Consider the following 144,179-nt stretch of genomic DNA (forward strand, 5'->3'; position numbering starts at 1 on the left):
GTGTACAGAGAGAGGGGAGATGGGGTGCTGTGTGTGTACAGAGAGAGGGGAGATGGGGGGGGGGGCTGTGTGTGTACACGGAGATGGGGGGGGGGGGCTGTGTGTGTACAGAGAGAGGGGAGATGGGGGGCTGTGTGTGTACACGGAGATGGGGGGGGGCTGTGTGTGTACAGAGAGAGGGGAGATGGGGGGCTGTGTGTGTACAGAGAGAGAGGAGATGGGGGGCTGTGTGTGTACAGAGAGAGGGGAGATGGGGGGATGTGTGTGTACAGAGAGAGGGGAGATGGGGGGCTGTGTGTGTACAGAGAGAGGGGAGATGGGGGGGCTGTGTGTGTACAGAGTGAGGGGAGATGGGGGGGGCTGTGTGTGTACAGAGAGAGGGGAGATGGGGGGGGCTGTGTGTGTACAGAGAGAGGGGAGATGGGGGGGGGCTGTGTGTGTACAGAGTGAGGGGAGATGGGGGGGGGGCTGTGTGTGTACAGAGTGAGGGGAGATGGGGGGGGGGGCTGTGTGTGTACAGAGTGAGGGGAGATGGGGGGGGACTGTGTGTGTACAGAGTGAGGGGAGATGGGGGGCTGTGTGTGTACAGAGAGAGGGGAGATGGGGGGGCTGTGTGTGTACAGGGAGAGGGGAGATGGGTGGGGCTGTGTGTGTGTGTGTACAGAGAGATGGGGGATGGGGGGGGCTGTGTGTGTACAGGGAGAAGGGAGATGGGTGGGGCTGTGTGTGTGTGTGTACAGAGAGAGGGGGGATGGGGGGGGGGCTGTGTGTGTACACAGAGAGGGGAGATGGGGGAGCTGTGTGTGTACACAGAGAGGGGAGATGGGGGGCTGTGTGTGTACACAGAGAGGGGAGATGGGGGGCTGTGTGTGTACAGAGAGAGGGGAGATGGGGGGGCTGTGTGTGTGCAGAGAGAGGGGAGATGGGGAGCTGTGTGTGTGCAGAGAGGGGAGATGGGGGGCTGTGTGTGTACAGAGATAGGGGAGATGGGGGGGCTGTGTGTGTACAGAGAGAGGGGAGATGGGGGGGGCTGTGTGTGTACAGAGAGAGGGGAGATGGGGGGGGGGCTGTGTGTGTACAGAGAGAGGGGAGATGGGGGGGGGCTGTGTGTGTACAGAGAGAGGGGAGATGGGGGGGGCTGTGTGTGTGCAGAGAGAGGGGAGATGGGGAGCTGTGTGTGTGCAGAGAGAGGGGAGATGGGGGGCTGTGTGTGTGCAGAGATAGGGGAGATGGGGGGGGCTGTGTGTGTGCAGAGATAGGGGAGATGGGGGGGGCTGTGTGTGTACAGAGATAGGGGAGATGGGGGGGCTGTGTGTGTACAGAGAGAGGGGAGATGGGGGGGGCTGTGTGTGTACAGAGAGAGGGGAGATGGGGGGGGCTGTGTGTGTACAGAGAGAGGGGAGATGGGGGGGCTGTGTGTGTACAGAGAGAGGGGAGATGGGGGGGCTGTGTGTGTACAGAGAGAGGGGAGTGTGTGTACAGAGAGAGGGTTGATGGGGGGGGGGGGCTGTGTGTGTACAGAGAGAGGGTTGATGGGGGGGGCTGTGTGTGTACAGAGAGAGGGTTGATGGGGGGGGGGCTGTGTGTGTACAGAGAGAGGGTTGATGGGGGGTGCTGTGTGTGTACAGAGAGAGGGTTGATGGGGGGGCCTGTGTGTACAGAGAGAGGGTTGATGGGGGGGGGCTGTGTGTACAGAGAGAGTGTTGATGGGGGGGGGGGGCTGTGTGTGTACAGAGAGAGGGGAGTGTGTGTACAGAGAGAGGGTTGATGGGGGGGGGGCTGTGTGTGTACAGAGAGAGGGTTGATGGGGGGGGGGCTGTGTGTGTACAGAGAGAGTGTTGATGGGGGGGGGGGCTGTGTATACAGAGAGAGTGTTAATGGGGGGGGGGGGGCTGTGTGTGTACAGAGAGAGGGGAGATGGGGGGGGGGGCTGTGTGTGTTCAGAGAGAGGGGAGATGGGGAGGGCTGTATGTGTACAGAGAGAGGGGAGATGGGGAGGGCTGTATGTGTACAGAGAGAGGGGAGATGGGGAGGGCTGTATGTGTGCAGAGAGAGGGGAGATGGGGGGCTGTGTGTGTGCAGAGAGAGGGGAGATGGGGGGGCTGTGTGTGTACAGAGATAGGGGAGATGGGGGGGGGGCTGTGTGTGTACAGAGATAGGGGAGATGGGGGGGGCTGTGTGTGTACAGAGAGAGGGGAGATGGGGGGGGGGCTGTGTGTGTACAGAGAGAGGGGAGATGGGGGGGGGCTGTGTGTGTATAGAGAGAGGGGAGATGGGGGGGCTGTGTGTGTACAGAGAGAGGGGAGATGGGGGGGGCTGTGTGTGTACAGAGAGAGGGGAGATGGGGGGGCTGTGTGTGTACAGAGAGAGGGGAGTGTGTGTACAGAGAGAGGGTTGATGGGGGGGGGGGGGCTGTGTGTGTACAGAGAGAGGGTTGATGGGGGGTGCTGTGTGTGTACAGAGAGAGGGTTGATGGGGGGTGCTGTGTGTGTACAGAGAGAGGGTTGATGGGGGGGCCTGTGTGTGTACAGAGAGAGGGTTGATGGGGGGGCTGTGTGTACAGAGAGAGTGTTGATGGGGGGGGGGCTGTGTGTGTACAGAGAGAGGGGAGTGTGTGTACAGAGAGAGGGTTGATGGGGGGGGCTGTGTGTGTACAGAGAGAGGGTTGATGGGGGGGGGGGGCTGTGTGTGTACAGAGAGAGGGTTGATGGGGGGGGGGGCTGTGTGTGTACAGAGAGAGGGTTGATGGGGGGTGCTGTGTGTGTACAGAGAGAGGGTTGATGGGGGGGGGGGCTGTGTGTGTACAGAGAGAGGGTTGATGGGGGGGGGGCTGTGTGTACAGAGAGAGGGTTGATGGGGGGGGCTGTGTGTACAGAGAGAGGGGAGATGGGGGGGCTGTATGTGTACAGAGAGAGGGGAGATGGGGGGCTGTGTGTGTACAGAGAGAGGGGAGATGGGGGGCTGTGTGTGTACAGAGTGAGGGAGATGGGGGGGCTGTGTGTGTACAGAGAGAGGGGAGATGGGGGGGGCTGTGTGTGTACAGAGAGAGGGAGATGGGGGGGGCTGTGTGTGTACAGAGAGAGGGGAGATGGGGGGGCTGTGTGTGTACAGAGTGAGGGGAGATGGGGGGGGGGGCTGTGTGTGTACAGAGTGAGGGGAGATGGGGGGGGACTGTGTGTGTACAGAGAGAGGGTTGATGGGGGGTGCTGTGTGTGTACAGAGAGAGGGTTGATGGGGGGGCCTGTGTGTGTACAGAGAGAGGGTTGATGGGGGGGGGGGGGGCTGTGTGTACAGAGAGAGTGTTGATGGGGGGGGGGCTGTGTGTGTACAGAGAGAGGGGAGTGTGTGTACAGAGAGAGGGTTGATGGGGGGGGGGGGGGCTGTGTGTGTACAGAGAGAGGGTTGATGGGGGGGGGGGGGCTGTGTGTGTACAGAGAGAGGGTTGATGGGGGGGGGGGCTGTGTGTGTACAGAGAGAGGGTTGATGGGGGGGGCTGTGTGTGTACAGAGAGAGGGTTGATGGGGGGGGGGGGCTGTGTGTGTACAGAGAGAGGGTTGATGGGGGGGGCTGTGTGTACAGAGAGAGGGTTGATGGGGGGGGGGGGGGGGCCTGTGTGTGTACAGAGAGAGGGGAGATGGGGGGGGGGGGGCTGTGTGTGTTCAGAGAGAGGGGAGATGGGGAGGGCTGTATGTGTACAGAGAGAGGGGAGATGGGGAGGCTGTATGTGTACGGAGAGAGGGGAGATGGGGAGGGCTGTATGTGTACAGAGAGAGGGGAGATGGGGGGGCTGTATGTGTACAGAGAGAGGGGAGATGGGGGGGCTGTGTGTGTACAGAGAGAGGGGAGATGGGGGGGCTGTGTGTGTACAGATCTTTACAAACGATATATCTTTGATAGAATCAGGCTGATTGGGGGCAGAGCTGACATCACATGACTTCCCCTCACACACCTGGCCACACCCCTCACCATGTAATGATTCCCCAGTGTGTGCAGTGTGTGCTTAGCCCAGAACTTAAGGTCCATACACACTCGGTGACTATGCCCAGCGTGTATTGACAGTGTTGATCGCGTTCATCGCTGCGGGGAAAGCCGCTCAGTGCATACACCACCCGGCGCCGATGAAGGTGGGAGGACGTCGTTGCATAGCGCAGCGCTATGCAAAGCCGTCCTGAAAGCCGCTCATCTGCTGGTGTAACCAGCGGCTTTCTCGGGAGTGTGCAGCAGCGATCATCGCCGGGCCATACATACTGGGCGGCTTTGCGCTGAAAGCCGCTCAAACCTCCTGTTTTGAGCAACTTTCAGCTCATAGTCGCCCAGTGTGTATGGGCCGTTACTCAGCGGCTGTGATAGAATCAGGCTGATCGGGGATGGAACTGACATCACATGACTTCGCCTCACACACCTGGGCACGCCAGCGTGTCCCAGCCACTCCCAGAAAATGGCCAGGGCGACACCCACAATACTCTACTTTCTGTCAATCACTTTGAAAAAAGGTGATTGACACTGGTTAAAAAATAAAAAAAAAAGTATGATGATTTGATTGCAGGACAGCCGTGTGCCATGTGTACTACGGGCCATGCGCAGTCTATCGATAGTGTGCCGTCAGCATGTGCGCCCCATATAGGACAGTGTGTATGCAGCTTTAGGAGTGTGTTATCCTGTGCGCCCCCCACCCCCTTCCTGTGTGCTGTAGTGATAGTGGTGCGTGGACTTTGCACTTGTAGCATCGGTGTCATGTGACCTGTATCTTCGGATGTTCCTGACTCTGTGTTCCCCAAGGCTCACACACTGCAGCTGCGGCTGGTGCCAGTGACCCAGCGTTAGTCAGTCCTGGGAGCGCTGTAAGTAATATATATAATGTGCGTATGCTGGAGTCCGATGCTTATTACATGGGGTCTGTCTGTCTCCACCGTCTCTGGAATCTCCTCTGTACCAGGCTGTGTGTCGGCTGTTACTGGTCCTGGCATCTTCTTGGTTTTATGGAGGCATTGCTTTTATTGACCCTTTCCTGCCCTGAATGGTGGAGAACCTCTCGGTATTGTTATTTTGTGGGGCTGCAGTGTACGGCGCTACCTGACCAGGCGGCATCGGCTCTGTGGTTCTAGTATTGTGATCTTAGCTACTTATTTTATTAATATACTGTCCCATCCCTGGAATAGACCACTGGGTTACCCGCTCCCCTGTCCCATCCCTGAAATAGACCACTGGGTTACCCGCTCCCCTGTGCTGGCTCCTTATTTATTTATTTATTTATTTATTTATTTATTAACATTTTCTTTTATAGCGCAGCATATTCCGTTGCACTTTACAATAGCAGACAGTGATACAACAAAACAGGTATTTATAGACAGTCAAAAGGTAGGAGGGCCCTGCTCGCAAGCTTACAATCTATAGGGAAATAGGCATTGATACATATGGATAGATACTGTATTCTTTATTGCATCGATTCCACCAGAATGAAGGTTCTATGACTGGTTCTGGAATTTGATAAGCTTGCCTGAAGTGATGAGTTTTTAGGGAACGCTTATAGGTTTGGAGACTGGAGGAGAGTCTTATTGTGCTTGGGAGGGCATTCCACAGAGTGGGTGCAGCCCGTAGAAAGTCCTGCAGTCGGGAATGGGAGCGAGTAATGAGTGTGGATGAGAGACGCAGATCTTGGGAGGAGGGTAGAGGTCGTGTTGGAAGATACATTGAGATAAGAGAAGATATGTATGTTGGTGTAGTTTGGTTTATGGCTTTGTGTGTAAGTAAAATAATTTTGTATTGAATACGGTAGAATACAGGTAACCAATGAAGTGACTGACAGAGTAGCGTTGCAGACGATGAACGTCTGGCTAGGAAGATTAGCCTCGCAGCTGCAGTCAGGATGGACTGTAGTGGTGAGAGTCTGTATTGGGAAGGCCAATAAGGAGACTATTGCGATAATCAATGCGTGAGATGATGAGAGCATGGATTAGAGTGTTAGCAGTGTCTTGTGTAAGGTAAGGGCGAGTTTTTAATATGTTTTTTAGGTGCATGTGGCATGATTTTGAGACAGATTGAATGTGGGGTACAAAGGAAAGTTCTGAGTCAAGGATAACACCTAGGCAGCGAGCTTGAGAGGTAGGAGTGATTGTCATCTTCTCAACAGCGATAGAGATATCAGGTTGGCAACTACTATTTATTGGCGGAAATATAATTTATTCTGTTTTTGAGAACAGACAGATGGTGACAGAACGTGACAGAGTGGCTTTATCTGATAGCATACGCCGCTGCAAACTCCTCCCCTTGTGTCGCCATCACTGTGACTGATATAAGGGCTCCGTCATCTGACCACGGCCTCCTGCGCTGGTGTCTGTGCCCCGGGTGAGCAGCCGCTTAATCGATGCCACCTCCCGGGAACCACCATCACTTTTCCGCCACATTTCCTATTTCACCCAAAGACCTAAAAATGCGCACAATTTGCTAGTCTTAGGGATGGATTTGGAGCGAACGCCTTCGGTAAGTTTCACATTCGCCATGGCGTTCGCTCCAGGATGGGCGGACAGGGGTTGGACACAGGGGGCTGCCCAGAGATTCATAGGATTGCCGAGGAAACGGTGGGTGTACCCCTGCAAACGCAGGTGGGATGAGGCCTGCTTGGGGCAGGCAGATGACGTCAGCGCCCGACACGTATTTGTCCAGAAGAATATGCTAGAAAGTCAGTCCAGGGTGACCATACAATGATTTCTCTCCCGTTCGGCTGCATGCGAGTGAGCGGATTCGGCGGGGGGCTGGTCTGAATCAGGCCCTTAGTATTAGGGACCCAACAGAGATACCAGGTCACCTTGATGCTGGTTGGGCCAATGAATATACCAAGATCCTCTATTATTGGTTAATAACGTGGAGTGTGCATCTGCACCGTGTTTTTTCTTTGCAGAACTACATTCCCAGCATGATAGAATGCACAACCTATTCAAATGAGGTGCTAAGGACCCCCCTTCCCCCAAATAATGCAGTGTGTGATGTATATAATGCAGTGTGTGATGTATATAATGCAGTGTGTGTGTGATGTATACAGTAGATAATGCAGTGTGTGATGTATATAATGCAGTGTGTGATGTATACAGGAGATAATGCAGTGTGTGATGTATATAATGCAGTGTGTGATGTATACAGGAGATAATGCAGTGTGATGTATATAATGCAGTGTGTGATGTATACAGGAGATAATGCAGTGTGTGTGATGTATGCAGGAGATAATGCAGTGTGTGATGTATACAGGAGATAATGCAGGGTGTGATGTATATAATGCAGTGTGTGATGTATACAGGAGATAATGCAGTGTGTGATGCATATAATGCAGTGTGTGTGATGTATACAGGAGATAATGCAGTGTGTGATGCATATAATGCTGTGTGTGTGATGTATACAGGAGATAATGCAGTGTGTGATGCATATAATGCTGTGTGTGTGATGTATACAGGAGATAATGCAGTGTGTGATGTATATAATGCAGTGTGTGATGTATACAGGAGATAATGCAGTGTGTGATGTATATAATGCAGTGTGTGATGTATACAGGAGATAATGCAGTGTGTGATGTATATAATGCAGTGTGTGATGTATACAGGAGATAATGCAGTGTGTGTGTGATGTATGTGATGTATATAATGCAGTGTGGGTGATGTATACAGGAGATAATGCAGTGTGTGATGTATATAATGCAGTGTGTGTGATGTATACAGGAGATAATGCAGTGTGTGTGTGTGTGTGTGTGATGTATGTGATGTATATAATGCAGTGTGCGTGATGTATACAGGAGATAATGCAGTGTGTGATGTATACAGGAGATAATGCAGTATGTGATGTATATAATGCAGTGTGTGATGTATACAGGAGATAATGCAGTGTGTGATTATACAGAAGATAATGCAGTGTATGTGACGTATATAATGCAGTGTGTGATGTATACAGGAGATAATGCAGTGTATGTGACGTATATAATGCAGTGTGATGTATACAGAAGATAATGCAGTGTGTGATGTATATAGTGCAGTGTGTGATGCATACAGAAGATAATGCAGTGTGTGATGTATATAGTGCAGTGTGTGATGTATACAGGAGATAATGCAGTGTGTGATGTATACAGGAGATAATGCAGTGTATGTGATGTATATAATGCAGTGTGTGATGTATACAGGAGATAATGCAGTGTATGTGACGTATATAATGTAGTGTGTGATGTATACAGAAGATAATGCAGCGTCTGTGACGTATATAATGCAGTGTGTGATGTATATAGTGCAGTGTGTGATGTATACAGGAGATAATGCAGTGTGTGATGTATATAGGAGATAATGCAGTGCATGTGACGTATATAATGCAGTCTGTGATGTATACAGGAGATAATGCAGTGTGTGATGTATATAATGCAGGGTGATCTGCTTCGGTACGGCACAGAGCAGTCTGACACTGCGTGTGACCTGATTCCAGCACTGGGTATATATATGTATAAATAGGCCTCACCACTGGCACACAGTAACAAGTTTCACAACTCTCGGAGTCAGATGACTTTCCTGGCAGATGTGCCCGTCTCTTCTGACTCCATGCCCAGTGGCTGTGGGGTAACTGGAATCCTCCGGCTTATTGCAGTTACATTCAGGCTGCGTGTAAGGAGAGGTCTTCCTGGGACAGTACTCACATTATCTCCTGTATACTCACTAAAAGTGAGAGCTGCTGCTCTCTGCTATCAGCGTCCTCTGTAGATGTACAGACAGGAGCTCTGGGCTCTGTAAGGGAAAACCCTGTGACTCCTTGTCGGATCCGGTGAGTCCCTGGCTGGTGAGTGTTACTTGTTGTGGAGAAGATTGTACACTGCCGGAGGTGTGTGCTGTGCTGTTGTGTATTCAGTATATACTTGTGTAGTTGTGGCAGTTTGTGCGGCTCCCAGTTCACTGAGCTATGAATGTGTGCTGTGGTAACGCGGATCCTGTAGGGTGTGAATCTCATTACTGGGGCAATATAATGTGCTGGGGGATTCCTCGCCCCTTCCCGATCGCTGACGCTAAACAGGGCATTAGCGAATGAGACCAGGAGACTGTATGGTCCCCCCGGATGCCCCTCGCTGTGGTAGGTTGAGGAGTCCTGTAAGCCGCGCTCCTTCATCCGGGACATATACAGTTTTTGCTGGTGTTATTCCTAGTGACCGCCACTGTGTGTGTGTTGGGGGGGGTGTCCTGTCCTCTGACCGCGGGTTACAGAGCGCCTGATTCTGCCCTAATTTCTAGGCTGCGAATTGGCAACCAAGACTGCGCATGTATTGTTGTGCACATGCGTCCATACCCCCTGCGAGCAAAGTCAGGTCCTAATTACCCCCAGATTCGCAGCTACAGTGTAGCAATACATAGCGGCGCTGGCGTTCATTGTGCATCTTAGCGCGCTTATAGTGTTAGCTTTGTTAGCAAGGCGAAAACGCATGCAAATGGGCAAAACCAGGCGGCAGATGTACCGTACAGAGAGATTTAGATGTGGGTGGGGTCAAACTAAAATTGCAGTGCAAGTATAAAGCGGTCTTACATCTGCTGGCTACATGCAAAAGCAGCCAGTATTTAACCTGCACAGAAACAATATAAATGCATCTGCTCCCCTGCGTGGCCGCATAGTGTGTCTCAAACACTTACTTGCTTTTTTGTTTTACTGAATCTGACCCTATGTACTTGGGTTTGGCATGGATTAGTTGCAGAGTGCGTAGCCTGTTGCACGGGGCTGTGATTCGGGGATAGGTGTATGGGCACGTGTATATGGGACAGGGCCTGTCCCAGCTGATCCCTACATTTCAGGCTATAAATGAAGCAGGTAGGATGCGTTCAGCCAATTAGTGCAGGTACAAAATGACTGTTTTGTTTTTGTACCCTCAACCCTGCCCCAGCGCCCCTATTATATCGGTCTGCCCTGTGTATGGGAACTGCACATTATTATTATTATTATTATTATTATTATTATTATTATTATTATTATTATTATAGGAATGTGTTCCATGTTCCTCTTTACCTCGTATTCATGAGCAATAAATGATACATGACTTGTCTGTTCCATGTGACTTGTATGTACAGGGATCTAATTGAGGTCTTCTTCTGTTCTAGGCCTGAAGTATCGTCCATTGCTTTGTCGGTAATTCGGAAGCAGTAGACCAGCACCATGTACACTTTCTTGCCGGAAAACATCACCCCGGTCAAACAGAAGGTTCCGAAGGAGCAGAAGCCGCTGATAATCGCAGTCCTACTGGGCATTACACTGGTCATCTGTGCCGTGGTCTCCTGGTGCTACTACTCCATCTCTCTCCGCAAAGCCGATTATCTAAAGACGGAGCTGCTGTATCTGAAGAAAGATGGGTTCATTATACACAACCACCAGGGGAAGGTGGTCTTCAGGATGGCCTTCCAGTCTGGTGTTCTAAATCTAGATTCCTGCGCCAAGTATGGAGAAATTCTATCTTGTGCCAGATCCGACAAGGGGCAGCTGAAGTTCTTCGTTCAGACCGTGAAGAAGGACAAAGACACCGTAATGTGTTACCGCGTCCGCTGGGAGGAGTTTGTGACCAATACCGCCATCAAGCACACCATGTATTGGGATAATGCTTATTGGTACGGCGGGGCTGAAATGGGCACACAGCACTGGCCAATTAAACTGTCTGGATACCAGGAGCCCAAGCCCTTCATAACGGGTGATGTTTACTCGTTTAGAGATAGCTTTGGTGGAATTCTGGAGAGTTACTGGCTGTCGTCCAATGCGACAGCTATTAAAATCAATGCCTCAGTTCCTTTCCACCTCGGCTGGAACAGTACAGAGAAGGTCTTTTTCTTTGAAGCAAGATACAAAGATTCCCCTTACAAGCCTCCCCCCGGAAAACCACCCTTCCCGGAACTAAGCTACAGGGTGTGCGTGGGTTCTGATGTCACCTCCATTCACAAGTACATGGTGAGGAGATATTTCAACAAGCCCAGCAGGATACCTTCAGAAAGTGCCTTCAAGTATCCGATCTGGTCAACGTGGGCGCTGTACAAAACTGCCATTGACCGGGAGAAGCTTCTGAACTTCACGGAAAGCATAAAGAAGTACAATTTCAATTACAGCCATATAGAAATCGATGACATGTACACAAACCACTATGGTGACTTTGACTTTGATCCTGTCAAGTTTCCTAATGCCACCGCCATGTTCAAAAAGCTGAAGGAAGATGGTTTCAAGGTGACGCTTTGGATTCATCCTTTTGTCAACTACAACTCCTCCAACTTCGGTGTCGGCATAGAAAAGGGACTGTTTGTGAAGGAACCCAGCGGGCGGCTACCTGCCATGGTCCAGTGGTGGAACGGGATCGGAGCCATCCTAGATTTTACCAACCCCAGCACAAAGGAATGGTTTCAGAATAACCTGAGACAGCTTCGGACCAAGTACGGCATTTCATCATTTAAGTTTGATGCCGGAGAAACCAGTTACCTCCCGTCACAGTTCAGTACATTTCAGCCATTATCCGATCCCAACATGTTCAGCCGGCGGTACACCGAAATGGCTGATCAGTTTTATGACCTTGCGGAGTTGAGGGTTGGTTATCAGTCGCAAAACATCTCCTGTTTCTTCAGGATCATAGACCGGGACTCGGTGTGGGGCTACGAACTGGGTTTAAAGTCCATCATACCAACGGTCCTCACCATCAGCATGCTTGGGTATCCCTTCATCTTGCCGGACATGATCGGTGGGAACTCCTACACAAACTTCACAAAGGATATGAAAGAGCTTTACATCCGGTGGCTGGAGGTCTCTGCGTTCATGCCTTCCATGCAGTTCTCTATTCCACCGTGGCTCTTCGATAAGGAGGTCATCGAAATCGCTCAGAAGTTCACCAGGATCCATGAGTCCTTGGTGGCCCCGCTACTACTAGAGCTTGCCGGGGAAGTCACAGACACCGGAGATCCTATCATTCGGCCCATCTGGTGGATCTCTCCGAACGACGAGGCTGCGCATAAAATTGATTCCCAGTTTCTCATAGGGGACACGTTAATGGTGGCCCCAGTTCTGGAGCCTGGGAAACAGGAGCGGGATGTCTACCTTCCTGCCGGAAAGTGGCGCAGCTACAAGGGAGAACTCTTCCAGAGGACTCCCGTGCTCCTGACGGACTACCCGGTAGATTTGGATGAAGTGGCCTATTTCACTTGGGTGTCTTAACCGATACGGTCTCTACTTAGATGTGACTCGGCCATGACTAACAGTATACCATTTTTTTTTTTTTTTTACATTGCACCAGCACGTCATGCTAGCGCAGAGAGTATTAATCGTGTGTTTCCGAGCCATCCTCAAATTACACGTCCAAGCCATGCTTTAAGGATATTCCTGTCTGCCTGGGCACCCTGTTACAGTTACGTACGTACCAATCTGAAAAGATTAATGACTTCTCGAGAAAGAAAACGACTTTTCCCATTATTCTGTAACTAATTTGCACTCTGTAATATACAACGATGGCTGCTGGTTTGGTTTGAGGATGGGCTGAGAGACCCGGAGACTGATGCCGGTCTGCGGCGCATTGAGTCGGGACTAGTCGCTGTTACGCACTTTATCTCAGGCAGCGCTGATGCCGGAAAAGAAGCGACTGTCCTTATCAGCTGCAGCTTATCTCCAATATCCATGTGCTTCCAGTGTGACTAGGAGTTGGGGACGTACCTGCGATGTCCCGTCCTGTGGGGGGATACATCATTTTAGGAGGATTTGTGGACTTTCTGCTCCGCATCTCCAGCAGCCGCCATATGCTTTGTTGTGTTTGTGGCGCTCATCGGTGTAGGTTGCTCTGTGTTGGTATAAGTGTCCCTAGCCACCATTTGTATTTGCTGGAGCTAAACCAATTCCCCGCCCCAAGGACTGGAGCCGTCTTCTGGCCTAAAGGGAACGCAGGACATATAGGAATTATTTTGTTGCCGGCTGAATTTTCAGCCATTGTGTTTACAAGCCTCTGGGAACAAGGCGCATTGTGTGGGTTCCCGGAGAGGATCTTAGGGGTGCACAGAAATAGGATAATGTCATGTCGGCGCCAAACCTGCGGCCCCAGGATGTTCTCCTCCTCGGACGTGCCTGGAACTGAAGCTGTGCTATTATCCCCCCCCCCCCCCCCCCCCCCCTGAGGCCAGGCCCCATCTCCCACCTTCTATAAGTGCCTTGCTACTTCGCTGCGATTCACCATCCTCCATTGTCTCCCGTTATTGCTGCTTATATCAGTATTTAGGCTCCATGATTCAGCTACTTACGGCTCACACCTAGAAGTTTCTATGAACAGCAGTAATGGGCCCTTTGGCGGTAACGGCAGCAGCGCAGCTGTACACTTTCTATGGTGCTGTCTGTGCTTTGGTACAGCTGGAGTACACTGTGGCGCATCACCAAGCACATATCCCATGTCACATATACGCCTTCATTTCAGCAGAAAGGTATTATAGCTGCTCAGTGTTAGTTGGAACGCTAATTGCTGAAATCCTGCTTCATCTGTATATAGTAGCTGGGGTACAACTGCGAATCTCTCCTCAGAGACAACTAATTATTGCCATATTCTGCCCTCCAGTTATTTCTCCTAAATGATAGTTAAAGAAAGTATTCTGATTCTGAGGTGAGCGTAAAGAGCAGTAACTGTGCCCTGGGTAACACCATGCTGCACTGCAGGGGGCAGATGTATCATGTGCAGAGAGGTAGGTGTAGGAGGGGTGTGTCCTAGCTCATAGCTACATTGCAGTGTGAGAATAAAGCTGCCCAGCATGTGTGGGCTACATGCAGAAGTAGCCAGTAACTGGGCACCTGGGTAACACCATGCTGCACTGCAGGGGGCAGATGTAACATGTGCAGAGTTAGGTGTGGTCAGTCCTAGCTCAGAGCTACACTGCAGGGTGACGGGGCACAGGTACTTGCTCTTACCCCCACCTCAGGCCATGTAATCTGCTTGTTTACGTTCAGGTTGTGGGGATTTTTGTGATCATTTGCAGAGTTTATATTTGTACAGGTGTGAATCCTCCGCTGTTTTGGGTCATTATCGCCAGCACACACGTGCTCGCAGGCTGAGTGACAGACAGGGGGTGTGTGTGCATTGGTCCGCCCAGTTGGGCTGACCCCTGCCTGCCACGCGGCATAGCACACGGACTCTGAGTAATGAGGTCTCCAGTGGGGTGGACACAGTGCTGTGTATATGGGACATTCCCCACCAGAGCCTCCAGTCTTCCTGTGTCTGTTTCTCACCCTTGGGTAGTGCATGGGGCCCTTATGCACTGTGGCCCCATGGTGTGCTAACTATTAAACTGGCTTGATGTAAACTCTCTAACGTACGTGTGATGATCTATCTCAGGCCTGGCCAATCTGCGGCTCTCCAGCTGCTTTGAAACTACAAGTCCCAGCATGCTTTGCCACAGTATTGCTATTATGGAATGCTAAAGTGTGGCAGAGCATGCTGGGATGTGTAAACAGCTGGAGAGCCAGTGATTGGCCAGACCTGATCTATATCTCCTGGACTCCTAGTATATAGGGTTCCTTAATGTTCTACTATAGATAAGCTAGCCGGGGGTGCTGGGAGATGTAGTTCTGCATAGCGTACCCCGGTTCCGTCTGCCAGACTCCTAGATGGGCGGTACCAAAGGAAAATCTCATTGTGTGGAATGGAATAAGCTAAATGTGTTTTCTACTGATATTTTTTTAATACATATTAAATATATTTGAGATCATTTATGGGAAAAGGGGAATTTGAAGTGTTGACGTTTATTTCTGGTGAATGTCCGTCCGGTTTCTATATATAATTCTGTGCTTTTCTGAATGTAACGGATTACAGCCAAGTATTCTAAAGGGAATCTGTCATTAAAGCGCTATTGTGTGGTGTATGTACCTGTGCTACAGGGTATCCGTATAGCCAATAGCGCTATTGTGTGGTGTATGTACCTGTGCTACAGGGTATCCGTATAGCCAATAGCGCTATTGTGTGGTGTATGTACCTGTGCTACAGGGTATCCGTATAGCCAATAGCGCTATTGTGTGGTGTATGTACCTGTGCTACAGGGTATCCGTATAGCCAATAGCGCTATTGTGTGGTGTATGTACCTGTGCTACAGGGTATCCGTATAGCCAATAGCGCTATTGCGTGGTGTATGTACCTGTGCTACAGGGTATCCGTATAGCCAATAGCGCTATTGCGTGGTGTATGTACCTGTGCTACAGGGTATCCGTATAGCCAATAGCGCTATTGTGTGGTGTATGTACCTGTGCTACAGGGTATCCGTATAGCAAATAGCGCTATTGTGTGGTGTATGTACCTGTGCTACAGGGTATCCGTATAGCCAATAGCGCTATTGTGTGGTGTATGTACCTGTGCTACAGGGTATCCGTATAGCCAATAGCGCTATTGTGTGGTGTATGTACCTGTGCTACAGGGTATCCGTATAGCCAATAGCGCTATTGTGTGGTGTATGTACCTGTGCTACAGGGTATCCGTATAGCAAATAGCGCTATTGTGTGGTGTATGTACCTGTGCTACAGGGTATCCGTATAGCAAAAAGCGCTATTGTGTGGTGTATGTACCTGTGCTACAGGGTATCCGTATAGCCAATAGCGCTATTGTGTGGTGTATGTACCTGTGCTACAGGGTATCCGTATAGCCAATAGCGCTATTGTGTGGTGTATGTACCTGTGCTACAGGGTATCCGTATAGCAAATAGCGCTATTGTGTGGTGTATGTACCTGTGCTACAGGGTATCCGTATAGCCAATAGCGCTATTGTGTGGTGTATGTACCTGTGCTACAGGGTATCCGTATAGCAAATAGCGCTATTGTGTGGTGTATGTACCTGTGCTACAGGGTATCCGTATAGCCAATAGCGCTATTGTGTGGTGTATGTACCTGTGCTACAGGGTATCCGTATAGCCAATAACGCTATTGTGTGGTGTATGTACCTGTGCTACAGGGTATCCGTATAGCAAATAGCGCTATTGTGTGGTGTATGTACCTGTGCTACAGGGTATCCGTATAGCCAATAGCGCTATTGTGTGGTGTATGTACCTGTGCTACAGGGTATCCGTATAGCAAATAGCGCTATTGTGTGGTGTATGTACCTGTGCTACAGGGTATCCGTATAGCAAATAGCGCTATTGTGTGGTGTATGTACCTGTGCTACAGGGTATCCGTATAGCCAATAGCGCTATTGTGTGGTGTATGTACCTGTGCTACAGGGTATCCGTATAGCCAATAGCGCTATTGTGTGGTGTATGTACCTGTGCTACAGGGTATCCGTATAGCCAATAGCGCTATTGTGTGGTGTATGTACCTGTGCTACAGGGTATCCGTATAGCCAATAGCGCTATTGTGTGGTGTATGTACCTGTGCTACAGGGTATCCGTATAGCCAATAGCGCTATTGTGTGGTGTATGTACCTGTGCTGCAGGGTATCCGTATAGCCAATAGCGCTATTGTGTGGTGTATGTACCTGTGCTACAGGGTATCCGTATAGCCAATAACGCTATTGTGTGGTGTATGTACCTGTGCTACAGGGTATCCGTATAGCAAATAGCGCTATTGTGTGGTGTATGTACCTGTGCTACAGGGTATCCGTATAGCCAATAGCGCTATTGTGTGGTGTATGTACCTGTGCTACAGGGTATCCGTATAGCCAATAGCGCTATTGTGTGGTGTATGTACCTGTGCTACAGGGTATCCGTATAGCCAATAGCGCTATTGTGTGGTGTATGTACCTGTGCTACAGGGTATCCGTATAGCCAATAACGCTATTGTGTGGTGTATGTACCTGTGCTACAGGGTATCCGTATAGCAAATAGCGCTATTGTGTGGTGTATGTACCTGTGCTACAGGGTATCCGTATAGCCAATAGCGCTATTGTGTGGTGTATGTACCTGTGCTACAGGGTATCCGTATAGCAAATAGCGCTATTGTGTGGTGTATGTACCTGTGCTACAGGGTATCCGTATAGCCAATAACGCTATTGTGTGGTGTATGTACCTGTGCTACAGGGTATCCGTATAGCAAATAGCGCTATTGTGTGGTGTATGTACCTGTGCTACAGGGTATCCGTATAGCCAATAGCGCTATTGTGTGGTGTATGTACCTGTGCTACAGGGTATCCGTATAGCCAATAACGCTATTGTGTGGTGTATGTACCTGTGCTACAGGGTATCCGTATAGCAAATAGCGCTATTGTGTGGTGTATGTACCTGTGCTACAGGGTATCCGTATAGCCAATAGCGCTATTGTGTGGTGTATGTACCTGTGCTACAGGGTATCCGTATAGCAAATAGCGCTATTGTGTGGTGTATGTACCTGTGCTACAGGGTATCCGTATAGCAAAAAGCGCTATTGTGTGGTGTATGTACCTGTATAGCCAATAAAATGTCTGACTTCTAGTGGTGTGTCTGTGAGTCTCTGCGCCATAACCAACGGGGGCTTCTCTGGTGACCCCGATTCTATACCCACCCATATCCGGATGGAAGGTGTCACCTTGAAAAAGGGCTATCTTAACAGCCCGAAACGCGTTGGTGGGAGGTGAGGACTTTTGGAGTATTGGAGGTAATCTGGCTACCTAACCTCGCAAGCCCCTTTTGGAGGTATCCCTTCCATCCGGATAGGAGGGCGCCCCATTTTTGCCAACAATACCCAAATCTCCTTGCCTTTTTTTGGTACTTTGTTGTACTTTTACTATTGGACTTTTTAAAGTATTTTATCTGTATCCACTGCCATTTTTTGGAAAATAAATTCTTTTATACGTGACCTGGATTACACCATTCGAGTGACCTGTGACGTCCTGACCAAAGAAACCTTTTGATGAACATAGGGCACTAGCCCTTGGTAAGTCATTTTCCATTGGGTCCCCCGCTGTGGAGACTAGGCTATTATATCGTGTTTATCTGTGCAGGAGGAAGCAGGCATACCAAAGAAACCTTGATGTGCACATAGGGCACTGGCTTAAGGTCAGTTATCAGGGTCCTTTGATCAACCACTTGACAAGGAGTTATCAGACAAGCAATTGGGTACACCAGACCAATCCAACTAAAGAACACAGCGCCTATGATTTTCCAATGTTTTGTGTCGTTGGTGACTTGCCCGTGCTGTCCCTGCTCTGTCTATGTACAACAGGGCAGCACGTGGCAGGTAACACCAAAAGCAGAAGCGATCCCTTTTACTTTTAACTCTGCTTGACAGTATTTGAGCATACCTCTCTAATTTTTTGGGTCCTCTGCGGGAATATGACGCTTTAAACAGCAGAAGGCAAAACTCAATTTTACTCAAAGCAATCCGTTTTTCTTCCCCCCTTCTGGTACCTAAATGTCCATCTGAGCAAACTTCCCTGCTACTCTGGCACTCTAACTGCCCCCGTATGGCAATGAGAAACACCCTGCAATGTTACTGTAATAACAGGTTCCCACTGAAAACCTATTTTCCAACAGAAGTGTCAACTTTTCTCTATCTCTGACCCTGCAGCGCAGCCAAAATCCTCTCATCCCGAGTCCAATGCACCTTTGTATGACTCAGAGGAAGAAGACAATTTGACTGGAGACTAAAGGGCCAGACTTCTATACCAGACAGGTACATACAGTACCATATACTCACAAGCTGACCCAGGAATGTCTGCAAAAGAGATCATTCTCATTGCACAAGTTAAACCACTCCCTAAGGGTTAACCAGCCAGCACTTGGCCAGAAAAAACCTTGACACCTGATGTCGACATTTACAGTAACTCATAACAAAACCCAGCCAGAAACAGGGAGGTGTGCCATGTGGTGTGCCACTGTGTTGTCTGGTTGGTGTGTCCAAAAGAGACTGACACAGACTTTTGAAATTACCTTTTTTCAAAATATTGCAACTTTTTATTACATCCTCCTGTCTGACTTATACCCCTTTTACACCAAAAATGCCGGGTCGTACCCGGGTTTTTGATCCCTGCTTCAAGCCGGGTGCGACGCTGCGTTTGCTCCATTGACACCGCTCGCAGCCCCCCCCCCCCCCCCCCGCTGCACACAGGCATCCATTCACCTCCTCCACTGCTGTTTGCAGAGTATAGCAGACAGCAGTGCAGCCTGTGTGTGCACCCCCTCCAACCTGCGGACGCTGCAGTCCGCAGGTTGCGTGTCCCCCATTGATGTAAATGGGAGCTGGGTCGGATGATCCAGTGTACCCATTTACACCGCCCTCCTACCCAGGTCCTAGCCGTGTTCTACCCAGGACAGGACCTGGGTAGAAGTCCCGTGTAAAGGGACACAGCGTGTCCCATTTACACCGCCGCTGACCTGGGTCTGACCCGCCGAAGACCCAGAGTTTTGCAGCAGTGTAAAAGGGGTATAAGTTGATTGGTAACAGTGGGAAGGTTTGCTCTGTCATGGTGCTTTACAATGTATCTAACAGAGACTGATACAAATTATTGAAAGTACTCTGTCTCAAACAATTGTAAACTCCATTTGTACCACTTTTTTTGACTTTATTTAACACAGATTTTGGGGAATCACTATGTACTAAGCAGAATATAAATACAATACAGCAACGGACATTGGGGCAGATATATGAAGCCTTAACAAGAGATAAATGCCAGGGTGATAAGGAGAGATAAACGTCCAGCCAATCACCTGCTAACTGCCATGTTACAGCCTGTGTTTAAAAAAAGTCAGTTAGCAGCTGATTGGCTGGACGTTTATATCTCCTTATCACCCTTGCATTTACCTCTTGTTAAGGCTTAATACATCTGCCCCAGTATCTGCTACCCACAATTCTTCTCTCTATCATACACACAAAACCATAAATTGTTGTACCACTTGGTAGCAGTCTGTACCTCAACAGGGAACTAAACCCTTAATTGACTAAAATAGTTAATTCAGTGGCTCCCAAACTGTGTGCCGTGGCTCCCTGGGGTGCCTTGGGACACCTACAGGGGTGCTTCAGGTTGGTGGTCCAGGACCAATTCAAATTATTTATGGTCAATACTAGTGCTGGTGGCTGCCAATTATAAAATGTGCACAATCAGAACCAAATCCTGCCCGTTGCCACATAACTGACCCTATGAAATGCATATAAACCCAATCTATGTAATTATTTTTTGGCCTATGGGTGCCATGAATTTTATTTGATACTCTAGGGTGCCGTGATTCAAAAAAGATTGGGAACCACTGAGTTAATTGATTAACCAATATAATTTGCCTCCAACGAGCCCTAGTTAACCCCTTCACGACATTGCCTTTTAAGGTAATTTTTTTTTTTTTTTCCTCCTTGCGTTCAAATAAGCGTAACTTTTTTAATTTTCCGGCTATATAGACACATGAGGGCTTTTTTTTTGCGGGACAAGTTGTACTTTGTAATGGTATCATTTACTATACCGTATAATATTCTGGGGAATCAGGAAATAATTCAATGTGGGGTAAAAAAAAAAAAAACCGCCATTGCACAATTTTGCGCTGGTTACGGTTTTTTTGGAGTTCATAGTTCGTTTAAAATGATGGGTTATCTTTATTCTATGGGTCGTTACGATTCTGGCGATACCAAACTTATATAGTTTTCGTTATGTTTTACCACTAAAAAAAAAAATCGCAACTTTTACGGTTTTTCTAATTTGCGTTGCGTCGCCATGTTCTGCGGCTTATAACTTTTTTATTTTTCCACCTACGGACCTGGGTGAGGGCTCATTTTTTGCGGGCTGAAGTGTACTTTTTAATTAATACCATTATGGGATATGGGCGACTTTCTGATCTCTTTTAGTTATTTTTTTTTGGGTACGCGATGCGACCAAAAAACGTAGTTTTGGCGTTGGGGATTATTTTCCGTTTACGCCTTTAACCGTGCGGGATAACTAATGTTATATTTTAATAGATCGGACTTTTAGGAACGCGGCGATACCAAATATGTTTATTTTTTTTATTTTTTATTTATTTTTATTTGGGAAATGGGGAAAGGGGGGTGATTTGAACTTTTAATATTTTTTTTTTTTTTTTTTACTTTTACTACAAGGCCGCCTAGTGTACTTGACCACTAGGGGGCGCGATCGCCTGTACTAGGTTCAGCCATAGAGCTCTATGGCTAAACGTAGTGATTTTATGCACTTCCTATTACATCCTGCCTGAGGCAGGATGTAATAGGTATGCATACACGGCCAGCACAGGGGTCTACATTAGACCCCTGGCTACCATGGCAACCGATCGGCACCCTCCGATCTCGCTGCGGGGGGCCCCGATCGGCGCCGGAGGGGGGCGCCCCCCCTCCGATCAGCTATTTAAGCACTGCGGGCGCTTTGCCCGCGGTGCTTAAAGGGTTAAACGGCCACGATCGGCGAACTCGCCGCTCGTGGCCGTGAGAGCAGGGACCTGGCTGTAATATACAGCCATTACCTGCTCTCTTTCAAGCCAGCTCACTCCGTGAGCTGGCTTGATTCCCCCGCAACGGACATATGACGTATATATACGTCATATGTCGTGAAGGGGTTAAATGAAGCTGAATGCTGGCCTCACATCAGACCAACTCTCCTCCAACCATCCAACTAGTTGGTTGGACTGAAAATCTGGTAGTGTATGGGGGCAAATGCCAATAAGCAATTTGCTCACAAACTCAGGAGAATGGACAAAAACCTTCAGTGAACTTGTTTAAATCAAATAGGTCCAACTTCAGTGCATTGTCTGAGTGACAGTTGTTGTCCATTTTCTGATTTGGGAAACAAATTGACACACCTCCTTTATCAATTGCTCCCACTGTGGAACCAAACTTCCAGCTGCATAATGTATATTATAAAGCTCACTGCAAGACTGGTGAAAGAGTTTGGGTCAAAACATCACAGGTTTAATCGTCTGATTTTTCTTAAACCAAATTATTAATAAAAGTTATATTTTATTTTCACATCATATATCACACGAGTGCCCCCAAAAAAGAGACTTCTTTTCTGTCTAGTTTTCTTAGGTTTATATTTGGACTCGGGGGAGCACCACATCTGTAAAGTGTTTCACCCAGTTTGGGCTTTAGACATATACATTAGTTGGTATCAGGCTACTCCGGCCGAATCCCACCACGGGGAGGAGAGGCCTCACTTTACCTCCCTCACCCGAAGTGGGCAAAACCCTGTGCGGAATCCAAAAACCACATCCCCTTCCCAATTATACCAACCCCCTTATATAGTGCTGCAGACTCACAGGGTCTCTGCCCACCAGGTGGGTCCCCCTAATACCCATTCTAGTTACCTCTGTACCCCATTATGCCAGGCTTACATAGTACTAGTCTTACAGGGTCTCTGCCACCCCCTCCCCATCATGGATTGCAGATGTATGGCCAGCTTGGACCCTTGGACTTGAGTGAATGACGGCGTTCTCCACATGGCTTCTCTTCTCCGTACTCTCAGTTAAGATCAGACCTGATCGTTGCTCTGTGAATTTGCAATGCTGCCGATTATGGAATGATTGCCCATGCATACAGAGTAGTCTCGCGCATGAGCGCTACAATCAGTGACAACATCCAGCAAACGTTCCGATCGCTAGCCGTACACAAGTGGGTTGACATGAAGCCGGTGTTTGTGGTGTCACCCGGCCATAAGCTGGGAGTGTCAGGGAAAAAAGAAGGCGTGCCTCAGGGAGGGTGGGTGTGTCCTCAGGCTCGTAGATTCCTTAAGAGACATAAATACGCTACAACAGGACCCTATAAACCCCGGTGGACAGGTGACAACGGCAACCAGATTCTGCTTCCTGGTGACCAGATTTCTTTGGGGGAGGAAGCGGAATCTGGTCTTAGCCCACCTGTTACAGCAAGTGCACTGGGCCGAGTGGTGGACAACCCACCCTGCTGTATGAGAGCAGGTCCGCTGCAACTATTTCAAAACTAGAGCCTGCATTGCAAGCCAATCAGAGTTTGCATTTCTGCAGCCAATCAGGAGCGGCAGTGGTAGCTCCTGATCTATTTGTCTGAATGACCATTGTCTGTTTTCCAGTGTTGGGGAGCAAATATTCAATTATTATATGCTGCCATTCATTTGCAGATTTTTGTTCCACCAGATGGATTGAACAGATAAATCTGTAGGTGTGTACCCAGCTTTAGTATCCATAACTTAAGGTCCATACACACTGGGTGACTATGCACAGCGTGTATGGACAGTGTTGATCGCGTTCATCGCTGCGGGGAAAGCCGCTCAGTGCATACACACTGAGCGGCTTTCCCCCTGCCCGGCGCCGACATGGGGGGGTGGGGGTGACGACTTTGCATAGCGCAGCGCTATGCAAAGCCGTCCTCAACGCCGCTCATCTGCTGGTATTACCAGCGGCATTCCCGGCGATGATGCGGGAGCACGAAGCAGCGATCACTGCTCATCGCTGGGCGGCTTTTAGTTGAGAGCTGTTCAAACCTGCTGTTTTGAGCGACTTTCAGCTGAAAGTCACCCAGTGTGTATGGGCCTTTAGTCTACAGGTTCTCAAACTCAGTCCTCAGGACCTCACACAGTGCATGTTTTGCAGGTCTCCTCACAGAATCACAAGTATAATAATTAGCTCCACCTGTGGATATTTTCAAATGTGTCAGTCAGTAATGACTGTACCTGTGCACCTGCCGGGTGACCAGTAAAACATGTACTGTGTGGGGACCTGAAGACAGAGTTTGAGAAACCCTGACTGTCTATTAGAGAGGGGAGGAGAATCTAGATTACTGATCAGGCCAATCAGCGGGCCCGCTGCCCATAGAGGAAGAAAATGCCGGCAATGCGGCGTTCGGGATTCCGGCGTCGGTATTTCAACCGCCGGGATTTTGACTCCATCCGCACTGATCACAGAAATCATGAAGGTGACACTCCTGAACTGGTCTGTCAGTTGGAAATGTTTTACCCTGGGCATTCTACACGAGCTATCCTTATGACATCCTGACTCCTAGACACCTCACCCCCGTTCTCCCCAGGTCTGTGTATACACGAGGGTCACAAATAGGACAGATGCTACTGACCCATCAGGGTGAAATTAAAACATCTTTGTACTTTGTTGGGTTATGGGTAGAGAGTGCCCCCTCCTACACAGTGCCCCCTCCTACACAGTGCCCTTGATATTAATGCTGACATTTAATAGAATGAGAGTTTTTCGCACTTTTTAAAATTGCACCATATTGCCGTAAATCGCATATTTAATGGGATGCGAATAAGCGGCTAAAAAGTGCGATATGTGGCGATTTTAGGTTATGGAAATGTGCGCATTTCAAAACTTGTGATTTGTGGTAAAAAAAAAAAAAAAAAAATTAAAAAACGGCGTGGGGTCCCCCCTCCTAAAAATAAGCAGCCCCGGGCTTAAAGAGCCGGTCCTGGTTTTATAAAATCACGGGGCAGAACAAATAGGGTTCCCCTGGATTTTATAAAACCAGCACCAGGCTTAAGGGCCGGTCCTGGTTCCCAAAATACAGGGGACAAAATGAGTAGGGGTTCACCGTATTTCAAGAACCGGCACCGGGCCCAACCAGCCAGCAGGGTAATGCCACAGCCGGGAGGAGACTTTTTATACAAGTCCCTCCGGCCAAAGCATTCTCCCCCTGATTGGTCAGCAGGGGTCCTGGGGGAGTGGGGACCCCCCAAAGAAGGTCCCCCCCCCCTCCAGAACTTACCTGCCCATGCTGAAGCCCGGGGCTGTCCTCGATGCCCCTGGGCTGTGGGCATCGAGCTGATATTTGGTGTAAAAAATAGATTATAAACTATGGTCTTATACCGTGGAACTATGAGTCCCAGCAGTCCTCCCCCGCATGCTGGGACTTGGAGAACCACAAGTCCCAGCATGTGGGGCATTAAAGGGCCCACTGGCACTTGTAGTTCCACAGTAAAATAAATCTCTTATATATTTGGCTACATCTGTCACTCAAAGTGTGTCTGAAGCTGTAACGCTGGGTAGAGCCTCTGACTCACATGACTGACTCACATGACAGAGAACCAGCCCAGTGAGCCCACAGACAGTGCCAGACACCCTCTGCCTCTCCATGTTACACAGCAAAGACACAGCTACTCACCAGACACACCAGGTGAGCGCCCCACACCTCCATACCTCCCAACATGACCCTCTCCAGGAAGGACAGAATGCTCTGTTTGTGGACTTCCATCTTAATTTATGATTGTCATCACCTGTTTTAAACAGGGTAATTGATAAGAAAGGTGTTTAAGCACAGGTGATGGTAATCCATAAATTAAGAAGAAAGTCCAGAAACAGAGCAATGTGTCCCTCCTGGAGAGGGTCATGTTGGGAGGTATGCACCTCCCCCCCCCCCCCCATTCACGGCAACCCCACGATTAAATGGCACATGCAAAACACTGACATGGCTATGGTCGACAATGAAAAAGGTTGACATGAGTTTCTGAAGATTTATTTTTCACTTTTTCAATGTTTTCATATTCATTCTCATGTGTCGACATGGACACCAATGAAGTGCCACACTTTTATGTCAACATTTACATGTGTTGACCTTTCTGTGTTGATTTTTTTTTGTGGCGATTCGCGGCGACCCCCCTCCCGCGATTCGCAGCACACCCTTCGCAATTCACGGCGACTCCTGCGATTTGCGGCCCCACCCCGTGACACCCCACCTCCTGCGATTCGCGGCACCCCGCGACCCCCCCTCCCACGATTTGCGCCAACCCCCCGGGCCCCCCCTACCGCGATTCCCCCCCCCTGACCCCCCCTCCTGTCATTGCAGCAACCCCCGCCCCCGCGACCCACCCTCCCACGATTCACTGCAACCCCCCGCGTCCCCCCCTCCCACGATTCGCGGCACCCACACCCCCCTGCGACCCCCCCTCCCGCAATTCACGGCATCCACCCACTAGCCCTCCTCCCGTGATTCGCGGACATGCCCACAAATGTCACTGTACCATCCACACTATCAATGTACATCTTACTCTGTAACTGCTTTTTAATTAAACAAAACAATACACACCCCCTTCCGCATCATATGCTCTCTATTTAACACATTTCACCTATAACTCAAGTTGCAATACAGGCATCTTACATACAATTCTAACCATATTTCTCATATACAAATCTAACCATCTTTCTCATATACAAATGTTCACAAATTAAGGGGGCGCAGCCCCTCACGCCGGTGTGAAGAGCGCCCGTAGGGCGCGATGAATCACCTAGTAGTTAAATAAACACACACTGACACACATTAAAAATAAAACTTTAATACATCCAAAGCCCATACATACTGATACTTACCTATCTTGAGCCCGTCGGTAGGTCCCAGGGTCCGGTTCCTGTGCCTTGGTTCCGGGGCTGGTCCGGGGATCCAGGGCTGAAGAGTCCGGGGTCCTTGATCCGAAGAAATCCATGGAGGATCTGTGGAAGGAAATCAGACTTTCTCGGCTCCTGATTGGCCGCTAGGCGGCCAATAGAATCATTTGGATGAGAGGCGCGGAAGATGAAACATCTCTCAAAGTCCGATGGGTACCGGCAGCTGACTATGGCGGAGACGATGAGGGGATCTTCGCCAGAGGACCTGGGTGAGTAGGATTTCCTTTCACAGGTCCCCCATGGATTTCTTCGGATCCAGGGCCCCGGAACCGGACCCTGGGACCTACCGACGGGCTCAAGATAGGTAAGTATCAGTATGTATGGGCTTTGGATGTATTAAAGTTTTATTTTTCTGGGTGTCAGTGTGTGTTTATTTAACTATTTATTTTACTGTGGAACTACAAGTGCCAGCGGGCCCTTTAATGCCCCACATGCTGGGACTTGTGGTTCTCCAAGTCCCAGCATGCGGGGGAGGCCTGCTGGGACTCATAGTTCCACGGTATAAGACAATAGTTTATAATCTATTTTTTACACCAAATATCAGCTCGATGCCCACAGCCCAGGGGCATCGAGGACAGCCCCGGGCTTCAGCATGGGCAGGTAAGTTCTGGAGGGGGGGGGGACCCCTTCTTTGGGGGGTCCCCACTCCCCCAGGACCCCTTCCCATGCTGACCGGTCAGGGGGATGAATGCTTTGGCCGGGGGGACTTGTATAAAAAGTCTCCCCCCGGCTGTGGCATTACCCTGCTAGCTGGTTGGGCCCGGTGCTGGTTTTTGAAATACGGGGGACCCCATGTCATTTTGTCCCCCGTATTTTGGGAACCAGGACCGGCCCTTGAGCCTGGTGCTGGTTTTATAAAATAAAGGGGAACCCTATTTGTTCTGCCCCGTGATTTTATGAAACCAGGACTGGCTCTTTGAGCCCGGGGCTGGTTATGCTCGCCGTTTTTTTTTTTTTTTTTCTATTTTTACACCAGAAACATGCACAGATCACAATGATCTGTGCATGTCTCTGACCAATTCGCACATCAGACCCTGGTCTGAAAAAAGTGCGATTTATATCAACCGGAAAAGTGCGATTTTCGTTTGCGCACGCTATTAAATAAGTGATTTGTATACTTTTCTGTGCGAAAAAATCTGGATGCGAATTAAGTGCAATTTTTTTACGCACTTTTAGAAAGTGCGATTTATCGCCAAAAAAATGCGAAAAACGGGAAGTTGTGCACCCTATTAAATGTGCGATTTGGCCAAAAAATGCGGAAAAATGCGAAATCGCCGTTTTTATGCGAAAATATCGCAAAAAAACCCCAAACAAATAGACTCCTATTAAATGTCACCCTAAACGTCATATGCCAAGCTGGCATGTCTATGGTTAAATCATCAGTCCTGCCCCAGTGATTCGGCCTAACACTATCTAGATGGATCGGGTGCAGCTCCCAGGTCTGGCTGAACTGTGTCTCCTTCCAGCAGGTCAGGAACCGGGCATTTATAGGACGTAGGGGCATTCTTAGTACCAAAGGGCATTGCCAGGAACTCGACCAGCCCAAATGGAGCGATGAATGGGTACCGCACAAGGGGCTTATGTGAAAGCAGGATCTGCCAGTGCCCTCTATCTATAATAGTGATAGAACGTGCCTGGGCAAGCTGATCATCTGATGCCTATCCAATGCCCAGGACAAACACCGTGGCATCATTTATCCATCCATAGTCTATAGAGGACCTGGTACCTCCACATGTCTTTGGACCAGAAGCAGCCCAACAACTGTGAGACTTCTGAATGAGCCCCAGCTGCAGCATTTCATCAACTTCTTGTTTCACGGCATCTGGTACGTCTAAGGCAATACAGTATGCGGAGTCTAGTTCCCTGAGCCTACGGGACGTGGGACTGATAGCGCCATGGGATGTGTAACCGGGACGTGGGACCGACAGGGCCACGGGATGTGTAACCGGGACGTGGGACCGACAGGGCCAAGGGATGTGTAACCGGGATATGGGACCGACAGGGCCACGGGATGTGTAACCGGGATATGGGACCGACAGGGCCACGGGATGTGTAACCGGGATATGGGACCGACAGGGCCACGGGATGTGTAACCAGGAAATGGGACCGACAGGGCCACGGGATGTGTAACCGGGACATGGGACCGACAGGGCCATGGGATGTGTAACCGGGACGTGGGACCGATAGGGCCACGGGATGTGTAACCGGGACGTGGGACCGATAGGGCCATGGGATGTGTAACCAGGACATGGGACCGACAGGGCCACGGGATGTGTAACCAGGACATGGCACCGACAGGGCCACGGGATGTGTAACCGGGACGTGGGACCGACAGGGCCACTGGATGTGTAACCAGGACATGGGACCGACAGGGCCACGGGATGTGTAACCGGGACGTGGGACCGATAGGGCCACGGGATGTGTAACCGGGACGTGGGACCGATAGGGCCAAGGGATGTGTAACCAGGAAATGGGGCCGACAGGGCCACGGGATGTGTAACTGGGACATGGGACCGACAGGGCCACTGGATGTGTAACCAGGACATGGGACCGACAGGGCCACGGGATGTGTAACCAGGAAATGGGGCCGACAGGGCCACGGGATGTGTAACCGGGACGTGGGACCGACAGGGCCACGGGATGTGTAACCGGGATATGGGACCGATAGGGCCACGGGATGTGTAACCGGGACGTGGGACCGATAGGGCCAAGGGATGTGTAACCAGGAAATGGGGCCGACAGGGCCACGGGATGTGTAACTGGGACATGGGACCGACAGGGCCACTGGATGTGTAACCAGGACATGGGACCGACAGGGCCACGGGATGTGTAACCGGGACGTGGGACCGATAGGGCCACGGGATGTGTAACCGGGACGTGGGACCGATAGGGCCAAGGGATGTGTAACCAGGAAATGGGGCCGACAGGGCCACGGGATGTGTAACCAGGAAATGGGACCGACAGGGCCACGGGATGTGTAACTAGGACATGGGACGGATAGGGCCACAGGATGTGTAACCGGGACGTGGGACCGATAGGGCCACGGGATGTGTAACCGGGACGTGGGACCGATAGGGCCACGGGATGTGTAACCGGGACGTGGGACCGATAGGGCCACAGGATGTGTAACCGGGACGTGGGACCGATAGGGCCAAGGGATGTGTAACCAGGAAATGGGGCCGACAGGGCCACGGGATGTGTAACCAGGAAATGGGACCGACAGGGCCACGGGATGTGTAACTAGGACATGGGACGGATAGGGCCACAGGATGTGTAACCGGGACGTGGGAACGAAAGGGCCACGGGATGTGTAACCAGGACATGGGACCGACAGGGCCACGGGATGTGTAACCGGGACATGGGACCGACAGGGCCACGGGATGTGTAACCTGGACATGGGACCGACAGGGCCACGGGATGTGTAACCAGGAAATGGGACCGACAGGGCCACGGGATGTGTAACCAGGAAATGGGACCGACAGGGCCACGGGATGTGTAACCAGGACATGGGACCGACAGGGCCACGGGATGTGTAACTGGGACGTGGGACCGATAGGGCCAAGGGATGTGTAACCAGGAAATGGGGCCGACAGGGCCACGGGATGTGTAACCGGGACATGGGACGACAGGGCCACGGGATGTGTAACCGGGACGTGGGACCGATAGGGCCAAGGGATGTGTAACCAGGAAATGGGACCGACAGGGCCACGGGATGTGTAACCGGGACGTGGAACCGATAGGGCCACGGGATGTGTAACCGGGACGTGGGACCGATAGGGCCACGGGATGTGTAACCGGGACGTGGGACCGATAGGGCCAAGGGATGTGTAACCAGGAAATGGGGCCGACAGGTCCACGGGATGTGTAACCAGGAAATGGGACCGACAGGGCCACGGGATGTGTAACTAGGACATGGGACGGATAGGGCCACAGGATGTGTAACCGGGACGTGGGACCGATAGGGCCACGGAATGTGTACCCGGGACTTGGGACCGATAGGGCCACGGGATGTGTAACCGGGACGTGGGACCGATAGGGCCAAGGGATGTGTAACCAGGAAATGGGACCGACAGGGCCACGGGATGTGTAACTAGGACATGGGATGGATAGGGCCACAGGATGTGTAACTAGGACATGGGATGGATAGGGCCACAGGATGTCAGTAAGCTATTCTAATTGTACCTCTGACAATGGGATACCATCGTCAACCTATATTTGGTCGACAGGCCATAGGTCGACATTACAAAGGTCTACATGTTTTCAAAAGGAATCTTTTATAAAAAAGGCAGATTCTCTGACCCTGTCACCCACTAGGGTGTGCCGGGAGAACAGTAGCGTGTGCGGAGCATAGCGAGGCGCCGTGGGCGGAGCATAGCGAGGCGCCGTGGGCAGAGCATAGCGAGGGAAGTCAGTCATAGGAGTGCGGATTCTTGCGGGACCACGTGATACGAAGGGAGGTAAGAGAAGGTTCGGCAGGACTCTCCCCCAGTCTCTTTCCAGGGACCCTACAAAGGTTCAGGGTAGAATGAAACTGTTCTACCAATCCATTATATGGCCGATGATATGGAGAGGGGATTAGATGATTCCTCTGCATCCACTCACAGCTGTGACCATCTGTACTACCTACCTGCATTGTGACCGGACCAGCCCCCATTTATTTCCCACCATAGCCGCACTTTATTGGACCTACAGCAGAAGAAGGAACCTATACAGAAGCAGGTGTCCCTACGGCAGGAGAGCCGCCATCCAGCCATCAACATCTGACACATTACATGGGACAAAATAGGGAAGCAATACTCAGGAACGGACGCACAGCAGGAGCCCTGATTGGACAAATTGGGGGGATTTATCTGTACAACTGGCTTTTCCTTGGTTCCAGCAATTTTTATTATTTTGATATGTATTAGAATAAAGAGATATTAATGTTTCTGAATTACCTGCTGCATGAATCGATATAGCGCAGTTATACGTCTCTTTATTGTGCTCACAGTACCTTGGGTGTGACATCCCCTTGCAGCTTGGCATTACAGCTTACCTCAGGGGCTGCACGTGATACTGTGTATCCACCTTTCTCTGAAACCGCCAGGTTTCCACCCCTAAATGCCAGCTTCCTGTCAATCAAATCAGCAATTAGCAAATAAATATCTGTACGCGTATATGTTCGATACTCGGAATGTGAATTCTCTGATTAGCAATCCCTGCCGAATTAGCCCCTTTATTGTATTTTATCAGAATTTTCCCCATTGTCTGGTTCCACACTTACTGTAGCCGGCATATCGTCCTCAGAACACATCCAATACCCAGTGATGGAACAAAATGGACTACGCTGGATTTTTTTTTGTAATATATAATTTTATTTAAACATTTTAAATAAGCGTTGTATATATTACAGCATCCTTTTTGGGTACCATTTTCAAAAATAATAAAAATTAAGAAAATAAACACAAATCGGCAGTGCACGGTTACAAAATCAGGGGGGGGGGGGGGGGCATAGATTTGGGGAAGGCAAAGGGGAGAAAAAAACCCAAACATTTATTTACAGAACCGCAAAAGGGCGCAGAGCACGGCCATTCTGGGCACAAGGAATTAAAACTGCGGAAATTATGAATTAAAGCAGAAAATGTTCAGTTTGGGATTATTGTTAAAGCGAACGTGTCAGTAGGATGCATGAGGTACAGAGGTTTATGACGCACGTGTGCGCAGCCCTTTCTAGCGCAAGGCAAAGCGCTCACTCGCAGAAGGCGGACCCAGGAGTCCTACATGCGGGGCCTATGCAATGTCGGCCTATTCTGCGGTGGAGACGGGACTGTCTGGGCTGAAGAGCTCACAGGGAGCGGAGTCACACGTCCAATGTTTGTCCACTTTGGTGCAAGTTATTAGAGTATTGATTATTAGGTTTATAGCGGAGATACGGTTTAGAGGGTGCTAGACTAGGATAGGTGGGTGGGGTGAGACTATGATGGGCGGGTGGGGCAGAGACTACGAGAATGGGTGGGCAGAGACTATGATGGATGATGGGTGGGGCAGAGACTACTATTAGTGAGACTATGATGGGTGGGTGGGGCACAGACTACAATGGGTGGGTGGGGCAGAGACTATGATGTTGGGTGGGGTGAGACTACTATTGGTGGGTGGGCTGTGACTACGATGGGTGGGGTGAGACTACGATGGGTGGGTGGGGTGAGACTACAATTTTGAGACTACGATGGGTGGGTGCTGCAGAGACTACAATGGGTGGGGCAGAGACTACGAGTATGGGTGGGGTGAGACTACTATTAGTGAGACTATGATGGGTGGGGCAGACTATGATGGGTGGGTGGGGCCGAGACTACTATTGGTGGGTGGGCTGTGACTATGATGGGTGGGTGGGGCCAAGACTACTATTGGTGGGTGGGCTGTGACTACGATGGGTGGGTGGGTTTGAGGCTACGATGGGTGGGTGGGGTGATACTACAATTTTGAGACTACAATGGGTGGGTGGGGCAGAGACTTCGAGGATCGGTGGTGTGAGACTACTATTAGTGAGACTATGATGGGTGGGGCAGACTATGATGGGTGGGTGGGGCCGAGACTACTATTGGTGGGTGGGCTGTGACTACGATGGGTGGGTGGGGCCGAGACTACGATGGGTGGGTGGGTGGTTTTGAGGCTACGATGGGTGGGTGAGGTGAGACTATGATGGGTGGGTGGGGCTGAGACTACTATTGGTGGGGTGAGACTACGATGGGTGGGTGGGGTGAGACTATTATTAGTGAGACTGATGGGTGGGTGGCGCAGAGACTACTATTGGTGGGTGGGTGGGGCAGAGACTATGATGGGTGGGTGGGGCCGAGACTACTATTGGTGGGTGGGTGAGACTCTCTCTGCGCTATTGATCACCATGTCCTGGTGACTGATGGATTGCATAGAACTAGGGACGTCACTATCTGCCACATTAATATTGCTCCGTTATGAAATGTTCCGGCGTCTCCCGGCAACGCTTGTATCTGCACCCTCTACTTACCAAACCATAGAACCACCAGGCCAGGAGCATGCAGGGATGGACGCCACCACTGCCCTCTATCCTGGAAGCAGCCTTGTATTCCGTTATGGTGTCGCTGGGTTGTGCAATGCGGACATGTAGCCAATGTGAGCCCAGAAGCGTTCCGAGGCTCCCGTGTGCGGTGTGAAGCATATTGCATGCGCTGAGGTAGTGTGCGGCAGTGTATGTGAGAGTTTGTGTCGGTGTACAGTGATAGGTGCGTGGAGGGGGTGAGGGGTCATCGCTGAGCGCATTTATTTCCATAGTGTTACAAGGGCCTGGGGTCTGTGGGTGCAGAGAGGCTGTAAGTGCTTAGGTTCACCAAGTCAGTAGCATTAACACGGGACCGACACGTCTTCCAAAAAATAAGAACTTTTCATAGCAAAGCCAGTATAAATTCAGTGACAGGACATAAAGTGCTTTATAGGGGTCAGAGGGCAACTTCAGGGTCAGGACAGAGGTGTCATAAAGTGCTTGTTTAGAGACAACATACAGAAGACCCATAAGACGATGAGGAAGGATTGTCACACAGTAAAGTCACAGGATCCAATAATATTCCGATTATCAGCTGCTCAGCCGCAGAGCGAGGGTAGAGTAACGCCGGCAGGGATGGAGGTGCGGGATAATATCAGTGCAGGGGCCTAGCGCTGCCACAGCATCTGTTGTGCTTGTACCGTGTGCTCGCTCTCTAATTCTGTGACACGGTGCAGGTCCCGTCATGTTACATACCACAGCAGCCTGCCGGGATTCACTACAAATGCCAGAAATTAATAACACGTCAAGGCCAGAAATGAGCATTAGAAGCATTGAAAATTCTGCAATCATAAACATCGATGTCTGCATCCATTACACCTTGTGGATGGAACCGCACAGTATATGCGCTGATGTGTCACATTGTACAAGTGCTTCCACGCTCACACACCACGTAAGCGCGCCACGTGTCACCTACACACTGCGGGAGCACGCCACGTGTCACCTACACACCGCGGGAGCAGTCCATGTGTCACCTACACACCGCGGGAGCATGCTACGGGTCACCTACACACCACGGGAGCGTGCCACGTGTCACAAACCGCGGGAGCGTGCCACGTATTACACACAGCGGGAGCAGTCCACGTGTCACCTACACACCATGGGAGCGCGCCACGTGTCACCTAGACACCGCAGGAGCAGTCCGCTTCACCTACACACCGCGGGAGCAGTCCATGTGTCACCTACACACCACGGGAGAGTGGCATGTGTCACACACCGCGGGAGCAGTCCACGTGTCACCTACACACTACAGGAGCACACTACGTGTCACCTACACACCGCGGGAGCAGTCCACGTGTCACCTACACACTGTGGGAGCGTGCCACGTGTCACCTACACACCACGGGAGAGGGCCATGTGTCACCTAGACACCGCAGGAGCAGTCCACGTGTCACCTACAGACCACGTGAGCGGACATGTCACCTACACATAGCGGTAGCTGGCTATGTGTCACCTACACACCGTGGGAGCGGGCCACATGCCACCTACACACCGCGGGAGCGGGCAACGTGTCACCTACACACCGCGGGAGCGGGCCACATGTCACCTACACACCATGGGAGCGGGTCACATGTGACCTACACACCGCGGGAGCAGGTCACATGTCACCTACACACCGTGGGAGCGGGCCACGTCACCTACACACCGCGGGAGCGGGCCACATGCCACCTACACACCGCGGGAGCGGGCAATGTGTCACCTACACACCGCGGGAGCGGGCCACATGTCACCTACACACCATGGGAGCGGGTCACATGTGACCTACACACCGCGGGAGCGGGTCACATGTCACCTACACACCGTGGGAGCGGGCCACGTCACCTACACACCGCGGGAGCGGCCACATGTCACCTACACACCGCGGGAGCGGGCTAGGTCACCTACACACCGCGGGAGCGGGCCACATGTCACCTACACACCGCGGGAGCGGGCCACATGTCACCTACACACCGCGGGAGCGGGCCACATGTCACCTACACACCTCGGGAGCAGTCCACGTGTCACCTACACACCGCGGGAGCGGGCCACGTCACCTACACATCGCAGAAGCGGGCTTTATGAGAGCTAGACCATTATTCATGACAAGGCAGCCTATTAATTCACTAGGAACTATTGACCTCACTGAGGCATTTTGTGCCCCATGCCTCTGAGATTTCACCATTTCCTAAGACTGTAAGCATATTCCTATACATTAGCCTTTGGGCTGCATGTAATATTACATCCTAGACAGGTATGGCCGCCCATCACCCGGAACTGCAACAGCAGTGTATTCATCATGTGGCCCGCCAGCTGCTTAGGGACTACATATCCCAGCATGCCATGCCACAGATTGGCTAATAGGTCATGCTGGGACGTGTAGTTTCACAGCAGCGGGAGGGCCCTGGTGATGACTTGTACCTCCAGTGTTCCCCAGTCTAACATTCTAGAGCATTTCTCTCCCACAGCTGGTCACAAACATGAGACATTAAAGCAGAGAAACTCAGGATTGCTTGATACGCGCACAATCGGGGCCTGTGCGCCAGTGCACGCTCAGCGCTGTCCAGTGATTGGCTAAAGCTCTGCACATACATGGGAGTGAAGGATATGAACAGACGCGTCCGCGGTCTCAGCTCCACCTCTGTAAACAAAGATCTGCTTGTCGGGGGCACTGCGGTGCGCTGCAGAACGTGCAGTGTAATCCTACGCGCAGCACTAAGTCTGCGCTTCCGGCAGCTTCCTACTGGGGCCCGGCCTGGGACTACTTAGCCGCGGCGAGGTGTGAATCAGCCCCCGACTCGTTTCACAATTCAAGTTCTGATATCGGGACGTGTCTGGGGGCGACCTGCGGCACACCGATATGAAACTGAAGCCCCCCAGACAGCAGGCAGGGCAGGACACACTCTCTTCATGGTCCAGGACAGAATTGGAGGATGCATGGAGAGGGGCCAGGCTTCCGCTCTCCGCACCCTCAGACCCCAGGCCTGGTAGGCTTCCTTCCCACAAGTTGCCCTCCAAGGACCCCCGTGGACATGGATTATGCAGCCCCACCCATCCCGTGGGTTTGCTACTGACGACGTTGTTGTTGTCGGGGAAGGTCAGATTATTTGGGATGCCCGCTGGCTCCAGCTGCCAGGTACTGACCGGAGGGGAAGGGGAACGGGAAGACAAGGGTGTAGAAGATGAGGATGAGTGAGTAGGAGGTGACGTAGCAAGGAGAGGTCCATTGGAGTTCACCTGTGGTGACCGACGGCAGAACGTGTTCTCCTCTGTGCTCTCTGGACTGCTTGAACAATCCATGGGCTCCCCAGTTCCGGGAGGATTGTCCACTGAGGTTGCCCCATTGGGTTCCCAGGGTTTGTTCCAGTCCTTGGACCTCCCTCTAGACATTAGGCATTGTGTGTCTGTCTCCTGAAGATGGTTTGTAGAAAAGGCATCATCTTCCCACCCGGGCGCAGAGAGGACACCCGCCTTCTGCTCGCTGGACCTGCTATCTCCGCTGTGCGGGCTCGGATCCCCATTACAGTGCAGTGGCCTCTTCTCCCATTCCTGATCGCTGCTGCTCAATGTCCGCTCTCTATCTAACGCAGATTCCGTGTCCCTAGCCGGCTGCAGGCTCCTGGGAGAGGTTACACCTACAGACTGAGAGCTGGGGGAAGTCTCCAGAGCAGGGGGACCCAGGGAACTCTCCTGTAAGAAGCCATTCACTTTGCAGTCCTTTCCTGCGTCTCTCTCTACTGTGTGCACAGACGGTGCATGCCAGGAATCACTGCTCTCCCCCTTGTTCCGGCGACATCTCTGCACCGGCGTGGTGACGGCACACAGGCTCCCTCTGCGCACAATCTCAGGGGAGGAAGGGAGAGACCTGCAGCGCCTCGGTCTGGCCACCATCTCGGAGAAGTCACAGGGCGCATCCACCATGGGCTCTGGAGTCACCGGGCTACTAAGCTGGTACGATACCGGCGGGGGGAGGTCGAACGTCAGAGAGATGACGGACTTGCTCGGGGTGTCATAGAGTTTGATTCTTCCACCCTTCAGATCTTCTCGCTGTGAGAAGGGGTTAATCCGAGCAGGCGTGTCGTTTAAGAGGTCAGTGTAGGGGTCCTGAGAGCGCAAGACGTGGGGGGTTTGTGGGGAGAACATGTCAGACTGACTCCGGGATAGGCGCTGATCAGGAGTGGTGGGGAGATCCCAGGTGTGCTCCTCGTCATCGGGGTACACCGCCACGCTCCCGCCTCCTGAGGAAGGGATACAGGAAGTCATTAATGCTTACATATAGTGTCATGTCGCTGTAAGGCAGACCCTCCTAATAAACCACCAGTGTCAGCCCACCCTAATCCAACTCGGGGGCTCCCATTATGTTCCTCCTCTAACTCACATACTGATACGCTACAATTCAAAGTACAGACACGCCTATGCTATTTACTTATCGCAAAATATCTCCCATCTCGACCCCTCCGCTCTGCACATGATCTGCGTCTGTCTTCTGCACGGATCACTGGCTCCCATTCACTATTACAGGACTTTCATCGGGCTGCTCCCATCCTATGGAATGCCCTTCCACGCACAATAAGACTCTCCACTAGCCTCCAAACTTTCAAGCGTTCCCTGAAAACTCACCTCTTCAGGCAAGCCTTTCATATTTACGTATCACCCATAACCCTCTGAGGCTCTTATGTATTATATAGCTTCCCTTCTGGACTTGCAACTTGGTGGAACTGCTATGATATTACTGGTGCCTGTCCTTGTGTTTCCCTCCTATATCCCTATAGATTGTAAGCTTGCAGCAGGGCCCTCCTACCTCCAAGTCTGTTGTTACCCAGTTTGTTTTTTTCACTATCTACTATTGTAAAGCGCAACAGAATCTGCTGCGCTATATAAGACACTGTAACGGAATCTGCTGCGCAATATAAGATGCTGTAACGGAATCTGCTGCGCTATATAAGACGCTGTAACGGAATCTACTGCGCTATATAAGACACTGTAACGGAATCTGCTGTCCTATATAAGACGCTGTAACGGAATCTGCTGCGCTATATAAGACACTGTAACGGAATCTGCTGCGCAATATAAGATGCTGTAACGGAATCTGCTGCGCTATATAAGACGCTGTAACGGAATCTGCTGCGCTATATAAGACGCTGTAACGTACACTGCTGCACTATATAAGACACTGTAACGGAATCTGCTGCGCTATATAAGACACTGTAACGGAATCTGCTGCGCTATATAACACACTGTAACGGAATCTGCTGCGCTATATAAGACACTGTAACGGAATCTGCTGCGCTATATAAGACACTGTAACGGAATCTGCTGCGCTATATAAGACACTGTAACGGAATCTGCTGCGCTATATAAGACACTGTAACGGAATCTGCTGCGCTATATAAGACACTGTAACGGAATCTGCTGCGCAATATAAGACACTAACGGAATCTGCTGTCCTATATAAGACGCTGTAACGGAATCTGCTGCGCTATATAAGACACTGTAACGGAATCTGCTGCGCAATATAAGATGCTGTAACGGAATCTGCTGCGCTATATAAGACGCTGTAACGGAATCTGCTGCGCTATATAAGACGCTGTAACGTACTCTGCTGCGCTATATAAGACACTGTAACGGAATCTGCTGCGCTATATAAGACACTGTAACGGAATCTGCTGCGCTATATAAGACGCTGTAACGGAATCTGCTGCGCTATATAAGACACTGTAACGGAATCTGCTGCGCTATAGAAGACACTGTAACGGAATCTGCTGCGCTATATAAGATGCTGTAACGGAATCTGCTGCGCAATATAAGACACTGTAACGGAATCTGCTGTCCTATATAAGACGCTGTAACGGAATCTGCTGCGCTATATAAGACACTGTAACGGAATCTGCTGCGCAATATAAGACACTGTAACGGAATCTGCTGCCCTATATAAGACACTGTAACGGAATCTGCTCCGCTATATAAGACACTGTAACGGAATCTGCTGCGCTATATAATACACTGTAACGGAATCTGCTGCGCAATATAAGACACTGTAACGGAATCTGCTGCGCTATATAAGACGCTGTAACGGAATCTGCTGCGCAATATAAGATGCTGTAACGGAATCTGCTGCGCTATATAAGACGCTGTAACGGAATCTGCTGCGCTATATAAGACGCTGTAACGTACTCTGCTGCGCTATATAAGACACTGTAACGGAATCTGCTGCGCTATATAAGACACTGTAACGGAATCTGCTGCGCTATATAAGACGCTGTAACGGAATCTGCTGCGCTATAGAAGACACTGTAACGGAATCTGCTGCGCTATATAAGATGCTGTAACGGAATCTGCTGCGCAATATAAGACACTGTAACGGAATCTGCTGTCCTATATAAGATGCTGTAACGGAATCTGCTGTCCTATATAAGATGCTGTAACGGAATCTGCTGCGCTATATAAGACACTGTAACGGAATCTGCTGCGCAATATAAGACACTGTAACGGAATCTGCTGTCCTATATAAGACACTAACGGAATCTGCTGCCCTATATAAGACACTGTAACGGAATCTGCTCCGCTATATAAGACACTGTAACGGAATCTGCTGCGCTATATAATACACTGTAACGGAATCTGCTGCGCAATATAAGACACTGTAACGGAATCTGCTGCGCTATATAAGACGCTGTAACGGAATCTGCTGCGCTATATAAGACACTGTAACGGAATCTGCTGTCCTATATAAGACACTAACGGAATCTGCTGCCCTATATAAGACACTGTAACGGAATCTGCTGCGCTATATAAGACACTGTAACGGAATCTGCTGCGCTATATAAGACACTGTAACGGAATCTGCTGCGCTATATAAGACGCTGTAACGGAATCTGCTGCACTATATAAGACACTGTAACATAATCTGCTGCGCTATATAAGACACTGTAACATAATCTGCTGCACTATATAAGACACTATAACGGAATCTGCTGCGCTATATAAGACGCTGTAACGGAATCTGCTGCGCTATATAAGACGCTGTAACGGAATCTGCTGCGCTATATAAGACACTGTAACGGAATCTGTTGCGCTATATAAGACACTGTAACGGAATCTGCTGCGCTATAGAAGACACTGTAACGGAATCTGCTGTCCTATATAAGACACTAACGGAAGCTGCTGCCCTATATAAGAAACTGTAACGGAATCTGCTGCACTATATAAGACACTGTAACGGAATCTGCTGCGCTATAGAAGACACTGTAACGGAATCTGCTGTCCTATATAAGACACTAACGGAATCTGCTGCGCTATATAAGACGCTGTAACAGAATCTGCTGCGCTATATAAGACACTGTAACGGAATCTGCAGCGCTATATAAGACACTGTAACGGAATCTGCTGTCCTATATAAGACACTAACGGAATCTGCTGCGCTATATAAGACGCTGTAACGGAATCTGCTGCGCTATATAAAACACTGTACCGGAATCTGCTGCGTTATATAAAACACTGTAACGGAATCTGCTGCGCTATATAAGACGCTGTAACGGAATCTGCTGCGCTGTATAAGACGCTGTAACGGAATCTGCTGCGCTGTATAAGACGGTGTAGCGGAATCTGCTGCACTATATAAGACGCTGTAACGGGAGCTGCTGCACTATATAAGACGCTGTAACGGAATCTGCTGCACTATATAAGACGCTGTAACGGAAACTGCTGCGCTATATAAGACGCTGTAACGGAATCTGCTGCGCTATATAACACACTGTAACGCAGTCTGCTGCTCTATATAATACACTGTAACGGAATCTGCTGCGCTATATAAGACACTGTAACGGAATCTGCTGCGCTATATAAGACGCTGTAACGGAATCTGCTGCGCTATATAAGACGCTGTAACGGAATCTGCTGCGCTATATAAGACGCTGTAACGGAATCTGCTGCGCTATATAAGAACTTGTAAATAAATATATGTGTACATCAGTGGCTCTGAAACTCTGTGCTGTGGCCCTTTCGGGTGCCCCTGGGCCCTTGCATGGGTGCCATGCATCGAGGGTGCAGGATCAGTTTATGGTCAATGTTATATGGTGGCCACCAATCATAGACTATGTGGACAATCAGAAGTGAATCCTGTCCCTCACATGTACAGATGGAGACACACTCTTTCACGCAGCTCCCGGCGCGGTACGGCTCGGGTGCCTACATTTGCGGCAATGGGCCCAGCGAGCTGAGGTAGATCGCGTTGGCGTGCCAGCTCGGCAAACATGTGTGACTCCATCTGTATGTCCATTCGATCCCCCTTGAGCAGCCCAGGTGATGTATTGGACCTGTGTATGGGGACATACAAAAATAATTTACTTAAGGTTATATTTTATTTCTAAATTTGTCTGTAAGAAACTCGTGCCCTAGGGGGGGTCGTGGCAAAAATTTGGATACTCTTGGGCGCCTTAATGCTAAAGAGTTTGGGAACCCCCTGATGTAGATTACATCACTTCCGTCGGAGGCCGGGGATGGTCGCATGCACGTCTCCCCATCCACGGAGCTCCACCTTCCATGGCCACAGGAGCAGCGTGTGGTGGAGGGGATAGGGACAAGGCAGAGGAGCAGCGAGCGCCAAGAGCCGAAAGCCGAGGGCGCTGCGGCTGGAGCAAGGAGAAGGCTGCTGAAACGAGTGCAGAGCGCAGAGGAAACCTGTAGGCACCCGGCCGGAGAAAGGATAGCGCGGCAGCCCCTGGCAGCACCAACGGCCTGGGGGACACTCCGGGAAGGCAGATCACCTCCGCTTCCTTTCTATATGGACGCGGAGGGCCGGGCATAGGCAGACTCAGTGAGAAGGACCCAACTCACTCCGCGACCCATCCCCCCACCCCCGGGCAGGACAGGAGGCACATCAGCCAGGGAGACCCCCGGCATTACACCCAGAGGCCGCATCAGCCCCAGGTAACTCTGCGGTGGTGCCGCATCCACCCCCCACTGACTCTCCCCCGGCCACACTTACTGACTCTTTCTCCCCCCCCACCACCCACGGCTCTCCCTATAGGAAGATGGCCTGTTGAGGCCCTCAAGATGGCGCCACAATGGCTGCCTAGGATCTGTGCACTCAGCCATATGTATCCCGCGTCGCCTGTGTGATAACTGTCTCTGCTGTAACTGTGCTGTCTTTGCTCATACTGTTACCTCAGTGGCGCCGCTGATGGCTGCCTAGGCGCTGCGCAGCTCGGCGGGCACGTGCCCCCTGCGTGTAATCTCCTTATGTAATGTATGTAATGTCGCCCCCCCCCCCCCCCCCGCTTCATCCCTGTGGATGCTGCACTGTGTGCGCAGCGTACACGGCCAATAAAGTTGATTCTATTCTAGATAAACAAAGGCTGTATAGTCACCTGTCCATGGCGTACTCATCTCCATCACCTCCTTGTAGGCTCTGCGTGGAGTCTTCATCTCATCCATACTGTCTAGTAGAGCCTCCAGCCGCTGACTCACCTCGCAGAAGGACGGCCTGGTGTCTTGCGCCATCTGCAGGTAACCAGGAGAACAGCAGCATCAAGCATAGAGTCACCGTCATGCCCAGCAGGAGCCCAGCACAGACACCCCGGCATGCCCAGCACAGGCACCCCTGCATGCCCAGCACAGACACCCCGCAATGCCCAGCACGGAGACCTCGGCAAACCCAGCACAGACACCTCGGCATGCCCAGCACAAACTCAGCACAGACACCCCGGCATGCCCAGCACAGACACCCCGGCATGCGCAGCACAGACACCCCGGCATGCGCAGCACAGACACCCTGCAATGCCCAGCACAGAGACCTCGGCAAACCCAGCACAGACACCTCGGCATGCCCAGCACAAACTCAGCACAGACACCCCGGCATGCCCAGCACAGACACCCCGGCATGCCCAGCACAGACACCCCGGCATGCCCAGCACAGACAACCCGGCATGCCCAGCACAGGCAACCCGGCATGCGCAGCACAGGCACCTCGGCATGCCCAGCACAGACACCCCGGCATGCGCAGCACAGACACCCCGGCATGCGCAGCACAGGCACCTCGGCATGCCCAGCACAGACACCCCGGCATGCGCAGCACAGACACCCCGGCATGCGCAGCACAGACACCCCGGCATGCGCAGCACAGACACCCCGGCATGCCCAGCACAGACACCCCGGCATGCGCAGCACAGACACCCCGGCATGCGCAGCACAGACACCCCGGCATGCGCAGCACAGACACCCCGGCATGCGCAGCACAGACACCCCGGCATGCGCAGCACAGACACCCCGGCATGCCCAGCACAGACACCCCAGCATGCGCAGCACAGACACCCCGGCATGCGCAGCACAGACACCCCGGCATGCGCAGCACAGACACCCCGGCATGCGCAGCACAGACACCCCGGCATGCCCAGCACGTACCCAGCAGCAATGGAAGGCCAGCTGCAGGAAGGCCGAGGGACAGTCTGCATGAACCAGTTCCCGGAACGACTTGATGTCCAGCCCAAAATCCTGTTGGATAAATAATGCTGTAAATAAGAGGAAGCCGGAGCCTGAGGCCTGGGACCAGGGATGCCGCTCGGCCTGGCAGCAGGGATGCCCCTCGGCCTGGCAGCAGGGATGCCGCTCGGCCTGGCAGCAGGGATGCCGCTCAGTGGGTACATGATATATAGACTATTTACTAACGCTGCTAAAAATGAAAATAGTTGCTGTTTCCCATAGCAACCAATCAGTTTCCATCTATAATTCTCTATTGCATCCTAGAAAACGATAGAATCTAAATGGTTGATAAGGGAAACAGCAACTCTTTGACGGGTTATATGTCGTCATAAACATAGGCAGACTGTTAAGGTCGACACTGAAAGTATCAACACATAAAAGTAAAAATACGGTTCAGCTAATAGGAACGAAACACATGGTGACGCGTTCCAAGCCGACCTACTGTCCCTGCCGACATACTGTTAACCTTGTGAATAGAATAACACAGATGGCATCCATTTCCGCTCACGGCCCGCCGTAGCGAGCAGAAATGCGCAGTTCTGCCACTATCAGCGGCCACGCCTGATCTGTTTGGATGCGACAGTATCGGTACTTAATTGTTCTGTCAAGCCCCGAATCGCCCCAGTACAATGTGAAAGATCTCTGTGCATTACACATGGGAGACCACAAGATGGAGCCAGTGAGCTGCTGTATGTACTGTCCATGTATATTACGTTACTGTTATAAGCAGAACAGGGGGGGGGGGGGGTAATGTAACTGCTGGTGTTACACAAGGACACACTGACTACACAGCACTGTGCTCCTGTTCATCTCACACACCAATGAGGTCACTCAGACTAGGATTGGAGCATATGATCTCTGGGTACCCGAGAATGTAGGGTGACCCCTCACCTCCCCTCAAACAAAAAAATGGAACATCATAACTACGCTCAAACTAGAAAATATATATGTATATAATTACGTATAACCATGAAGTTGATCAAAACGTGGATGTGGATCCCTATATTCGTTTCTGGCTTATCCTCCGAAATGTTTGTACATAAAAAGGAAAAAATACATATAGTGTGATACCGTTTTTACAAAACAATTAATAAAGTCTTTGGGTATCCCTTCGGGTACAACACTTCTTCCCAGAGTTCTTGTGATATTAAGTTTTATCGGGTCACCACCTGTGATTATTTCATAAGCAAATGCTTACAGTATCTTACACTTTATGGTTGGTATAGAAACATATAAAGGTATCTTTAAAAGAATGCTCACGTGTTCTTACTTCTTATATACTATGTATCCTCCTATCATGGTTTCTTTTTTCAATAAACGGACCGGCACTAAGCACATTGATTAAAAAACTTTTCTTCAATATATTTTGCTCATAAAATATGACATAAAATGTAATAAAACAGAGGGGGATCCTCTCCACAGATGGAATAAGTGGTCAAAAAATTATGGAGAGTGACTAGGGCGCCAGGACAACTCACCATGGATTGTTCCACTGTATGGGGCGAGGTTCCTTCCTCTGAAAACAACACCAACGCGTTTCAACAAAAGTCTTTTTTCAAGGTGTATATTACAGGTCTGCTCAGTGCTTCATTTATACCCAGTGTGGGGTAAGACCTCCCCTTCCTGGGTGTGGTTTCCACAAAAAACGTAATCTTCTTAAAACTACTTGGATGTATAGTTGTACATGATTAAACAATATACATCCATAAATCACATTGCTAGTGTGCTGTAAACACAATCTCATGCTTAAAATAGTGGTTCAAATAAACCTATTCGGCGTGAGTTCCATTCCCTTGGAACGCACGCACTTCCGCCGGAAATAGATCTGTATGTAAACAGACTCCGTTTACACGGAGTTCTCATATCGTCCCGGTGGTATTTACGCCCGCAGAAAGAGAGGAAATAGAGGCTGCGGGCTCAAGTGCAGCCGACCTGCCACCGATCGGCTGTATTAAGATGTTTATAGAGACTAGCCCGGGACAGCGCCGTAACCGGAAGTGACATCTTAGGTCCATCAAGTAAATGGGTCCCACCCATGTATCCAGTAGTGTGTTCCACCGCAAGATCGAAGAGGGGAAATTGTTAGACAGGGACACATACGTTTTCCTGCCCTACATAACTTATCAAACTGTGGGCGGAAATGGCATAAGGATGAGACGCTTGCCAATACATATGGCTATGCGTTCTACTTTATAATAAATGGAGATTATGTAGATAAAGAAGACATTCTAATTACAATAGTGTAGCTCTCAAAAAAACTTATAAAAAATATATAAATAAATAGCAGCATGGAATGTTCTAATGCACATTTGGAATGCATAACATAAGAATATATCAAGTACACACAAAATACATAAAAAAATTACATAAAAATTGCAGTTGTTTTAAAAATAAAAAATAAAAACATTTCACCTCAAAATCGAGGTTCAAACCCCCCGGGTGTAATGTGCCTAAATTAAAAATGGTTCTCATTTCACTTTTTGCTAACATCTCATCTGGGTTATTTTTTCTAAAATTAGTTTTTACCTGTTCTAAACCACAAAACATTGTAAGCTGAGTGGGATCGCAGTGATGGACCTCCTTGAAATGTGCTGATACGCTATGCGTAACCAGACCTTTTTTAATATTTCGGACATGTTCTGCCATTCTGTTTTTTAATTTTCTTGTTGTTCGTCCTATATACTGTTTGTTGCAGGTACACTGCAACAAATAGACTATATTTTTACTGTGGCACGTAATAAATTGGGCGATTTTGTGTGTTTTTCCCCATTTTGTGGAGACAACTTCTGTGATTTTTCTGTCCGGATTTTTGCAGATTTTACACATACTACATGATCCGCACCTATGAAACCCTTTGGTGTTTATTCTTCCCAGCTCCTTAGGGTTATTGATTACACTTTTGACCATCCTTATGCCATTTCCGCCCACAGTTTGATAAGTTATGTAGGGCAGGAAAACGTATGTGTTTATCTTGCGGTGGAACACACTACTGGATACATGGGTGGGACCCATTTACTTGATGGACCTAAGATGTCACTTCCGGTTACGGCGCTGTCCCGGGCTAGTCTCTATAAACATCTTAATACAGCCGATCGGTGGCAGGTCGGCTGCACTTGAGCCCGCAGCCTCTATTTCCTCTCTTTCTGCGGGCGTAAATACCACCGGGACGATATGAGAACTCCGTGTAAACGGAGTCTGTTTACATACAGATCTATTTCCGGCGGAAGTGCGTGCGTTCCAAGGGAATGGAACTCACGCCGAATAGGTTTATTTGAACCACTATTTTAAGCATGAGATTGTGTTTACAGCACACTAGCAATGTGATTTATGGATGTATATTGTTTAATCATGTACAAATATACATCCAAGTAGTTTTAAGAAGATTACGTTTTTTGTGGAAACCACACCCAGGAAGGGGAGGTCTTACCCCACACTGGGTATAAATGAAGCACTGAGCAGACCTGTAATATACACCTTGAAAAAAGACTTTTGTTGAAACGCGTTGGTGTTGTTTTCAGAGGAAGGAACCTCGCCCCATACAGTGGAACAATCCATGGTGAGTTGTCCTGGCGCCCTAGTCACTCTCCAAAAATTTTTGACCACTTATTCCATCTGTGGAGAGGATCCCCCTCTGTTTTATTACATTATGTCATATTTTATGAGCAAAATAAATTGAAGAAAAGTTTTTTAATCAATCTGCTTGGTGCCGGTCCGTTTATTGGAAAAAGACACCATGATAGGAGGATACATAGTATATAAGAAGTAAGAACACGTGAGCATTCTTTTGAAGATACCTTTATATGTTTCTATACCAACCATAAAGTGTAAGATACTGTAAGCATTTGCTTATGAAATAATCACAGGTGGTGACCCGATAAAACTTAATATTACAAGAACTCTGGGAAGAAGTGTTGTACCCGAAGGGATACCCAAAGACTTTATTAATTGTTTTGTAAAAACGGTATCACACTATATGTATTTTTTCCTTTTTATGTACAAACATTTCGGAGGATAAGCCAGAAACGAATATAGGGATCCACATCCACGTTTTGATCAACTTCATGGTGATACGTAATTATATACATATATATTTTCTAGTTTGAGCGCAGTTATGATGATCCATTTTTTTGTTTGAATTGTGTATTTTGGAGGTTTTTTGAGCTATTCCTCCTTTGGAATATTTGTGATTGCTGCACAAAGGCGCAGAGGTGACTGTGAAACCCTTTTTTTTATATATTGCCTCACCTCCCCTGTCCACGCACACATACACTGACGACAGGGGGCTGTCACTGGAGACCACCTATAGAGGGCCTGTACAGTACTCACCACCCCCTATATCGGGTCAGTACAATACTCACCACCCCATATAGCGGGCCTGTACAGTACTCACCATCCCCTATATCAGGTCAGTACAGTACTCACCACCCCCTATATCAGGTCAGTACAGTACTCACCACCCCCTATATCAGGTCAGTACAGTACTCACCACCCCCTATATCAGGTCAGTACAGTACTCACCACCCCATATATCAGGTCAGTACAGTACTCACCACCCCCTATAGCAGGTCAGTACAGTACTCACCACCCCCTATATCAGGTCAGTACAGTACTCACCACCCCCTATATCAGGTCAGTACAGTACTCACCACCCCCTATATCAGGTCAGTACAGTACTCACCACCCCCTATATCAGGTCAGTACAGTACTCACCACCCCCTATAGCAGGTCAGTACAGTACTCACCACCCCCTATAGCGGGTCAGTACAGTACTCGCCACCCTGTCACTGGAGACCACCTATAGCGGGTCAGTACAGTACTCGCCACCCCTGTCACTGGAGACCACCTATAGCAGATCAGTACAGTACTCACCACCCCCTATATCAGGTCAGTACAGTACTCACCACCCCCTATATCAGGTCAGTACAGTACTCACCACCCCCTATAGCGGGTCAGTACAGTACTCGCCACCCTGTCACTGGAGACCACCTATAGCGGGTCAGTACAGTACTCGCCACCCCTGTCACTGGAGACCACCTATAGCAGGTCAGTACAGTACTCACCACCCCCTGTCACTGGAGACCACCTATAGCGGGTTAGTACAGTACTCACCACCCCCGTCACTGGAGACCACCTATAGTGGGTTAGTACAGTACTCACCACCCACGTCACTGGAGACCACCTATAGTGGGTCAGTACAGTACTCGCCACCCCATATAGCAGGTCAGTACAGTACTCACCACCCCATATAGCAGGTCAGTACAGTACTCACCACCCCATATAGCAGGTCAGTACAGTACTCACCACCCCATATAGCAGGTCAGTACAGTACTCACCACCCCCTATAGCAGGTCAGTACAGTACTCACCACCCCCTACAGCGGGTCAGTACAGTACTCGCCACCCTGTCACTGGAGACCACCTATAGCAGGTCAGTACAGTACTCACCACCCCCCGTCACTGGAGACCACCTATAGCGGGTCAGTACAGTACTCGCCACCCCTGTCACTGGAGACCACCTATAGCGGGTTAGTACAGTACTCACCACCCCCGTCACTGGAGACCACCTATAGTGGGTCAGTACAGTACTCGCCACCCCGTCACTGGAGACCACCTATAGCGGGTCAGTACAGTACTCACCACCCCCTGTCACTGGAGACCACCTATAGCGGGTTAGTACAGTACTCACCACCCCCGTCACTGGAGACCACCTATAGTGGGTCAGTACAGTACTCGCCACCCTGTCACTGGAGACCACCTATAGCAGGTCAGTACAGTACTCGCCACCCCTGTCACTGGAGACCACCTATAGCAGGTCAGTACAGTACTCACCACCCCCTATAGCGGGTCAGTACAGTACTCGCCACCCTGTCACTGGAGACCACCTATAGCGGGTCAGTACAGTACTCGCCACCCCTGTCACTGGAGACCACCTATAGCAGGTCAGTACAGTACTCACCACCCCCGTCACTGGAGACCACCTATAGCGGGTCAGTACAGTACTCACCACCCCCGTCACTGTAGACCACCTATAGCAGGTCAGTACAGTACTCACCACCCCCGTCACTGGAGACCACCTATAGCAGGTCAGTACAGTACTCGCCACCCCCGTCACTGGAGACCACCTATAGCGGGTCAGTACAGTGCTCACCACCCCTGTCACTGGAGACCACCTATAGCGGGTCAGTACAGTACTCGCCACCCCCGTCACTGGAGACCACCTATAGCGGGTCAGTACAGTACTCGCCACCCTGTCACTGGAGACCACCTATAGCAGGTCAGTACAGTACTCACCATCCCCGACACCGGAGACTGCCTATAGTGGGTCAGTACAGTACTCACCACCCCCGTCACTGGAGACCACCTATAGCGGGTTAGTACAGTACTCACCACCCCCGTCACTGGAGACCACCTATAGCGGGTCAGTACAGTACTCACCACCCCCGTCACTGGAGACCACCTATAGCGGGTCAGTACAGTACTCACCACCCCGTCACTGGAGACCACCTATAGCGGGTCAGTACAGTACTCACCACCCCCGTCACTGGAGACCACCTATAGCGGGTCAGTACAGTACTCGCCACCCCTGTCACTGGAAACCACCTATAGCGGGTCAGTACAGTACTCGCCACCCCTGTCACTGGAGACCACCTATAGCGGGTCAGTACAGTACTCACCACCCCTGTCACTGGAGACCACCTATAGCGGGTCAGTACAGTACTCACCACCCCCTGTCACTGGAGACCACCTATAGCAGGTCAGTACAGTACTCACCACCCCCGTCACTGGAGACCACCTATAGCGGGTCAGTACAGTACTCACCACCCCCTGTCACTGGAGACCACCTATAGCAGGTCAGTACAGTACTCACCACCCCCGTCACTGGAGACCACCTATAGCGGGTCAGTACAGTACTCACCACCCCGTCACTGGAGACCACCTATAGCGGGTCAGTACAGTACTCACCACCCCGTCACTGGAGACCACCTATAGCGGGTCAGTACAGTACTCACCACCCCCTGTCACTGGAGACCACCTATAGCAGGTCAGTACAGTACTCACCACCCCCGTCACTGGAGACCACCTATAGCGGGTCAGTACAGTACTCGCCACCCCCGTCACTGGAGACCACCTATAGCGGGTTAGTACAGTACTCACCACCCCCGTCACTGGAGACCACCTATAGCGGGTCAGTACAGTACTCGCCACCCCCGTCACTGGAGACCACCTATAGCGGGTCAGTACAGTACTCACCACCCCCGTCACTGGAGACCACCTATAATGGTTCAGTACAGTAATCGCCACCCCCGTCACTGGAGACCCCCTATAGCGGGTCAGTACAGTACTCGCCACCCTGTCACTGGAGACCACCTATAGCAGGTCAGTACAGTACTCACCACCCCCGTCACTGGAGACCACCTATAGTGGGTCAGTACAGTACTCACCACCCCCGTCACTGGAGACCACCTATAGCGGGTCAGTACAGTACTCCCCTGTCACTGGAGACCACCTATAGCGGGTCAGTACAGTACTCGCCACCCTGTCACTGGAGACCACCTATAGCAGGTCAGTACAGTACTCACCACCCCCTATAGCGGGTCAGTACAGTACTCGCCACCCCATCACTGGAGACCCCCTATAGCAGGTCAGTACAGTACTCGCCACCCTGTCACTGGAGACCACCTATAGCGGGTCAGTACAGTACTCGCCACCCTGTCACTGGAGACCACCTATAGCGGGTCAGTACAGTACTCGCCACCCTGTCACTGGAGACCACCTATAGCAGGTCAGTACAGTACTCGCCACCCCATCACTGGAGACCACCTATAGCGGGTCAGTACAGTACTCACCACCCCTTGTCACTGGAGACCACCTATAGCGGGTCAGTACAGTACTCGCCACCCTGTCACTGGAGACCACCTATAGCGGGTCAGTACAGTACTCGCCACCCTGTCACTGGAGACCACCTATAGCGGGTCAGTACAGTACTCGCCACCCCGTCACTGGAGACCACCTATATCGGGTCAGTACAGTACTCGCCACCCTGTCACTGGAGACCACCTATAGCGGGTCAGTACAGTACTCGCCACCCTGTCACTGGAGACCACCTATAGCAGGTCAGTACAGTACTCGCCACCCCATCACTGGAGACCACCTATAGCGGGTCAGTACAGTACTCGCCACCCTGTCACTGGAGACCACCTATAGCAGGTCAGTACAGTACTCGCCACCCCGTCACTGGAGACCACCTATAGCGGGTCAGTACAGTACTCGCCACCCTGTCACTGGAGACCACCTATAGCAGGTCAGTACAGTACTCGCCACCCCATCACTGGAGACCACCTATAGCGGGTCAGTACAGTACTCGCCACCCTGTCACTGGAGACCACCTATAGCAGGTAAGTACAGTACTCGCCACCCCGTCACTGGAGACCACCTATAGCGGGTCAGTACAGTACTCGCCACCCCGTCACTGGAGACCACCTATAGCGGGTCAGTACAGTACTCGCCACCCCAGCACTGTAGACCACCTATAGCAGGTCAGTACAGTACTCACCACCCCCGTCACTGGAGACCACCTATAGCGGGTCAGTACAGTGCTCACCACCCTGTCACTGGAGACCACCTATAGCAGGTCAGTACAGTACTCACCTCAGTGCGAGGCAGATAGTCGGGGTCGGCCGGAATCCGGGCGATTATTTCACATAATATGATCCCAAAGGCGAAGACGTCGGCCTAAAGGAAGAGAGTGCGATGCTGTGAGCGGGGGCAATGGCTGCGTCAGTATAAGGAATAACACAACGCCGCGCAGTTACCTTCTCATTGTACAGATCTCCGCGCAGAACCTCCGGAGCCATCCAGTATGGGGAGCCCACCACGGACAGCGGCTCCGTCTGACTGCAAGACACACAGAGAGCCGGCACTCATTACAGAGCAGTGATCGCACCTGGGGCCCGGGGGTCCGAGGGTCCCATGATATATTAAGCTTTGTAACCAGTAGCGGGGGGCGTCTTTATTTAAGAAGCCTTTTGCGGCTGTAGGCTGGGACGAGGGTAGTAGGAAGGAGAGTGATGCGCCAAGGCCCTAGTACATAAGTCATATATTTGGGGAAACAGAGAGGACCCCAGCATGAAGTATACTGACACCAGCATCCCGACCGCTGTCAGTAAGTGTCCTGGGGCGGGCTAGGGTCAATCCGGGGCAAGGGGTGGTGGGGAGACTTAAGGATAGGCTGTGGGGATGGTTAGGGTCAGGCTGCGGGGGGGGGGGGGGGGGGAAGAGTCACCAGGAGAGGTTTCAAATCTCTCACAGAAAGTGTTTCGGCGACTTCAGGGGAATAAAAAAGTCTTCAAATTTAAATAATGGGTTGGAATAAAGCCTGGGGGGCTGTCTTCTCAGTCCCCCCCCCCCCAAGAGCATGACCAGCCCCGGGCTTTCTCAGCTAGTCCTGGTTTCTTGAATACGGGGGACAAAATGAGTAGGGGTCCCTGGTATTTTGTGGACCAGCACCAGGCTCCACTAGCAGGGGGTGTAATGCCACAGCCAGTGACCACGCTTGACAGGATCCCGTGGCCAAAGCATTACCCTCCCTAACTAGCCAGCCCAGGCCAAGAGTTTTTGAGAGGTGGGGACCCCCCTAAATAAAGAGGTCCCCCCTCCAGGGCACCCCAGGCCTGGGCTGAAGCCCGGGGCTATCCCCTGCACACCTGGGTGGTGGGTGTGGGGTTGGTAGCTGCTTTTAACAGAAATATTGTCCTTTACAGTAGGACTACAGGTCCCAGCAAGCCTGCCCCACATGCTGGTACTTGGGAGAACCACAGGTACCAGCATGTGGAGCATTAAAGGCTTGCCGGTACCTATAGCCCCCTGTAAAGGAAATATTAAAATAAAACACAAACACAGGTTTTAAAATATTTTATTAAACTTCCTCTTCTCTGTTCAGCCAGAGAGAGTGACATGAGTAATGCTGCAGTGTGGACACATGAGTACAGGCAGGCCAGGGGTAGGGAAGCCAATCCTGGGATTGAAAAATGGTCTATCCCGGAATTCCCGGGATCGGCTTCCCTATAAAAACCTGACAGGCTGTGTGGGCGGGAGGATGCAGCGGTGCGGCCACAAATCGATGTATCTGGGAGTGGCGGTGCAGCTTGTGGGCTGAGCAGTGTGACCACTGACATGTCGCTGCACAGAACCGTGCGACAGGAGAAGCTGGGCAGCGTCTGAGTGGGTGCGCAGAGGCTGCCCAGCAACACAACCCAAAATTCCGGGATTGCTACCTAAAAAAATCCCGGGATTGAAATCCGGCAATTTGGGTGCCAAATCCCGGTATCCCACCAATCCCCATCCCTAGCAATGGCTGGATACGGGATGTCTGAGTTGTGTAAAGGTACCCACACACTAGAACGATTTTTTGGCCGATTGGCCGTTTTCCGATAAATCAGCCGATATATCTTCCGATAATCGGTCGATTTCGGTCCGATGCGTGCTCCCGTGGATCTTTTGCTAATTCTTCTGATCTTACGTGCTGCATGAAAGATCAGAAGATTTAACAAACTTAAGAAAAATCTTTGGTAAAGATGTGCGCTTGCCTGAAATCTTCTGTCCAGGAAGGAGAAAAGATTTGAAGGCTAATTTATGCGCACATCTTACGATCGCAGATCTTTCTAGTGTGTGGGCACCTTAAGATTGGGCTGCTCAGGGGTTTTTCCCTACCTGACAATGTGGTCCGAGGGGACTGCCCCGCTCCTCCTTCCCTCCCTCCCTCAAGCTGGGGTCTGGAAGTGTAGGGAAGGGGAGGAGCTAAGTAAGAGGGCCAGATTCCCCTAAATCCGAAGTCACTGAGGGGGTTACGGGTGGGCCCTGAAAGCAAAACCAATCCCAAGAAGTTTTTCAAGTACATCGATAGTAAACGAATAATTAAGGACAACATAAGCCCAATAACCAATACCAAATGGTAAAAGTTTTACGGAGGATAAGGGAAAAGCACACATACCACAAATGGGATGAACAAGCCAGACCTCAATATTGATTTCACGACCAATGAGATAATATTGAGGCTCAGCAAACTCAAAACAAACAAATCACTAGGGCCAGATGGGATTCATTCTAGGGTACTTATGGAATTAAGGGAGGAACTAGTGACCCTTCTACAGTATATTACATTTTTTATAACTCTCTTTCATCGGGTAAGGTACCAAAAGACTGGAGAATAGCAGAGGTAGTGCCAATATTCAAAAAAGGAAAAAGAGACGACCCAGCTAATTACAGGCCTGTGAGCTTAACATCAATAGTGGGTAAAATATTTGAAGGAATTTTAAGGGATGGTATCCAGGAATATTTAGTCCTTCAAAGTTTACTCAGTAATAACCAGCATGGGTTTGTGAAAAAACTATCAAAATCGATCACTGTGAACAGTGTAGTATCAAATATGATAACAGTACTAAGTGGAGTGCCACAGGGTTCGGTGCTAGGGCCCATTTTATTTAACATATTTATTAATGATATTGGGGTGGGTATACTCGGCAACGTTTCCATCTTTGCTGACGATACAAAACTGAGCAGAGTTATTAAATCAATAGATTATGTCTCTGCGCTTCAAAATTATCTTAGCAAACTAGATGAGTGGGCAAAACAGTGGAAGATGAGGTTCAATGTGAACAAATGCAAGGTCATGCACCTTGGGAGACATAACCAGTGTGCTAGTTATTACCTAAGTGGGGATGAATTGGGTAAATCAGTACTCGAAAAGGATCTAGGAGTCCAAATAGACAATAAACTGGGGTGTAGTGCTCTATGTAATATAGCAACTAAAAAGGCCAACAAAACTATAGCATGTATTAAAAGGGGCATGGAAACCAGGGACTCAAGGGTAATTATGCCTCTGTACAAAGCATTGGTTAGACCGCACCTAGAGTACGGAGTACAGTTCTGGGCCCCGCACTATAAAAAGGACATCATAGAATTAGAAAAAATCCAAAGAAGAGCAACAAAGCTTATTAGGGGAATGGAGAATTTAAGCTATGAGGAGAGAATAAGCAATTTGGGACTATTTACACTAGAGAAAAGATGTTTAAGGGGGGACATGCTCAACATGTACAAATATATCAGGGGCCAATATAAGGAACTGTCAGGTGCCCTTTTTATTGCAAGGAAGGAGTCTAGGACTCGTGGGAAGAAGGAAGATTTCGTTCACTTAGAAGGAAAAATTTCTTTACAGTCACAGCAGTCAAACTCTGGAACTCTCTTCCTGGAGAAGTGGTGTCGGCAGACACTATAAATATGTTTAAAATAAGGTTGGACAAACATTTATTGGTTAAAAACATCTACGGGTACGAATAAGTAACATAATCTGTCCTTAAAAATATCAGAACATACTATATAACAAGGGAAAATCTATTAAAACCTAGGTTGAACTCGAAGGACGCAAGTCTTTATTCAGCCTCACCTACTATGTAACATCATGTAAATGAGTTAAGGTGTCTTCCCCTGCGGCAGGTCCAGGGCAATGCACCGGCTGGTACTTCTATTGCCTGGCCAGTGGGATTATAGATGTTGCCATTGCAGACACTGGATCACCAGGGCTCTTTGGAGCAGGCAGCCCCAGACATCAGGGGGGGCACGGGGCACACATTGCACCCGGCCTGCACAGCCCGCCACTGTACTGCTGATGCATCCCTGACTACATGGCTCCGCCTCTAGTTTTAGAGTCCTGGCTCTGCTCCCGGGAGACGTCAGTTATTTCAGCCAATTGCAATGGAGTGTGTCCCCGGGGACGCAGCAATTCTGAGAGTCCCCGGTCTTTATTTTCTAGTAAAATACACGCTATAGGCCATTATTGCAAACCTGGCAGAGCATTACTCTATCATTCCAGATCACTGGCTGCAGAGCATCTCACTACAGCAGGGGTGGGGAACCTCAGGCCCGGGGGCAGTATGTGGTCCCCGTGGCCGGTCTGAGTGGCCCTCCCACCCGCCCCGTGGCTTTGACAGGAGTCAAGTACAGGGGAATCTCGTGAGAGGTCTGTAGTTCTTGCAGCAGCCGGAGACTGTCAGTCCTATTCAGCAGCAGCCGGAGACTGTCAGCCCTATTCAGCAGCAGCCGCCGGAGCGTGGGATGGCAGCAGCCGGAGACTGTCAGTCCTAGTCAGCGGCAGCCGCCGGAGCGTGGGACGGCAGCAGCCGGAGACTGTCAGCCCTAGTCAGCTGCAGCCGCCGGAGCGTGGGACGGCAGCAGCCGGAGACTGTCAGTCCTAGTTAGCGGCAGCCGCCGGAGCGTGGGACGGCAGCAGCCGGAGACTGTCAGTCCTAGTTAGCGGCAGCCGCCGGAGCGTGGGACGGCTGCAGCAGGACAATTTGTAAGCAAAATTTTTACATATGGCCCCCGAAGGATTTTTCCCCCATACAAACGGCCCTTGGCACAAAAAAGGTTCCCCAGCCCTGAACTACAGGCTGATATTGGCTAACCGGTACTCTTTACTTAGTTGGGCGCCCATCGCGGTGATCGCGGGCATCGCGGCCAGTACATTAACGGCCGCGACGCGATGCCCGCGATCACCGCGATTTCCCATAGGGTCCTCCGACCTTTTCATACCCCCACTATCCACGTCGGCGTGGAGTTGAGAATAGAATAGTGTGGCGAGCGCAGCGAGCCACCGAGCCCGAAGCGTGGCGAGCGCAGCGAGCCCCGCGAGGGGACGTGGATACCTGTGAAGCCCGCGTAGGGCCACGTTTACCTGTGAAGGTATCCGCGTCCCCTCGCCACGCTTCGGGCTCGATGGCTCGCTGCGCTCGCCACACTATTCTATTCTCAACTCCACGCCGACGTGGATAGTGGGGGTATGAAAAGGTCGGAGGACGCGTACCGCTGCGCTCGCCACGCTTCGGGTTGCCGTGGATCGTGGGGTGGCGTTACAAATTTGGGGGGACATTTAAGTGTTAATTGTGCCTATTTGGGCTCTGTAGCCCATTTAACATTGATTCCTATGGCCAAATCGCGGCCATTGAAGCATTGAAAGTAAAATCGCGGGCAGCACTAAATCCTATGGCCAAATCGCGGCCATTGAAGCATTGAATGTAAAATCGCGGGCAGCACTAAATTTAACATTGAACCCTTTGGGAAATCGCGGTGATCGCGGGCATCGCGTCGCGGCCGTTAATGTACTGGCCGCGATGCCCGCGATCACCGCGATTTCATTACCCACGACGCCCGCGATGGAGATCGTGGGCGCCGTGATAGGTAAAGAGTACCGGCTAACCTATGCAGAGCATGGAACTAGAGGCCATTACAATCTCCGCCCATGCAGAGCATCTCACTGGAGGCCATTACTATTGCATCTAATCCATGCAGAGCATCTCATTAGCGCCATAATGAACAGCTCTGCAAGCTATCGCAGCTTGAGGCACAACACAGGCATGTAATATGAAGTTGTGTGTGTCACACATGTAATCTGCGTGTGATGACAGGTCACTATGTACTGCTCCGTGGGCTCCGGTGTGTACTGAGCAGTACATGGAAAGTGAACACTCGGATACAGTATACAATGACCAAGTATAATCACACACTTACAGATCGCATACATTCTAGATGTGTGTGTGTGTGGGGGGTCTGGCGGGAGAAGTGTGTGCGTGCGTGGGGCGGGGGAGTGTGTGTGTGTGTGGGGGGTGAGTCTGTGGGGGGGTCTGGCGGGAGAAAGGAGGTGTGTGCGTGTGTCTGTGTGTGTGTGTGTGGGGGGGTTCTAAACAGCTGTTTTAGGGGAAATTAAACATTTTTTAAACCTGTACCCATCAGTAGCGGATCGCTTGTTCCTAGAGGACATGGAGGATTATGGGAGCGGTAGACCATGAATGGGGCCCAGAAACTGTGACCTCAGACCTCAATATTTTTTACAGGATGAGTCCCGGCACGATCACTGCAGAACTCTTATCTTACCTGCAATCCGGAATTTTCTCCGCCAATCCAAAATCTGCCACCACCGCTGTGTAGACGCTGTCATCGTATCGCACCAAGCAATTCTAGGAGAGAGGGGTCAGGGGTCATTAATGACAGATCACTATAAAATAATGAGACCCTATGTAACACAGAGGGACCCCGCACAGTACAGAGCTGTAATACCCTGTCTATGTAACACGGGGGGGGGGGGGGACCCCGCACAGTACAGAGCTGTAATACCCTGTCTATGTAACACAGGGGGGGGGACCCCGCACAGCACAGAGCTGTAACACCCTGTTTATGTAACACAGAGGGACCCCGCATAGTACAGAGCTGTAACACCCTGTCTATGTAACACAGAGGGACCCGCACAGTACAGAGCTGTAATACCCTGTCTATGTAACACAGAGGGACCCGCACAGTACAGAGCTGTAATACCCTGTCTATGTAACACAGAGGGACCCCGCACAGTACAGAGCTGTAATACCCTGTCTATGTAACACAGAGGGACCCGCACAGTACAGAGCTGTAATACCCTGTCTATGTAACACGGGGGGGGACCCCGCACAGTACAGAGCTGTAACAGCCTGTCTATGTAACAAAGAGGGACCCACCACAGTACAGAGCTGTAATACCCTGTCTATGTAACACAGAGGGGACCACGCACAGTACAGAGCTGTAACACCCTGTCTATGTAACACAGAGGGGACCACGCACAGTACAGAGCTGTAACACCCTGTCTATGTAACACAGAGGGACCCGCACAGTAAAGAGCTGTAATACCCTGTCTATGTAACACAGAGAGACCCGCACAGTACAGAGCTGTAACACCCTGTCTATGTAACACAGGGGGGACCACGCACAGTACAGAGCTGTAACACCCTGTCTATGTAACACAGAGGGGACCCCGCACAGCACAGAGCTGTAACACCCTGTTTATGTAACACAGAGGGACCCCGCACAGTACAGAGCTGTAACAGCCTGTCTATGTAACACAGAGGGACCCCGCACAGTACAGAGCTGTAATACCCTGTCTATGTAACACAGAGGGACCCGCACAGTACAGAGCTGTAACACCCTGTCTATGTAACACAGAGGGACCCGCACAGTAAAGAGCTGTAACACCCTGTCTATGTAACACAGAGAGACCCCGCACAGTACAGAGCTGTAATACCCTGTGTATGTAACACAGGGGGGACCCCGCACAGTACAGAGCTGTAATACCCTGTGTATGTAACACAGAGGGACCCCGCACAGTACAGAGCTGTAATACCCTGTGTATGTAACACAGAGGGACCCCGCACAGTACAGAGCTGTAATACCCTGTGTATGTAACACAGGGGGGACCCCGCACAGTACAGACCTGTTACACCCTGTCTATGTAACACAGGGGGGACCACGCACAGTACAGAGCTGTAACACCCTGTCTATGTAACACAGGGGGGACCACGCACAGTACCGAGCAGTAACATCCTGTCTATGTAACACAGGGGGGACCACGCACAGTACAGAGCTGTAACAGCCTGTCTATGTAACACGGGGGGGGGGGGACCCCGCACAGTACAGAGCTGTAATACCCTGTCTATGTAACACAGAGGGACCCGCACAGTACAGAGCTGTAATACCCTGTCTATGTAACACAGAGGGACCCGCACAGTACAGAGCTGTAATACCCTGTCTATGTAACACGGGGGGGACCCCGCACAGTACAGAGCTGTAATACCCTGTCTATGTAACACAGAGGGACCCGCACAGTACAGAGCTGTAATACCCTGTCTATGTAACACAGATGGACCCGCACAGTACAGAGCTGTAATACCCTGTCTATGTAACACGGGGGGGGGGGGGACCCCGCACAGTACAGAGCTGTAATACCCTGTCTATGTAACACAGGGGGGGGGACCCCGCACAGTACAGAGCTGTAACACCCTGTTTATGTAACACAGAGGGACCCCGCATAGTACAGAGCTGTAACACCCTGTCTATGTAACACAGAGGGACCCGCACAGTACAGAGCTGTAACACCCTGTTTATGTAACACAGAGGGGGGGGACCCCGCACAGTACAGAGCTGTAATACCCTGTCTATGTAACACAGAGGGACCCCGCATAGTACAGAGCTGTAACACCCTGTCTATGTAACACAGAGGGACCCGCACAGTACAGAGCTGTAACACCCTGTTTATGTAACACAGAGGGGGGGGACCCCGCACAGTAGAGAGCTGTAATACCCTGTGTATGTAACACAGAGGGACCCCGCACAGTACAGAGCTGTAACACCCTGTGTATGTAACACAGGGGGGGGGACCCCGCACAGTACAGAGCTGTAATACCCTGTCTATGTAACACAGAGGGACCCGCACAGTACAGAGCTGTAACACCCTGTTTATGTAACACAGAGGGGGGGGACCCCGCACAGTAGAGAGCTGTAATACCCTGTGTATGTAACACAGAGGGACCCCGCATAGTACAGAGCTGTAACACCCTGTGTATGTAACACAGGGGGGGGGACCCCGCACAGTACAGAGCTGTAATACCCTGTTTATGTAACACAGAGGGACCCGCACAGTACAGAACTGTAATACCCTGTCTATGTAACACGGGGGGGGGGGGGGACCCCGCACAGTACAGAGCTGTAATACCCTGTCTATGTAACACAGGGGGGGGGACCCCGCACAGTACAGAGCTGTAATACCCTGTCTATGTAACACAGAGGGACCCGCACAGTACAGAGCTGTAATACCCTGTCTATGTAACACAGGGGGGGGGGGGACCCCGCACAGTACAGAGCTGTAATACCCTGTCTATGTAACACAGGGGGGGGGACCCCGCACAGTACAGAGCTGTAATACCCTGTCTATGTAACACAGAGGGGGGACCCGCACAGTACAGAGCTGTAATACCCTGTCTATGTAACACAGAGGGGGGACCCCGCATAGTACAGAGCTGTAACACCCTGTCTATGTAACACAGAGGGGGGACCCCGCACAGCACAGAGCTGTAACACCCTGTTTATGTAACACAGAGGCACCCCGCACAGTACAGAGCTGTAACACCCTGTCTATGTAACACAGAGGGACCCGCACAGTACAGAGCTGTAATACCCTGTCTATGTAACACAGAGGGACCCGCACAGTACAGAGCTGTAATACCCTGTCTATGTAACACAGAGGGACCCGCACAGTACAGAGCTGTAATACCCTGTGTATGTAACACGGGGCGACCCGCACAGTACAGAGCTGTAATACCCTGTATATGTAACCAAGGGGTTACCCTGCACAGTACAGAGCTGTAATACCCTGTCTATGTAACACAGAGGGATCCACACAGTACAGAACTGTAATACCCTGTCTATGTAACACAGAGGGGGGACCCCGCACAGTACAGAGCTGTAATACCCTGTCTATGTAACACATGGGGGGGGGGGACCCCGCACAGTACAGAGCTGTAATACCCTGTCTATGTAACACATGGGGGGGGACCCCGCACAGTACAGATCTGTAATGCCCTGTCTATGTAACACAGGGGGGACCCCACACAGTACAGATCTGTAATACCCTGTCTATGTAACACATGGGGGGAGGACCCCGCACAGTACAGAGCTGTAATACCCTGTGTATGTAACACAAAGGAGGGACCCCGCACAGTACAGAGCTGTAATACCCTGTCTATGTAACACATAGGGGGGACCCCGCACAGTACAGAGCTGTAATACCCTGTCTATGTAACACATGGGGGGGGACCCCGCACAGTACAGATCTGAAATGCCCTGTCTATGTAACACATGGGGGGGGGGGACCCCGCACAGTACAGAGCTGTAATACCCTGTCTATGTAACACAGGGGGGACCCCGCATAGTACAGATCTGTAATACCCTGTCTATGTAACACAGGGGGGACCCCACACAGTACAGATCTGTAATACCCTGTCTATGTAACACATGGGGGGGGGACCCCGCACAGTACAGAGCTGTAATACCCTGTGTATGTAACACAGAGGAGGGACCCCGCACAGTACAGAGCTGTAATACCCTGTCTATGTAACACATAGGGGGGACCCCGCACAGTACAGAGCTGTAATACCCTGTCTATGTAACACATGGGGGGGGACCCCGCACAGTACAGATCTGAAATGCCCTGTCTATGTAACACAGGGGGGACCCCGGACAGTACAGCGCTGTAATACCCTGTCTATGTAACACAGGGGGGACCCCGCATAGTACAGCGCTGTAATGTCCTGTCTATGTAACACGGGTTAGATAACACATACTAGGTGGTAGTTACCTTCGAGGTAAGGTCCCGATGGAAGACACCCTTAGAGTGCAGGTAACGCAGACCTTTGGCGATATCCAAGCTTAATTTCACCCGCACAGACCAGGACAGCGGGTCCGTACTCTGCAGGAGCTGCTCCAAGTTACCACCATTAATATACTAGAACGACATGTAACATGTTATCCATAACTCCGGAGTCCTGCCAATGGCTGTGTGAAATCAGCATGTGATTTATACACACACATATATATATATATATATATATATATATATATATATATATATATATATATATATATATACAGTGGTCGAAGTGGAAATTTTGAAGTGGGCAGGGCTATTTTTGTGCAGGCTCCAGCAGGAACTGAGGCCCTTATTCTAGTTCACTCTTTCAGACAAAATATTTCTTAGATGGACAAAACCATGTGCACTGCAGGTGAGGCAGGTGTTAATAATTAGATTTGGGTGGGGTTTTACACCTGCCTCACCTGCAGTGCACATGGTTTTGTCCATCTAAGAAATATTTTGTCTGAAAGAGTGAACTAGAATAAGGGCCTCAGTTCCTGCTGGAGCCTGCACAAAAATAGCCCTGGAAGTGGGGGTATGGAAAAGTAAAGAGTGAATATAGTGCGCACCTTCGGACACCCCCCTGTCCCTCAACGTCCCCTGCCAGACTGCCCCGTTGTACAGGGGTATTACAAAAGCACAATATGCGCTGCTGAGTGATCAGAGAGCATCCTGAGGGGGAAACAAACTTTTTTTTTTATCTTCAGATTAAAGTGGCGGTATGGCATACCCCCGTATACCGCCCCACTTCGACCACTGTGTGTGTATATATATATATATATATATATATATATATATATATATATATATATACACACACACACACACACATACATATATATATATATATATATATATATATATACACACACACACACACACACACACATATATATATGTATGGAGACTCTATGAGAGCAATAAGAGAACTCTAAGAGAGCAATAAGCCACCTTGGCACAAATGACCTGGTTAATGCTGAAGTCATGGCTGTAAAAGATGAATTTAGAAAGTTAGGAACTGCTCTAAAACAGGTGGCAACCACTGTAACTTTTTCAGAAGTATTGCCAGTACACCAAGGGGAAGATAGAACTCTGAGAATTAGAAACTTCAATGTTTGGCTAAGGAATTGGTGCAGCGAGGAGAGATTTGGATATTTAGGTCAAAGTCAAGCTACCTGGCAAGACAGAGCCTTATATAAAAGTGATGGCCTGCACCCATCTTCAAGGGGAACGAGAATATTAAGTGAGAAGTTTGGAAGCTTCATAAGCAACTTTTTAAACTAGCAGAGGGGGGCAGTGAACCAAATAAGAATGAAAAAATCTGCTCCCCCAACCTAGAGGTATTGTCTCTGCAGGCAAATGGAACAGGAAGCCTATCCACTGCAACAGAAGATAATGCCGATCAAAACCGAATAGATATAGGCAGAAAGATGAACATAGCTAGCAGCAGGAGAAGCACAAACACAACTTTAAGAGCTATGTGTGCAAATGCTAGGAGCTTAGGAAATAAAATCCCAGAACTAATTGCAAGGGATGAACTGGATATTGTGGCTATTACAGAGACATGGTGCAATGAAAATCATGACTGGGACATAGCTATACCAGGATATACTTTATTTAGGAAGGACAGAATGGGAAGAATCAGAGGAGGGGTTGCAATATATGTGAATAAAAGCATAAAGACTACCTTAAAACAAAGTATTGAAGAAAAAACTGAGGCCCTTTGGGTGACCATAGAAACAGGGGAGAAGGCGATTCTTCGTATAGGGGTGATCTACAGACCACCAGGTCAGGAAGAGGAACTAGACAAGAGCCTATTGCAGGACATCAATAAAATGGCACTAAAAGGAGAGGTGATAATCATGGGAGACTTTAATCTACCTGATGTAAACTGGGAGCTGCCTGTTGCAAGTTCCACCAGAAGTAGGGACATGCTGAATTCCTTGCAAGGAGCATCCCTCCAGCAATTGGTGAGGGAGCCCACTCGTAAGGACGCAATATTAGACTTAATACTTACAAATGGTGACAGAATATCTGACATAAATGTGGGTGAAAATCTGGGATCCAGTGATCATCAAGCAGTATGGATCAAAATAAAGACAGAGACTGACTCATCGCACACAAAAACAGAGGTGTTAGATTTTAGGAAGGCTGATTTTGTAGAGATGGAAAACTCTGTAAGGGATTCTTTGGCAGAGTGGAGGAACTTGGAAGGAGTGCAGGATAAGTGGGAAAAAATTAAAAAGTGCAATTCTAAAAGCAACAGAACTTTGTGTCAAAAGAGTTAAGAAAACACAAGAAAAAGAAAGCCATTGTGGTTTGCAAAAGAAGTAGCAAGTATTGTGAAAGCAAAAAAGTTGGCCTTTAAGAAATTTAAGCAGACGCAGAAGAATGAGGACAAAGAGGTGTATCCTGTTAGACAGAAGGAGGCTAAGAAGGTAATCAGATGTGCAAAAGCACAGGCTGAAGAGAAAATGGCCCAGTCAGTGGGTAAAGAGGGGAAACTTTTTTTAGGTATATAAGTGAAAGGAGAAAAACAAAAAGTGGAGTAAGAAGACTAAAGACAGAGTGGAAGTCTTCTTGAGTGGGACAATGTAATAGCAGATCATATTAATAATTATTTCTGCTCAGTATTCATTGCTGAAAGAGAGGGGAAGGGGCCACAGTTAACTTACAAGTATAGTCAGAAAACTGAGGGAGAAACAAGTCCATTTACAGAGGAGAAAGTCCTCACAAAACTGAAAGCGGATAAATTAATGGGGCCAGATGGGATACATCTAAAGATACTAAAAGAGCTTAAAGGGGAGCTGGTAAAACCAGTAACAGAATTATTCAACTAGTCACTAGCTACTGGAGTAATCCCAAAGGAATGGAAAACAGTGAATGTAGTCCCAGTGCACAAAAGTGGAAGCAAGGAAGAGGTAAGCAACTATCGACCAGTGAGCCTTACATCAGTAGTAGGGAAATTGATGGAAACACTCTTAAAACAGAGTTGTAGAATATCTCAAAACCAGCAATTTACAGGATCCAAAACAGCATGGGTTTACTGGGGGAAGATCATGTCAAACAAATCTTATTGACTTTTTTGACTGGGTGACTAAAGTAATAGATCAAGGTGGGGCTGTAGATGTAGCTTATCTAGACTTTAGTAAAGCTTTTGACACTGTCCCACATCGCAGACTGTTAAATAAACTTGAAAGCTTGGGATTGGATTTTAAGATAGTTGAATGGATAAGAGCGTGGTTGCAGGACAGAAAACAGAGAGTTGTAGTAAATGGAGTACATTCAAAGGAGGGAAAGGTTACAAGTGGAGTACCCCAGGGATCTGTACTTGGACCAGTGCTTTTTAATATCTTTATTGGTGATAATGGAATTGAGGGTAAAATGTGCCTTTTTGCAGATGACACAAAGGTATGCAACAGGGTAGACACACCAAGAGGGGTAAAACAAATGATTGATGATCTAGGTAGATTAGAGGAATGGTCAAGAGCATGGCAACTACAGTTTAATGTCAAAAATGCAAAATCATGCACTTGGGTTTCAAAAGTCCAAAGACTAAATATAGTATAAATGGCACTATAATGGAAACTACGGAGGAAGAGAGGGATCAAGGTGTCACTATTTCAGGTGGCTTAAAGGCAGGTAGGCAATGTAACAAAGCAATGAAGAAGGCAAGTCAGATGCTTGGTTGCATAGGGAGAGGTATCAGCAGTAGAAAGAAAGAAGTAATAATGCCACTGTATAGGTCATTGGTACGACCTCACCTAGAGTACTGTGTTCAGTTCTGGAGGCCATATATCCAGAAGGATATAAATACATTAGAGACTGTACAAAGAAGGGCAACTAAAATGGTGCATGGCCTACATCACAAAACGTACCAGGAAAGACTAAAATACCTTAATATGTATAGTTTAGAGCAGAGAAGGGAAAGGGGGGACATGATAGAAACTGTCACATATACCAAGGGTTATAACAAGGTACAGGTGGGAGCGATTAGTCACAGGAAGAGGAGCAGCAGAACACGAGGACACGCACTGACACTGGGGGGAGGAAGGTACAGGTGGGAGACATTCTTCACAGGAAGAGGAGCAGCAGAACACAAGGACACGCACTGACACTGGGGGGAGGAAGGTATAGGTGGGAGACATTCTTAACAGGAAGAGGAGCAGCAGAACACGAGGACATGCACTGACACTAGAGGGAGGAAGGTACAGGTGGGAGACATTCTTCACAGGAAGAGGAGCAGCAGAACACGAGGACATGCACTGACACTAGAGGGAGGAAGGTACAGGTGGGAGACATTAGTCACAGGAAGAGGAGCAGCAGAACACGAGGACATGCACTGACACTAGAGGGAGGAAGGTACAGGTGGGAGACATTCTTCACAGGAAGAGGAGCAGCAGAACACGAGGACATGCACTGACACTAGAGGGAGGAAGGTACAGGTGGGAGACATTAGTCACAGGAAGAGGAGCAGCAGAACACGAGGACATGCACTGACACTAGGGAGAGGAAGGTACAGGTGGGAGACATTCTTCACAGGAAGAGGAGCAGCAGAACACGAGGACACGCACTGACACTAGGAGGAGGAAGGTACAGGTGGGAGACATTAGTCACAGGAAGAGGAGCAGCAGAACACGAGGACATGCACTGAAACTAGAGGGAGGAAGGTACAGGTGGGAGACATTAGCCACAGGAAGAGGAGCAGCAGAACACGAGGACATGCACTGACACTAGAGGGAGGAAGGTACAGGTGGGAGACATTAGTCACAGGAAGAGGAGCAGCAGAACACGGGGACATGCACTGACACTAGGGGGAGGAAGGTACAGGAGGGAGACATTCATCACAGGAAGAGGAGCAGCAGAACACGAGGACACGCACTGACACTAGGGGGAGGAAGGTACAGGTGGGAGACATTCCTCACAGGAAGAGGAGCAGCAGAACACGAGGACATGCACTGACACTAGAGGGAGGAAGGTACAGGTGGGAGACATTAGTCACAGGAAGAGGAGCAGCAGAACACGAGGACATGCACTGACACTAGGGGGAGGGAGGTACAGGTGGGAGACATTCTTCACAGGAAGAGGAGCAGCAGAACACGAGGACATGCACTGACACTAGAGGGAGGAAGGTACAGGTGGGAGACATTCTTCACAGGAAGAGGAGCAGCAGAACACGAGGACATGCACTGACACTAGGGGGAGGAAGGTACAGGTGGGAGACATTAGTCACAGGAAGAGGAGCAGCAGAACACGAGGACATGCACTGACACTAGAGGGAGGAAGGTACAGGTGGGAGACAGTCACAGGAAGAGGAGCAACAGAACACGAGGACATGCACTGACACTAGAGGGAGGAAGATTCAGGGGAAATGTGAGGAAGAATTACTTCACAGAAAGAGTAGTAGATAAGTAGAATAGCCTCCCATCAGAGGTGGTAGAAGCAACTACAGTAGTACAATGTAAACATGTTTGGGATAGGCATAGTGATATCCTTACACAGAAAAAAGGGTCATATATGGTTTTGAGGTAACATGTTTAAAAGAGGGGCAGACTAGATGGGCCGGGTGGTTCTTATCTGTTGTTCACATTCTATTTCTATTGCCCTAACCCCGGGTGAGTTACTACCCCCGATATTGCCCCGTTGCTGCCCTGATGTACACTTACCTCGGTCAGGGCGTGGAGCTGACCCTGCTGGACACAGACACCCATGAACCTAGGAGAATGGGGAGAGGAACCATTAGCATCCCAAGTACCATACATGATGCTCGGAGCATGCGCCCAGTATACAGCGGTCCTGGATGACCCCCGTGGTAGCAGACCAGTACCTGCAGCCATATTTACCGTAGGATGTTGGGGTGACAGAGCCGGTTCATCAGCTGGACCTCCCGCAGCATGTTCCCCCGATTACTCATCATCTTATTCATCTTCAGCACCATGATCTGACCGGACTGCCGATGCCGCACCTGCAAACCACAGACGTGTCATTATAACCACCAGGCGGGAGTACCCACAGACGTGTCATTATAATCACCAGGCGGGAATACCACAGACGTGTCATTATAATCACCAGGCGGGAGTACCACAGACGTGGCATTATAACCACCAGGCGGGAGTACCACAGACGTGTCATTATAATCGCCAGGCGGGTATACCACAGACGTGTCATTATAATCACCAGGCGGGAATACCACAGACTTGTCATTATAATCACCAGGCGGGAATACCACAGACTTGTCATTATAATCACCAGGCGGGTATACCACAGACGTGTCATTATAATCACCAGGCGGGAATACCACAGACTTGTCATTATAATCACCAGGCGGGAATACCACAGACTTGTCATTATAATCACCAGGCGGGAATACCACAGACGTGTCATTATAATCACCAGGAGGGAGTACCACAGACGTGTCATTATAATCACCAGGAGGGAGTACCACAGACGTGTCATTATAATCACCAGGAGGGAGTACCACAGACGTGTCATTATAATCACCAGGCGGGAATACCACAGACGTGTCATTATAATCACCAGGCGGGTATACCACAGACGTGTCATTATAATCACCAGGAGGGAGTACCACAGACGTGTCATTATAATCACCAGGCGGGAATACCACAGACGTGTCATTATGATCACCAGGAGGGAGTACCACAGACGTGTCATTATAATCACCAGGCGGGAGTACCACAGAAGTGTCATTATAATCGCGGGAATAACACAGACGTGTCATTATAATCACCAGGTGGGAATACCAAACAGACGTGTCATTATAATCACCAGGCGGGTATACCACAGACGTGTCATTATAACCACCAGGCGGGAGTACCACAGACGTGTCATTATAACCACCAGGGCGGGAGTACCACAGACGTGTCATTATAACCACCAGACGGGAATACCACAGACTTGTCATTATAATCACCAGGCGGGAATACCACAGACGTGGCATTATAATCACCAGGCGGGAATACCACAGACGTGGCATTATAACCACCAGGCGGGAGTACCACAGACGTGTCATTATAATCACCAGGCGGGAATATCACAGAAGTGTCATTATAACCACCAGGCGGGAGTACCACAGACGTGTCATTATTACCACCAGGCGGGAGTACCACAGACGTGTCATTATAATCACCAGGCGGGAATACCACAGACTTGTCATTATAATCACCAGGCGGGAATACCACAGACGTGGCATTATAACCACCAGGCGGGAGTACCACAGACGTGTCATTATAATCGCCAGGCGGGTATACCACAGACGTGTCATTATAATCACCAGGCGGGAATACCACAGACGTGTCATTATAATCACCAGGCGGGAATACCACAGACTTGTCATTATAATCACCAGGCGGGAATACCACAGACTTGTCATTATAATCACCAGGCGGGAATACCACAGACGTGTCATTATAATCACCAGGAGGGAGTACCACAGACGTGTCATTATAATCACCAGGAGGGAGTACCACAGACGTGTCATTATAATCACCAGGCGGGAATACCACAGACGTGTCATTATAATCACCAGGCGGGTATACCACAGACGTGTCATTATAATCACCAGGAGGGAGTACCACAGACGTGTCATTATAATCACCAGACGGGAATACCACAGACGTGTCATTATAATCACCAGGAGGGAGTACCACAGACGTGTCATTATAATCACCAGGAGGGAGTACCACAGAAGTGTCATTATAATCGCGGGAATACCACAGACGTGTCATTATAATCACCAGGTGGGAATACCAAACAGACGTGTCATTATAATCACCAGGCGGGATTATCACAGACGTGTCATTATAATCACCAGACGGGAATACCACAGACGTGTCATTATAATCACCAGGAGGGAGTACCACAGACGTGTCATTATAATCACCAGGAGGGAGTACCACAGAAGTGTCATTATAATCGCGGGAATACCACAGACGTGTCATTATAATCACCAGGTGGGAATACCAAACAGACGTGTCATTATAATCACCAGGCGGGATTATCACAGACTTGTCATTATAATCACCAGGAGGGAATACCACAGACGTGTCATTATAATCACCAGGCGGGAATACCACAGACGTGTCATTATAATCACCAGGAGGGAATATCCGACAGACGTGTCATTATAATCACCAGGCGGGAATATCCCACAGACGTGTCATTATAATCACCAGGCGGGAATACCACAGACGTGTCATTATAATCACCAGGCGGGAGTACCACAGACGTGTCATTATAATCACCAGGCGGGTATACCACAGACGTGTCATTATAATCACCAGGCGGGTATACCACAGACGTGTCATTATAACCACCAGGCGGGAGTACCACAGACGTGTCATTATAACCACCAGGCGGGAGTACCACAGACGTGTCATTATAACCACCAGGCGGGAGTACCACAGACGTGTCATTATAATCACCAGGCGGGAATACCACAGACGTGTCATTATAACCACCAGGCGGGAATACCACAGACGTGTCATTATAATCACCAGGCGGGAATACCACAGACGTGTCATTATAACCACCAGGCGGGAGTACCACAGACGTGTCATTATATCCACCAGGCGGGAATACCATAGACGTGTCATTATAATCACCAGGCGGGAATACCACAGACGTGTCATTATAATCACCAGGCGGGTATACCACAGACGTGTCATTATAATCACCAGGCGGGAATACCACAGACGTGCACAGACGTGTCATTATAATCACCAGGCGGGTATACCACAGACATGTCATTATAATCACCAGGCGGGTATACCACAAACGTGTCATTATAATCACCAGGCGGGTATACCACAGACGTGTCATTATAATCACCAGGCGGGTATACCACAGACGTGTCATTATAATCACCAGGCGGGAGTACCACAGACGTGTCATTATAATCACCAGGCGGGAGAACCACAGACGTGTCATTATAATCACCAGGCGGGAGTACCACAGACGTGTCATTATAATCACCAGGCGGGAATACCACAGACGTGTCATTATAATCACCAGGCGGGAGTACCACACAGACGTGTCATTATAATCACCAGGCGGGAATACCACAGACGTGTCATTATAATCACCAGGCAGGAATACCACAGACGTGTCATTATAATCACCAGGCGGGAATACCACAGACGTGTCATTATAATCACCAGGCGGGAATACCACAGACGTGTCATTATAATCACCAGGCGGGTATACCACAGACGTGTCATTATAATCACCAGGCGGGTATACCACAGACGTGTCATTATAATCTCCAGGCGGGTATACCACAGACGTGTCATTATAATCACCAGGCGGGAATACCTCAGACGTGTCATTATACTCACCAGGCGGGAATACCACGCAGACGTGTCATTATAATCACCAGGCGGGAGTACCACACAGACCTGTCATTATAATCACCAGGCGGGAATACCACAGACGTGTCATTATAATCACCAGGCGGGTATACCACAGACGTGTCATTATAATCACCAGGCGGGTATACCACAGACATGTCATTATAATCACCAGGCGGGTATACCATAGACGTGTCATTATAATCACCAGGCGGGAGTACCACAGACGTGTCATTATAATCACCAGGCGGGAGTACCACAGACGTGTCATTATAATCACCAGGCGGGAGTACCACAGACGTGTCATTATAATCACCAGGCGGGAATACCACACAGACGATAAGACGGAAGATAAGACAGACGAGGGACAGGTACAGATGTAGCAGCAGGTCTGGCGCCCCCCGGTGGCCATGTTATATACTGCAGGAGTCAGAGGTGTGACACCTGGTCACAGGGCGGAGGGAAGATAAGACAGACGAGGGACAGGTACAGATGTAGCAGCAGGTCTGGCGCCCCCCGGTGGCTGTGTTATATACTGCAGGACACAGAGGTGTGACACCTGGTCACAGGGCGGAGGGAAGATAAGACAGACGAGGGACAGGAACAGATGTGGCAGCAGGTCTGGCGCCCCCCGGTGGCTGTGTTATATACTGCAGGACACAGAGGTGTGACACCTGGTCACAGGGCGGAGGGAAGATAAGACAGACGAGGGACAGGTACAGATGTAGCAGCAGGTCTGGCGCCCCCCAGTGGCTGTGTTATATACTGCAGGACACAGAGATGTGACACCTGGTCACAGGGCGGAGGGAAGATAAGACAGACGAGGGACAGGTACAGATGTGGCAGCAGGTCTGGCGCCCCCGGTGGCCATGTTATATACTGCAGGAGTCAGAGGTGTGACACCTGGTCACAGGGCGGAGGGAAGAGAAGACAGACGAGGGACAGGTACAGATGAAGCAGCAGGTCTGGCGCCCCCGGTGGCCATGTTATATACTGCAGGACACAGAGGTGTGACACCTGGTCACAGGGCGGAGGGAAGATAAGACAGACGAGGGACAGGAACAGATGTGGCAGCAGGTCTGGCGCCCCCCGGTGGCTGTGTTATATACTGCAGGACACAGAGGTGTGACACCTGGTCACAGGGCGGAGGGAAGATAAGACAGACGAGGGACAGGTACAGATGTAGCAGCAGGTCTGGCGCCCCCCAGTGGCTGTGTTATATACTGCAGGACACAGAGATGTGACACCTGGTCACAGGGCGGAGGGAAGATAAGACAGACGAGGGACAGGTACAGATGTGGCAGCAGGTCTGGCGCCCCCGGTGGCCATGTTATATACTGCAGGAGTCAGAGGTGTGACACCTGGTCACAGGGCGGAGGGAAGAGAAGACAGACGAGGGACAGGTACAGATGTAGCAGCAGGTCTGGCGCCCCCGGTGGCCATGTTATATACTGCAGGACACAGAGGTGTGACACCTGGTCACAGGGCGGAGGGAAGAGAAGACAGACGAGGGACAGGTACAGATGTGGCAGCAGGTCTGGCGCCCCCCGGTGGCTGTGTTATATACTGCAGGAGTCAGAGGTGTGACACCTGGTCACAGGGCGGAGGGAAGAGAAGACAGACGAGGGACAGGTACAGATGTGGCAGCAGGTCTGGCGCCCCCGGTGGCCATGTTATATACTGCAGGACACAGAGGTGTGACACCTGGTCACAGGGCGGAGGGAAGAGAAGACAGGTACAGATGTGGCAGCAGGTCTGGCGCCCCGGTGGCCATGTTATATACTGCAGGACACAGAGGTGTGACACCTGGTCACAGGGCGGAGGGAAGATAAGACAGGTACAGATGTGGGTGGCAGGGAGTTCACCTGTACGAGGGGTGCGGCATACAGATTACATTCCCAGTCTCACCATTAACCTCCTCCTGACACATTCCACTCATTCCTGGTGTGGGACTGACAAGTGACTGGTGTAATATATCAGTATGAGATGTACTAAGCAGCACAGTAACACTATATATAAGACCCTGTAACGGAATCTGCTGCGCTATATAAGACGCTGTAACGGAATCTGCTGCGCTATATAAGACGCTGTAACGGAATCTGCTGCGCTATATAAGACACTGTAACGGAATCTGCTGCGCTATATAAGACACTGTAACGGAATCTGCTGCGCTATATAAGACGCTGTAACGGAATCTGCTGCACTATATAAGACACTGTAACGGAATCTGCTGCGCTATATAAGACACTGTAACGGAATCTGCTGCGCTATATAAGACGCTGTAACGGAATCTGCTGCGCTATATAAGACACTGTAACGGAATCTGCTGTAACGGAATCTGCTGAGCTATATAAGACGTTGTAACGGAATCTGCTGAGCTATATAAGACGCTGTAACGGAATCTGCTGCGCTATATAAGACCTTGTAACGGAATCTGCTGCGCTATTTAAGACACTGTAACAGAATCTGCTGCGCTATATAAAACACTGTAACAGAGTCTGCTGCGCTATATAAGACACTGTAACGGAATCTGCTGCGCTATATAAAACACTGTAACAGAATCTGCTGCGCTATATAAGACCCTGTAACGGAATCTGCTGCGATATACAAGACGGTGTAACAGAATCTGCTGCGCTATATAAGACACTGTAACGGAATCTGCTGCGCTATATAAGACACTGTAACGGAATCTGCTGCGCTATATAAGACGCTGTAACGGAATCTGCTGCGCTATATAAGACGCTGTAACGGAATCTGCTGCGCTATATAAGACGCTGTAACGGAATCTGCTGAGCTATATAAGACGCTGTAACGGAATCTGCTGCGCTATATAAGACGCTGTAACGGAATGTGCTGCGCTATATAAGACGCAGTAACGGAATCTGGTGCACTATATACGACGCTGTAACGGAATCTGCTGCGCTATCTAAGACACTGTAACGGAATCTGCTGCGCTATATAAGACACTGTAACGGAATCTGCTGCGCTATATAAGACGCTGTAACGGAACCTGCTGCGCTATATAAGACACTGTAACGGAATCTGCTGCGCTATATAAGACGCTGTAACGGAATCTGCTGCGCTATATAAGACGCTGTAACAGAATCTGCTGCCCCTGGGGTGTCACTTCTAGCACAGCATGGTCTGTAATTTAGCAGAAAGATACAGACGCCAGAATGCTAGAGCACCATAAAAGAGAGTGACAGCGCAGGCAGGATGGAGGAACTGCAGGGGTAGTGATAGGTGCAGGGTGCAAGGCTGAGTATTATTAAGCAGGCTGCCATCTCATGGAGGATGCGGGAAAGCCACTGTGTGGCAGCAGACGCTGCCACATCTGTGAGCCGGGTACACACCGTAGTATGTTGGCCACATGTGCTGTATTGCCTACATCGCTCAGTATGGAATAGGAATATTAGTTGTAGCTTGTATGTACTGTATGTCCGCACAGCGCTGCCGCCAGTCCTGAGGGCGGTGTGCCGCTGTACTTTGCCCTGGGCACAGGAGGGTGTTGCTACAGGTGATAACAGAGGAATGTTCTAATACTGTCAAGGTCCCACAACTGTGATATCACATGGGACCACCCTGGGGTGTTACCAACAGCACGTGTCCATGTGCCCAGAGAGCTACATCAGAGGTTCCCAAACAGCATAACCATGATGAGGCACAAGTACGAGGAGATGGGGTACACGTGAAGAGAAATATATGAGGGTACAGCGTATACATAAAGATATATGTATGACACATGTACAAGGTGCGGGGGGTTCATAGAGATACACGTACCAGGGGAGGGGGATACATACAGATAAATGTACCAGGGGAGGGGGGTTCATAGAGATACACGTACCAGGGGAGGGGGATACATACAGATAAATGTACCAGGTCAGGGGGGATACATAGAGATACATGTACCAGGGGAGGGGGATACATAGAGATACATGTATTAGGGGAGGGGGATACATAGAGATACATGTACCAGGGGAGGGGGATACATAGAGATACATGTACCAGGGGAGGGGGATACATAGAGATACATGTACCAGGGGAGGGGGATACATAGAGATACATGTACCAGGGGAAGGGGGATACATAGAGATACATGTACCAGGGGAGGGGGGATACATAGAGATACATGTACCAGGGGAGGGGGGATATATAGAGATACATGTACAGGGTGAGGGGAGATACATAGAGATACATGTACCAGGGGAAGGGGGATACATAGAGATACATGTACCAGGGGAAGGGGGATACATAGAGACACATGTACCAGGGGAAGGGGGATACATAGAGATACATGTACCAGGGGAGGGGGGATACATAGAGATACATGTACCAGGGGAAGGGGGATACATAGAGATACATGTACCAGGGGAGGGGGGGAATATAGAGATACATGTATACAGGGTGAGGGGGGGATACATAGAGATACATGTACAGGGTGAGGGGGGGGGGGGTACATAGAGATACATGTACCAGGGGAGGGGGGATACATAGAGATACATGTACCAGGGGAGGGGGGGGGGGGTACATAGAGATACATGTACCAGGGGAGGGGGGATACATAGAGATACATGTACAGGGTGAGGGGGGATACATAGAGATACATGTACCAGGGGAAGGGGGATACATAGAGATACATGTACCAGGGGGGGGGGGGGGGGTACATAGAGATACATGTACCAGGGGAGGGGGGGGGGGGGGTACATAGAGATACATGTACCAGGGGAGGGGGGATACATAGAGATACATGTACATGGGGAGGGGGGATACATAGAGATACATGTAACAGGGGAGGGGGGATACATAGAGATACATGTACAGGGTGAGGGGGGATACATAGAGATACATGTACAGGGTGAGGGGGGATACATAGAGATACATGTACCAGGGGAAGGGGGATACATAGAGATACATGTACCAGGGGAGGGGGGGGTACATAGAGATAAATGTACCAGGGGGGGGGGGGGTACATAGAGATACATGTACCAGGGGAGGGGGTACATAGAGATACATGTACCAGGGGAGGGGGGATACATAGAGATACATGTACAGGGTGAGGGGGGATACATAGAGATACATGTACAGGGTGAGGGGGGATACATAGAGATACATGTAACAGGGGAGGGGGGATACATAGAGATACATGTACCAGGGGAGGGCGATACATAGAGATACATGTACCAGGGGAGGGGGGATACATAGAGATACATGTACAGGGTGAGGGGGGATACATAGGAGATACATGTACCAGGGGAGGGGGGATACATAGAGATACATGTACCAGGGGAGGGGGGATACATAGAGATACATGTACAGGGTGAGGGGGGATACATAGAGATACATGTACCAGGGGAGGGGGGATACATAGAGATGCATGTACCAGTGGAGGGGGGATACATAGAGATGCATGTACCAGTGGAGGGGGGATACATAGAGATGCATGTACCAGTGGAGGGGGGATACATAGAGATGCATGTACCAGTGGAGGGGAGATACATAGAGATGCATGTACCAGGGGAGGGGAGATACATAGAGATGCATGTACCAGAGGAGGAGGGATACATAGAGATACATGTACCAGGGGAGGGGGGATACATAGATATGCATGTACCAGAGGAGGAGGGATACATAAAGATGCATGTACTAGGGGAGGGGGGATACATAGAGATGCATGTACCAGGGGAGGGGGGATACATAGAGATGCATGTACCAGTGGAGGGGGGATACATAGAGATGCATGTACCAGGGGAGGGGAGATACATAGATATGCATGTACCAGGGGAGGGGAGATACATAGATATACATGTACCAGGGGAGGGGAGATACATAGAGATGCATGTACTAGGGGAGGGGGGATACATAGAGATACATGTACCAGGGGAGGGGAGATACATAGATATGCATGTACCAGTGGAGGGGGGATACATAGAGATGCATGTACCAGTGGAGGGGGGATACATAGAGATGCATGTACCAGTGGAGGGGGGATACATAGAGATGCATGTACCAGGGGAGGGGAGATACATAGAGATGCATGTACCAGTGGAGGGGGGATACATAGAGATGCATGTACCAGGGGAGGGGAGATACATAGATATGCATGTACCAGGGGAGGGGAGATACATAGAGATGCATGTACTAGGGGAGGGGGGATACATAGAGATACATGTACCAGGGGAGGGGAGATACATAGATATACATGTACCAGTGGAGGGGGGATACATAGAGATGCATGTACCAGGGGAGGGGAGATACATAGATATGCATGTACCAGGGGAGGGGAGATACATAGATATGCATGTACCAGAGGAGGAGGGATACATAGAGATGCATGTACCAGGGGAGGGGAGATACATAGATATGCATGTACCAGGGGAGGGGGGATACATAGAGATACATGTACCAGGGGAGGGGGGAAACATAGAGATACATGTACCAGGGAAGGGGGGATACATAGAGATGCATGTACCAGGGGAGGGGGATACATAGAGATGCATGTACTAGGGGAGGGGAGATACATAGAGATGCATGTACTAGGGGAGGGGGGATACATAGAGATGCATGTACTAGGGGAGGGGAGATACATAGAGATGCATGTACTAGGGGAGGGGGGGATACATAGAGATGCATGTACTAGGGGAGGGGGGATACATAGAGATACATGTACAAGGGGAGGGGGGATACATAGAGATGCATGTACTAGGGGAGGGGGATACATAGAGATGCATGTACCAGTGGAGGGGGATACATAGAGATGCATGTACCAGTGGAGGGGGGATACATAGAGATGCATGTACTAGGGGAGGGGGGGATACATAGAGATGCATGTACTAGGGGAGGGGGATACATAGATATACATGTACTAGGGGAGGGGGATACATAGAGATGCATGTACTAGGGGAGGGGGGATACATAGAGATGCATGTACTAGGGGAGGGGGATACATAGAGATGCATGTACCAGTGGAGGGGGATACATAGAGATGCATGTACTAGGGGAGGGGGATACATAGATATACATGTACTAGGGGAGGGGGATACATAGAGATGCATGTACTAGGGGAGGGGGGATACATAGAGATGCATGTACTAGGGGAGGGGGGATACATAGAGATACATGTACCAGGGGAGGGGAGATACATAGAGATGCATGTACTAGGGGAGGGGGGATACATAGAGATACATGTACTAGGGGAGGGGGATACATAGAGATACATGTACCAGGGGAGGGGAGATACATAGAGATACATGTACCAGGGGAGGGGAGATACATAGAGATGCATGTACTAGGGGAGGGGGGATACATAGAGATACATGTACATGGGGAGGGGGATACATAGATATACATGTACCAGTGGAGGGGGGATACATAGAGATGCATGTACCAGTGGAGGGGGGATACATAGAGATGCATGTACTAGGGGAGGGGGGATACATAGAGATGCATGTACCAGTGGAGGGGGGATACATAGAGATGCATGTACTAGGGGAGGGGGGATACATAGAGATACATGTACTAGGGGAGGGGGATACATAGAGATGGAGAGTTCTGTGTTTGGTTTCCAGCTGCAATCTCTCGCTCCTTATTTGATCACATCTGTGTGTTCTGCCGGTGACTCATGTTCCCTGGATTGTGTCGGACTGCTATATTATCCAGCGCTGTGACGTGCCGCCATATACCACCTACATCTCCCATCCTCTCATACTGCTATATTATCCAGCGCTGTGACGTGCCGCCATATACCACCTACATCTCATATCCCCTCATACTGCTATATTATCCAGCGCTGTGACGTGCCGCCATATACCACCTGTATCTCATATCCCCTCATACTGCTGTATTATCCAGCGCTGTGACGTGCCGCCATATACCACCTACATCTCCTATCCCCTCATACTGCTATATTATCCAGCGATGTGACGTGCCGCCATATACCACCTACATCTCATATCCCCTCATACTGCTGTATTATCCAGCGCTGTGACGTGCCACCATATACCCCCTACACCTCATATCCCCTCATACTGCTATATTATCCAGCGCTGTGACGTGCCACCATATACCAACTACACCTCATATCACCTCATACTGCTATATTATCCAGCGCTGTGACATGCCGCCATATACCACCTACATCTCATATTCCCTCATACTGCTATATTATCCAGCGCTGTGACGTGCCACCATATACCACCTACATCTCATATCCCCCCATACTGCTATATTATCCAGCACTGTGACGTGCCGCCATATACCACCTACATCTCCCATCCTCTCATACTGCTATATTATCCAGCGCTGTGACTTGCCGCCATATACCACCTACATCTCCCATCCTCTCATACTGCTATATTATCCAGCGCTGTGACTTGCCGCCATATACCACCTACATCTCCCATCCTCTCATACTGCTATATTATCCGGCACTGTGACGTGCCACCATATACCACCTGCATCTCATATCCCCTCATACTGCTATATTATCCAGCGCTGTGACTTGCCGCCATATACCACCTACATCTCCCATCCTCTCATACTGCTATATTATCCAGCGCTGTGACGTGCCGCCATATACCAACTACACCTCATATCCCCTCATACTGCTATATTATCCAGCGCTGTGACATGCCGCCATATACCACCAACATCTCATATCCCCTCATACTGCTATATTATCCAGCGCTGTGACGTGCCGCCATATACCACCTACATCTAATATCCCCTCATACTGCTATATTATCCGGCACTGTGACGTGCCGCCATATACCACCTACATCTCCCATCCTCTCACACTGCTATATTATCCAGCGCTGTGACGTGCCGCCATATACCCCTTACACCTCATATCCCCCCCCATACTGCTATATTATCCTGTGCTGTGACATACTGTACCACCATATACCGCCTACACCTCATATCCCCTCATACTGCTATATTATCCAGCGCTGTGACGTGCCGCCATATACCACCTACATCTCATATCCCCTCATACTGCTATATTATCCAGCACTGTGACGTGCCGCCATATACCACCTACATCTAATATCCCCTCATACTGCTATATTATCCAGCGCTGTGACGTGCCGCCATATACCACCTACATCTCATATCCCCTCATACTGCTATATTATCCAGCACTGTGACGTGCCGCCATATACCACCTACATCTAATATCCCCTCATACTGCTATATTATCCAGCGCTGTGACGTGCCACCATATACCACCTACATCTCATATCCCCCCATACTGCTATATTATCCAGCACTGTGACGTGCCACCATATACCACCTACATCTCATATCCCCTCATACTGCTATATTATCCAGCACTGTGACGTGCCGCCATATACCACCTACATCTCATATCACCTCATACTGCTATATTATCCAGCGCTGTGACATGCCGCCATATACCCCCTACACCTCATATCCCCTCATACTGCTATATTATCCAGCGCTGTGACGTGCCGCCATATACCATCTACGTCTCATATCCTCTCATACTGCTATATTATCCAGCGCTGTGACGTGCCGCCATATACCAACTACACCTCATATCCCCTCATACTGCTATATTATCCAGCACTGTGACGTGACGCCATATACCACCTACATCTCCCATCCTCTCATACTGCTATATTATCCAGCGCTGTGACGTGCCGCCATATACCACCTACATCTCATACCCCCCCCCCATACTGCTATATTATCCTGTGCTGTGACATACTGTACCACCATATACCCCCTACATCTCATATCCCCTCATACTGCTATATTATCCAGCACTGTGACATACTATACCACCATATACCCCCTACACCTCATATCCCCTCATACTGCTATATTATCCAGCACTGTGACGTGCCGCCATATACCACCTACATCTCATATCCCCTCATACTGCTATATTATCCAGCGCTGTGACGTGCCGCCATATACCAACTACACCTCATATCCCCTCATACTGCTATATTATCCAGCGCTGTGACATGCCGCCATATACCACCTACATCTCATATCCCCTCATACTGCTATATTATCCAGCGCTGTGACGTGCCGCCATATACCACCTACATCTCATATCCCCTCATACTGCTATATTATCCAGCGCTGTGACGTGCCGCCATATACCACCTACATCTCATATCCCCTCATACTGCTATATTATCCAGCGCTGTGACGTGCCGCCATATACCACCTACATCTAATATCCCCTCATACTGCTATATTATCCAGCGCTGTGACGTGCCGCCATATACCACCTACATCTAATATCCCCTCATACTGCTATATTATCCGGCACTGTGACGTGCCACCATATACCCCCTACACCTCATATCCCCTCATACTGCTATATTATCCTGTGCTGTAATATGCCGCCATATACCACCTACATCTCATATCCCCTCATACTGCTATATTATCCAGCGCTGTGACGTGCCACCATATACCAACTACACCTCATATCACCTCATACTGCTATATTATCCAGCGCTGTGACGTGCCGCCATATACCAACTACACCTCATATCCCCTCATACTGCTATATTATCCAGCGCTGTGACGTACCGCCATATACCCCCTACACCTCATATCCCCTCATACTGCTATATTATCCAGCACTGTGACATACTGTACCACCATATACCGCCTACACCTCATATCCCCCCATACTGCTATATTATCCAGCGCTGTGACGTGCCGCCATATACCACCTACATCTTATATCCCCTCATACTGCTATATTATCCAGCGCTGTGACGTGCCACCATATACCACCTACATCTCATATCCCCCCATACTGCTATATTATCCAGCGCTGTGACGTGCCACCATATACCAACTACACCTCATATCACCTCATACTGCTATATTATCCAGCGCTGTGACGTGCCACCATATACCAACTACACCTCATATCACCTCATACTGCTATATTATCCAGCGCTGTGACGTACCGCCATATACCCCCTACATCTCATATCCCCTCATACTGCTATATTATCCAGCACTGTGACATACTGTACCACCATATACCGCCTACACCTCATATCCCCCCACACTGCTATATTATCCAGCGCTGTGACGTGCCGCCATATACCACCTACATCTTATATCCCCTCATACTGCTATATTATCCAGCGCTGTGACGTGCCACCATATACCACCTACATCTCATATCCCCCCATACTGCTGTATTATCCAGCGCTGTGACATACTGTACCACCATATACCACCTACATCTCATATCCCCCCATACTGCTGTATTATCCAGCGCTGTGACATACTGTACCACCATATACCACCTACATCTCATATCCCCTCATACTGCTATATTATCCAGCGCTGTGACGTGCCACCATATACCAACTACACCTCATATCACCTCATACTGCTATATTATCCAGCGCTGTGACGTGCCGCCATATACCACCTGCATCTCATATCCCCTCATACTGCTATTTTATCCAGCACTGTGACGTGCCGCCATATACCACCTACATCTCCCATCCTCTCATACTGCTATAATATCCAGCGCTGTGACTTGCCGCCATATACCACCTACATCTCCCATCCTCTCATACTGCTATATTATCCAGCGCTGTGACGTGCCGCCATATACCACCTACATCTCATATTCCCTCATACTGCTATATTATCCAGCGCTGTGACGTGCCGCCATATACCACCTACATCTCATATTCCCTCATACTGCTATATTATCCAGCGCTGTGACTTGCCGCCATATACCACCTACATCTCCCATCCTCTCATACTGCTATATTATCCAGCGCTGTGACGTGCCACCATATACCAACTACACCTCATATCCCCTCATACTGCTATATTATCCAGCGCTGTGACGTGCCGCCATATACCATCTACGTCTCATATCCTCTCATACTGCTATATTATCCAGCACTGTGACGTGACGCCATATACCACCTACATCTCATATTCCCTCATACTGCTATATTATCCAGCACTGTGACTTGCCGCCATATACCACCTACATCTCCCATCCTCTCATACTGCTATATTATCCAGCGCTGTGACGTGCCGCCATATACCAACTACACCTCATATTCCCTCATACTGCTATATTATCCAGCGCTGTGACGTGCCGCCATATACCACCTACATCTAATATCCCCTCATACTGCTATATTATCCGGCACTGTGACGTGCCGCCATATACCACCTACATCTCCCATCCTCTCACACTGCTATATTATCCAGCGCTGTGACGTGCCGCCATATACCACCTACATCTCATATCCCCTCATACTGCTATATTATCCAGCGCTGTGACGTACCACCATATACCCCCTACACCTCATATCCCCTCATACTGCTATATTATCCAGCACTGTGACATACTGTACCACCATATACCGCCTACATCTCATATCCCCTCATACTGCTGTATTATCCTGTGCTGTGACGTGCCGCCATATACCCCCTACACCTCATATCCCCCCCCATACTGCTATATTATCCTGTGCTGTGACATACTGTACCACCATATACCCCCTACACCTCATATCCCCCCCCATACTGCTATATTATCCTGTGCTGTGACATACTGTACCACCATATACCCCCTACATCTCATATCCCCTCATACTGCTATATTATCCAGCACTGTGACGTGCCACCATATACCGCCTACACCTCATATCCCCTCATACTGCTATATTATCCTGTGCTGTGACGTGCCGCCATATACCATCTACATCTCATATCCCCCCCCATACTGCTATATTATCCTGTGCTGTGACATACTGTACCACCATATACCACCTACATCTCATATCCCCTCATACTGCTGTATTATCCTGTGCTGTAATATGCCGCCATATACCCCCTACATCTCATATCCCCTCATACTGCTATATTATCCAGCGCTGTGACGTGCCACCATATACCACCTACATCTCATATCCCCTCATACTGCTATATTATCCAGCGCTGTGACATACTGTACCACCATATACCCCCTACATCTCATATCCCCTCATACTGCTATATTATCCAGCACTGTGACATACTATACCACCATATACCCCCTACACCTCATACTGCTATATTATCCAGCACTGTGACATACCACCATATACCCCCTACATCTCATATCCCCTCATACTGCTATATTATCCAGCACTGTGACATACTATACCACCATATACCCCCTACACCTCATATCCCCTCATACTGCTATATTATCCAGCACTGTGACATACCACCATATACCCCCTACACCTCATATCCCCTCATACTGCTATATTATCCAGCACTGTGACATACCACCATATACCCCCTACATCTCATATCCCCTCATACTGCTGTATTATCCAGCACTGTGACATACTGTACCACCATATACCCCCTACACCTCATATACCCTCATACTGCTGTATTATCCTGTGCTGTGACGTGCCGCCATATACCATCTACATCTCATACCCCCCCCCCCATACTGCTATATTATCCTGTGCTGTGACATACTGTACCACCATATACCCCCTACACCTCATATCCCCTCATACTGCTATATTATCCAGCACTGTGACATACTGTACCACCATATACCCCCTACATCTCATATCCCCTCATACTGCTATATTATCCAGCACTGTGACATACTATACCACCATATACCCCCTACACCTCATATCCCCTCATACTGCTATATTATCCAGCACTGTGACATACCACCATATACCCCCTACACCTCATATCCCCTCATACTGCTATATTATCCAGCACTGTGACATACCACCATATACCCCCTACATCTCATATCCCCTCATACTGCTGTATTATCCAGCACTGTGACATACTGTACCACCATATACCCCCTACACCTCATATACCCTCATACTGCTGTATTATCCTGTGCTGTGACGTGCCGCCATATACCATCTACATCTCATATCCCCCCCCCATACTGCTATATTATCCTGTGCTGTGACATACTGTACCACCATATACCCCCTACACCTCATATCTCCTCATACTGCTGTATTATCCTGTGCTGTGACAGAGACCACCGGTGAGCGCGGCACTAGTCACCCCACAGAGTGAGCCCCGGGAGCGCAGCGGTATACTGTATAAGTAACTGCTCAGTGCTGAGTACAGAAGCAGAGGGCGGACTACACGTTGCATCCTCACCCTACTCCCGGCTCTGCTATTGGAGGCCATCTAGCAGGTGGGTGTGGTGGAAGCAGAATGTCAGCTCTGATACACAGAACATGTGGCCCCAGAGGTTCATCAGCTCTAATACACAGCACATGTGGCCCCGGGGGGATAAAGGGAGAGGTGTCGTGTCCTCATACATAACACAACATCTGGGAGGAGAGGTCGGTGTTAGGACTGAGCGTGGTTACTGGACCTTCTGACTAGAAAGTAAGCACAGATCTCTCAGGGTGTATGACCCAATCGATGCAGTCAAAAGCTAGACAGATTGCTTAGCAAGTGGCTGTAAATCTCTCTGGGGGGGATGTATTAATATACATCGCCGCCCGCCGTGATGCCAGCGCATATGTACTAACATAGTGTTCCCGCTAGGCTGTTTTAGCCCTCTCGCAGCGCCCTGTTAAAACAGCCTCATCCCGCCATCTGTGTGTACAGAATGAGCGACACTGATCGCAATCTCCCATTCTGAACCACCTGGCCTTATCACTTAGCAAAGATCTCTAGGTGTGTACGCCCCTTTAGGGTGCTGCAGTAACCGTCCAACCAGATCTAACGATGTGACAGTGCAAGGAGAAGTCACAATACTATGGCGGGGTCGGACGCTGACAGCACAGGGTGTGGCCGGAGTATAACACAGGGTTGCCGACCCTCCCGGAATTTCCGGGAGTCTCCCGAAAATCGGGTACCCCCTCCCGGCCCCCGGAAGGGTGGGCAACCCTCCCGGATTCAGGGGGCAACCCCGCTGACCCCCGGATCGCGGCATTAAAATGCCGCAATCCTCGGGTCTCAGAGGAGGGGGCGGAGCTAAAACGGCACAATCGCGTCATTTTAGCCCCGCCCCCTCCACAGAGTTCCGTGAATTCACTGCTTTAACAGCATGGGGGCGGGGCTTAGTGATGTCACTTGTAAGCCCCGCCCCCTGAGCGGCTGCTGAAACTCTCCTCTCCGGGCTTCTCCCGGAGAGGAGAATCTTAAAGTCTGCAACCCTGGTATAACAGCAAGAAGGAACCTACTAACTCCAGCTCCAAATATGAATGTATATTATTATACAAATACCAGTCATCGCAGTGACACATGTACAGGCATCTAGGACTCATAAGTCCCCGTTTACCAGGACATTCGCGGCATCAGTCTCATGCGTCTCGGAACTAGAGATGTGCGGCGGCCACTTTTTCGGGTTTTGGTTTTGGATCTGGATCTCCCTTCATGTTTTGGATCTGGATTGGTTTTGGCAAAACCACCCTTGTGGGTTTTGGATCTGGATTTTTATGAAAAAAATGCTAAAAATGGCTAAAATAACAGAATTTGGGCCTGTTTTTGCCCCTAAAGTATTATTAACCTCAATAACATTAGTTTCCACTCATTTCTAGTCAATTTTGATCACTTCACAGCTTACAAAATTGTTTTAATTTACTTTAGTTGGGCCAAAAGGGTATACTGAGGTAGCTGGATGACTGAGCTAAGCGACAGCAGTCGGCATCACATACATGTGGACCTTACACTTCCAACCTGGCAGAGCGGCACTGCAGGGGCAGACAGGGTGGCAGTTTAATAAACTATCCCAAAAAAAGAGAACTGCTCCAAAGAGCAAAAAATACAAAGAGGTATCGGCCTTGTCATAACTGGTGGTAGCAGAATCAGCACTCCCACTATTTCCTCCTCCAAAAATGTGTTTTTATTTTATTTATTACTTTTATTTATTTTTCTTACTTTACACTGGACATAGCCTGTCACACTGGACACAGCCTGTCACCCTGGACACAGCCCCTGGACAATGGACACAGCCTCTGGACACCGCCCCGGGACACAGCTCCTGTACACTAGACACGGCCGTCACACTGGACACTGCCCCTGGACACAGCTCCTGTACACTGGACACAACCCCTGTACACTGGACACAACCCCTGTACACTGGACACAGCCCATGTACACTGGACACAACCCCTGTCACACTGGACACAACCCCTGTCACACTGGACACAGCCCCTGTCACACTGGACACAGCCCCTGTCACACTGGACACAGCCCCTGTCACACTGGACACAGCCCCTGTCACACTGGACACAGCTCCTGTATACTGGACACAACCCCATGTACACTGGACACAGCCCCTGTACACAGCCCCTGTACACTGGACACAGCCCCTGTACACTGGACACAGCCCCTGTACACTGGACACAGACCCTGTCACACTGGACACAAGCCCTGTCACACTGGACACAAGCCCTGTCACACTGGACACAAGCCCTGTACAGCCCCTTGTACACTGGCCACTGCAGCCCCTGTACACTGGACTTGTGTACAGCAGCCCCTGCAGACCCTAATCGAGTGAGCAGCAGCAAAATAATATATTATTATTACAGCACAGAGCACAACCACCCTCTTCCCTCTCCTATGCTGGAGTAAAAATGGCGGGGCGCGCGTGCATCTTATATAGAATCCAGATCCCGCGAGAATCCGACAGCGCGATGATGACGTTTTGCCTCGTTTTCGGTCCGGAATTTAGGCGGGAACTCCCAAACCGGCTCGGATCCAGACTTGGATCGCGATATTCGGATCTGTCGGATCCCGGAGATCCGGACCCGCTCATCTCTACTCGGAACACGTAAGTCTGATCATTATCTTGTCGGAAAGAAGCGCTAAACGGCGGGAGGAGAAAGCCAAAAAAGCATTGTGGATCCAGACTAATAATAAGGCAAAGACCAGCACAGCAGTGTTTGTTCTCTAGTCTGGGAACAATAAAACTTTATTGATAGGTGGAAACAAAGAATGGCATTGCAACAATCTTACATCATGTGTCATTACCAGGGAAACCCAGCTCCAGGACTGGTGTGAAAGGGTCTACCCTGGAATCTGACCCTGGAAATTCAGGACTGTCCCGGTTAGTCTGTGATATGAAGGTCAATTTTGGTTGATGTTGATCGATTTAAAAAACAAACAAATCGTAATCGATGTCGGATTCCTGGACTAAAACACATTTACTAACATTTGTAAATTAATCTAAAAACTCACCCCTTACTCTGTATATGACCGGGGAAGGGATCACTGTCCTCTGTGACGGGGAGATGAGATGCACTTACTCTGTATATGACTGGGGAAGGGATCACTGTCCTCTGTGACTAGGAGATGCACTTACTCTGTATATGACCGGGGAAGGGATCACTGTCCTCTGTGACTAGGAGATGAGATGCACTTACTCTGTATATGACCGGGGAAGGGATCACTGTCCTCTGTGACTGGGAGATGAGATGCACTTACTCTGTATATGACTGGGGAAGGGATCCTTGTCCTCTGTGACTGGGAGATGTGATGCACTTACTCTGTATATGACTGGGGAAGGGATCACTGTCCTCTGTGACTGGGAGATGAGATGCACTTACTCTGTATATGACTGGGGAAGGGATCACTGTCCTCTGTGACTAGGAGATGAGATGCACTTACTCTGTATATGACCGGGGAAGGGATCACTGTCCTCTGTGACTAGGAGATGAGATGCACTTACTCTGTATATGACCGGGGAAGGGATCACCGTCCTCTGTGACTGGGAGATGTGATGCACTTACTCTGTATATGACTGGGGAAGGGATCACTGTCCTCTGTGACTGGGAGATGAGATGCACTTACTCTGTATATGACCGGGGAAGGGATCACTGTCCTCTGTGACTGGGAGATGAGATGCACTTACTCTGTATATGACCGGGGAAGGGATCACTGTCCTCTGTGACTAGGAGATGAGATGCACTTACTCTGTATATGACCGGGGAAGGGATCACTGTCCTCTGTAACGGGGAGATGAGATGCACTTACTCTGTATATGACCGGGGAAGGGATCACTGTCCTCTGTGACTGGGAGATGAGATGCACTTACTCTGTATATGACCGGGGAAGGGATCACTGTCCTCTGTGACTGGGAGATGTGATGCACTTACTCTGTATATGACCGGGGAAGGGATCACTGCCCTCTGTGACTGGGAGATGAGATGCCCTTACTCTGTATATGACTGGGGAAGGGATCACTGCCCTCTGTGACTGGGAGATGAGATGCACTTACTCTGTATATGACCGGGGAAGGGATCACTGTCCTCTGTGACTGGGAGATGAGATGCACTTACTCTGTATATGACTGGGGAAGGGATCACTGTCCTCTGTGACTAGGAGATGAGATGCACTTACTCTGTATATGACCGGGGAAGGGATCACTGTCCTCTGTGACTGGGAGATGAGATGCACTTACTCTGTATATAACCGGGGAAGGGATCACTGTCCTCTGTGACTGGGAGATGAGATGCACTTACTCTGTATATGACTGGGGAAGGGATCACTGTCCTCTGTGACTGGGAGATGAGATGCACTTACTCTGTATGTGACTGGGGAAGGGATCACTGTCCTCTGTGACTGGGAGATGAGATGCACTTACTCTGTATATGACTGGGGAAGGGATCACTGTCCTCTGTGACTAGGAGATGAGATGCACTTACTCTGTATATGACCGGGGAAGGGATCACTGTCCTCTGTGACTGGGAGATGTGATGCACTTACTCTGTATATGACTGGGGAAGGGATCACTGTCCTCTGTGACTGGGAGATGTGATGCACTTACTCTGTATATGACTGGGGAAGGGATCACTGCCCTCTGTGACTGGGAGATGAGATGCACTTACTCTGTATATAACCGGGGAAGGGATCACCGTCCTCTGTGACTAGGAGATGAGATGCACTTACTCTGTATGTGACCGGGGAAGGGATCACTGTCCTCTGTGACTGGGAGATGCACTTACTCTGTATATGACCGGGGAAGGGATCACTGTCCTCTGTGACTGGGAGATGAGATGCACTTACTCTGTATATAACCGGGGTAGGGATCATTGTCCTGTGTGACTAGGAGATGAGATGCACTTACTCTGTATATAACCGGGGAAGGGATCACTGTCCTCTGTGACTGGGAGATGCACTTACTCTGTATGTGACTGGGGAAGGGATCACTGTCCTCTGTGACTAGGAGATGAGATGCACTTACTCTGTATATGACTGGGGAAGGGATCACTGTCCTCTGTGACTAGGAGATGAGATGCACTTACTCTGTATATGACCGGGGAAGGGATCACTGTCCTCTGTGACTGGGAGATGAGATGCACTTACTCTGTATATGACTGGGGAAGGGATCACTGTCCTCTGTGACTGGGAGATGAGATGCACTTACTCTGTATATGACCGGGGAAGGGATCACTGTCCTCTGTGACTGGGAGATGAGATGCACTTACTCTGTATATGACCGGGGAAGGGATCACTGTCCTCTGTGACTGGGAGATGAGATGCACTTACTCTGTATATGACCGGGGAAGGGATCACTGTCCACTGTGACTAGGAGATGAGATGCACTTACTCTGTATATGACTGGGGAAGGGATCACTGTCCTCTGTGACTGGGAAATGCACTTACTCTGTATATGACCGGGGAAGGGATCACTGTCCTGTGTGACTAGGAGTTGAGATGCACTTACTCTGTATATGACTGGGGAAGGGATCACTGTCCTCTGTGACTGGGAGATGCACTTACTCTGTATATGACTGGGGAAGGGATCACTGTCCTCTGTGACTGGGAGATGCACTTACTCTGTATATGACCGGGGAAGGGATCACTGTCCTCTGTGACTGGGAGATGAGATGCACTTACTCTGTATGTGACTGGGGAAGGGATCACTGTCCTCTGTGACTGGGAGATGAGATGCACTTACTCTGTATATAACCGGGGTAGGGATCATGGTCCTCTTTGACTGGGAGATGAGATGCACTTACTCTGTATATAACCGGGGTAGGGATCATTGTCCTGTGTGACTAGGAGATGAGATGCACTTACTCTGTATATAACCGGGGAAGGGATCACTGTCCTCTGTGACTAGGAGATGAGATGCACTTACTCTGCATATGACCGGGGAAGGGATCACTGTCCTCTGTGACTGGGAGATGAGATGCACTTACTCTGTATATGACCGGGGAAGGGATCACTGTCCTCTGTGACTGGGAGATGAGATGCACTTACTCTGTATATAACCGGGGTAGGGATCATTGTCCTGTGTGACTAGGAGATGAGATGCACTTACTCTGTATATGACCGGGGAAGGGATCACTGTCCTCTGTGACTGGGAGATGAGATGCACTTACTCTGTATATGACCGGGGAAGGGATCACTGTCCACTGTGACTAGGAGATGAGATGCACTTACTCTGTATATGACTGGGGAAGGGATCACTGTCCTCTGTGACTGGGAGATGCACTTACTCTGTATATGACCGGGGAAGGAATCACTGTCCTGTGTGACTAGGAGTTGAGATGCACTTACTCTGTATATGACTGGGGAAGGGATCACTGTCCTCTGTCACTGGGAGATGCACTTACTCTGTATATGACTGGGGAAGGGATCACTGTCCTCTGTGACTGGGAGATGCACTTACTCTGTATATGACTGGGGAAGGGATCACTGTCCTCTGTGACTGGGAGATGAGATGCACTTACTCTGTATATGACCGGGGAAGGGATCACTGTCCTCTGTGACTGGGATATGAGATGCACTTACTCTGTATATGACCGGGGAAGGGATCACTGTCCTCTGTGACTGGGAGATGAGATGCACTTACTCTGTATATGACCGGGGAAGGGATCACTGTCCTCTGTGACTAGGAGATAAGATGCACTTACTCTGTATATGACCGGGGAAGGGATCACTGTCCTCTGTGACTGGGAGATGAGATGCACTTACTCTGTATATGACTGGGGAAGGGATCACTGTCCTCTGTGACTAGGAGAAGAGATGCACTTACTCTGTATATGACCGGGGAAGGGATCACTGTCCACTGTGACTAGGAGATGAGATGCACTTACTCTGTATATGACTGGGGAAGGGATCACTGTCCTCTGTGACTGGGAGATGCACTTACTCTGTATATGACCGGGGAAGGGATCACTGTCCTCTGTGACTGGGAGATGCACTTACTCTGTATATGACTGGGGAAGGGATCACGGTCCTCTGTGACTAGGAGATGAGATGCACTTACTCTGTATATGACCGGGGAAGGGATCACTGTCCTCTGTGACTGGGAGATGTGATGCACTTACTCTGTATATGACTGGGGAAGGGATCACTGTCCTCTGTGACTGGGAGATGTGATGCACTTACTCTGTATATGACTGGGGAAGGGATCACTGCCCTCTGTGACTGGGAGATGAGATGCACTTACTCTGTATATAACCGGGGAAGGGATCACCGTCCTCTGTGACTAGGAGATGAGATGCACTTACTCTGTATGTGACCGGGGAAGGGATCACTGTCCTCTGTGACTGGGAGATGCACTTACTCTGTATATGACCGGGGAAGGGATCACTGTCCTCTGTGACTGGGAGATGAGATGCACTTACTCTGTATATAACCGGGGTAGGGATCATTGTCCTGTGTGACTAGGAGATGAGATGCACTTACTCTGTATATAACCGGGGAAGGGATCACTGTCCTCTGTGACTGGGAGATGCACTTACTCTGTATGTGACTGGGGAAGGGATCACTGTCCTCTGTGACTAGGAGATGAGATGCACTTACTCTGTATATGACTGGGGAAGGGATCACTGTCCTCTGTGACTAGGAGATGAGATGCACTTACTCTGTATATGACCGGGGAAGGGATCACTGTCCTCTGTGACTGGGAGATGAGATGCACTTACTCTGTATATGACTGGGGAAGGGATCACTGTCCTCTGTGACTGGGAGATGAGATGCACTTACTCTGTATATGACCGGGGAAGGGATCACTGTCCTCTGTGACTGGGAGATGAGATGCACTTACTCTGTATATGACCGGGGAAGGGATCACTGTCCTCTGTGACTGGGAGATGAGATGCACTTACTCTGTATATGACCGGGGAAGGGATCACTGTCCACTGTGACTAGGAGATGAGATGCACTTACTCTGTATATGACTGGGGAAGGGATCACTGTCCTCTGTGACTGGGAAATGCACTTACTCTGTATATGACCGGGGAAGGGATCACTGTCCTGTGTGACTAGGAGTTGAGATGCACTTACTCTGTATATGACTGGGGAAGGGATCACTGTCCTCTGTGACTGGGAGATGCACTTACTCTGTATATGACTGGGGAAGGGATCACTGTCCTCTGTGACTGGGAGATGCACTTACTCTGTATATGACCGGGGAAGGGATCACTGTCCTCTGTGACTGGGAGATGAGATGCACTTACTCTGTATGTGACTGGGGAAGGGATCACTGTCCTCTGTGACTGGGAGATGAGATGCACTTACTCTGTATATAACCGGGGTAGGGATCATGGTCCTCTGTGACTGGGAGATGAGATGCACTTACTCTGTATATAACCGGGGTAGGGATCATTGTCCTGTGTGACTAGGAGATGAGATGCACTTACTCTGTATATAACCGGGGAAGGGATCACTGTCCTCTGTGACTAGGAGATGAGATGCACTTACTCTGCATATGACCGGGGAAGGGATCACTGTCCTCTGTGACTGGGAGATGAGATGCACTTACTCTGTATATGACCGGGGAAGGGATCACTGTCCTCTGTGACTGGGAGATGAGATGCACTTACTCTGTATATAACCGGGGTAGGGATCATTGTCCTGTGTGACTAGGAGATGAGATGCACTTACTCTGTATATGACCGGGGAAGGGATCACTGTCCTCTGTGACTGGGAGATGAGATGCACTTACTCTGTATATGACCGGGGAAGGGATCACTGTCCACTGTGACTAGGAGATGAGATGCACTTACTCTGTATATGACTGGGGAAGGGATCACTGTCCTCTGTGACTGGGAGATGCACTTACTCTGTATATGACCGGGGAAGGAATCACTGTCCTGTGTGACTAGGAGTTGAGATGCACTTACTCTGTATATGACTGGGGAAGGGATCACTGTCCTCTGTCACTGGGAGATGCACTTACTCTGTATATGACTGGGGAAGGGATCACTGTCCTCTGTGACTGGGAGATGCACTTACTCTGTATATGACTGGGGAAGGGATCACTGTCCTCTGTGACTGGGAGATGAGATGCACTTACTCTGTATATGACCGGGGAAGGGATCACTGTCCTCTGTGACTGGGATATGAGATGCACTTACTCTGTATATGACCGGGGAAGGGATCACTGTCCTCTGTGACTGGGAGATGAGATGCACTTACTCTGTATATGACCGGGGAAGGGATCACTGTCCTCTGTGACTAGGAGATAAGATGCACTTACTCTGTATATGACCGGGGAAGGGATCACTGTCCTCTGTGACTGGGAGATGAGATGCACTTACTCTGTATATGACTGGGGAAGGGATCACTGTCCTCTGTGACTAGGAGAAGAGATGCACTTACTCTGTATATGACCGGGGAAGGGATCACTGTCCACTGTGACTAGGAGATGAGATGCACTTACTCTGTATATGACTGGGGAAGGGATCACTGTCCTCTGTGACTGGGAGATGCACTTACTCTGTATATGACCGGGGAAGGGATCACTGTCCTCTGTGACTGGGAGATGCACTTACTCTGTATATGACTGGGGAAGGGATCACGGTCCTCTGTGACTAGGAGATGAGATGCACTTACTCTGTATATGACCGGGGAAGGGATCACTGTCCTCTGTGACTAGGAGATGAGATGCACTTACTCTGTATATGACTGGGGAAGGGATCACTGTCCTCTGTGACTGGGAGATGCACTTACTCTGTATATGACCGGGGAAGGGATCACTGTCCTCTGTGACTGGGAGATGCACTTACTCTGTATATGACTGGGGAAGGGATCACTGTCCTCTGCGACTAGGAGATGAGATGCACTTACTCTGTATATGACCGGGGAAGGGATCACTGTCCTCTGTGACTGGGAGATGCACTTACTCTGTATATGACGGGGGAAGGGATCACCGTCCTTTGTGACTAGGAGATGAGATGCACTTACTCTGTATATGACTGGGGAAGGGATCACTGTCCTCTGTGACTAGGAGATGAGATGCACTTACTCTGTATATGACCGGGGAAGGGATCACTGTCCTCTGTGACTGGGAGATGAGATTCACTTACTCTGTATATGACTGGGGAAGGGATCACTGTCCTCTGTGACTGGGAGATGCACTTACTCTGTATATGACCGGGGTAGGGATCACTGTCCTCTGTGACTCAGAGATGCACTTACTCTGTATATGACCGGGGAAGGGATCACCGTCCTCTGTGACTAGGAGATGAGATGCACTTACTCTATATATGACCGGGGAAGGGATCACTGTCCTCTGTGACTGGGAGATGCACTTACTCTGTATATGACCGGGGTAGGGATCACCGTCCTCTGTGACTGGGAGATGAGATGCGCTTACTCTGTATATGACTGGGGAAGGGATCACTGTCTTCTGTGACTGGGATATGAGATGCACTTACTCTGTATATGACCGGGGTAGGGATCACCGTCCTCTGTGACTGGGAGATGCACTTACTCTGTATATGACCGGGGTAGGGATCACCGTCCTCTGTGACTGGGAGATGCACTTACTCTGTATATGACCGGGGTAGGGATCACCGTCCTCTGTGACTGGGAGATGAGATGCACTTACTCTGTATATGACTGGGGTAGGGATCACTGTCCTGTGTGACTGGGAGATGCACTTACTCTGTATATGACCGGGGTAGGGATCACCGTCCTCTGTGACTGGGAGATGCACTTACTCTGTATATGACCGGGGTAGGGATCACCGTCCTCTGTGACTGGGAGATGCACTTACTCTGTATATGACCGGGGAAGGGATCACTGTCTTCTGTGACTGGGAGATGCACTTACTCTGTATATGACCGGGGTAGGGATCACTGTCCTGTGTGACTGGGAGATGCACTTACTCTGTATATGACCGGGGTAGGGATCACCGTCCTCTGTGACTGGGAGATGAGATGCACTTACTCTGTATATGACCGGGGAAGGGATCACTGTCTTCTGTGACTGGGAGATGCACTTACTCTGTATATGACCGGGGAAGGGATCACTGTCCTCTGTGACTGGGAGATGCACTTACTCTGTATATGACTGGGGAAGGGATCACTGTCCTCTGCGACTAGGAGATGAGATGCACTTACTCTGTATATGACCGGGGAAGGGATCACTGTCCTCTGTGACTGGGAGATGCACTTACTCTGTATATGACGGGGGAAGGGATCACCGTCCTTTGTGACTAGGAGATGAGATGCACTTACTCTGTATATGACTGGGGAAGGGATCACTGTCCTCTGTGACTAGGAGATGAGATGCACTTACTCTGTATATGACCGAGGAAGGGATCACTGTCCTCTGTGACTGTAGGAGATGCACTTACTCTGTATATGACCAGGGAAGGGATCACTGTCCTCTGTGACTGGGAGATGAGATTCACTTACTCTGTATATGACTGGGGAAGGGATCACTGTCCTCTGTGACTGGGAGATGCACTTACTCTGTATATGACCGGGGTAGGGATCACTGTCCTCTGTGACTCAGAGATGCACTTACTCTGTATATGACCGGGGAAGGGATCACCGTCCTCTGTGACTAGGAGATGAGATGCACTTACTCTATATATGACCGGGGAAGGGATCACTGTCCTCTGTGACTGGGAGATGCACTTACTCTGTATATGACCGGGGTAGGGATCACCGTCCTCTGTGACTGGGAGATGAGATGCACTTACTCTGTATATGACTGGGGAAGGGATCACTGTCTTCTGTGACTGGGATATGAGATGCACTTACTCTGTATATGACCGGGGTAGGGATCACCGTCCTCTGTGACTGGGAGATGCACTTACTCTGTATATGACCGGGGTAGGGATCACCGTCCTCTGTGACTGGGAGATGCACTTACTCTGTATATGACCGGGGTAGGGATCACCGTCCTCTGTGACTGGGAGATGAGATGCACTTACTCTGTATATGACTGGGGTAGGGATCACTGTCCTGTGTGACTGGGAGATGCACTTACTCTGTATATGACCGGGGTAGGGATCACCGTCCTCTGTGACTGGGAGATGCACTTACTCTGTATATGACCGGGGTAGGGATCACCGTCCTCTGTGACTGGGAGATGCACTTACTCTGTATATGACCGGGGAAGGGATCACTGTCTTCTGTGACTGGGAGATGCACTTACTCTGTATATGACCGGGGTAGGGATCACCGTCCTCTGTGACTGGGAGATGCACTTACTCTGTATATGACCGGGGAAGGGATCACCGTCTTCTGTGACTGGGAGATGCACTTACTCTGTATATGACCGGGGTAGGGATCACCGTCCTCTGTGACTGGGAGATGCACTTACTCTGTATATGACCGGGGTAGGGATCACCGTCCTCTGTGACTGGGAGATGCACTTACTCTGTATATGACCGGGGTAGGGATCACTGTCCTCTGTGACTGGGAGATGAGATGCACTTACTCTGTATATGACCGGGGAAGGGATCACTGTCTTCTGTGACTGGGAGATGCACTTACTCTGTATATGACCGGGGAAGGGATCACTGTCTTCTGTGACTGGGAGATGCACTTACTCTGTATATGACCGGGGAAGGGATCACTGTCCTGTGTGACTGGGAGATGCACTTACTCTGTATATGACCGGGGTAGTGATCACCGTCCTCTGTGACTGGGAGATGAGATGCACTTACTCTGTATATGACTGGGGAAGGGATCACTGTCCTCTGTGACTGGGAGATGAGATGCACTTACTCTGTATATGACCGGGGAAGGGATCACCGTCCTCTGTGACTGGGAGATGAGATGCACTTACTCTGTATATGACCGGGGAAGGGATCACTGCCCTCTGTGACTGGGAGATGAGATGCACTTACTCTGTATATGACTGGGGAAGGGATCACTGCCCTCTGTGACTGGGAGATGAGATGCACTTACTCTGTATATGACTGGGGAAGGGATCACCGTCCTCTGTGACTGGGAGATGAGATGCACTTACTCTGTATATGACCGGGGAAGGGATCACTGCCCTCTGTGACTGGGAGATGAGATGCACTTACTCTGTATATGACCGGGGAAGGGATCACTGTCCTCTGTGACTGGGAGATGAGATGCACTTACTCTGTATATGAATGGGGTAGGGATCACTGTCCTCTGTGACTAGGAGATGAGATGCACTTACTCTGTATATGACCGGGGAAGGGATCACCGTCCTCTGTGACTGGGAGATGAGATGCACTTACTCTGTATATGACCGGGGAAGGGATCACTGCCCTCTGTGACTGGGAGATGAGATGCACTTACTCTGTATATGACCGGGGAAGGGATCACTGTCCTCTGTGACTAGGAGATGAGATGCACTTACTCTGTATATGACCGGGGAAGGGATCACCGTCCTCTGTGACTGGGAGATGAGATGCACTTACTCTGTATATGACCGGGGAAGGGATCACTGCCCTCTGTGACTGGGAGATGAGATGCACTTACTCTGTATATGATCGGGGAAGGGATCACTGTCCTCTGTGACTGGGAGATGAGATGCACTTACTCTGTATTTGACCGGGGAAGGGATCACTGTCCTCTGTGACTGGGAGATACACTTACTCTGTATATGACCGGGGAAGGGATCACTGTCCTCTGCGACTAGGAGTCTGTATGTCTCCTGTTGTACAGCGCTGCAGTATATGGGATACAGTGTAATATGTAGTGAGCGGGGATCTCTCACCTTTTGTATTGCTGTATGTTCCAGTTTCCATAGTATAGTCTGTGTATTGTACAGAGCTGCAGTATATGTTGGTGATATCGGGGCTCTGACATTGGCTGGTATGTTGCTGCGATAAGGGGTGGCGTGATCTGTTAGGGGCACAGGGCGAGGGATGCACCGATATATACAGTATACTGCCGAAGCTCGTGTGTATAAGAGATGTGCAGAGAAGGAGTATCTAGGAGGGAACACGCTGTGCTCTGCAGGGGGATGGGGGGTTCCCTGTGTATGTATGCAAGGCTGGCGGAGAGCCTGGAATCCCGCCACACATTATTCAGTGGTGACCTCAGGCTGTCAGTGAGGGGGAAGCAGCCAAATACATGTGACGCTGTACTCTGGGAACACCCCACACAGGCAGCTAATAATATGCACAGCTCGTACTGCCTGTGCGGCTAAATACAATGTATATGGCTAATAATGCCTGTGCAACTAGTGATGGCTGTGCGGCTAATAACACCTGTGCAGCTAGTAATGTCTGTGTGGCTAATAACGGATGTGCGGGCAATATCGAATGTGCAGCTAGTGATGGCTGTGCGGCTAATAATGCCTGTGCGGCGAATAATGCCTGTGCACCTTGTGATGCCTGTGCAACTAGTGATGGCTGTGCGGCTAATAACACCTGTGCAGCTAGTAATGACTGTGTGGGCAATATCGAATGTGGAGCTAGTGATGGCTGTGCAGCTACTAACGCCTGTGCAGCTACTAATGCCTGTGCAGCTACTAACACCTGTGCAGCTAGTAATGTCTGTGTGGCTAATAACGCATGTGCGGGCAATATCGAATGTGCAGCTAGTGATGGCTGTGCGGCTAATAACGCCTGTGCAGCTAGTGATGGCTGCGTGGCTATTAAAAATGCAGCTTGTGATGTCTGTGCGGCTACTGACGCCTGTGCGGCTATTAACGCCTGTGCAGCTATTAACGCCTGTGCGGCTAGCGATGCCTGTGCGGCTAGTTATGCCTGTGGAGCTAGCGATGCCCGTGCGGCCACTAACACCTGTGCAGATAGTCATGGCTGTGCAGCTACTAACGCCTGTGCAGCTACTAACGCCTGTGCAGCTACTAATGCCTGTGCAGCTACTAACGCCTGTGCAGCTAATAAGGCATGTGCAGCTAGTGATGCCTGTGCGGCTAATAACGCCTCTGCAGCTTGTGATGTCTGTGCGGCTAAAAACGCATGTGCAGCTTGTGATGCCTGTGCAGCTAGTGACGTCTGTGCAGCTTGTGATGTCTGTGCAGCCAATAATGCCTGTGCGGCAACTAACGCCTGTGCGGCTAATAAAGCCTGTGCGGCTAGTGATGCCTGTGCGGCTAGTGACGCCTGTGCGGCTTGTGACGTGTGTGCGGCTAATAACGCCTGTGCAGCTAGTGACGCCTGTGCGGATAGTGACGCCTGTGCGGATAGTGACGCCTGTGCGGCTAGTGACGCCTGTGCGGCTAGTGACGCCTGTGCGGCTAGTGACGCCTGTGCGGCTAGTGACGCCTGTGCGGCTAGTGACGCCTGTGCGGCTAGTGACGCCTGTGCGGCTAGTGACGCATGTGCAGCTAGTGATGTCTGTGCGGCTGATAACACCTGTGCAGCTAGTGATGCCTATGTGTCTAATACCGCCTGCATGGGTTTTGATCCATTTGACTAATAGTATTGTGTCCCAACGCCGGTTCCCCAGCATCCCCCACGTGGCTTACAATCTATAGATTCTAAGCTTGTGAACGGGCCCTGGCTGCTGGCGTCACGTCTGAATGTGCTGCTGGCGCCAGGGGCCACGTCTGAATGTGCTGCTGGTGCCAGGGGCCACATTTGAATGTAGCTAAGTGCTGTAGTCAGGCTGAGTCCAACCCTAAGAAAGCACTTACTGAATCTCAGCAGGACTGAGGTTTCCAAAGCACAGCAAGTAACACATCAATGTTTAACGTACAAGATCTGCTGAACCTGCAATTATCTATACTGGGCAATAACCACAAGGCAGACTGACCCCTGTGGTATTATGTACTGCAGTGAGATAAGCAGGAGGCCTGCAAGAACAGTACTGCTGCTGACCATACGGAAGCGGTCATCTATTAGAATGAACTTAGGTCTACAGTCATTAGGTCGACCCCACTAGGTCGACTGGCAGGAAGGTCGACCTGGGCCAAGGTCGACATGACTTAAGGTCGAATTTGCATAAAGGTCGACATGAGGAAGGTCGGCTGGTCATAAGGTCGACATGGTTTTTACTGTTTTTTGAGCCGACATGTGCCGACAGGCGGTATTTCATGCCCTACCATCCACTAGGGCGTGGTGGGAGAATAAAATAGTGTGCCGAGCGCAGCGAGGCACCGTGCCCGAAGCATCGCGAGCGATGCGAGGGTCCGATTCTCATTGCCAACTGTGTCCATGTCGACTGTGTCGACATTCGGATAAAAAAACAGTGAAAAACCCATGTCGACCTTATGACCAGTCGACCTTCCTCATGTCGACCTTTATGCAAATGCGACCTTAAGTCATGTCGACCTTGGCCCATGTCGACCTTAAGTCAGGTCGACCTTTCTGCCAGTCGACCTAGTGGGGTCGACCTAATGACTGTAGACCTAAGTTCATTCTGACAGCTGTACCGCTTCCGACCATACGTATGCTATGCTACCCTCAAGTCATATCTGCAAAGGGAAGTCTTTTTATATAACGTTGATACTGTATATAAGAACCGGTACTGTATTTAAGGATACTATGGGAGCACGCTGGCACTGTATATAAGAACCGGTACTGTATATAACGCTGGCACTGTATTTATGGATACTATGGGAGCACGTTGGCACTGTATATAACACCGGTACTGTATATAACGCTGGCACTGTATATAACACCGGTACTGTATATAATACTGGCACTGTATATAACACTGGTACTGTATATAACGCTGGAACTGTATATAAGAACCGGTACTGTATATAACGCTGGCACTGTATTTAAGGATACTATGGGAGCACGCTGGCACTGTATATAAGAACCGGTACTGTATCTAACGCTGGCACTGTATATAACACCGGTACTGTATATAACGCTGGCACTGTATAGAACACCGGTACGGTATATAACGCTGGCACTGTATTTAAGGATACTATGGGAGCACACTGGCACTGTATATAACGCTGGCACTGTATATAACACCGGTACTGTATATAACGCTGGCACTGTATATAAGAACCGGTACTGTATATAACACTGGCACTGTATATAACACCGGTACTGTATATAATGCTGGCACTGTATTTAAGGATACTATGGGAGCACGCTGGCACTGTATATAACGCTGGCACTGTATATAACACCGGTACTGTATATAACGCTGGCACTGTATAGAACACCGGTACTGTATATAACGCTGGCACTGTATATAAGAACCGGTACTGTATATAACGCTGGCACTGTATATAACACCGGTACTGTATATAATGCTGGCACTGTATTTAAGGATACTATGGGAGCACGCTGGCACTGTATATAACGCTGGCACTGTATATAACACCGGTACTGTATATAACGCTGGCACTGTATAGAACACCGGTACTGTATATAACGCTGGCACTGTATTTAAGGGTACTATGGGAGCACGCTGGCACTGTATATAACACTGGCACTGTATATAACACCGGTACTGTATATAACGCCGGCACTGTATATAACGCTGGCACTGTATATAACACAGGTACTGTATATAACGCTGGCACTGTATTTATGGATACTATGGGAGCACGCTGGCACTGTATATAACACCAGTACTGTATATAACGCTGGCACTGTATATAACACCGGTACTGTATATAACGCTGGCACTGTATATAACACCGGTACTGTATTTAAGGATACTATGGGAGCACGCTGGCACTGTATATAAGAACCGGTATTGTATATAACGCTGGCACTGTATTTAAGGATACTATGGGAGCACGCTGGCACTGTATATAACACCGGTACTGTATATAACGCTGGCACTGTATTTAAGGATACTATGGGAGCACGCTGGCACTGTATATAACACCGGTACTGTATATAACGCTGGCACTGTATATAACACCGGCACTGTATATAACGCTGGCACTGTATATAACACCGGTACTGTATTTAAGGATACTATGGGAGCACGCTGGCACTGTATATAACACTGGTACTGTATATAACGCTGGCACTGTATATAACACCGGTACTGTATATAACGCTGGCACTGTATATAACACCGGTACCTTATATAACGCTGGCACTGTATATAACACCGGTACTGTATTTAAGGATACTATGGGAGCAAGCTGGCATTGTATATAACACCGGTACTGTATATAATGCAGATACTTTATATAAGGCTACTTTAGGCGCCAGATGGTAATGTATACGTGTCACTATGGGTGCTCGCTGGTAAAATCTACTGTGGGCACGAGATGGTAATATAAATCACTATGGGTGCTAGCTGGCACTGTATATAAAGCTGGTACTGTATATAAGGGCGGTGCCATAAATAACGTTGGTACTGTATATAACGCTGGCACTGTATATAAGGATACTATGGGAGCACGCTGGCACTGTATATAAGGCCGATACCATATATAACGTTGGTACTGTATATAAGGGCGGTGCCATATATAACGTTGGTACTGTATATAAGGGCGGTGCCATAAATAACGTTGGTACTGTATATAACGCTGGCACTGTATATAAGGCCGATACCATATATAACGTTGGTACTGTATATAACGCTGGCACTGTATATAAGGATACTATGGGAGCACGCTGGCACTGTATATAAGGCCGGTACCATATATAACGTTGGTACTGTATATAAGGGCGGTGCTGTATATAACGCTGGTAAGGGCTCTGGGTTAGGCTAAGTACCAGACACACAGCTGCTTCCAGGAGACACATAAGTGGATATTCGGAAAGGGCCCAGGGGGTGTCCTATAGACAGTAACCCAGTAACAGGACGACTCGCCCAGGAACGGGATGAAGCCTGTGTATAATGAGGAGAGGCCAGGAGGTATCACACCATTATTTCCCTGAGAGATGAATCATATATACAGCACACTGTATATATGGACGCCTCAGGCAAGCCCTAGAGGAAGAGACAGACAGAGAGGGGGGTGTATGGTGGGTTTGTATGTATGTATGTATGTATGTATGTATGGTGGGTAAATATGTATGTATGTATGTATGTATGTATGTATGTATGTATGTATGTATGTATGTATGTATGGTGGGTATGTATGTATGTATGTATGTATGGTGGGTAAATATGTATGTATGGTGGGTATGTATGTATGGTGGGTATGTATGTATGGTGGGTATGTATGTATGTATGTATGTATGTATGGTGGGTATGTATGTATGTAAATATGTATGTATGTATGGTGGGTATGTATGTATGTAAATATGTATGTATGTATGTATGGTGGGTATGTATGTATGGTGGGTATGTATGTATGGTGGGTAAATATGTATGTATGTATGTATGTATGTATGGTGGGTATGTATGTATGTATGGTGGGTATGTATGTATGTATGTATGTATGGTGGGTAAATATGTATGTATGTATGTATGGAGGGTATGTATGTATGTATGTATGGTGGGTACGTCCAGCACATTAATACAGTTTAAGTGGGCTGGGACCCGGGCCAAGCATAAGGTCAATAAATCCCCATACTTGTATCTGGGATCTGTTACAGGAGGTCTGTATTATGTACAGTGACACTGTGTGTTATTACGTAACACTTTCATCGCCATTTGTAACATTGTAATCAAGCTTCCTGCAGATCATTAGCATGTGGTGCTGCGTACGGGGGGGGTTGTTGTAGCTACTTGGGGGGGCTGGGCCTGGCTGAGTCCAGTGCAGAGGGCAGGAAGGGTACAGTTACACAGCTGGGTGCCAAAAGGGCAGGAAGGGTGCATTTACACAGACGGGTGACAAGTGCAGAGGGCAGGAAGGGTACAGTTACAGAGACAGATGCCCAGTGCAGAGGGCAGGAAGGGTACAGTTACAGTACACAGACGGGCAGGAAGGGTACAGTTACACAGACAGATACCCAGAGCAGATGGCATGAAAGGTACAGTTACACAGACACGGGTGCCCAGTGCAGAGGGCAGGAAGGGTACAGTTACAGTACACAGACGGTGCAGAGGGCATGGAGGCTACAGTTACAGAGACAGATGCCCAGTGCAGAGGGCAGGAAGGGTACAGTTACACAGACACGGGTGCCCAGTGCAGAGGGCAGGAAGGGTACAGTTACACAGACAGGTGCCCAGTGCAGAGGGCAGGAAGGGTACAGTTACACAGACACGGGTGCCCAGTGCAGAGGGCAGGAAGGGTACAGTTACAGTACACAGACAGCGCAGAGGGCATGGAGGGTACAGTTACACAGACAGGTGCCCAGTGCAGAGGGCAGGAAGGGTACAGTTACAGTACACAGATGGGCACAGAGGGCATGGAGGGTACAGTTACAGAGACAGGTGCCCAGTGCAGAGGGCAGGAAGGGTACAGTTACACAGACAGATGCCCAGTGCAGAGGGCAGGAAGGGTACAGTTACAATACACAGACGGCGCAGAGGGCATGAAGGGTACAGTTACACAGACAGGTGCCCAGTGCAGAGGGCAGGAAGGGTACAGTTACAGTACACAGACGGCGCAGAGGGCATGGAGGGTACAGTTACAGAGACAGATGCCCAGTGCAGAGGGCAGGAAGGGTACAGTTACAGAGACAGATGCCCAGTGCAGAGGGCAGGAAGGGTACAGTTACACAGACAGGTGCCCAGTGCAGAGGGCATGGAGGGTACAGTTACAGAGACAGATGCCCAGTGCAGAGGGCAGGAAGGGTACAGTTACAGTACACAGACGGTGCAGAGGGCATGGAGGGTACAGTTACAGAGACAGATGCCCAGTGCAGAGGGCAGGTAGGGTACAGTTACACAGACAGATGCCCAGAGCAGAGGGCAGGAAGGGTACAGTTACAGTACACAGACGGTGCAGAGGGCATGGAGGGTACAGTTACACAGACAGATGCCCAGTGCAGAGGGCAGGAAGGCTACAGCTACACAGACAGATGCCCAGAGCAGAGGGCAGGAAGGGTACAGTTACAGTACACAGACGGCGCAGAGGGCATGGAGGGTACAGTTACACAGACAGGTGCCCAGTGCAGAGGGCATGGAGGGTACAGTTACAGAGACAGATGCCCAGTGCAGAGGGCAGGAAGGGTACAGTTACACAGACAGGTGCCCAGTGCAGAGGGCAGGAAGGGTACAGTTACAGTACACAGACGGTGCAGAGGGCAGGGAGGGTACAGTTACAGAGACAGATGCCCAGTGCAGAGGGCAGGAAGGGTACAGTTACACAGACAGGTGCCCAGTGCAGAGGGCAGGAAGGGTACAGTTACAGTACACAGACGGGCACAGAGGGCATGGAGGGTACAGTTACACAGACAGGTGCCCAGTGCAGAGGGCAGGAAGGGTACAGTTACAGAGACAGGTGCCCAGAGCAGAGGGCAGGAAGGGTACAGTTACAGTACACAGACGGTGCAGAGGGCATGGAGGGTACAGTTACACAGACAGATGCCCAGAGCAGAGGGCAGGAAGGGTACAGTTACAGTACACAGACGGTGCAGAGGGCATGGAGGGTACAGTTACACAGACAGATGCCCAGTGCAGAGGGCAGGAAGGCTACAGCTACACAGACAGATGCCCAGAGCAGAGGGCAGGAAGGGTACAGTTACAGTACACAGACGGCGCAGAGGGCATGGAGGGTACAGTTACACAGACAGGTGCCCAGTGCAGAGGGCATGGAGGGTACAGTTACAGAGACAGATGCCCAGTGCAGAGGGCAGGAAGGGTACAGTTACACAGACAGGTGCCCAGAGCAGAGGGCAGGAAGGGTACAGTTACAGTACACAGACGGTGCAGAGGGCATGGAGGGTACAGTTACAGAGACAGATGCCCAGTGCAGAGGGCAGGAAGGGTACAGTTACACAGACAGGTGCCCAGTGCAGAGGGCAGGAAGGGTACAGTTACACAGACAGGTGCCCAGTGCAGAGGGCAGGAAGGGTACAGTTACAGTACACAGACGGTGCAGAGGGCATGGAGGGTACAGTTACAGAGACAGATGCCCAGTGCAGAGGGCAGAAAGGGTACAGTTACACAGACAGGTGCCCAGTGCAGAGGGCAGGAAGGGTACAGTTACAGTACACAGACGGGCACAGAGGGCATGGAGGGTACAGTTACACAGACAGGTGCCCAGTGCAGAGGGCAGGAAGGGTACAGTTACAGAGACAGGTGCCCAGAGCAGAGGGCAGGAAGGGTACAGTTACAGTACACAGACGGTGCAGAGGGCATGGAGGGTACAGTTACACAGACAGATGCCCAGTGTAGAGGGCAGGAAGGGTACAGTTACAGTACACAGACGGTGCAGAGGGCAGGAAGGGTACAGTTACACAGACAGATGCCCAGTGCAGAGGGCAGGAAGGGTACAGTTACAGTACACAGACGGCGCAGAGGGCATGGAGGGTACAGTTACACAGACAGGTGCCCAGTGCAGAGGGCATGGAGGGTACAGTTACAGAGACAGATGCCCAGTGCAGAGGGCAGGAAGGGTACAGTTACAGTTCACAGACGGCGCAGAGGGCATGGAGGGTACAGTTACACAGACAGATGCCCAGTGCAGAGGGCAGGAAGGGTACAGTTACAGAGACAGATGCCCAGTGCAGAGGGCAGGAAGGGTACAGTTACACAGACAGGTGCCCAGAGCAGAGGGCAGGAAGGGTACAGTTACAGTACACAGATGGGCACAGAGGGCATGGAGGGTACAGTTACACAGGAAGGGCTGCGATGGCCGATCGCGTCTGACACCTGTCACTAAGGATTACAGGACAATCCCAGTCTCATCCTCTCACTCACGGCCGCCCACCACCACCACAGCCAGCCCCCAGTGATCCCATCTGATCCGTAATACTCACCAAGCAGCTTATACACATATTAGTCATTACATTGTCTGTCTGTATACTGCTAATAGCGGTCTGTATACTGCACAACCCAGGCTCCTGTCACAACACCTACTGGAAGGGAGATCCAGTAATCATGGCCCGCACTGCCAGGTTTATCACCCTTCTATAAAGCCTATACAAGGTACCCAGGAGGAGAATGGGCATGTAATGTCGGAACCCCGAGCCAGCAGAACCCTCCATCCAATGGCACTAACAGAAGTGACTCCTACTGGCCAATCACCATCTCTCTGCCGCGGTATGTACGCCTGGGACCAATCGCCGGACACTAGACGCTAAGAGCACTCACCGGGGCACCGCACCTTCACTGAAGTACCACCTTTTACTGCTGAATAACCAATCACATAAAGGAAGGGTTTGTCCCTGCACTAAGTGGGGTTAGCCAGCCAAATTCAGAGGGGGTGATTCAAATATTTGGGAGCATAGGGTGCAGTCCAAAGTAAGGCCAGCAAGAACGTCACCCTGGCCCCGCCACCAAGAACGGCACTCTGGCCCTGCCACCGCCACCAAGAATGGCACCCTGGCACCGCCACCAAGAATGGCACCCTGGCACCGCCACCAAGAATGGCACCCTGGCACCGCCACCAACCATGGCACACGCTAAGGGAAACCATGGAAGCATGTAGAGGCATGCACAGTGGGTAGAAACATAGAATGTGACGGCAGATAAGAACCACTTGGCCCATCTAGTCTGCCCCTTTTTTAAACATGTTACCTCAAACCATATCATACCCTCCAACATTTAAAGATAAGAAATCGGTACACATTCTGAAAGGGGGCGTGGTCATGAACAAAGGGGCGTGGTCATGGACAAAAAGGGGTGTAACCACGTCCCCTTTCCGAATGAGTACTGTGCACCAACTATTACACGTATCATGCAGCTCATGTCACGTGGTGGCTTGGTGGACTGCTAGCATATTAAATAAGTATATTTAATATACTTATTTAATATGCCAGCAGCCCACCAAGCCACCACGTGACATGAGCTGCAGGCCTGGCAGCAGGTGCACATATGTCACACGATGAAGACTGGGCAAGTGACGAGATAATACATTGTATTATTCAAACTGCAGCCTGAGCCACCTACTTTCTGCACTGACTTGCTCGGAGTCTGATGTGGAAGTGGCAGGCTCCGATGGCAAAGATAATCATCCTCCTTCACATGCGCCCGCCGCCGGGGCTGGCCACCGCATCCCTCGCCCTCATAGCGCAGAATCGTGTCCACAGTTACAGTCTGCGCATGCGGAGACTGCGGGCTAAGTCAATGTCCTTTCCCATGAGCAGGGTGCCGGCCCGTGACGTCATGACGCACGGGACCGGACCCGCAACCGCAATGCACTCTTGGGAACGGGGGAGAGCCGGCGCAGCACCTCCAGGCAACTCAGACAGAGCGGAGCCAGGGGGATTTTAATTAGGAGTGAGTAATAACTGACCGCTGCGGGGAAAAGCGGTACATTCGGTACAATTATAATTTGCCGGTACAGACTGTTAATAAACGGTACTGTACCGGCAAATTCGGTACAGTTGGAGAGTATGCCATATTTGATCCTTATTTCTGTGTAAGGATATCAATATGCCTATCCCAAGCATTGTACTACTGTAGTTGCCTCTACCACCTCTGTTGGGAGGCTATTCCACTTATCTACTACTCTGTCTGTGAAGTAATTCTTCCTCACATTTCCCCTGAATCTTCCTCCCTCCAGGTAACCATGGCAATATAGAGAGGCATGCACAGAGGGTAACCATGGCAATATAGAGAGGCATGCACAGAGGGTAACCATGGCAATATAGAGAGGCATGCACAGAGGGTAACCATGGCAATATAGAGAGGCATGCACAGAGGGTAACCATGTCAATATAGAGAGGCATGTGCAGAAAGAAACCATGGCAACATATAGAAGCATTCGCAGAAAGAAACCATGGCAACGTATAGAAGCATGCGCAGAAAGAAACCATGGCAACGTATAGAAGCATTCGCAGAAAGAAACCATGGCAACGTATAGAAGCATTCGCAGAAAGAAACCATGGCAACGTATAGAAGCATGCGCAGAAAGAAACCATGGCAACGTATAGAAGCATTCGCAGAAAGAAACCATGGCAACGTATAGAGGAATGCACAGAGGAAACCCATTGCCCACTTGCACCCAGCTCTGTATTCCCCCTATGAAGCAGGTTACACTCACAGCCTTTAAGAAGATTAATACAGAAGAGATTAGAAGAAAGAACCTTCTATTTCAGGAAACACACTAGTCATCAGAGCTTACAATCTACACTGCATAACACAGATATAACCAGGACAGTAATAGCACAGCACTGCTCCAGTGTCCTCACCATTGCGCATTGTTACATCACACAAAGCACTGCACCAGTGTCCCCACTATTCCGCAATGTTACATCATGCAGTGCAGTGCACTGCACCAGTGTCTCCACCACTGTGCATTGTTGCATCACACAAAGCACTGCGACAGTGTCCTCACCATTCAGCAATGTTACATCACGCAGAGCACTGCGTCAGTGCCCCCACTATTCCGCAATGTTACATCATGCAGTGCAGTGCACTCCACCAGTGTCTCCACCACTGCGCATTGTTGCAACACAAAGCACTGCGCCAGTGTCCTCACCATTCAGCAATGTTACATCACACAAAGCACTGCACCAGTGTCCCCACCATTCATTCAGCAATGTTACATCACGCAGAGAACTGCACCAGTGTCCTCACCATTCCGAATTGTTACATCATGCAGAGCACTGCGCCAGTGTCCCCACCATTCAGCAATGTTACATCACGCAGAGCACTGCGCCAGCGTCACAACCATTCTGCAATATAACATCATGCAGAGCACTGCACCAGTGTCCTCACCATTCCGAATTGTTACATCATGCAGAGCACTGCGCCAGTGTCCCCACCATTCAGCAATGTTACATCACGCAGAGCACTGCACCAGTGTCCCGACCATTCAGCAATGATACAACATGCAAAGCACAGCACCAATGTCCCGACCATTCTGCAATGTTACATCATGCAGAGCACTGCGCCAGTGTCCCTACCACTCTGCAAGGATACATCACGCAGAGCACTGCGCCAGCGTCACAACCATTCTGCAATATTACATCACGCAGAGCACTGCACCAGTGTCCCGACCATTCAGCAATGATACAACATGCAAAGCACAGCACCAATGTCCCGACCATTCTGCAATGTTACATCATGCAGAGCACTGCACCAGTGTCCCTACCACTCCGCAATGATACATCACGCAGAGCACTGCGCCAGTGTCCCTACCACTCCGCAATGATACATCACGCAGAGCACTGCGCCAGTGTCCCGACCATTCTACAATGTTACATCACGCAGAGCACTGATCATTCAGTGATTCCAGAGCAGTGGTAGCCAACCCTAGCCCTCGAGAGCTACCAACAGATCACATTTTCCAGACAACCTAGCTGCTGCACAGCTGCACTCATTAATCACTGACACATTTTAAAAAGATCAACAGATGAAGCTAATTAGCTCACTTGTGATTCTGTGAGGAGACCTGCAAAACATGCCCTGTTGGTAGCTCTCGAGGACTAGGGTTGGCTACCCCAGTTCCAGAGGCTTCCATCTGGCCATCTCCAAGTCCAAGTTACATTTCGGGTTTTTTTCTGGTCGAACCCCCCCCCCCCCCCCCCCCCCCTCCTCTGCACCTTGCAGCGTGTGTTTAACATAAACATCCATTTGCAGCCTGTGGGTGAACCAGCCATCGAATGATGTGGAACGTGCATGCATAGCTAAGTGACCCTCGGGGCGTTCCCATGGGCGCAACTATCCGCCACCGCCCTGCACCCTTGGGTTGCCGCACGCACATGCACCTAAATGACCCTGCGCATGTGCATACGCCCACCATCGGTCCCCGTACGATTGTTCTGGTCTGTGCAAAGGGACCAGAATAACCCCCTTACTCTGGAAGGGAGGTCTGTTGCCCCTGCTTGGCTACCACCATCTGTGTGACCTCCTCTGACACCTCTATGGCTGTCCGTTGCCCCTGCTTGGCTACCACCATCTGTGTGACCTCCTGTGACACCTCTATGGCTGTCCGTTGCCCCTGCTTGGCTACCACCATCTGTGTGACCTCCTGTGACACCTCTATGGCTGTCCGTTGCCCCTGCTTGGCTACCACCATCTGTGTGACCTCCTGTGACACCTCTATGGCTGTCCGATGACCGTGCTTGGCTACAACCATCTGTGTGACCTCCTGTGACACCTCTATGGCTGTCCGTTGCCCCTGCTTCGCTACCACCATCTGTGTGACCTCCTGTGACACCTCTATGGCTGTCCGATGACCCTGCTTCGCTACCACCATCTGTGTGACCTCCTGTGACACCTCTATGGCTGTCCGATGCCCCTGCTTGGCTACCACCATCTGTGTGACCTCCTGTGACACCTCTATGGCTGTCCGATGACCCTGCTTGGCTACCACCATCTGTGTGACCTCCTGTGACACCTCTATGGCTGTCCGTTGCCCCTGCTTGGCTACCACCATCTGTGTGCCCTCCTGTGACACCTCTATGGCTGTCCGATGACCCTGCTTGGCTACCACCATCTGTGTGACCTCCTGTGACACCTCTATGGCTGTCCGTTGCCCCTGCTTGGCTACCACCATCTGTGTGACCTCCTCTGACACCTCTATGGCTGTCCGTTGCCCCTGCTTGGCTACCACCATCTGTGTGACCTCCTGTGACACCTCTATGGCTGTCCGTTGCCCCTGCTTGGCTACCACCATCTGTGTGACCTCCTGTGACACCTCTATGGCTGTCCGTTGCCCCTGCTTGGCTACCACCATCTGTGTGACCTCCTGTGACACCTCTATGGCTGTCCGATGACCCTGCTTGGCTACAACCATCTGTGTGACCTCCTGTGACACCTCTATGGCTGTCCGTTGTCCCTGCTTGGCTACCACCATCTGTGTGACCTCTCCTGACACCTCTATGGCTGTCCGTTGCCCCTGCTTGGCTACCACCATCTGTGTGACCTCCTGTGACACCTCTATGGCTGTCCGTTGCCCCTGCTTGGCTACCACCATCTGTGTGACCTCCTGACACCACTATGGCTGTCCGTTGCCCCTGCTTGGCTACCACCATCTGTGTGACCTCCTGTGACACCTCTATGGCTGTCTGTTGCCCCTGCTTGTCTACCACCATCTGTGTGACCTCCTGTGACACCTCTATGGCTGTCCGTTGCCCCTGCTTGGCTACCACCATCTGTGTGACCTCCTGACACCTCTATGGCTGTCCGTTGCCCCTGCTTGGCTACCACCATCTGTGTGACCTCCTGTGACACCTCTATGGCTGTCCGTTGCCCCTGCTTGGCTACCACCATCTGTGTGACCTCCTGTGACACCTCTATGGCTGTCCGATGACCGTGCTTGTTTACCACCATCTGTGTGACCTCCTGTGACACCTCTATGGCTGTCCGTTGCCCCTGCTTGGCTACCACCATCTGTGTGACCTCCTGTGACACCTCTATGGCTGTCCGTTGCCCCTGCTTGGCTACCACCATCTGTGTGACCTCCTGTGACACCTCTATGGCTGTCCGATGACCGTGCTTGTTTACCACCATCTGTGTGACCTCCTGTGACACCTCTATGGCTGTCCGTTGCCCCTGCTTGGCTACCACCATCTGTGTGACCTCCTGTGACACCTCTATGGTTGTCCATTGTCCCTGCTTGGCTACCACCATCTGTGTGACCTCTCCTGACACCTCTATGGCTGTCCGTTGCCCCTGCTTGGCTACCACCATCTGTGTGACCTCCTGTGACACCTCTATGGCTGTCCGTTGCCCCTGCTTGGCTACCACCATCTGTGTGACCTCCTGTGACACCTCTATGGCTGTCCGTTGCCTCTGCTTGGCTACCACCATCTGTGTGACCTCCTGTGACACCTCTATGGCTGTCCGTTGCCCCTGCTTGGCTACCACCATCTTTGTCACCTCCTGTGACACCTCTATGGCTGTCCGTTGTTGCCCCTGCTTGGCTACCACCATCTGTGTGACCTCCTGTGACACCTCTATGGCTGTCCGTTGCCCCTGCTTGGCTACCACCATCTGTGTGACCTCCTGTGACACCTCTATGGCTGTCCGTTGCCCCTGCTTGGCTACCACCATCTGTGTGACCTCCTGTGACACCTCTATGGCTGTCCGTTGCCCCTGCTTGGCTACCACCATCTGTGTGACCTCCTGTGACACCTCTATGGCTGTCTGTTGCCCCTGCTTGGCTACCACCATCTGTGTGACCTCCTGTGACACCTCTATGGCTGTCCGTTGCCCCTGCTTGGCTACCACCATCTGTGTGACCTCCTGTGACACCTCTATGGCTGTCTGTTGCCCCTGCTTGTCTACCACCATCTGTGTGACCTCCTGTGACACCTCTATGGCTGTCCGTTGCCCCTGCTTGGCTACCACCATCTGTGTGACCTCCTGTGACACCTCTATGGCTGTCTGTTGCCCCTGCTTGGCTACCACCATCTGTGTGACCTCCTGTGACACCTCTATGGCTGTCCGTTGCCCCTGCTTGGCTACCACCATCTGTGTGACCTCCTGTGACACCTCTATGGCTGTCTGTTGCCCCTGCTTGTCTACCACCATCTGTGTGACCTCCTGATACCTCTATGGCTGTCCAATGCCCCTGCTTGGCTACCACCATCTGTGTGACCTCCCGACACCTCTATGGCTGTCCGTTGCCCCTGCTTGGCTACCACCATCTGTGTGACCTCCCGACACCTCTATGGCTGTCCGTTGCCCCTGCTTGGCTACCACCATCTGTGTGACCTCCTGTGACACCTCTATGGCTGTTTCCACCAGTGACAGGGAGAGCTGGTGCATTACTACAGTACCCGGTGAGGCTTCTGTTTTACTACTGTGTACCGGAGCACTGGCTGCCTTGCGTTGTACAGGTGAGCCTGAATATCCGATATCACAGCAATACGCATACATGGGACATGCACGGCAATCATCACATGGTGCCCTGTAAGGTTTTCTATTGCAGCTCGAGAACAAGTGTATAATTAATGTGCCGTCATGTTTAACAGCACACATAGTAACATACAGAAAATGTCAGACTCCGCCAGGGCAACCACGTGTGGAAAGAGGGTGTGCCAAGTAACACGCAGTGTACCCCAAAAATTCAGCCGTACATGGTCACACAAACACGACTTAGCCGGGAATATCCTTAATGTGGAGCTCCTCCAAAACGGTCGTAATTACTGGTCCATAAAATCAAATTGTGTTCACTTTAACAATGCATGTAGCTCAAATACATGCGTGTGTCACGCCATACATAATACATACAGAGAACATGTCTGATGGCCACTGCAAAGCAGATGCTGAAACATTCAATTCCTCTGCTTCCTAACCCCACGTGGACATTTTACCCAGTTGCAACAATCGGGGGGAATTCCGTTCCCTGAGATCGGTGCAGTGTGCCATCATGCAAGCTAGCATCACAAGTTTCCCCTTGTACCCCATAGAGATGTGAAGGAGACCACACTGCGGCATGGAGTAACACTTCCAAGACCCCTGTCAATATTAGAGTCTCACCTTGAATACTTCGGAGAAGAAACCAGACCCGATCTTCTCACAGTAGAAGTCATCAATACGTGCCAGGTTGGAGACAGCGCTGCGAAGGGCCCGGTAGGAGGAGGGACGCAAGCGGCAAGAACCCTGGCTATTAATCATCAGTCCATGGGTATCTCCAACACTGGCTGTATCAGGATCACCAACAGATTCCATATCAGAGACCTGGTCACATGCCCGAGGGCTCCAAGACTGCGTTACGGTGAAAGCTCACATGGTCCTTAGAGCTGAAAAATGAAATCCCCGGCACAGGATGGAAGGGTGTCTGGGTAAGGTCATTCTGTGTGGGATCCCAACGTATTTTTCTAGTAACTCTGCCAAATTCACCCAAATTATCCCCATGTGGGGGTATAATGGATCCCTCCGATCACAGTCACTGGAACCTTCAAGCAGAAGAACAAACAATGCAATTCATTGATGACAATTACAAACCCAGACCCGCCCCAGATATCTCCCCTAACAACGCCAGAGCATCCCCAGATATCTCCCCCAACAACGCCAGAGCATCCCCAGATATCTCCCCCAACAACGCCAGAGCATCCCCAGATATCTCCCCCAACAACGCCAGAGCATCCCCAGATATCTCCCCCAACAACGCCAGAGCATCCCCAGATATCTCCCCCAACAACGCCAGAGCATCCCCAGATATCTCCCCCAACAACGCCAGAGCATCCCCAGATATCTCCCCCAACAACGCCAGAGCATCCCCAGATATCTCCCCCAACAACGCCAGAGCATCCCCAGATATCTCCCCCCACAACGCCAGAGCATCCCCAGATATCTCCCCCAACAATGCCAGACATCCCCAGATATCTCCCCCAACAATGCCAGAGCATCCCCAGATATCTCCCCCAACAACGCCAGAGCATCCCCAGATATCTCCCCCAACAACGCCAAAGCATCCCCAGATATCTCCCCCAACAACGCCAGAGCGTCCCCAGATATCTCCCCCAACAACGCCAGAGCGTCCCCAGATATCTCCCCCCAACAACACCAAACCGGTCATGATGTCACCCCAAAACCAGACCAGTCACCCCTTATACCATTAGTTACAGACCTGTCAACTGATGCCCCAACAACACCAGATCCATCACTCCATATTGCAACAACACCAGACCCGTCTCACAATACCCCAAGGCAAGACCCATCAACCCAACAACACCAGACCCATCAACCCAGTACCCCAACAAAGCAAGAACTGTCACCAAGTACCCCTCCAACACGAGACCACTCCAACACCAGATCCAACACCGCCAACCCCATCAGCAGATCTCTCTTCCCCACCAACCTCTGGCCCATCTCCAGATCTCTCGCCAACGGGATACCATCATTAGGTCGACAAGCAGGTGTCGACCTAGACCCATGTCGACCATCATGCTGTAGACCTAATGATCCATACCCTACCCAACAACAATGCCATGACCATTACCAGATCTCTCCCCCACAACAACATCAGGCCCATCTCCATATCTCTCCCCCCACAACAATGTCAGGCCCTTCACCAGATCTCTCCCCACACAACAATGTCAGGCCCGTCACCAGATCTCTCCCCCCACAACAATGTCAGGCCCGTCACCAGATCTCTCCCCCCACAACAATGTCAGGCCCGTCACCAGATCTCTCCCCCCACAACGTCAGGCCCGTCACCAGATCTCTCCCCCCAAAATAACGTCAGGCCCATCACCAGATCTCTCCAGCACAACAAGGCCAGGCACATCACCATATCTCTCACCCACAACGACTAGTCCTTCAACGGATCTTTCCCCCACTACAAGGCCAGGCCCGTCACAAGATGTCTCCCCCCCAATGCCAGACTAATCACTCGCACCAGCATGCCAGGATGGTCAATCAATATTCCAACAGCACCAGTCCCATTACACCATCAGCGCTATACCTGTCAACAGATGCCCCAACAATGGCAGGCCCGTCAACCCCATATCTCAACAACACAAGACTAGTCCCCAGGTAAACCCCTCCAACACCAGAACTAACAATGTCGGGCCCATCACCAGATCTCTCCACCCAACAACTCCAGACCCGTCACCAGATCTCTTGCCCCAACATGCCAGGATGGTCAACCAATATTCCAACAGCACCAAACTTGTCACCCGAACAACACCAAACCCATCACTCCTTAAGCCATTAGTGACAAACTTGTCAACATATGCCCCAAAGATGGCAACCCGTCAACTGATACCTCAATGCCAGACCCAATACCCCATATCCCAACAACACCAGACCAGTTTCACGATAACCCAACAACACCAGACCCATTGCCCGATACCCAAACAAAACCCAACAACGCTAGACCCGTCACCCTATTTCTCAATGCCAGACCCAACACCACTAGGGCTGTTGCTGAATACCCCAACAACGCCAGTCCTGCCACCCCAATAATGCCAAACCAGTCACCAGATACCCCAATGACACCAGACAAGTTGCCTGATACCCCAATAAGACCAGACCCGTCACCCCAACGAATGCCTGACCCATCACCTGATACCCCAACAACACTAGACCAGTCCTCAGGTATATACCCCACCAGGACCCAAAATGTCACCCCAACACAGCTCTTCACCCGGGTAATAGCAAGGCCCTGACCTGTCAACAGATAAGTTCTCCCCAACAACACCCGATATTACACCCGTCACCCGATATTCGCCGCCCTGTGTCTCACCCGCTGGTGCTGATCTCTCCCGGGGATCCCGCTGCCAGTCACACCCGTGTATACAATCAGTAACCCGGCCGCCCGGAACCTCCGCCCGGACCCCGCGATGTGACAGATCCAAGCTCCGGTCGCGGCCTCCGGGACACTGAGACACCGAGCGCCGGGGAGCAGAGGCCGAAGCTGGGGGCGGGAACCGGGGAGGAGACAGGGGGCGGGAGCCAGGGACGGCCTACTGCGGGCGGGGGAGCCGGGGCCGGGGCCGGGTCACACTCAGGGGGAACGGGCAGAACTAGCACCGGAGGGGACCGAGGACTGGAGAGAGAGGGGGGATGCGGGGGAGACTCACCTGAGGGGACGGGGGAGGGAGGGGGAGACTCACCTGAGGGGACGGGGGAGGGAGGGGGATGCAGGGGAGACTCACCTGAGGGGACGGGGGAGAGAGGGGGGATGTGGGGGAGACTCACCTGAGGGGACGGGGGAGAGAGAGGGGGAATGCAGGGGAGACTCACCTGAGGGGATGGGGGAGAGAGGGGGGGGGGGGGGGGGGGGGGGGGGGGGGGAGGGAGGGAATGTGGGGGAGACTCACCTGAGGGGACGGGGGAGAGTGGGGCATAGTTGCCTACCCTCCTGCATTCTGCAGGAGACTCCCTGACATAGCAGCAATCTCCCTTTCTCCCTCATTAGTCTAGCAATCTCCCCCATGTCACCTAGCCTACATTACACTGTTACATCATAGTTACCTCCCCTCCTGCATTCTGCAGGAGACTCCCTGACATAGCAGCAATCTCCCTCTCTCCCTCATTAGTCTAGCAATCTCCCTCATGTCACCTAGCGCACATTACACTGTTACATCATAGTTACCTCCCCTCCTGCATTCTGCAGGAGACTCCCTGACATAGCAGCAATCTCCCTCTCTCCCTCATTAGTCTAGCAATCTCCCTCATGTCACCTAGCCCACATTACCTGAGGGGATGGGGAGAGAGAGGGGATGTGGGGGAGACTCACCTGAGGGGACGGGGAGAGAGGGGGAATGCGGGGGAGACTCACCTAAGGGGATAGGGGAGAGAGGGGGAATGTGGGGGAGACTCACCTGAGGGGACGGGGAGAGAGGGGATGTAAGGGAGATGCACCTGAGGGGACACGGAAGAGAGGGGATGTGTGGGAGATACACCTGAGGGGACGGGGGAGAGAGGGGATGCAGGGGTGATGCAACTGAGGGGACAGGGGAGAGAGGGGATGCAGGTGTGATGCACCTGAGGGGATAGGGGAGAGAGGGGGAATGTGGGGAGACTCACCTGAGGGGACATGGGAGAGAGAGGATGCAGGGGAAACTCACCTGAGGGGATGAGAGGGAGATGCACCTGAGGGGACAGGGAAGAGAGGGGATGCAGGGGTGATGCACCTGGGGACAGGGGAGAGAGGAGATGTGGGGGAGACGCATCTGAGGGGACGGGGGAGAGAGGAGATGTGGGGGAGATGCACCTGAGGGGACTGGGGAGAGAGGGGATGTCGGGGAGATGCACCTGAGGGGACTGGGGAGAGAGGGGATGTCGGGGAGACTCACCTGAGGGGACGGGGGAGAGAGGGGGAATGTGGGGGAGACTCACCTGAGGGGACGGGGGAGAAAGAGGGGGGGAATGTGGGGGAGACTCACCTGAGGGGACGGGGGAGAGAGGGGGAATGTAGGGGAGACTCACCTGAGGGGATAGGGGAGAGAGGGGGAATGTGGGGGAGACTCACCTGAGGGGACGGGGGAGAGGGGGGAATGTGTGGGAGACTCACCTGAGGGGACAGGGGAGAGAGGGGGAATGTGGGGGAGACTCACCTGAGGGGATGGGGGAGAGAGGGGATGTGGGGGAGATGCACCCGAGGGGACGGGGGAGAGAGGGAATGCGGGGGAGACTCACCTGAGGGGATGGGGGAGAGAGAGGGGATGTGGGGGAGACTCACCTGAGGGGACGGGGGAGAGAGGGGATGTGGGGAGACTCACCTGAGGGGACGGGGAGAGAGGGGGAATGTGGGGGCGACTCACCTGAAGGGATGGGGGAGAGAGAGGGGATGTGGGGGAGACTCACCTGAGGGGACGGGGGAGAGAGGGGATGTGGGGAGACTCACCTGAGGGGACGGGGGAGAGAGGGGGAATGCGGGGGAGACTCACCTGAGGGGACGGGGGAGAGAGGGGGAATACGGGGGAGACTCACTTGAGGGGATAGGGGAGAGAGGGGGAATGTGGGGAAGACTCACCTGAGGGGACAGGGGAAAGAGGGGGAATGTGGGGGAAACTCACCTGAGGGGACGGGGGAGAGAGGGGATGTGGGGGAGATGCACCTGAGGAGAGAGGGGATGTGGGGAGATGCACCTGGGGACAGGGAAGAGAGGAGATGTGGGGGGAGACTTACCTGAAGGGATGGGGAGAGAGAGGGGGAATGTGGGGGAGACTCACCTGAAGGGATGGGGGAGAGAGGGGGGGATGTAGGGTAGACTCACCTGAGGGGATGGGGAGAGAGAGGGGATGTGGGGGAGACTCACCTGAGGGAACGGGGAGAGAGGGGGAATGCGGGGGAGACTCACCTGAGGGGATAGGGGAGAGAGGGGGAATGTGGGGGAGACTCACCTGAGGTGACGGGGAGAGAGGGGATGTGAGGGAGATGCACCTGAGGGGACACGGAAGAGAGAAGATGTGTGGGAGATACACCTGAGGGGACGGGGAGAGAGGGGATGCGGGGTGATGCATCTGAGGGGACGGGGGAGAGAGGGGGAATGTGGGGGAGACTCACCTGAGGGGAGAGGGGGACCTGAGGGGACAGGGGAGAGAGGGGGAATGTTGGGGAGACTCACCTGAGGGTATATGGGAGAGAGGGGGAATGTGGGGGAGACTCACCTGAGGGGACAGGGGAGAGAGGGGATGCGGGGGAAACTCACCTGAGGGGATGTGAGGGAGATGCACCTGAGGGGACAGGGAAGAGAGGGGATGCAGGGGTGATGCACCTGGGGACAGGGGAGAGAGGAGATGTGGGGGAGACGCACCTGAGGGGACGGGGGAGAGAGTGGAATGTGTGGGAGACTCACCTGAGGGGACAGGGGAGAGAGGGGGAATGTGGGGGAGACTCACCTGAGGGGATGGGGGAGAGAGGGGATGTGGGGGAGATGCACCCGAGGGGACGGGGGAGAGAGGGAATGCGGGGGAGACTCACCTGAGGGGATGGGGGAGAGAGAGGGGATGTGGGGGAGACTCACCTGAGGGGATGGGGGAGAGAGGGGATGTGGGGAGACTCACCTGAGGGGACGGGGGAGAGAGGGGGAATGTGGGGGAGACTTACCTGAAGGGATGGGGGAGAGAGAGGGGATGTGGGGGAGACTCACCTGAGGGGACGGGGGAGAGAGGGGATGTGGGGAGACTCACCTGAGGGGACGGGGGAGAGAGGGGGAATGCGGGGGAGACTCACCTGAGGGGACGGGGGAGAGAGGGGGAATGCGGGGGAGACTCACCTGAGGGGACAGGGGAGAGAGGGGGAATGTGGGGGAGACTCACCTGAGGGGACGGGGGAGAGAGGGGGAATGCGGGGGAGACTCACCTGAGGGGACAGGGGAGAGAGGGGGAATGTGGGGGAAACTCACCTGAGGGAACGAGGGAGAGAGGGGATGTGGGGGAGATGCACCTGAGGAGAGAGGGGATGTGGGGAGATGCACCTGGGGACAGGGGAGAGAGGAGATGTGGGGGGAGACTTACCTGAAGGGATGGGGAGAGAGAGGGGGAATGTGGGGGAGACTCACCTGAAGGGATGGGGGAGAGAGGGGGGATGTAGGGTAGACTCACCTGAGGGGATGGGGAGAGAGAGGGGATGTGGGGGAGACTCACCTGAGGGAACGGGGAGAGAGGGGGAATGCGGGGGAGACTCACCTGAGGGGATAGGGGAGAGAGGGGGAATGTGGGGGAGACTCACCTGAGGTGACGGGGAGAGAGGGGATGTGAGGGAGATGCACCTGAGGGGACACGGAAGAGAGGGGATGTGTGGGGGAGAGAGGGGATGCGGGGTGATGCATCTGAGGGGACGGGGGAGAGAGGGGGAATGTGGGGGAGACTCACCTGAGGGGACAGGGGAGAGGGGGACCTGAGGGGACAGGGGAGAGAGGGGGAATGCTGGGGAGACTCACCTGAGGGTATATGGGAGAGAGGGGGAATGTGGGGGAGACTCACCTGAGGGGACAGGGGAGAGAGGGGATGCAGGGGAAACTCACCTGAGGGGATGTGAGGGAGATGCACCTGAGGGGACAGGGAAGAGAGGGGATGCAGGGGTGATGCACCTGGGGACAGGGGAGAGAGGAGATGTGGGGGAGACGCACCTGAGGGGACGGGGGAGAGAGGGGATGTCGGGGAGATGCACCTGAGGGGACTGGGGAGAGAGGGGATGTCGGGGAGATGCACCTGAGGGAACGGGAGAGAGAGGGGATGTGAGGGAGACTCACCTCAGGGGACGGGAAGAGAAGGGATGTGGGGGAGATGCACCTGAGGGGACGGGGGAGAGAGGGGATGTGAGGGTGATGCACCTGAGGGGATAGGGGAGAGAGGGGGAATGTGGGGGAGACTCACCTAAGGGGACAGGGGAGAGAGGGGGAATGTGGGGGAAACTCACCTGAGGGGATGGGGGAGAGAGGGGGAATGTGGGGGAGACTCACCTGGGGGGACTGGGGAGATAGGGGATGTCGGGGAGACGCACCTGAGGGGACGGGAGAGAGAGGGGATGTGAGGGAGACTCACCTGAGGGGACGGGAAGAGAAGGGATGTGGGGGAGATGCACCTGAGGGGACGGGGGAGAGAGGGGATGTGGGGGAGACGTACCTAAGGGGGCGGGAGAGAGAGAGGGGGAATGTGGGGGAGACTCACCTAAGGGGACAGGGGAGAGAGGGGGAATGTGGGGGAAACTCACCTGAGGGGATGGGGGAGAGAGGGGGAAAGCTGGGGAGACTCACCTGAGAAGATAGGGGAGAGAGGGGGAATGTGGGGGAGACTCACCTGAGGGGACGGGGGAGAGAGGGGGAATGTAGGGGAGACTCACCTGAGGGGATAGGGGAGAGAGGGGGAATGTGGGGGAGACTCACCTGAGGGGACGGGGGAGAGGGGGGAATGTGTGGGAGACTCACCTGAGGGGACAGGGGAGAGAGGGGGAATGTGGGGGAGACTCACCTGAGGGGATGGGGGAGAGAGGGGATGTGGGGGAGATGCACCCGAGGGGACGGGGGAGAGAGGGAATGCGGGGGAGACTCACCTGAGGGGATGGGGGAGAGAGAGGGGATGTGGGGGAGACTCACCTGAGGGGACGGGGGAGAGAGGGGATGTGGGGAGACTCACCTGAGGGGACGGGGAGAGAGGGGGAATGTGGGGGCGACTCACCTGAAGGGATGGGGGAGAGAGAGGGGATGTGGGGGAGACTCACCTGAGGGGACGGGGGAGAGAGGGGATGTGGGGAGACTCGCCTGAGGGGACGGGGGAGAGAGGGGGAATGCGGGGGAGACTCACCTGAGGGGACGGGGGAGAGAGGGGGAATGCGGGGGAGACTCACTTGAGGGGATAGGGGAGAGAGGGGGAATGTGGGGAAGACTCACCTGAGGGGACAGGGGAGAGAGGGGGAATGTGGGAGAAACTCACCTGAGGGGACGGGGGAGAGAGGGGATGTGGGGGAGATGCACCTGAGGAGAGAGGGGATGTGGGGAGATGCACCTGGGGACAGGGGAGAGAGGAGATGTGGGGGGAAACTTACCTGAAGGGATGGGGAGAGAGAGGGGGAATGTGGGGGAGACTCACCTGAAGGGATGGGGGAGAGAGGGGGGGATGTAGGGTAGACTCACCTGAGGGGATGGGGAGAGAGAGGGGATGTGGGGGAGACTCACCTGAGGGAACGGGGAGAGAGGGGGAATGCGGGGGAGACTCACCTGAGGGGATAGGGGAGAGAGGGGGAATGTGGGGGAGACTCACCTGAGGTGACGGGGAGAGAGGGGATGTGAGGGAGATGCACCTGAGGGGACACGGAAGAGAGAAGATGTGTGGGAGATACACCTGAGGGGACGGGGAGAGAGGGGATGCGGGGTGATGCATCTGAGGGGACGGGGGAGAGAGGGGGAATGTGGGGGAGACTCACCTGAGGGGACAGGGGAGAGGGGGACCTGAGGGGACAGGGGAGAGAGGGGGAATGTTGGGGAGACTCACCTGAGGGTATATGGGAGAGAGGGGGAATGTGGGGGAGACTCACCTGAGGGGACATGGGAGAGAGGGGATGCGGAGGAAACTCACCTGAGGGGATGTGAGGGAGATGCACCTGAGGGGACAGGGAAGAGAGGGGATGCAGGGGTGATGCACCTGGGGACAGGGGAGAGAGGAGATGTGGGGGAGACGCACCTGAGGGGACGGGGGAGAGAGTGGAATGTGTGGGAGACTCACCTGAGGGGACAGGGGAGAGAGGGGGAATGTGGGGGAGACTCACCTGAGGGGATGGGGGAGAGAGGGGATGTGGGGGAGATGCACCCGAGGGGACGGGGGAGAGAGGGAATGCGGGGGAGACTCACCTGAGGGGATGGGGGAGAGAGAGGGGATGTGGGGGAGACTCACCTGAGGGGACGGGGGAGAGAGGGGATGTGGGGAGACTCACCTGAGGGGACGGGGGAGAGAGGGGGAATGTGGGGGAGACTTACCTGAAGGGATGGGGGAGAGAGAGGGGATGTGGGGGAGACTCACCTGAGGGGACGGGGGAGAGAGGGGATGTGGGGAGACTCACCTGAGGGGACGGGGGAGAGAGGGGGAATGCGGGGGAGACTCACCTGAGGGGACGGGGGAGAGAGGGGGAATGCGGGGGAGACTCACCTGAGGGGACAGGGGAGAGAGGGGGAATGTGGGGAAGACTCACCTGAGGGGAGAGAGGGGGAATGTGGGGGAAACTCACCTGAGGGGACGAGGGAGAGAGGGGATGTGGGGGAGATGCACCTGAGGAGAGAGGGGATGTGGGGAGATGCACCTGGGGACAGGGGAGAGAGGAGATGTGGGGGGAGACTTACCTGAAGGGATGGGGAGAGAGAGGGGGAATGTGGGGGAGACTCACCTGAAGGGATGGGGGAGAGAGGGGGGATGTAGGGTAGACTCACCTGAGGGGATGGGGAGAGAGAGGGGATGTGGGGGAGACTCACCTGAGGGAACGGGGAGAGAGGGGGAATGCGGGGGAGACTCACCTGAGGGGATAGGGGAGAGAGGGGGAATGTGGGGGAGACTCACCTGAGGGGACACGGAAGAGAGGGGATGTGTGGGGGAGAGAGGGGATGCGGGGTGATGCATCTGAGGGGACGGGGGAGAGAGGGGGAATGTGGGGGAGACTCACCTGAGGGGACAGGGGAGAGGGGGACCTGAGGGGACAGGGGAGAGAGGGGGAATGCTGGGGAGACTCACCTGAGGGTATATGGGAGAGAGGGGGAATGTGGGGGAGACTCACCTGAGGGGACAGGGGAGAGAGGGGATGCGGGGGAAACTCACCTGAGGGGATGTGAGGGAGATGCACCTGAGGGGACAGGGAAGAGAGGGGATGCAGGGGTGATGCACCTGGGGACAGGGGAGAGAGGAGATGTGGGGGAGACGCACCTGAGGGGACGGGGGAGAGAGGGGATGTCGGGGAGATGCACCTGAGGGGACTGGGGAGAGAGGGGATGTCGGGGAGATGCACCTGAGGGAACGGGAGAGAGAGGGGATGTGAGGGAGACTCACCTCAGGGGACGGGAAGAGAAGGGATGTGGGGGAGATGCACCTGAGGGGACGGGGGAGAGAGGGGATGTGAGGGTGATGCACCTGAGGGGATAGGGGAGAGAGGGGGAATGTGGGGGAGACTCACCTAAGGGGACAGGGGAGAGAGGGGGAATGTGGGGGAAACTCACCTGAGGGGATGGGGGAGAGAGGGGGAATGTGGGGGAGACTCACCTGGGGGGACTGGGGAGATAGGGGATGTCGGGGAGACGCACCTGAGGGGACGGGAGAGAGAGGGGATGTGAGGGAGACTCACCTGAGGGGACGGGAAGAGAAGGGATGTGGGGGAGATGCACCTGAGGGGACGGGGGAGAGAGGGGATGTGGGGGAGACGTACCTAAGGGGGCGGGAGAGAGAGAGGGGGAATGTGGGGGAGACTCACCTAAGGGGACAGGGGAGAGAGGGGGAATGTGGGGGAAACTCACCTGAGGGGATGGGGGAGAGAGGGGGAAAGCTGGGGAGACTCACCTGAGAAGATAGGGGAGAGAGGGGGAATGTGGGGGAGACTCACCTGGGGGGACTGGGGAGATAGGGGATGTCGGGGAGACGCACCTGAGGGGACGGGAGAGAGAGGGAATGTGTGGGAGACTCACCTGAGGGGACAGGGGAGAGAGGGGATGTGAGGGAGATGCACCTGAGGGGACGGGGAGTGAGGGGATGTGGGGGAGATGCACCTGAGGGGACGGGGGAGAGAGGGTGAAGAAAGACAACATCATCCGGAACCAGGACAAGGCACCGGATCAAGACTCTGGGACCTACCTACAGGATCAAGGTAGGTAAGTATCAGTGTGTGTGTAATGTATGTATTAAACTTTTATTTTTCAGGTGTCAGTTTGTATTTATTTAACTATTTTTTTTACTGTGGAACTACAAGACACAGCGGGCCCTTTAATGCCCCGCAGGCTGGGACTTGTGGTTCACCAAGTCCCAGCTTGCAGGGGAGGCTTTCTGGGACTCATAGTTCCACAGTTTAAAACAATAGTTTATTGTTCTATTTTTCACACCAAGATCAGCCCGGTGGCCACCGCACAGGGCCACCGGGGAATGCTTTGGCCGGGGGGACTTATATAAAAAGTCTCCCCCCGGCTGTGGCATTACCCTGCTGGCTGGTTTAGCCTGGGGCTGGTTCTTAAAATACGGGGGACCCCTAGTCATTTTGTCCCCCGTATTTTGGGAACCAGCCCCGGACCTGGAGCCTGGGGCTGGTTGTTAAAAATCGGGGAACCCCTATTTGTCGGGTTCCTTGATTTTTAATTCCCGGCCCCGGCTCTTTCAGCCTGGTGCTGGTTACAGCTGTGGGGGGACCCCACGCCGTTTAAAAAAAATAAATTTTACACACTGCAGCCTGCACGGATCTGATTGATCCGTGCAGACTGCCAGAAAAATTCGTATTAGTGGCCGTATATATGTGCCGCTAATACGAATGAATATGACATCGGAGGGTTACAAAGCAGTCGTACATGACTGCTTTGTAATTTCCCCTCCGGAACACGACTTTGCATACGACTGAAACAGTCGTATGCAGCCGTAGGGGAAATACCAATACGAAAAACTAGGTTTTTCATATTAGTAAATTTCCCCCTATGTTACACTTCACTCCCAGCCGGAGAACAGTGCTGCCGTCCATCATCATCTGCCGGGCGGTGGCGCGGAAATCGCTTCTTATTTTGAAAACACTGGCCGCACGGTGATTGGCTGAATCTCAGCCAATCAGCCTGTGGCAAGTGTTTTCAAACCCAGAAGCTCTTCTAGCGCCGCCGCCCGGCCGATGATGATGGACGGAGGCACTGTACTCCGGCTGGGCGTTACAGCGGGCGGCTCCCTCTCTTCTGACCGGATGGCGGCACCTGACGGGGCTCTGCAAGTTGCTGTGGGCGGTGGGAGCACCGCAGGTACACCTCAGACCGCGCGACCCCCCCTCCCCCCTGCTGCATATAGCCTCCCCACACCGGATAGCGTCGCAGGGACCCCTCAGACAGCATTGATCCCCCTGCTGCATATAGCCGGGGGGGGGGGGGGGGGCGGGTTCACCTCCGCTCACCTCCATCAGGGGGGGGGGGGGGGGGGGAGAACCTGGCTGCTCTGAACTGCCGCCCACCAGTGGCTGGCGCCCTAGGCAAATGCCTAAAGCTGCCTAGTGGTGGTGCCGGCCCTGCCTGCACCACAAGCAGGGGCTTGGAGAACCACAAGTCCCAGCATGTGGGGCAATAAAGGGCCCGCTTGGACTTGTAGTAAATACACACACACACACTGACAGTAAAACTTTATTGCACGCTGAGCCCATTCAGCCGAAATTCCAATCACACACCCGGGTCCATGTAACATTCTGACTGCACAACTTCAGCTGACGCTCCAGGCTCCAACATTTATTTAAGGCAGCAATCATTTACAAAGCAAAACCACAGTTTGTAAGGATTGCCGCTTTAAAAAACGTTTGTCTGGCATCTCACACCAAACATCAGACTCTGTTACATCCCGACGTATCTGTTCAATGTCCCGAATGCTGCACATGTTATCATGCAAACGATGTGATATTACCCTAATGATACGCCTAAGTCATAGCTTGCCACTTATTGGCAGGAGGGTAGCTATGGAAACACAGTTTAGCTTAATTAAACATCCTCATTTCACTTCCTTTTTAACAAATAAATAAACATAAGAACAGGATGTTATGTTCTGTAAATGACTGTATTACACAATATCAGTCACAGGACGCCAGGACGTAATCCTCAGGGCCTCATTCGCTAAGCTGCGAGCTGCTACCAACACATAATTAGATGATTACCTGAGACTTAGGACAAGGTTGCTTCTGCGCTACTGTCAGTGGTGGAGTCGTTGGGTGGGGTATAGCGAGCCGACGGACACTGTTCCCTAATGGCAGGAAAAATAATTATTGTTTGTGGTGAGGAAGTAATCATTAGCGCAAGGACGTACTCAATTCAGTCATTGTATGATATCCCTTCAGTCATTATATGGTAACCCTTCAGTCATTATATGATATCACATCAGTCATTGTATAATATCCCTTCAGTCATTGTATAATATCCCTTCAGTCATTGTATAATATCCCTTCAGTCATTATATAATATCCCTTCAGTCATTATATGATATCCCTTCAGTCATTATATGATATCCCTTCAGTCATTATATGAAATCCCTTCAGTCATTATGTAATATCCCTTCAGTCATTATATGATATCCCTTCAGTCATTATATGATATCCCTTCAGTCATTGTATGATATCCCTTCAGTCATTATATGATATCCCTTCAGTCATTATATGATATCCCTTCAGTCATTATATGATATCCCTTGTATGATATCCCTTCAGTCATTGTATAATATCCCTTCAGTCATTGTATGATATCCCTTCAGTCATTGTATAATATCCCTTCAGTCATTGTATGATATCCCTTCAGTCATTATATAATATCCCTTCAGTCATTGTATAATATCCCTTCAGTCATTGTATAATATCCCTTCAGTCATTGTATAATATCCCTTCAGTCATTATATGATATCCCTTCAGTCATTGTATAATATCCCTTCAGTCATTATATGATATCCCTTCAGTCATTGTATAATATCCCTTCAGTCATTGTATGATATCCCTTCAGTCATTATATGATATCCCTTCAGTCATTGTATGATATCCCTTCAGTCATTATATGATATCCCTTCAGTCATTATATGATATCCCTTCAGTCATTGTATGATATCCCTTCAGTCATTGTATGATATCCCTTCAGTCATTGTATGATATCCCTTCAGTCATTGTATAATATCCCTTCAGTCATTATATGATATCCCTTCAGTCATTGTATGATATCCCTTCAGTCATTGTATGATATCCCTTCAGTCATTGTATGATATCCCTTCAGTCATTATATGATATCCCTTCAGTCATTGTATGATATCCCTTCAGTCATTGTATGATATCCCTTCAGTCATTATATGATATCCCTTCAGTCATTGTATAATATCCCTTCAGTCATTGTATAATATCCCTTCAGTCATTGTATAATATCCCTTCATTCATTATATGATATCCCTTCAGTCCTTATATGATATCCCTTCAGTCATTATATGATATCCCTTCAGTCATTATATGATATCCCTTCAGTCATTGTATAATATCCCTTCAGTCATTATATGATATCCCTTCAGTCATTATATGATATCCCTTCAGTCATTGTATGATATCCCTTCAGTCATTATATGATATCCCTTCAGTCATTATATGATATCCCTTCAGTCATTGTATGATATCCCTTCAGTCATTGTATGATATCCCTTCAGTCATTGTATGATATCCCTTCAGTCATTGTATAATATCCCTTCAGTCATTGTATAATATCCCTTCAGTCATTATATGATATCCCTTCAGTCATTGTATAATATCCCTTCAGTCATTGTATAATATCCCTTCAGTCATTGTATAATATCCCTTCAGTCATTGTATGATATCCCTTCAGTCATTGTATGATATCCCTTCAGTCATTATATGATATCCCTTCAGTCATTATATGATATCCCTTCAGTCATTGTATAATATCCCTTCAGTCATTGTATAATATCCCTTCAGTCATTATATAATCTCCCTTCAGTCATTATATGATATCCCTTCAGTCATTGTATGATATCCCTTCAGTCATTGTATGATATCCCTTCAGTCATTGTATGATATCCCTTCAGTCATTGTATGATATCCCTTCAGTCATTATATGATATCCCTTCAGTCATTATATGATATCCCTTCAGTCATTGTATGATATCCCTTCAGTCATTATATGATATCCCTTCAGTCATTATATGATATCCGTTCAGTCATTGTATGATATCCCTTCAGTCATTGTATGATATCCCTTCAGTCATTGTATAATATCCCTTCAGTCATTATATGATATCCCTAAAGTCATTATATAATCTCCCTTCAGTCATTATATGATATCCCTTCAGTCATTGTATGATATCCCTTCAGTCATTGTATAATATCCCTTCAGTCATTGTATGATATCCCTTCAGTCATAGTATAATATCCCTTCAGTCATTGTATAATATCCCTTCAGTCATTGTATAATATCCCTTCAGTCATTGTATAATATCCCTTCAGTCATTATATTATATCCCTTCAGTCATTTTATAATATCCCTTCAGTCATTGTATGATATCCCTTCAGTCATTGTATGATATCCCTTCAGTCATTATATGATATCCCTTCAGTCATTATATGATATCCCTTCAGTCATTGTATAATATCCCTTCAGTCATTGTATAATATCCCTTCAGTCATTGTATGATATCCCTTCAGTCATTGTATAATATCCCTTCAGTCATTGTATGATATCCCTTCAGTCATTATATGATATCCCTTCAGTCATTGTATAATATCTCTTTAGTCATTGTATAATATCCCTTCAGTCATTGTATAATATCCCTTCAGTCATTATATGATATCCCTTCAGTCATTATATTATCTCCCTTCAGTCATTATATGATATCCCTTCAGTCATTGTATAATATCCCTTCAGTCATTATATAATCTCCCTTCAGTCATTATATAATCTCCCTTCAGTCATTATGTAATATCCCAGCGTAGTCCGCGGGCTGTGTAAATGCCAGTAATGACCACGCAGACGCTGTTGCAGAGGCGGAACTGCTAGTGGTGCAGCAGGTGCATTGAATCGGAGAACCAGCGATGACTTCTTGGGTTGGAGTGTATGAGGGGGCAAATCCAGGAGGGGGGTATACGCACATGTGCAAACCCCGGGAATTTCATACTCGCCGAGCCATTCGATCCAGAGGGGGGTGGAGCAAGGGAACACAGGCAGACTCCGCCTGCAGGGGTCGGCGGCTGATGTCACATGATGTCCATATGGGAGACAAAGCCTCAGATGTTTGGCAACCATTGAAGGATTTCTCTCCCCTTCTGCCACATGCGAGGACACATGTTCCTGTACACATCACCTCGCATGGTGCCGAGGGAATATTTGTGGGGGTGGGGGTATTCGGCTGGGCACCAGGCAGCGCTAAGCAGCAAGCAGTACTGAATCGGGCCCCTAGGGTTAAAAGTAATTCTGGAATCAGCGCGAGATAACAGCTGCATACCTCCCAACAGTCCTGATTTTAGCGGGACAGTCCCGATTATCAGGGCCTGTCCCGCTGTCCCTCCCGCGGCCGGCAGTGTCCCGCGGTGAGGGGGGCTGTTGGGAGTCCCACCTGTCGGCTGCTAATAAGCAGCGGGGAATAAACGCTGTGCGCATGCCAGGGGGCTGGTGGCATGGCTAGAGGCTCACAGAGCCTCTGGGTCATGCCCCCATAGCGTCCAAATGGGGGCGTAGCCTCGCGGGAGAGCTGCATGTGTAGGCCACGCCCCCGAAATTAGGGCCCCCCCGAAAATGTAGGCGTGCCTGCGGCGCGCATCAGCAGTGTCCCACCGACTGGTCCAGCAAAGTTGGGAGGTATGCAGCTGCTGTGTGGTACATTCACTATAGCACATTACACTGACATAAGGGCCTGGGTCACTGGCAAAAGCAAATTCTCTCTTTAATGGACAAAACCATGCTGCACTGCAGGTGGGGCAGATGTAACATGCACAGAGAGCCCTGGGTTACACCATGCTGCACTGCAGGTGGGGCAGATGTAACATGCACAGAGAGCCCTGGGTTACACCATGCTGCACTGCAGGTGGGGCAGATTTAACATGTGCAGAGGAACCAAGGTTACACCATGCTGCACTGCAGGTGGGGCAGATGTAACATGTGCAGAGAGACCTGGGTTACACCATACTGCACTGCAGGGGGGCAGATGTAACATGTGCAGAGGGACCAAGGTTACACCATGCTGCACTGCAGGGGGGCAGATGTAACATGCACAGAGATACCTGGGTTACACCATGCTGCACTGCTGGGGGGCAGATGTAACATGTGCAGAGATACCTGGGTTACATCATGCTGCACTGCAGGTGGGGCAGATGTAACAGGTGCAGAGAGACCTGGGTAACACCATGCTGCACTGCAGGGGGGCAGATGTAATGTGCAGAGAGACCTCGGTAACACCGTGCTGCACCGCAGGTGGGGCAGATGTAACATGTGCAGAGAGACCTGGGTAACACCGTGCAGCACTGCAGGGGGGCAGATGTAACATGTGCAGAGAGACCTGGGTAACACCATGGAGCGCTGCAGGTGAGCCAGATGTAACAGGTGCAGAGAGACCTAGGTAACACCGTGCTGCACTGCAGGGGGGCAGATGTAACATGCACAGAGAGACCTGGGTTACACCATGCTGCACTGCATGCGGGGCAGATGTAACATGTGCAGAGAGACCTGGGTAACACCATGCTGCACTGCAGGTGGGGCAGATGTAACATGAGCAGAGGGATCTGGGTTACACCATGCTGCACTGTAGGGGGGCAGATGTAACATGTGCAGAGACCTGGGTAACACCATGCTGCACTGCAGGTGGGGCAGATGTAACATGTGCAGAGAGACCTGGGTAACACCGTGCTGCACTGCAGGTGGGGCAGATGTAACATGTGCAGAGAGACCTGGGTAACACCGTGCTGCACTGCAGGAGGGACAGATGTAACATGTGCAGAGAGACCTGGGTAACACCATGCTGCACTGCAGGTGGGGCAGATGTAACAGGTGCAGAGAGACCTGGCTTACACCGTGCTGCACTGCAGGTGGGGCAGATGTAAAATGTGCAGAGGGACCTGGGTAACACCATGCTGCACTGCAGGTGGGGCAGATGTAACATGTGCAGAGAGACCTGGGTAACACCATGCTGTAGTGCAGATGGGGCAGATGTAACATGTGCAGAGAGATCTGGGTAACACCATGCTGCACTGCAGGTGGGGCAGATGTAACATGTGCAGAGAGACCTGGGTAACACCATGCTGCACTGCAGATGGGGCAGATGTAACATGTGCAGAGAGACCTGGGTAACACCATGCTGCACTGCAGGGGGGCAGATGTAACATGTGCAGAGAGACCTGGGTAACACCGTGCTGCACTGCAGGTGGGGCAGAGGTAACATGTGCAGAGAGACCTGGGTAACACCATGCTGCACTGCAGGGGGGCAGATGTAACATGTGCAGAGAGACCTGGGTAACACCATGCTGCACTGCAGGGGGCAGATGTAACATGTGCAGAGAGACCTGGGTAACACCATGCTGCACTGCAGGGGGCAGATGTAACATGTGCAGAGAGACCTGGGTAACACCATGCTGCACTGCAGGGGGGCAGATGTAACATGTGCAGAGAGACCTGGGTAACACGTTGCTGCACTGCAGGGGGCAGATGTAACATGTGCTCTCTGTGTAACACCATGCTGCACTGCAGGTGGGGCAGATGTAACATGTCCAGAGAGACCTGGGTAACACCATGCTGCACTGCAGGTGGGGCAGATGTAACATGTGCAGAGAGACCGGGTAACACCATGCTGCACTGTTGGTGGGGCAGATGTAACATGTGCAGAGAGACCTGGGTTACACCGTACTGCACTGCAGGTGGGGCAGATGTAACATGTGCAGAGAGACCTGGGTAACACCATGCTGCACTGCAGGGGGGCAGATGTAACATGTGCAGAAAGACCTCGGTTACACCATGCTGCACTGCAGGGGGCAGATGTAACATGTGCAGAGACCTAGGTTACACCATGCTGCACTGCAGGTGGGGCAGATGTAACATGCGCAGAGAGACATGGGTTACACCATACTGCACTGCAGGGGGGCAGATGTAACATGCACAGAGGGACCAAGGCTACACCATGCTGCACTGCTGGGGGGCAGATGTAACATGTGCAGAGAGACCTGGGTAACACCATGCTGCACTGCAGGGGGTCAGATGTAACACGTGCAGAGAGACCTGGGTAACACCATGCTGCACTGCAGGGGGCAGATGTAACATGTGCAGAGACCTAGGTTACACCATGCTGCACTGCAGGTGGGGCAGATGTAACATGTACAGAGAGACATGGGTTACACCATACTGCACTGCAGGGGGCAGATGTAACATGCACAGAGGGACCAAGGTTACACCATGCTGCACTGCTGGGGGGCAGATGTAACATGTGCAGAGAGACCTGGGTAACACCATGCTGCACTGCAGGGGGGCAGATGTAACATGCACAGAGGGACCAAGGTTACACCATGCTGCACTGCTGGGGGGCAGATGTAACATGTGCAGAGAGACCTGGGTAACACCATGCTGCACTGCAGGTGGGCAGATGTAACATGTGCAGAGACCTGGGTAACACCATGCTGCACTGCAGGGGGCAGATGTAACATGTGCAGAGACCTAGGTTACACCATGCTGCACTGCAGGGGGGCAGATGTAACATGCACAGAGGGACCAAGGTTACACCATGCTGCACTGCTGGGGGGCAGATGTAACATGTGCAGAGAGACCTGGGTAACACCATGCTGCACTGCAGGTGGGCAGATGTAACATATGCAGAGACCTGGGTAACACCATGCTGCACTGCAGGGGGGCAGATGTAACATGTGCAGAGACCTGGGTAACACCATGCTGCACTGCAGGGGGGCAGATGTAACATGCACAGAGATACCTGAGTTACACCATGCTGCACTGCAGGGGGGCAGATGTAACATGCACAGAGAAACCTGGGTAACACCGTGCTGCACTGCAGGTGGGGCAGATGTAACATGTGCAGAGAGACCTGGGTAACACCATGCTGCACTGCAGGTGGGGCAGATGTAACATGTGCAGAGAGACCTGGGTAACACCATGCTGCACTGCAGATGGGGCAGATGTAACATGTGCATAGACACCTGGGTAACACCATGCTGTACTGCAGGTGGGGCAGATGTAACATGTGTAGAGAGACCTGGGTAACACCATGTTGCACTGCAGGGGGCAGATGTAACATGTGCAGAGACCTAGGTTACACCATGCTGCACTGCAGGTGGGGCAGATGTAACATGTCCAGAGACACCTGGGTAACACCATGCTGCACTGCAGGTGGGGCAGATGTAACATGTGCAGAGGGATCTGGGTTACACCATGCTGCACTGCAGGTGGGGCAGATGTAACATGTGCAGAGATACCTGGGTAACACCATGCTGCACTGCAGGGGGGCAGATGTAACATGTGCACATAGACCTAGATTACACCATGCTGCACTGCAGCTGGGGCAGATGTAACATGTGCAGAGAGACCTGGCTTACACCATGCTGCACTGCAGGAGGGACAGATGTAACATGTGCAGAGAGACCTGGGTAACACCATGCTGCACTGCAGGAGGGCAGATGTAACATGTGCAGAAAGACCTGGGTTACACCATGCTGCACTGCAGGGGGCAGATGTAACATGTGCAGAGACCTAGGTTACACCATGCTGCACTGCAGGTGGGGCAGATGTAACATGTGCAGAGAGACATGGGTTACACCATACTGCACTGCAGGGGGGCAGATGTAACATGCACAGAGGGACCAAGGTTACACCATGCTGCACTGCTGGGGGGCAGATGTAACATGTGCAGAGAGACCTGGGTAACACTATGCTGCACTGCAGGTGGGGCAGATGTAACAGGTGCAGAGAGACCTGGGTAACACCATTGTGCATTGCAGGTGGGGCAGATGTAACATGTCCAGAGACACCTGGGTAACACCATGCTGCACTGCAGGTGGGGCAGATGTAACATGTGCAGACGGACCTAGGTTACACCATGCTGCACTGCAGGTGCGGCAGATGTAACATGTGCAGAGGGATCTGGGTTACACCATGCTGCACTGCAGGTGGGGCAGATGTAACATGTGCAGAGATACCTGGGTAACACCATGCTGCACTGCAGGGGGGCAGATGTAACATGTGCACATAGACCTAGATTACACCATGCTGCACTGCAGCTTTGGCAGATGTAACAGTTGCAGAGAGACCTGGCTTACACCATGCTGCTCTGCAGGGGGACAGATGTAACATGTGCAGAGAGACCTGGGTTACACCATGCTGCACTGCAGGTTGGACAGATGTAACATGTGCACATAGACCTAGATTACACCATACTGCAATGCAGCTGGGGCAGATGTAACATGTGCAGAGAGACCTGGGTTACACCATACTGCACTGCATGGGGGCAGATGTAACATGCACAGAGGGACCAAGGTTACACCATGCTGCACTGCAGGGGGACAGATGTAACATGTGCAGAGAGACCTGGGTAACACCATGCTGCACTGCAGGTGGGGCAGATGTAACATGTGCAGAGAGACCTGGGTAACACCATGCTGCACTGCAGCTGAGGCAGATGTAACATGAGCAGAGGGATCTGAGTTACACCATGCTGCACTGTAGGGGGGCAGATGTAACATGTGCAGAGACCTGGTAACACCATGCTGCACTGCAGGGGGGCAGATGTAACATGCACAGAGATACCTGGGTTACACCATGCTGCACTGCAGGGGGGCAGATGTAACATGCACAGAGATACCTGGGTAACACCATGCTGCACTGCAGCTGAGGCAGATGTAACATGAGCAGAGGGATCGGGGTTACACCATGCTGCACTGTAGGGGGGCAGATGTAACATGTGCAGAGACCTGGGTTACACCATGCTGCACTGCAGGGGGGCAGATGTAACATGCACAGAGATACCTGGGTTACACCATGCTGCACTGCAGGGGGGCAGATGTAACATGCACAGAGATACCTGGGTAACACCGTGCTGCACTGCAGATGGGGCAGATGTAACATGTGCATAGACACCTGGGTAACACCATGCTGCACTGCAGGTGGGGCAGATGTAACATGTGTAGAGAGACCTGGGTAACACCGTGCTGCACTGCAGGTGGGCAGATGTAAAATGTGCAGAGACCTGGGTAACACCATGCTGCACTGCAGGGGGCAGATGTAACATGTGCAGAGAGACCTGGGTTACACCATACTGCACTGCAGGAGGGCAGATGTAACATGTGCAGAGAGCACTGGGTAACACCATGCTGCACTGCAGGTTGGACAGATGTAACGTGCACATAGACCTAGATTACACCATGCTGCACTGCAGCTGGGGCAGATGTAACATGTGCAGAGAGACCTGGGTTACACCATACTGCACTGCAGGGGGGCAGATGTAACATGTGCAGAGAGACCTGTGTAACACCATGCTGCACTGCAGGTTGGACAGATGTAACATGTGCAGAGAGACCTGGGTTACACCATACTGCACTGCAGGGGGGCAGATGTAACATGTGCAGAGAGACCTGGGTTACACCATGCTGCACTGCAGGTTGGACAGATGTAACATGTGCAGAGACCTGCATTACACCATGCTGCACTGCAGGTGGGGTAGATGTAATGTGCAGAGAGACCTGGGTAACACCGTGCTGCACTGCAGGGGGGCAGATGTAACATGTGCAGAGAGACCTGGGTTACACCATACTGCACTGCAGGGGGGCAGATGTAACATGCACAGAGGGACCAAGGTTACACCATGCTGCACTGCAGGGGGACAGATGTAACATGTGCAGAGAGACCTGGGTAACACCATGCTGCACTGCTGGGGGGCAGATGTAACATGTGCAGAGAGACCTGGGTAACACCATGCTGCAGTGCAGCTGAGGCAGATGTAACATGAGCATAGGGATCTGGGTTACACCATGCTGCACTGCAGGGGGCAGATGTAACATACACAGAGAGACCTGGCTTACACCATGCTGCACTGTTGGTGGGGCAGATGTAACGTGCACAGAGACATAGGTTACACCATGCTGCACTGCAGGTGGGGCAGATGTAACATGTGCAGAGGGATCTGGGTTACACCATGCTGCACTGCAGGTGGGGCAGATGTAACATGTGCAGAGGGATCTGGGTTGCACCATGCTGCACTGTAGGGGGGCAGATGTAACATGTGCAGAGACCTGGGTTAGATTTAGGTGTTATCTTGTTCCTGTGTAAGGTAAATACTGGTTGCTTTATTCTTACACTGCAATATAGATTTTAGTACACACCTCACCAAAATCTAACTCTCTCTGCACATGTTACATCTGCCCCACCTGCAGTGCAGCATGGTTTTGACCATTAGAGAGAGAGTTTGCTTTGGCGAGTGAACCAGAATCAGGCCCAAGATCTCAATACAGCTGTCACACGGGTACAACACTGACCCCTGGTGACTAGATGTAGGATTTACTCCCCTGATGCTGATCGATGTAAGCAACTTAGAGCCTGATTCCGTCCTGATCGTGTTGCTGAGATGGCTGCAAGTCAGGGACGGACTGGACCGCAGATTTGGCCCTGGCATTTGTGCATGCGCACACGTTGGACATACATGCACAGCCTATCCTGGCTTGCAGGAGAGAGGGGAATAGCTGCATGTGATGCCCTTGATGTGATGCATGTGATGGGAGCCTGGATAAAGCCTGCTTAGACAGGTGAAACACGTGTCGGACCATTCAGAGCCCGCGTTAATGCCACTCAATGCATAATTCTGCTTTACAATGATTAACTAATGTTATCAGAGACCTGTTAGAATTACCTGACTGTAAATGCAGATAAAGAACTCCCAATAAGGGACATAAAATTTACTGCATCGGTTAAATTAACTATCCATAAGCCTGGAAAGAAAGGCATTGGATAAATTGGATTGGTATTGTGATAAAGTGCGTACTGGAAATAAGACACCTCTACCAAAAAACACAGATTTTCCACTAGACCAGGGGTGACATTTAATAGAATGCGATTTTATCGCATTTTTAGAAATCGCACCATATCGCCACAAATCGCACTTTTAGAACTCGCATTTTTCCCTTGTAATCCGCATATTTAATGAAATGCGAATTCGCAGGGAAAAATTGCGAAATTGTGCGATTTGTGTCGATTTTTGGTAGAAAAAAAAATTGCGCAAAAAACGGTGTGGGGTCCTCCTGAGCATAACCAGCCCCGGGCTCAAAGAGCCGGTCCTGGTTTCATACAATTACGGGGCAAACCAAATAGGGGTCACCTGGATTTTATAAAACCAGCACCAGGCTCAAGGGCCGGTCCTGGTTCCCAAAATACGGGGGACAAAATGAGTAGGGGGCCCCCGTATTTCAAGAACCAGCACCGGGCCCAACCAGCCAGCAGGGTAATGCCACAGCCGGGGGGAGACTTTTTATACAAGTCCCCCCGGCCAAAGAATTCATCCCCCTGACCGGTCAGCATGGGCAGGGGTCCTGGGGGAGTGGTGTCCCCCCTCCAGAACTTACCTGCCCATGCTGAAGCCTGGGGCTGTCCTCAATGCCCCTGGGCTGTGGGCATTAAGCTGATTTTGTGTAAAAAATAGATGAAAAACTATTCTCCTATACTGTGGAACTATGAGTCCCAGCAAGCCTCCCCCGCATGCTGGGACTTGGAGAACCACAAGTCCAAGCATGCGTGGCATTAAAGGGCCCGCTGGCACTTGTAGTTCCACAGTAAAATAAATAGTTAAATAAACACACTGACACCCATTAAAAATAAAGCTTTAATACATCCAAAGCCCACACATACTTATACTTACCTATCTTGAGCCCGTAGGTAGGTCCCTGAGTCCGGTGCTCCGGGGTCCAGGGCTCCAGGGTTGTAGAGTCCAGGGTCCAGGATCCGAAGAAATCCATAGGGGGACCTGTGGAAGAAAATCCTACTCACCAAGGTCCTCAGGCGAAGCTCTGTCCTCTTGATCCGACGTAGTCCAGGTCTTCTGCCCCGCGTCAGGTCTTCTGTGTCTACTCCCGCTGGTACCCTTCTGACAAACTAGCCAGAGAGACGCTAATGCTCCATCTTCAGCGTCTCTCCTCCGAATGATTCTATTGGCCGCCAAACTCGGCTCCTGATTGGCCACTAGGCGGCCAATAGAATCATTCGGAGGAGAGACGTTTAAGCGTCCCTGGCTATGTTATCAGCATAGGCTTCTGCCGTGAAACAACACAAGTAACTACCGTACTGTTGCCGGGAACTGCATCTCTGTCCCCGGCGTCCTTGGCAAGCCTACTCAGCGTGTCTCTCTCACACCGCCGGCGCCAGCATGATCCCCTCTCTTTGACATGCAGGAGTGTCTCAGACGCTCCAGCAATGAGACACTCCTGCGTCTGAGTAGCTATTACAGCAGGGTACAGCAACCCTGCCCACAGGGTTAGGGGTTCTGTAGCGCCTTTTCAAACCCCCACTATCCACGGCAGCCCAAAGCGTGGCGAGCCCTGGGAAGGGACGCTTTACGCGTCGTCCTGACCCTTTCATACCCCCACTATCCACATTGGCGTGGAGTTGATTGTATATAGTGTGGCGAGCGCAGCGAGCCACTGAGCCCGAAGCGTGGTGAGGGGACGTGGATGACCTTACATGTAATCCATGTCCGCTCGCCATGCTTCGGGCTCGGTGGCTCGCTGCGCTCACCACACTATATACAATCAACTCCACGCTGACGTGGATAGTGGGGGTATGAAAAGGTCGGGAGGACGTATAACGCGTCTGCTTGCCATGCTTCAGCCTGCCATGGATAGTGGGGGTTTTAAAATGCGCTACAGAACCCCTAACCCTATAGGAAGGGTTGCTATACCCTGCCATAATAGCTACTCAGATGCAGGAGTGTCTCATTGCTGGAGCATCTGAGACACTCCTGCGAGCCCCGCGAGGGGACGGTATTCTGTGTCCCCTCGCGGGGCTCGCCACGCTTCGAGCTCGGTGGCTCTCTACGCTCGCCACATGTTTAAATCCAACTCCATGCCCACTTGGATAGTAGGGGTATGAAAAGGACCCCTTTTCCCATTGAATTCCATGTTAAAATGGTCCATCGCATCGCATGCAATATGTCCCAGTGCAACAGAGGCTGAGAGCGTGATTGGGCGATGCGTCTCCATGGAGACGCATAGCTCAGCCCTGATTGGCTGATGGAGACGCATAAGCCGAAGACGCTCTCAGCATGTGTTGCGCTGGGACAACGTGACAGAAGCTGTTAGCTCCATCGGAGAAAGCCGGTTGTCCCCGCTGATAGTGCGGGGGTAGCCGGCTCTGCTGCAGAAGGGAGACCAGCGCTGGATCCTGGATCGGTGAGTATATTGGTGTAAAATTGAGGTGTGTGGATGTGTATGTAATAAAGTTTCACTTTTCTGTGTGTGTGTTTTATTGTAACATTCTTTTTACAGGTGGACTACAAGTCCCAGCGGGCCCATTAATGCCCCGCATGCTGGGACTTGTGGTTCTCCAAGTCCCAGCATGAGGGGGAGGTCTGCTGGCACTTGTAGTTCTCCTGTATTAAGCAATGTTAGGAATGTGAATTTAACCCTATCAGGCCGCCGTCCAATGGCCAGGGACGCCGGTGACAGCCCCGGGCTTCAGCCCTGGACGGGTGAAGCCTGGGGGTGGGGGACCCTTTTATTGGGTGGCTCCCCACTCCTCCAGGTACCCCGTCCAAGGCTGACCAGCCACGGTGCTCATGGTACGGCTGGGGGACCTTGTGTAAAAAGTGTCCCCGGCTGTGGCATGACACTGCGGGCTGTTGGAGCCCGGTGCTGGTTTCAAAATACGGGGGGACCCCCAGAGTCCGGGGCTGGTTTCAGAAATATGGGGGACCCCTACGCTTTTTGTCCCCCGTAATTTTGGAACCAGGTCCAGCTCAATGAGCCCGGGGCTGGTTCTGTACAGGAGGGGGGACCTCACCGCATTTAAAAAAAAAAAATTTTTAATGACAAAAGCGCACATTTCACCAAAATCGCACCTTTTCATGACTAAAAATCGCACTCTTTCATTCCGAAAATCGCCCTATATCGCACTTTTCATGCCGGAATACACACCTCATTAAATATGCGA

The 144,179-nt window shown here is 51.0% G+C and overlaps 2 protein-coding genes across 6 annotated transcripts in view; one reads left to right on the plus strand and one right to left on the minus strand.

Moving 5' to 3' along the window:
• Window positions 1-14,717, plus strand: part of MYORG (myogenesis regulating glycosidase) — a 15,942-nt gene extending 1,225 nt beyond the window's left edge. Inside the window, exons 1-2 of one of the 4 annotated variants that reach the window (XM_083155460.1) lie at window positions 4,610-4,841; window positions 10,104-14,717. In XM_083155460.1, the coding sequence (XP_083011586.1) occupies window positions 10,159-12,183 (2,025 nt within the window). In that variant the 5' untranslated portion in view covers window positions 4,610-4,841; window positions 10,104-10,158 and the 3' untranslated portion in view covers window positions 12,184-14,717. Of the gene's footprint in view, window positions 1-4,609; window positions 4,842-8,647; window positions 8,803-10,103 lie in introns of those variants that run through there. The other 3 variants (XM_083155461.1, XM_083155463.1, XM_083155459.1) reach the window with 3 other exon arrangements.
• A 17,015-nt stretch (window positions 14,718-31,732) lies between these two features.
• Window positions 31,733-119,891, minus strand: LOC146024631 (dual specificity testis-specific protein kinase 2-like). 2 transcript variants are annotated; one of them, XR_014454017.1, is made up of 12 exons: window positions 119,631-119,891; window positions 116,918-117,336; window positions 68,856-68,977; window positions 68,679-68,727; window positions 62,959-63,105; window positions 58,677-58,759; window positions 52,565-52,646; window positions 52,401-52,484; window positions 43,675-43,764; window positions 42,642-42,774; window positions 34,241-37,511; window positions 31,733-34,209 (listed from the first exon to the last, which is right to left on the minus strand). XR_014454017.1 is itself a non-coding variant. In XM_083155464.1 (11 exons), exons 2-11 carry the CDS (start codon window positions 117,107-117,109, stop codon window positions 35,989-35,991), a joined length of 2,505 nt encoding a protein of 834 aa, XP_083011590.1. In that variant the 5' UTR covers window positions 117,110-117,336; window positions 119,631-119,891; the 3' UTR covers window positions 31,733-35,988. The 2 variants fall into 2 exon arrangements, 1 of the variants encoding a protein (XP_083011590.1); XM_083155464.1 differs by having other exon boundaries at window positions 31,733-37,511.
• Between the last annotated feature and the right edge of the window lie 24,288 nt (window positions 119,892-144,179).

This window comes from Crinia signifera, chromosome 1 (genome assembly GCF_055691185.1).
Source record: "Crinia signifera chromosome 1, ASM5569118v1, whole genome shotgun sequence".
Taxonomy (NCBI): Eukaryota; Metazoa; Chordata; class Amphibia; order Anura; family Myobatrachidae; genus Crinia; species Crinia signifera.

Excerpts from the sequence above, each read along its gene's own strand:
- LOC146024631 (XM_083155464.1), bottom strand. The coding sequence starts at position 117,109 with ATGGAATCTGTTGGTGATCCTGATACAGCCAGTGTTGGAGATACCCAT. Across the intron at positions 68,728-68,855 it reads TGTCACCCCAACATCCTACG|GTTCATGGGTGTCTGTGTCC; the intron begins GTAAATATGGCT and ends CCATTCTCCTAG. Across the intron at positions 58,760-62,958 it reads ATCGGGACCTTACCTCGAAG|AATTGCTTGGTGCGATACGA; the intron begins GTAACTACCACC and ends CCTCTCTCCTAG.